General features: G+C 42.2%; 3 long non-coding RNA genes and 1 other non-coding gene across 7 annotated transcripts; 2 read left to right on the top strand and 2 right to left on the bottom strand.

The window, feature by feature from the left end:
* Positions 1-39,950: 39,950 nt before the first annotated feature.
* On the top strand, positions 39,951-46,443 carry LOC108351238 (uncharacterized). 2 transcript variants are annotated; one of them, XR_005505942.2, is made up of 3 exons: positions 39,951-40,120; positions 42,935-43,110; positions 43,480-46,443. It is a non-coding gene; the product is annotated as an uncharacterized LOC108351238 (long non-coding RNA). The 2 variants fall into 2 exon arrangements; XR_001838421.3 differs by lacking the exon at positions 39,951-40,120 and adding an exon at positions 41,966-42,143.
* Positions 41,050-41,180, bottom strand: LOC120093450 (small nucleolar RNA SNORA17). The gene has a single exon (XR_005486507.1). It is a non-coding gene; the product is annotated as a small nucleolar RNA SNORA17 (small nucleolar RNA).
* Positions 46,444-47,315: 872 nt separating the features above from the next.
* LOC120103538 (uncharacterized) lies at positions 47,316-86,647 on the top strand. Of its 2 annotated transcripts, XR_005505943.2 has the most exons (5): positions 47,317-47,501; positions 54,831-54,931; positions 81,800-81,903; positions 85,557-85,681; positions 86,427-86,647. It is a non-coding gene; the product is annotated as an uncharacterized LOC120103538 (long non-coding RNA). The 2 variants fall into 2 exon arrangements; XR_010052685.1 differs by lacking the exon at positions 81,800-81,903 and having other exon boundaries at positions 47,316-47,501.
* On the bottom strand, positions 74,280-95,816 carry LOC134479387 (uncharacterized). Of its 2 annotated transcripts, none has more exons than XR_010052683.1 (2): positions 94,661-95,816; positions 74,280-90,203 (listed from the first exon to the last, which is right to left on the bottom strand). It is a non-coding gene; the product is annotated as an uncharacterized LOC134479387 (long non-coding RNA). The 2 variants fall into 2 exon arrangements; XR_010052684.1 differs by having other exon boundaries at positions 74,280-91,173.
* Between the last annotated feature and the right edge of the window lie 16,061 nt (positions 95,817-111,877).

A 111,877-nucleotide genomic window follows, 5' to 3' on the forward strand; every position in this document is an offset into this window, starting at 1 on the left:
GTCTTTCAATTATGAAGTTTATTTATCTCTGAAGATAAACTTTCCCCACAGGCCATCAACAATCCATCCTACCTCTCAGTGTTTCACAGTTGACTGCCAGAAATTTCAGATGTTGTAGGCCCCGTGACATCTGAGGAGGAAGTTTGTACCAGAAAGCCAGCTTCTGTTATTTCAGCTGGATACACTATTTCTCCATGCTTGAAGGTGAGTACACATCATTGGTTTGCCTGGGGAATTTCTGGAATTGAGCCTATAAGGTACAGAAAGAGGTTGTAAGTAGCCATGGGCACAGCTATAGGGCAGTGAAATAAAGCAACAAAGGGTAGCAATGGATGAATACAAGAAAGTCACTTCTTGGTGAGTTTTCTCATTTCCATATGTAGTACACACACACACACACACACACACACACACACACACACACACACCATTGTATGTTATTGTTTCTGCCTTCACTGTCACAATTTAACTGGACAAACTTTAAGAATGAGCTTCATGCCTCATTTTCTATGCCTTTATTTCTAGACTAGGAAAATGTTGGTAAACACCAAAGCCCACTGGTGTTAAGCAATGACGGTACATTTATACTGGAGCTACCCACATAACTTTAAAATTCCCCACCACCACTCCTAGTCTTTCTTTAATAACCCTTTCACGCACACTGCCTTTAATTTCTCTGCAGATTCTGGGGTTGTAACTTAGTTCTTAGTATCTCTTTCTTGCTCCTAACTCAATTTCTTCTCTCCCCAGGACCACTACCATAGGCTGCTGTAGCCTCATTAACTTTTCTTTCCTTCAAGATACAGACTCAGCCCTCTCTTCTTCAAACCATTTCCCCTATGATTAACAACCTTTGGTTACTTTTGTTGTCTTATGTGCACCATCCAGAGGAACGGCAGCACCAGCCTCACTATTGCTAAGTTATCTGTGATCTCTACTCCAGAGATTGTTTTTCTTCTTCCCTCTCACTCGGCGAACCTGATATTTACTCTTGAGATTCTAAGAAAGCCTCTTGTCTCAAACCCCCTTTCATGGTCTGACTCTCCTTAGCCCTGTAGTGGTAGGGGGAGCACACTCAAAATTCCTGTAACTTTCTGATGCAGAGAAACTTGGCTTTCTTCTAGGCTTATAATCTCAGGCCCAGGCTCTCCTGGTGTTTGCCCATGTCCATTAAAAAAAATTGCTAACTTATCTCCCAAACAAGAGAGCAGGTTTCTCTTCTAGAGGAGCTCTTAGAGCAAATGGTTAAAACGCTTTGATTTTTCTACTTAAAATTTCTCTAAAAATACGTTTATAGCAACATTATAACTTCCAACAAAGTGATTTGATGGAAAGTTCAATGATGTGTCAGTCACCACAGTGTCCAGCTTTTATGACAGAAGGTGATGGCTTTATATGAGGGGGGAGAGAGAGAGAGAGAGAGAGAGAGAGAGAGAGAGAGAGAGAGAGAGAGAGAGAGAGATTGAACATTTGTGGTCTCTGTCTCTTTCCTGGAACGACCTCAGCAGTTTGTGGAACAAGACTGGTTAGATAAACAGTGATAGTGACTCTTGGTTTCTGGAAACCTGGGAAAGCGGGGTTGGGGGGTACATTGAAGCTAAATAGCCGAGGGAGGAATGGGACTCCATCAGAAGAAATAAAGGCTCAACTGAAGGTGTGGAAGATTAGAAGAAATATCTGACAAATACCACATGCTGGTAATTCATTTGGTGCCTTAGAAGCTAAAATACTGCTCTCGGAGGCAAGAATATGTCTAATGTCCTTTTAGAACCTCCATCCAGGATGCTGATAAATGAAGGGTGTGTTCTGCATGCTGCTCACAATGTCATGGCATTCTAAATTATATTTGTTGGGTTGATTTCAAAATTTTCATATTAAGAATGCTTAAATTTATGTAAATACTTTATCATAATAGTTCCTGGGGATACTGGGAAATGGAAAATGATGTCATTCCATTGAATAAGTTGCTGAGAGAAATGTATAAAAACTTATAAGGATGCTTATGCAATGTTTATAACTATATCACTACTATTAGATGTAATCTAATAGATTCCAACATTGTATTAATACTTTTTTTACATGCTGCTTCATTTTAAAGTAGGTTAAAAAAAACAGTTTTAACAATCAAAGTCTTGTGATGTTTGTGGAGTTAAGCTAGAAAACATTTTGTCCTAGTGTGGACAGGTTACTTAATAATAACGAAGTCCTCATCATGGTGCTTCTTTTTTTCCATTAATTGATTTATTCACTTTATATCCTGATCACTGCCCACCTCAGTCCCGCCCTCACAAGCTCCTCTTTCTATCCCTTTATCCTTGAGAGACGGGCACCCTTCCCCAGGTATCCACCCACCCAGGTATCCCTGGCCCATCAAGTGTCTGTGGGACTAGGGCCATCCTCTTGCACTGAGGCCAGACAAAGAGGCTCAGTTAGGGGAGCTCTCTCACTTCTTACAACATTACCAGTGGTGAGCTTTTTTATTGGATGTCCACGTTCATACATTGTTTACTGAAATTTTCCATGTGTTTCTGTCACATGATGCATAATGAAAATCAGTCAACAATTTTAAACTTCCTTTCCTGGCATATACTTGGTATAGTTGCCTTAAGATTATTCCAGAATGGTTCTCAGTGTTGAAATTATCTACAAATTTCAGCCATGTGGCCTTGCATTGTGACAAACCAGATGCAAAGACATACACCAAATGTTTACAGTGATTGTTATGAACTGGTAAGAATACCAGTGAATTTTCCTTTTCCCAATATTCCATTAGTAGTTTTCTAAGTGTTTTCCATTAGCCACCAGTAAGCTTCTGCTTCCCTAGTGAGTGTTTCTAGAACCTCTTGTTAGAGAAGGCCTATTTAAACATAAGAGTAAAGTCGGAAATCACAGTAGAGTATATCTATAATATTAAAATTCGGTACAGAATTTGATCTGAAAAGTTACCATAGAAAACTATCTGCTATGGAAATTAGTACCATGGGTAGAGTTGTTGCTGTAATAAATCATGTGGCTTTTAAGTCTTTGGAACTGGATTCAGAAAGAGCATGTGGAGACGCAGACTAGAAGTCCTGGAATAAGCTATCAGCGGAGTCTTATGGCCCACTCTGGTAGAAGTGCATAAACCCAGGACGCTTATCGCAATGTGGGACACGGTACGGACACCACTCATGAGGCTTGAGAGGGTAATAAAGAATCTATTGGTTGGAACACAGGATGTTCATGCTATATTAGACAAAGCATCTGGCTATGTTCTAAAAATCTTCTAAAAATCTAAGTGAGGCTAAATTAAAAAGTAGTGGACTAATTTACTTGGCAGAAGACATTTCAAGACAGCACAGCACTCAGGCTATGGCGCTTTTCCTGCTTGATGTTGTTGGCCAGGTTTATACTGAGCCAGAGCAGAGAGTAGAGCAGGAAAGTATGCAGTTTGGTTAGAAATATAGCATAGATCCAGTTAAGTTATAGATAAGGCTGGCGAGGACGAAGCCATGCTTATGATTACATTAGCACAGCTTAATAGGAATGCCACATTTTACATCAGGACAATAGGAAAAGTACATTGCCAGTAAGATTCCAATGTTGAAACATGTAAAAATAGAAGTTTATTTGAAAGAAGACTGCCCAAAAAGAGCACCTAAGAAGACAGAGCCTCAGGGTACCTGTTCCAAGGATTGCCTACAGAAATAGATCCCCAAGTAGGTCACTCAGATTTTCAGCTGAGTGACCCAAGAGATCCAGGCCATATCTTACGCTGGCAGCAGAATTAGACATTATTGTCAATACAATGCTGATTTATAGGCATGCAAAATGTAAAGGTTGTGGGTCCCTAGAGGCTTTGACTGTAGATCCAGGAAGCTGTGAAGGCAATGAAACACACAGCAGGGCTACTCCTCTGCACGGAGCTCCTGAATAGGCTTTCCCACATTGTGAAGATGAAGCCTAGGTTTCAGGGGAGACCTCAGGATAACAGAGATGCCAGGAACATGGAGCATCATGACAAAGAGCTACAGATATTAAGTTGTTAGCCCGGGAGTATGTGTATTCTACAGATGACAGGGCCGGAGACACAGGGTCATCCAAGCCCATAACATGGGTGGGGGACTATTACTGATGCTATGATATGTTTACAAACAGGAGCCTAGCATGGCTGTCCTCTGATAGGCCCTACCAGCCTCTGACTGAGACAGATACAGATCCTTACACCAAACCACCGGACTGAGGTTTAGGACCCCTATGGAGGAATTAGGGGAAATGATTGAAGGAGCTGAAGGGGAGGAGAACAACCCCATAGGAAGACCAGCAGTCTCAACTAACCCAGACTTCCGGGATTGCCCAGAGATGGAGCCACCAATGAGGAAGCACACACAAGCTGGTCCAAGGCCCCTGGCACATGTTTAGTAGAGGATTGCCTAGTCCGTTCTCAGTGAGAGAAGATGTGCATAGTTCTGGAGAGACTTGAGGCCCCAGGGAAGGGGCATACCTGGAGGAGAAGTACCCACTCAGAAGCAAAGGGAGGGGACTGTGGTAGGAACTGTGGAAGGGTGGGTAGGAGGAGCAACAGCTGGAATGTAAGTAAATAAAATAATTAATTAAAATAAAGACTTCCAACTAAAATACAGTGCAGACTCAGGTAGATTTAAAGCAGAATTCTACCAGACTTTAAAAGACCTACAGCCAATCCTCAAAGTATTTTAAATGTAGAAATAGAATAAATACTCCCAAACTATATGAAGCCAGTATCATTCTTTTACCCAAACCAGGTAAAGACACCCCATCAAAAAAAGTGGGGAAGAATCTCGAACACATGAGCACTGGAGAAAAGTTCCTGAACAAAACACCAATGGCTTATGCTCTAAGATCAAGAATCGACAAATGGGATCTCATAAAACTGCAAAGCTTCTGTAAGGCAAAGGACACTGTGGTTAGGACAAAATGGCAACCAACAGATTGGGAAAAGACCTTTACCAATCCTACAACTGATAGAGGGATTATATCCAAAATATACAAAGAACTCAAGAAGTTAGACTGCAGGGAGACAAATAACCCTATTAAAAAATGGGGTTCAGAGGTAAACAGAATTCACAGCTGAGGAATGCCGAATGGCTGAGAAGCACCTAAAGAAATGTTCAACATCTTTAGTCATAAGGGAAATGCAAATCAAAACAACCCTGAGATTCCACCTCACACCAGTGAGAATGGCTAAGATCAAAAACTCTGGCGACAGCAGATGCTGGCAAGGATGTGGAGAAAGAGGAACACTCCTCCATTGTTGGTGGGATTGCAGACGGTACAACCATTCTGGAAATCAGTCTGGAGGTTCCTCAGAAAATTGGACATTGAACTGCCTGAGGACCCAGCTATACCTCTCTTGGGCATAAACCCAAAAGATGTCCCAACATATAACAAAGACACATGTTCCACTATGTTCATAGCACCCTTAATTATTATAGCCAGAAGCTGGAAAGAACCCAGATGCCCTTCAACAGAGGAATGGATACAGAAAATGTGGTACATCTACACAATGGAATATTACTCAGCTATCAAAAACAATGACTTTATGAAATTCATAGGCAAATGGATGGAACTGGAAAATATCATCCTGAGTGAGGTAACCCAACCACAGAAAAACACACATGGTATGCACTCATTGATAAGTGGCTATTAGCCCAAATGCTTGAATTACCCTAGATGCACAGAACACATGAAACTCAAGAAGGATGACCAAAATGTGAATGCTTCACTCCTTCTTTATAAGGGGAACAAGAATACCCTTGGGAGGGAATAGGGAGGCAAAGTTTAGAACAGAGGCAAAAGGAACATCCATTCAGAGCCTGCCCCACATGTGACCCATACATATACAGCCACCAAACTAGATAAGATGGATGAAGCAAAGAAGTGCAGGCTGACAGGAACCGGATGTAGATTTCTCCTGAGAGACACAGCCAGAATACAGCAAATACATAGGCGAATGCCATCATTAAACTACTGAACTGAGAACTGGACCCCCGTTGAAGGAATCTTAGAAAGGACTGAAAGAGCTTGAAGGGGCTTGAGACCCCATATGAACAACAATGCCAAGCAACCAGAGCTTCCAGGGACTAAGCCACTACCCAAAGACTATACAAGGTCTGACCCTGGGCTCCAACCTCATAGGTAGCAATGAATGGCCTAGTAAGAGCACCAGTGGAAGGGGAAGCCCTTGGTCCTGCCAAGACTGAACTCCCAGTGATCATGATTTTTGGGTGGAGGACGGTAATGGGGGGAGGATGGGGAGGGGAACACCCATAGAGAAGGAGAGGGGGAGGGGTTAGGGAGATGTTGGCCTGGAAACCGGGAAAGGGAATAACAATCGAAATGTAAATAAGAAATACCCAAGTTAATAAAGATGAAAATAAAAAAGCCACTGGTCAATATCCCTGATGAACTTAGACTCACAAATACTTGATAAATATTTGCAAACAGAATACAGAAATACATCAAAAAGATTATACAGTATAACCAAGTTGTCTTTATCCCTGAAATACAGGGTGGTTCAGCATAAGCAATAAATGTAATCGACCACAAAAGTGGATGTAAACACAAAAATTACATCATCTCATAGATCAGAAAAAGATTGGCAAAATTCCATATACCTTTATAATAAAAGTTCTAGAGAAAGCAGGACCAGAAGGAATATAATTTAAAAGAATAGAAGCTATATATGCGAAACCCATGGCCAACCTATATGGAGAAAATTTTGAAGCAGAAAAATTGAAGCAAGTCTACTGAAATCAGGAAGTAGGCAGGCATATTCATTATGCCCAATCCTTTTAAATGTTTTGCTTGAATCATTAGATGGAGCAATGAGGCAAGAAAAAGAAACTAAAGGGATACAAATAAGGAAAATTAGTTAAACCATGCCTATTTGCAGATGACATGATATTATGCATAAAAGATCCTCAAAAGTCTACCAGAAAACTTCTGGAAATTATAAACAAAGTCAGAAAAGTGGCAGGATACAGAATCAATTTACACAAGTCAGTAGCTTTTTTTGTATATTAGCAAAGTTGAACACACTCCCATCCCAGTAGCCTCAAAGAAAATAAAATATCTAGGAATAAACCTAGCCAAAGACGTGAAGATCGTCTACAATGAAAACTTTAAACCTCTAGAAAAAGAGATAAAGATACCACAAAATGAGAAGACATCTAATAGAGATCGGTAGAATTAATATTGTGGAAATGGATCATTTTAACAAGAATTATTTATAGATTCAATGAAATCCCATCAAATCTGTACCTTGTTTTTCAAAAACATAGAAAATTCATCCTAAGCTTCCCATGAAACAGAAGAGACTCTGTTCTGTCATTCTTAGCAAAGAGAACAATACTGAAGGGATTTCCATTCCAGATCTCAAGCTATACTACAGAGACATAGTAAACAAAACGGAGCTGACACAAAATCAGATATATAGACAGTAGAAGAAAACCAAAGACCCAAACCTGAATACATAAAACTTATTTTATTTAATATTTGAAAAAGCTGTCAAAACTATATGCTGGAGAGAAGAAAGCATCTTCAACAAGTGATGCTTGGAAAACTGGGTGTCTACATGTAGAAGAATAAAATTAGAAACATATCTAGCACCTTACACAAAAACTAACTCCAAATGGATCCAAGACCTAAATGATATGAAACCTGGAACAGTAAAACTGTTAGAAGAAAACTTGAACAGTACCCTACATTATATAGGTGTAGGGAAGGGTTTTCTGAAGAAGACTCCATTTGCCCATGCATTAAGGCCAACAGTTGACAAGTGGCATTTCCTAAAACTAAAAAGCTTCTGAATAATTAAAGAAACAATTTGTAGGGTATACAGACCACAGAATGTGAGAAAATCAATTATGTATCTGACATAGGATTAATATCCAGAAAGAACAATAACAACAGTGAAAAATGACCTATTCAAAAAAACATATGGCATAGGGTCTAAACAGAGTTTTCAGAAGAGGATATAAAAAATGGCTGAGAAAGGTCTCAAAAAATTGTCCATCATTCCTAGCAATTAGGAAAATACAAATCAAATCATCTTTGAGATTTCATCACATTCCAGTCAGAACGGCAAAGATCAACAAAACAAATTCTGGGGAAGATGTGGGAAAAGGGAACCCTTGTTCACTATTTGTAGGATTGTAAACTGGTCCAATCCCTCTGGAAATCAGAGTAGAGAAACCTCAAAAGGCTAAAACAGTCTGTCACATCATATGACCCATCTATATAACTCCTTGACGTACACCCAAAGGACTTGACACTATACTCCACTAACACTTGCTTGGCAATGCTCATTGCTACTGTATTCACAACAGAGAGAAAATGGAAACAACCTGCATATCCTGCAATAGACGAGCAGATAGTGAAACTGTGGTATATATTCAAACAAACAAACAAACAAACAAACAAACAAACAAACAAACAAACAACCACTGGACTGAGAATGGAGTCCCCAATGGAGGAGTTAAAGAAAGGACTGAGGTAACTGAGGGGGTTTGCGACCCCATAGGAAGAACAACAATATCAACCGACCAGACCCTTCAGAGCTCCCAAGGACTAAACCACCAAAGAGTACACATGGAGCAGCCCATGACCCCAGTGCATATGTAGCAGAAGATGGGCCTTGTCGGACATCAATGGGAGGAGAAGCCCTTGGTCCTGTGGAGGCTCGATGCCTCAGTGTAGAGGAATGCCAGGGCGGGGAGGTGGGAGGGAGTGGGTAGGTGAGTGGGTCGGGGAGCATCCTCATGGAGGCAGGGGAAGGGGAGATGGGATAGGGGGTTTCCAGAGGGAAAACTGGGAAAGGGAAAAAACATTTGAAATGTAAATAAAGAAAATTTCCAATAAAAGAAAAGAAAAAAGACTGAATGGTGAAACCCAGACCCAGAGAGACATGTTCTCTCTCTCTCATTAGAGGCTTACTGTTTCCAAATCTTCAGATATGCGTACATAGCCTTAAGAAACTGCAGAGAGCAGGAAAGTAAAAGAGAACCATTGTCGGGGGAGCAGTGGAGGAGGGAGATGGGGAGTGGGGTGGGGAATTATAGAGTGCAAGTAATCTGAAGGGAGGAATGAGAAAAATGGGGGTGCCTTTAATTAGGGAGGGGGTGAGAGATAAATACAGAAGGAGGTAGAAAAGTAATAGTACGGATGTCCAAAAAGTCATAAGAAATCATGTGATTAACTATCTACTTAAAAATATCTATAATATATGTAAGCTGGTATAAACATTGACATATGTGGTTAAATGAAAGTTTCTCATGTGAGCCAACATGCTCCTCCCATAAGCCATAGACTATGTATCAAAACCCCAAGGCCAGGTAGGAGGGAAGTCCTTCCTTGAGTTGTTGGTCTGGGTTGCCCATGAAACTACCAAAGCTTTATAGGTTACTGCTATTGCCCTTGGATGCCCCAGATGTGGACGGTATTTCCCTATTACTGAAGACACTGTGCACTTTGGACACAGCATAAAGGACCCAAGCTGGATCTGACCTGAAAGCCTCCACTCTGTGCAAGCAAATTTCCAAAGGAGGGAGGCAACCAATAGTCTTCCCCAACTACAATGTCCATGAATCACAACCATGACTGTCAGGGATTGAAGACACCAAGATACAATTGCAGGACACATACCTTGTTGCTAACAAGAGCTGTCTAATTAGACATAAGATCTGATCAACAGGAAAGAAACTATTCCTGGTACTAGAAACCTGGTCAACTCTCTGGAGCTAGTGAATTCCTGGATCTCAGAGGTGAGCCTACAACCACCCCTTCACTAAATGAGCATAATTCCTAATTGTGTTTTAATTGTTTGCCCTTAAACCCACTGATAAGTGTAGTTCTCACCTCTCATCAAAGAAACTTTTCTTTGAAATAGATGAAGACTATTACAGAAAACTACAACTGATCAAAAGCTATAGAGCCTAGTCCTGACTGATACATGTACAAAACAGTTTCTGCACCTAATTGTGAAAGTTTGTGGTAGTTGTAAGAGCCGGAGGTTCAGGGAGTTTGCTGTGAACTGTCAGAGAACCTACACCTATAAAGCATCAACAACATGAATTTCTAAACATGACCCAAATGTGGACTATACCAATAGCATTCTGACCAGAAAGACAGAAAACCAAGGAAACCTCATCCCAAGACAAAGAAACTATAGATAACCAAGGAATGCGGAAAGCAAGAGAAATATTCTTTCTCAGAGAATAGCACATCAATGAGTTACCTAACACAAAATATCAACCCTGAAAATAGACATTCAAGTAGAATTATACATGTTGTATAATATATATACAGGGAGATTTTCATAATAAAAATTTAAAAAAAAGGACTAGAGATTATATTGAAATCCCTGATGGTGACATGTATAGAATGGGATTGTAAGGAAACCTGGATAACAGTTTCACATTCCCTAATATCAATGATAGAACATGCAACTGATGTGAACTGTCTGCCCAGAGGTAACTTGCACAGGTGTAAGGGGGAAATAAACATACAGGGTTCATCCCCCATAGTCACATGTGATTTGGCATGAAGTATCAATAATAGAGAGAGGTTTACTAAATGGGTAAATGGTTGGGATATTCCAGTGGTCCTACTGCACCCTTCTCCCATCCCCACTGCTGTGACGGAAGAAGAAGGTGACGTCACAGGATGGAACTTCCATAGGGACTTCCCTCACAAGGTGGCCAGTGGTACCTAGAGGTGAGGACCGCTCTGGGTGGCCAGAAGCTACATGTTGAATTGTGGATTTACTGGCCTTGTATCAATGGACAGTGTATTTGGGCTCAGGTGGATGGTGGATGAAGGTATCTGGGAGTTTCTGGGTTCATGGATGCCTCCAGAGCACCTGGATCAATGTGAAGCAGTAAACATATATGGAGATGTAGTGGTACAGATAAAAAGGGCTAGGCTTACCTCAGAGTAGACAGTCATTCCTGCCTCCATTACACTGTGTGAATGTCTCTCCTGCTGGGACCTACACAATGTGTGCCGGATCTGGGCTGCCACCTGGGATCATGTTGATGTCCAAGGGCTATGAACACCTCTTACTGGCTGTGGAACTCTATAGAGAGCTGGGCCCACTCCTTACCAGCTGCAGCACTTGGGAGAGTGGGCCTATACCTCCATTGGGCAGCATAGCAGAGCTGGCTCTGGTCTAGGTCCATGAGGGGAAAAGCTGGCCTTGCCCCTTGCTGGCTGTGGCATTATGTGATATAGCCAGGGCAGTGATGGAGAGCTTGTCCTGGTGGTGAGGGAGCAGGAGAGTTGGTGGACTGACTACTTCAGCTACTAGCCAGACCCCAGATTCAAGGCTTTGAGTTAGCTCACCCCAATACATACCTCATCTATGAACCACTAGAGCGTGTGAAAGGTCTGGTCCTGCAGCTACAAAGCTGCAGGATCTCCATGGCAAAGAGCAACAACATAATATCTGAGAGGAGTGTGGGTAAGGATCCAGTATGGATGACGTAGCAGAAGCCAGAGACCTTGAGCCAGACCAATGACTTATTGCAATGAACATTTGCAAATAAAGACATGTAGACAAGAGTATACTGTGGGACACCCTGTGACACACTGCAACTTCCGCAGAGAGAATTTTTAGGCTTTGTTTTGTTTGTTTTTAAATTTTCATTTTTATTTTCTTTGGGGGAGAGGTTGCAAGGACAGAGAACAGACATGAAGGGACTAGAAGATGATTGGGGTTGGAGTACATGATTTGAAACCCAGAATCACTAAAAAAGGGAGAATAATGTGAACTACAGGGCCTGTGAGGACCTGTTCATACTGCTGGGGCCCCTCCAATAGCCAGGCGTGGTCAGTGAAGCAGAGATATGGCTCACAAAGAATGAATATGTGTTGTAGAAGGATAAACAGGGCAGTACCCCTCATCTATGCTGCTGTACCCTAACATCGCTCTTTTTCTCAAATTAATTTGTCCTCTGATAATTTCATACACGTACATAAAACATTCTGATCACACCTATCCCTTCCCACTCATATCTTTCTCTTGTCCTGAAAAGCCTCTCCCCAGCTTCCTCCCACTCAAACCCTTTCCCATTTTTCCACATTATTTTTTTCTTTGTGATTCACTGCCCTATGTGTATGGACATGAGCATGAAACAACCCATGGAACACAAGAAGCTCACCAGTGCCTACTTCACTTCCTGTCCTCAGTAGTTCCTGACTGATAGTAGCACCCCTGAGTCAGATAGAGCACCAGGAGCTCTACAGATCTGTGACTGAATGTCTAGGGGTTGAGGCTTGTGTAGTCTCTTGTGCAGGCACCTATAGCTGGTGTGAGTTTAGGAGAGCTATGCTGTGCCATGCTGGGCCCATAAGATGGCACATTTCACAGTCCTCCTCATTGTTCTGATCTTGCGTCCTCCCCACTCCATTCTGCAATGTGCCCTGATCCTAGGAGGAGGTGACACATGTGTGCCTTCTAATATGGTGCACTCAAGGGTCACTTGCTCTCAGCATCTTGATCAGCCATGAGTGTCTGCGTTAACCCCAGTTTGTTGCACAAGTAAGCTTCTTCGATCAAGGCCAAGGACAGCACTGGTCTTCAGATATAAACAGGAAGAACAATTGATAGGATTGATGGGGGCTTCCCGTACTGTATTATTAGACCATGCTAACTTGTATTATACTCTTCTTTGCTCAGTCTCAGGACCAATCGGCACTTGATTGGAATGGGCTGTCGGGGATCCTGCCTACCTTTTGTAAAATAGGTTTCTTTAGAAAATGCCAGCCTCCGAGTGTCTTACCGATTTAGAAAAGCATCTAAAACACAAGAAAGCACAATGAAATGAATGAAGATGGGAACTCAAACCTTACAGGGTGCAAGGTCCAGGCACAGCTGTAAAAGTCTTGGGAGTTTTGTAGTTGGATAAGACAGGTGATATCTGGCAAGGTATTCGGAAAATCCAATGACAGCTTGAGCCTGTAAATATAAAAACAGCCATTAAACCAGTTAAGGGCAGAAGGCAACCTGTCAATGGGAGAGGCACACCTATAAGACATAGGCTGTTAAATGAAAAATCCCAATGCTGGGGTGGGTTACCTCTCTACTGAGCCGTTGAACACACACACACACATACACACACACACACACACACACACACACACACACACACACACACACACACACACACTATATGTTACTGCCACTGCTGCTGGTTGGATGCCAAAATGCAATGGCACATCCCTGAGGCACACTGTGTGCTCTGATTGACAAGGAGAAATCAAGCTGTGACTAAACTGGAAGCTCCTTCTTTGTTGGGTAGCATCTATAGTGCGAGAAGGCGCTGAGGGAAGATTTGGCTCTGTGGTCCAGCTATGCTATGGACTCTGTGTGTTAATAACATCTATATGCCAGGCAATATGTGCCTGCAGGAGAAATTGTAACAACACTGCTTCTAGGTACAGTTAATGACTTTCTACTTGGATTTAAGACCTGCTTCACAGGAAGAAAGTCATATTTGGTACTGTAAGCCCAAACAACTTGTATCTGGAGAAGCCATGGCCTTATCTGGGAAGCTCCTGCTGTTATCTTTTTTAAGAGATTATGATCACTTTTCAAATTATCTTCTAAATATTTGTACTTATATGTTGGATTTCTGATGCCGTTGTTTATAGTAAGAGGAAACTTAATTTTATGGTGGGTGCTAGTTCTTAGCAGAAATTCATAACTGACCAAACCCTTCGGAATATACTCTATATTGTTTGTGGTGGTTTAAATGAGAATGGCCCCTGTAGGCTCATATATTTAAATGCTTGGTTCTCAGTTAGTCAACTGTTGGGAAGAATTCAGAAATAATGGCTTTACTGAAGTTGGTGTGAGCCTTTTAAAGAAGTGTGTCACTAGGGGTGGGATTTGTTTCAAAAGCCTGTGCTAGGCTCAATCTCTCTCTCTCTCTCTCTCTCTCTCTCTCTCTCTCTCTCTCTCTCTCTCTCTCTCTCTCTCTCTCTCTGACTGCTAGTTATCGATGAGGGTGTAAAGCCCTCAGCTACTGTTCCAGTACCATGCCTATCTGCTTTCTGCTATGATGGTTATGATCTAACCCTCTAAAACTGTAAGCAAGCCCCCAATTAAATGCTTTCCTTTACACGTTACCCTGGTTATGGTGTTTCTTCACATCAATAGAACACTAATATACTGTATATAAATAAATACATACATATTGATGCATGTATATGTATATGTGTATATATATATGTATATATATATATAACCACAGATACATTTTTTTCCTTTCAAGACTCATGAAACATCGCAGAAGAAGAGGAAGTGAGAACATGAGAGTCAGATTAAGGAGTGGAGAGGAGTATGACATCAGCAAACCATGACCGAACCCCCATGATACTGGGTCTATTCTCATCCCCTAATAGAAGGGACAGAGAGTCATTAGATCCTCACTCAAGGCTCTAATCACCACTCATTTCTTCATGAGACGTCTATAATCCTAACCTAGTTGTGTGTGGAAGGATAGAAGCTATAAGGTTTGCTGGGGTAGGGGGTCTAGTACCGCAGCTTTCATGAGCTGTCACTTATGCAACAGTAGAGATGTTTAGTACTTAAGGTATCTTACGTGTCATTATACTCCTTTAAGTAAAACCCCAATCTCACTGGTTTATCAGGCTGGATTTTGGATCTAGACAGCATAATTTCTTTGGTCTGTAGAAGTCCTATTTGGGATGAATATGCATTTCTGTTTTTCCCTTTGAAAATGCAACATCAACTCAAACTCCAACATAGTTCCAACTTCCCTCGTCTGTGTGGGTGGAGACGCAAGCATGAGGGCGCTAAGAAGCTCCCCTGGCCACTGATGACTGAGCATCATTACCTAACTTTGAGAAGTTGGTCTGTTGATAGTTTTCAAGCATTTAATATTTGATATCAGTTCTTTCTGGCAACCATGCCAGTCTTTGTTTCCATAGCAGTAGGATTATGGGTTCACATCACTGTCACAGTAGCTGGTTTTACATGACTATAGAAAATAAGCTCAGGTCCTCATGCTTGTGAGGACCTCACTTTACCAAGTGAGTCATCTCCCTAGGTCTTGTTTAGAATCTTTTCATGCTTAATAAAACATTTATTGTGGTTTTTAAAGTCATAATCTTTAAAATGAAACTAAACCATGAGCACATTGCCTAGTGTAGAAGAAGAGACATGAGATTTTTCTTAAAAAAAGGAATTTGCCTTGAGAAAGTTTGCTAAAAGCCACATTTTTAGGTATCTACAATAAGCACATTATTTTCCATTAGTCCGGAGTTGCAGAGCGAGAAAAGGATTCTTCTATTTTCATTAGCACAGTGATGTGTTTCTGAGTTCTGTGTTACCATTAATATTATTCATATATGATCTTGTGAATGAAAATGGGCCTAAAATAGCCTAATAGTGATTGATAGTAAAGATATTAGAAAATCATAGGCATTTGATTGTTTCTGCATGGGCTGCTGAGAGCAAAGGAAAAAGGGACACAGTTGTTATTAACCTCATGTGACAATAATAAAATGCTGCGCACAGACTGGGGCCAAAGGAAGCACATGAACAATGAACACAATAATGAAATATTTAATTTATCTTGTTCCTTTCATCAGAAACACTGAGTTATTTATAAGGGGGTCTCACAGCAGTATGTTAGGCAGTAAAGAGATCAACCAGCACTATGTATTTCCCCAGCAGAGAAATTAAATAGAATGTTTAATAAGGATAGGTATAAAAGATAGCACGAAAGATGTGAATAAAGATAAGGACAGCCCTGGAGTTCATAATTTCCTCTCACATGTTACAGATCCCAAGTCCTGCTTGGTAAATTCAGTCATCCTCAGAACACAAATACATCTGAAGTTGAGTGTAGCAATGAATTTGTAGAGTCAACAGAACACGTGAGTAGAACTCTGGTGTGTGGTTGAAAGGTGTTGACAAGGAGAATTCTTCTCTTGAATTATCTAGTTTACATATTTTTTCTTTAAACAGACTGTGTAAAGAGGACTATTTAAGGAGAGCAAAGTGAAAACCATATTTCAGTTCTCAAGGCTTTACAGAAGAGCATCTTAATTAAACACCAAGCACAAACTTCCTTGAATGATTTCTTCCTCTTCCCATACTGAACATGTGTTAGTCTTTCTTGTCTGGCATTCTGGACAAACTGTCCTATTGAGAGCTGAGTGTCATCACAGCTGCCTATATTGAATCCTCAACCTGGTGCTCTTAGAGCCTTGTCAACTCTTGGACATTTATGGATGACTAGACCTACAAATTCCAGTATGAAAAGTTATCTCCAGATCTCTGAGAAGAGAGGCCTTATTAGGTGTTTGGTTTGGATAGGGAGTCGGTCTTTACTCTTGCTGTAATTGCAGGTGACTAAGGGATCATTTACAATGAATCTGACAATTCTGCTTGGCAGGTTGTATAGAATAGACAGCTTAAAAATGGATCCTCCTTGGGTCTGTGGGGCGTATCATGGCTATCCTGTACTTCATGGCTAATAACCACTTATTAGTGAGTGCACACCATGCATGTCCTTGAGGACTGGGTTACCTCACTCAAGATGATATTTTCTACTTCTATCCATTTGCCTACAAAATTCATGATGCCCTTACTTTTAGTAGCTGAATAGTATTCCATCATGAAATGAACTCCATTTTCTGTATCCATTCTTTGGTTGATGTACATCTGGGATGTTTGCAGTTTCTGGCTATTTCGAATAAGGCTGCTCTGGACATAGTGGAGCCTGTGTCCTTGTGATATGGTAGAGCATTTCAGGTTTATGCCAAAGAGTGATGATATTGCTGGGTCTACAGATAGAACTATTTCCAATTTTCTGAGAAAACACCAGATTGGTTTCCAGAGTGGTTGTGCAAGTTTACATTCCTGCCAGCAATGGAAGGGTGTTTCAATTTCTCCAGATTCTCACCAGCTTGTGGTGTCACTTGAGTTTTCTATCTTAGCCATTCTGATTGGTGTTAAACAGGAAGGAAGGTTCAAGTAAGGATGCTTGAATCCCACTTAGAACCAGGCACAAAATAGTTATGGGAGGCAGAGAGAGGGAGGGACCTGAGTAGGAGAGGGAAGGAGGAGGAGAATAGGAGGGCAGGATCCAGTGAGGGAAAAGACAGGAGAGAGGCCCACAGGGCCCTGAGACTGAAAGCTCAGGAAATCTGCAGCTATGTGTGGTAGTGGTAGTGGCGGGGGTGATCTATAGACAGTAGTCAGTCCCTGAGACTGGGGATAGGGGAGACTCCCAGGAGCCAATGCAGGTAACCTTAGCCAAGATGCCTAACAGTGGGGATGTAGAAACTGAACAGGCCACCTCCTGTAGCCAAGCAGGGCTCCCAGTAGAGGGACAAGGACATCAACCACCCACAAAATATTTGATCCAAAAATTGTCCTGTCTAAAAGAAATGCGGGTACAAAGATGGATCAGAGACTGAAGAAATGGTCAAACAATAACCAGTACAACTTGAGACCCATCCCATGGGTAAGCACCAGTTCCTGACACTAGTAATAATACCCCAGTATGCTTGCAGACAGGAACCTAGCATAACTGTCCTCTGAGAGGTTCTACCCAGCAGCTTACTAAGACAGATGCAGATACCTACAGGTAAACATTGGACAGAAGTCAGGGACGCTTATGGAAGAGTCGGGGGAAGGATTGAGGGCCCTGAAGGGGATGGGAACACCACAGGAAGACCAGCAGAGTCAACTAACCTGGACCTCTGGGAGATCTCAGAGACTGAAACACCAATCAAAGAGCATTCATGGACAAGATGAAGGCCTGCATATGTAGCAGAGGGCTGCCTTGTCTTGCCTCAGTGGGAGAGGATGTGTCTAATCCTGCAGCAGGGTAGAGGATACCCAGGAGAGCACCCGTCTCTCAGAGGGAAGGAGTCTGTGAGGGGAGACTTGGAGGAGGGGTAGCATTTGGGATGTAAATAAATAAATAATTTTTTTAAAAAGGAAGCTGGATCTGACTCTCCCATTTGAAAACTTTAGCCATTCCTCTGTTAAGAAACCCTTTAGCTTTTCTCCTTATACCACTTCTATAATCTTGCTACCTTGACTCTTCTTCCATTTTCTTGCATCACATAATATCTTTCTTTTCTTTATTTAACCAAGCTTTCCAACCAAAGCTCAGAAAACACTCCATTAGACCATGGTCTCTCCTCTCCCAAGTAGGAATAAGATGCTGGATTTCCATCTTCATTATAAAGCCTTCCAAGGTCTCCCTTTCTCCCCTGTTCTTCAATCATCCTCTTGCTCAATATTGAATCTCTCCAGCTCACCTTGACCCCTTTAATATAAAGAGTTCAGAGAGATTGTGCCTCCCTTGTCAGAGTCTGGTTTTCAACACCACATATTAAAACTGACTTTGGTGTATAGATCATCATATATACAATCAATTAATCTCAAAAGAAAAAAATTAAGGTATACCCAGCCCCCTTTTAATACCCTCTCACCTTAATTTCAATTCATTGACTATTGGCCATTAACCCTTTTAGAAAGGAACACCAACTCAGCACTTCCTGCTCAATTATCTTTGACTTTCAATCCAAACTGAACCATTTACCGAGCAAGCAGGGAGAGAAACGTTAAAAGCAAAAGCTATTAAAGAATTATAGACTTAAGAAGCCACACAGTACCTGTGAATTTGCTCTGTAGTCGAAGAACTTATAAAATTGTGCACACATTAGGAGCAAAGTTCCCACCCAGCATGCACTGATTTAATGGCCTAACACCCAGTAATGTAAAGCATGAACTCGGTTGTTAGGGCACATTTGGTTGTTATCCTCTCTTCCTTAATAGGACAGGGTTTAAAAATATGCTACTGTGCATACACAATAGCTGCTTTGCATGCACGCTTTTATCTGTGGAGAAATTATTCTCTTTGGCAAGAGATTAAAATAAATGCATAACAGCTTGTCAGAATCACTAATCCCAGTAAACTCTGAGAAAATTCAGCCTTTGAAAAAGTCTTCTCAAACTTTGACCCCCAACTAAATACACTAATAAAATTTATTTCTTCTTGGAATGGACAATGAGAAAAATGTGGCAGATGTCCCCTGACCCCATACCCCATACACATAGGGATGCCAGGCTGGTGCTGGGAGAAGCCAGTTTATATACACATTACTGCTTGATATGACTCCAGAGAGGGAGGAATTGGAAGGTGTTTAAAACCAAATTGGGAATGAAATCAGGTTGATGTTTTGAGTCAACTGAGTAGTAGACAGTAAGTAAGTGGGTGCAGGCTGGGTCCCTTAGAAAGGATTTCCACAAATGCGAGGACTGGTGTTGGGGCCTCCTCTGCCCTGTGGCTTTGGGTACGATTTGATGGAATTGGGAGGGAGGAAGAGGAAGGAGACTCTTTTGCCAAGCACTGTTCTAGAAACACTTTTGACCTTGACTATGGCTATCTTTTTCTCCTCCTCTCCTCTCTGCCCCCACTGATAGTCTCAGAGAACATACGAATTTGTTAGATGGTATTGGAAGTCTTCATGTTTTTGTTTTATTTTGTTTTTTTTTCCTCACTTAATTCCTTGTTTCTGTCTTGCTTGTTCTCCTTGCCTTTGGTTATTGACTTTCGACTTGAGAATCTCAGGGAATCTCTAGCCAGAATTTTTCACTGATGAACTGAAGTCCCAGCTATAATGCATGGATGAAGAATAAGGAATTATGTCCGAAATGTCCTTGACACATATTTTTCTAATAACTCAGACTATGCCCACAAGTCTTTCCTGATAACATCTGGCCCTAGTTTCTTTTAGAATCCTTTCTAATACCATGGCTTCATACCAAAGGAACTCTGCATACACATGTGCACCCCCTCTCCTTTTCTGTGTATGTGTGTACTGTGCACATGCCTGGAAGCTGAAGGTCTATACTGAGTGTCTTTCTCTGTTGCTCTCCAACTTATTTTGTGAGACAGTTTCAAAACAGTGTTTCTCACTGTTTTGGCTTAACTGGCTAGCTAGTGGACCCTGAAGCCTCTATGCCTCTGTTCCCAACTGCTGGGATCACAGATATATGCCACAATGCCTATGTTTCCTGTATGTGCTAAGGATCCAAAGTCAGGCCTTAATGCTTTGCAGCAACGACTGTAACACTAGGATACCTCCCCTACCCACACTAAAGGAATTGGTTGCAAGTCACATCTTGATGGCTCCTTGGGAGATAGCATGCCCTATTTAAAAATCACAAAACCTAGCTTTCAGATCAATCTCAGAGTCACATAGGATAATAAAATATTTGAGGGCTGAATATGACCTCAGAGAAGCTGCCACCAATAATCACCTTGGAGAGGAAACCAAGGCCTCTGTTTGCTTAAAAAGACCAGCAGCTACTCACTGTGACTTCAGCCTGTGGTTCTTTTACTGCCAAATTGCCAGACGTTCAGGTGTCAATGGCAGATACTTCCTTTCCTCACAAATCCCAGTATTAACTTGTTTAGATTACCATTTTATCTTGAATACCACTCCATGTTTTTTGTTTGCTTGGTTGGTTTGGGGTCTTATGTTTATTTTTTTGTTTGTATGTATGTCTCTGTCTCTCTGTCTCTGTCTCTGTCTCTGTCTCTGTCTCTCTCTCTCTCTCTCTCTCTCTCTCTCTCTCTCTCTATGGTTACTAATGTTAAATGTCAATGATGGAGGAAGGGAGCACAGGAAGAATGTGCTGAGTAGAAGTACACATAGCCATGCACATGCATTTAATTCTTTTCTTTTTAAACAAAAAGTTTATTCGTCTTATTTGTGTGTGTGTGTGTGTGTGTGTGTGTGTGTGCACTTGTGTTTGTGTGAAGACACATGTGCCTGGGTATGTGCATTCAAGTGTAGGTGCCTGCAGAGGTCAAAGGTATTGGATTCTCTGGTGTTGGAATTATAGATGATTATGAGCTGTCTAACAGGGGTTCTGGGAACCACACTTTGATCCTTAGACAAGCACTCAAGCCATTCTCCAGTACTACTATTCTTGCTTTTTATAAAATAGTTTTCTTACAGTCATTTCTCTAATTGTAGGGTCTAAGCCAGTCCCTAACCCCAATACCATACCCTGTGTGACTCGTAGTAGTACTTCCCTACCTATTCTAGTCTAGTCATTGTCAAATTGCCAAGTCCTGCTTGGCCAAGTGTGAGGGACAGTGTGACATGGTGTCCTGTCCCTAGAACAGAGCCAGCAGGACATGGGCCTCCACCGGTGTTAACAGTTGCTAGGTGCAGAGCTTGTTTAAATATTTTACTTTATATTCCTCCTTCAGGGCAATGTCCTCTCTCCCAAGGTTAATGACTCCATGATAATCAGAAATAGTCTAGGAGGTGAGAGTGTGTCTAATGTCTCAGCAAAATGGTAGAATGGTAGAACAGCCCTTAGGACTGTGGGAAAGAACTCTGAAAACATGAGTTGAAAAATAAAAATTCTCAACCATGCAAAATATGAAGATGCAATGTGAATTTTATGAGGAGCTTCATGGACCTAAAAGAACAAAGGCAGCTGTGTTGTGAGCCAGCTTGTCGGAAAATGCAAAGGCAGGCAAATACAAAGGCAGGCAGATTCCTGAGTTCAAGGTCAGCTTGGGATAGAGCTAAGGATCCAGGCATGATCAGAATGGTAAACTCAGGATGGGATCCCACCCAGCTCAGTTTGTTGTTTGTGCTTGTAGGGCCAGGACAATCTCTGAATTCATTTGCCCTGCCTTTTTTTTTTTTAAGTATACTTGCTGTCTTCTAAGAATCAAGGGGCTAAGCACATACGATACTGATTCATGGGATGGTCAAGATCGAACCTGGAGTAAATGACTAAATTGTTATGTCAATAAAAGACTGCCTTTGGTCTGCATGAGATGCATTAGCAGAAGCAATAGCAATTCTTTTTTAAAAATTTTCCTAGCAAGAGCTGAGCTGTCTGGAGATCTCTGGAACATAGCTCTTGTTAGCATTTTCCCTAGAAAATCCAAGAATTTTTTATAGGAGCTGAAAACCCATGAGATATCCAGAGAGTTTTTAGATTTTTTTTTCTAGCAAACAAGAGCTGTCTCAAGCAGAGAGAGCTATCTAGAGCAGAAAGCTTCTTGAATAGACTACAGAACCAAGAGCCATCTACAGAGAGCTGTCGATGGAGCCATCTCAAGCAGATGACAGGGCTGTCAGCTTGTACCCATGATTTGACTTCAAATAATGTTTGTTTCTGGTTTTATTCACTCCCAAACACTCCTTACTCAGGACCCCTGACCAAGCTGAGGCTTGCCCTTGACATCAAACTTTAGTGTTCATTGTGAACCAGAGCTTTGATTCAACAGTTTTTTTTTTTTTTTTTGAGGGACTGAGTTCTTTCCCTTAACAGGTTCTCAGCTGCTGCCGCCACTGCTGCTACAGATCTAAGACCAGTTTTTTTGAGATGTTTACCTAAACAGCTGCCCTCCAAACTCTCAGCTCAGAAGCCATGCTAAACCCTTATTTAGGAATGAGTGGCCATTGACTGATCCTGACATCTGATAGAACGATTATTAGCAAGGAAGGAAGGAAGAGGAGAATATAGAAGCTATGGGGAGTACAAGAGAGAAGAAGAAAAGGAGATGGGAGAAGAGGACAGGGAAAAAGAAGGAAGAAGAGAGAAGTGGAGAGGAGAGGAGAGGAGAGGAGAGGAGAGGAGAGGAGAGGAGAGGAGAGGAGAGGAGAGGAGAGGAGAGGAGAGGAGAGGAGAGGAGAGGAAAGAGGAGCAGAGGAAAAGACACAGGATAGACAACACCAGTTTGTTGGTGGAGGGTCTCAATTCTTTCTTTTATTTTCAAACATATAACATTTGTTTTATGTGTATGTAGATTGTATGTGTGAGGGGTGTGTGTGTGTGTGTGGGGTTTGTGTGTGTGTGTGTGTAGTTTGTGTGTGAGGTTTGTGTGTGTGTGTGTAGTTTGTGTGAGGGGTTTGTGTGTGTATGTGTGTGTATGTGTGTGTATGTGTGTGTGGTTTGTGTGTGTGTGTGTAGTTTGTGTGAGGGGTTTGTGTGTGTGTGTAGTTTGTGTGAGGGGTTTGTGTGCGTGTGTGTAGTTTGTGTGTGTGCTTTGTGTGTGTGTGTATGTGTGTGTATGTGTGTATGTGTGTGTGTGTAGTTTGTGTGAGGGGTTTGTGTGTGTATGTGTGTGTGTATGTGCGTGTGTGTGTAGTTTGTGTGAGGGGTTTGTGTGTGTATGTGTGTGTGTGTGTAGTTTGTGTGAGGGGTTTGTGTGTGTATGTGTATGTGTATGTGTGAGGGGTGTGTGTGTGTGGTTTGTGTGTGTGTGTGTGCGTGTAATTTGTGTGCGTGGTTTGTGTGTGTGTGGTTTGTGTGTGTGTGTGCTTTGTGTGTGTGTATGTGTGTGTGTGTGTAGTTTGTGTGAGGGGTTTGTGTGTGTATGTGTGTGTGTATGTGTGAGGGGTGTGTGTGTGTGGTTTGTGTGTGTGTGTGTAATTTGTGTGCGTGGTTTGTGTGTGTGTGGTTTGTGTGTGTGTGTGTGTGCTTTGTGTGTGTGTGTGTGTATGTGTGTGTGTGTGTGCAGTTTGTGTGAGGGGTTTGTGTGTGTATGTGTGTGTATGTGTGTGTGGTTTGTGTGTGTGTGTGTGTGTGTAGTTTGTGTGAGGGGTTTGTGTGTGTATGTGTGTGTATGTGTGTGTATGTGTGTGTGGTTTGTGTGTGTGTGTGTGTGTAGTTTGTGTGAGGGGTTTGTGTGTGTATGTGTGTGTATGTGTGTGTGTATGTGTGTGTGGTTTGTGTGTGTGTGTGTGTGTGTGTGTAGTTTGTGTGAGGGGTTTGTGTGTGTATGTGTGTGTGTATGTGTGTGTGGTTTGTGTGTGTGGTTTGTGTGTGTATGTGTGTGTGGTTTGTGTGTGTGTGTGTGTGTGTGTTCAGGTGCACGTGGGTGCATGTGTACATGTGTGTCCTTGCCTGTGAAGGCCAGAGGTTGATGTCCAGGGTCTCTCTGCTGCTCTCCACCTTACCTTACGTTTTTTGAGGTAGGCTTGCTCACTGAGCTTGCTGCTAACCATTTGGCTGACTGGCTACAGTGAGTCCAGGCATCTACCTGTCTTGACTCTCCACAGTGCTAGAGTTACAGATATGGACCACCAATCGGGTGTGAAGGCTCCAAATGCAGACCCTCAGGCTGTGCAGTGGGCACCTTTCCCAATGTTTCATTACCTTCCCATTTAATTAGGCTATCAACTTCTTTCATAATATTTAATGTAACTTTTAGGAAGTCTTGTGTTTACTTATATGAAGACAAAAACACAATTACAAATGTTTAAAAAATAATTAAATTAAAAATGTGGTGCCTTTTTTCCTTCCATATGTTTATTGCAGCATCAGATGATGCTGTGTACAAATGAAAATCCCACTGACCGCTTCAGCACCACTCATGAAATGAGCAAACAGAGATACTGTGGAGGAGAAATCTATCCCAGGGGGGCGTGCGGAGGGGGGAGCAGGATAAAAGAGGGGACACAAACCCAGCTGAAGCTGCCATATGTGCAGAGATGGTTCTGTGTCACACCATGCGGTGAGGAGGATAAACTCTGGCTGCCAAATTTTACACAGAAAAGCATGAAATTGATTTCAGATAAAGATTGATCTAGGAGTTTAGAAGGTAAGAAATGGTGGGCTTAATGCAGAATGCAAGGGTGGTGGTGTGGACTACAGATGCTGGCTGACAGATTCACTTGGCAACAAATCGCTGAGATTGGCTTCTCTTATTTCCAACGAGAGTGAGTGCAGCAAGCCCTTCTGGGGTTTCATTATTATTTCCAGACTGAACTTATCAGAGGCATTTGTAAATTGAGGGGAGAGGAAAGTAAGCCTCTCCAATTTGGTTTCTGAAGTCCATGGGACTTTAAGTTTCCTTTCTCTGGTCTCTACTATTTATTGCAAGGCATCATCAGTCTTTGGGGCAACAGTGGTGATTTGCAGTGACAGCTAAAAATACATGTGAAAAGAGAAGTAAATAGGAAAAGTACTTAATGTTTGTGAGGAATCAATGAAACTACCACAATTTCACGATTTCGAGGGAACAGACGCAATTCACTCTAAACTCAGACAAATGAGTTTGTCTAAGGAAAATCACAAGCAAACAGCGAGAGCCTGACATTGTTTATTTCTTTTGGACTGGACAAACTATTTTCTACAAGCAAGTTAAACGTGCCGAACGGGCAAGTTAATAAGAACAGAGATCAATCACACAGGGCCCAGTCCTCAGCTCAGAGGCCAGCATCCGATGTCACACTCAATGTGCTTTGATGTTGCTCTCAGAGTCAGAATTTGGGACTAGACTGGTTTTTGTGGTAAATAATTTTTCAAGGGCCTCTTGGGTTCCTGGAAGCCAGGAGGAGAATATAGTCACATGTTGAAAGAACAGATACAATGGCGTGTCCCTTTTCCATCCCCACAGAGAGTCCTGTCAGCCGGATCCTGCCAGTTTCTGACAGTGTAGGCACAACTACCCGAGTCTTTGTTCTCTTTCTTTTATGATTAAGGAGAAAGATGTGAGCATGTATCATTTCAGTTGGTTTTGACCTCTGTTTGCATCAGTTCTGCAAATTATTTCTTTTTAAAATTCCATATTTTTATCCTTGCTCTGCCCAACACAAGCACAAAACCTTCACAAGCATCTTGCATAGGACTGGAGCTGGAGTCACAAGTGTGGCTGCAGATGAGCCTTGATAGACAGACGCCGGCTAACTGCCAGAATTGCAGAAATACTCAAATATTTATCACAGGAATGAAAGCTCCTTTGTAAGGTACATAAAAGGTGTTCTGGAGGATCCTGGCCCGACAGTCTAGGATTTCCACTCCTTGTGTGGAAATAATTTACTAGAGGAAAAATGCTGATTTTTGTCAGTAGACATTCACTATTGATGCAGTGTCATAAACCTAGGAAATATCTTGAGCTGTTTTTCTTTTAATGAGTTTACTATGTAAATACTTGCCAGCCAGAATGTCATTATTAGGCTTGGGTATACTATGCATGTAATCCTTGGCAACGGCAATTTATTTAGGTCTGGCTTTCTTATCATTGGGCATCGTGGTTTGTGAGACATTAAATTTAGGTTATAAATGAGGAAAATAGTGAATACAAATCCAAAAATTCTCAGGCCAAACACTGGAAAATAAAACTCGCCATCACACAAACTGAGTAAGTGGAGTCCGTCCCTGAGATGAGAGATGCTTTGCCATTTGACCTCATCAGTAGGGTGTGCCATATTAATGTGAAGACGGGCAAAAACAGAGTCATTTGGTGAAGCTCCATACAAGTTCGTGTTTTAAATGTGTGGCAAACTAGCAAAGGAAAATTGCCTCCATGTAATAGAGAATATATGAAAATCTCAGAGTGATTCAGATGGTGAGAAAGGACCTCCTTTCTGAAAGATAAGGTAAGATGGCCGCCACAGTCCTGAAAGTCCTGCTCAGAGGGACTAGGCAAGAAAATGAAATCAAAGATTTCCAGGGCAGAAGTCAAAAAGGAATTGGAATTAACACATGAATTCAATAATGATTCAAAATCACAATTAAAAATATTATTGTGTTTCTAAACATTTGCAACAAAACATTTGAAAAGAAAAGTGGGAATAAGATATTAGAAATACACTTAATGTCAAAGACTTATTCACAGAAAGTGGAAAACTGTCAATGGAAGAAAATATGAACAGATGAAAGCTATTTTATGTTCATGGATTTTAAAACAACGCTGTTTTTTTAAACAAACAAACAAACAAACAAACAAACAAAAAAGTCTATGCTTCCCAACATGATCTACAGATTGAAAACAATCTCTGTCAATTTTCCAATGACATTTTCTCTAATATAAAAAAAAAGATGTTAAAATTTATATGAAGCCAAAGAAAACACCAAATATGAAAACAATCTCATAAAGGAAAAACAAGGCTAACAAAACTTTATATCAGATAAGGGGCTACCTGTCAAAACATAAGAGACTACTTTTAACTCAATAGCAAATACAACCTGTTTAACCCGGTATCAAACCAGCAACAACAAAATCTGATTTAAATATGAGCTATGGCTCTGAAGAAACATTTCTATAAGGAAGATATTACTGGTCGATAACACTGTTTTCCCTTCAGGTTGTCTGGATTAGCTTTTCTCAAATGACTGATGGGTGTATAAAAGACAGTCCATGTCACAAATCAAATATCAATACCACCTACTAGGATGGCTGCTATCAAAATCCCAGAAGACTTAATTCTGAGTGATTGGAACCAACAGACACTGGCATTCTTGTACAACGTGAAAATGTAGCTGCTATGGAGAAGAGTAGGAGGGGCATCAGAAAGCCAAGAGAGCAGAACTAGTACACGACCTTTCAACTTCATTTCTAAATATGCATCTTCAATTTTGAATCTGATCTTAAAGAAGCATTAATACTCTCGTGTTCACTGTAGCACGATGCATGACAGTGAAGCAGTAGGAACAGGTTTATTTCCTTATTGGCAGATGAATGGATGTTCACCATGTAAGAAAAGCACTTTTGGGCTGGAGATGGCTCAGAGGTTAAAAGCATTGGCTGCTCTTCCAGAGGTTCTGAGTTCAATTCCCAGCAACCACATGGTGACTCACAACCATCTGTAATGGGATCTGATGCCCTCTTCTGGTGTGTCTGAAGACAGCAAAAGTGTACTTATATACATAAAATAAATAAATAATCTTTATGTATTTTTACCTGAAAAAAAACAAAAATCTTTGCAAAAGAAAAGCAATTTCTACAATATATGGGAATATGGATGAATCTGGCGGACAATAAGCTAAGTAAAATAAGTCAGTCACAGAAAGACAAATATAACATGAGCCATTTATAGCATAGTATCTAAAGCCATCACTCTCCCAGGAACAGTGCAAATGGCAGCTGCCAGGAACTAGGAATGAGTGGGAGGAGTTGCTAATCAATAAAAGTAAAATTTCAGTCATGTAAGCTCTATAGGTCCGTGACACAACACTGTGCACGGTCAGCAGTATTCTACTTCACACAAACAACATGTTAAGGGTGCAAATCTCATGTGAAACATCCTTACCATGATAAAGGGTTTATTTTTAAAGCAAAACAAAAAAAACAGCAAGATAAGTAGCAGGTATAAGAGAAAAACACGTTGTCTTGGGTCTCAAAGTCCTGAGTAAAATATTGGCACACAGTTCAAGAGCCTATTTCATAAAATTCTAATAATTCAATCTAGACTGGATCCCTAGAGTAATAACAAATCCATGCAGTTGACACAGGAAACCTGCATACTCCTGCATGGAAAAAAGGATCCTATGAGTCTTCTGTGGGGAAATTTCAATTGGTAATGCTTTTCATGGGAATAGCTGACACTCACCTGCTCTGTGCCCCAGACTCAGAATCTGGATGACGCATCTTACCCTGTTTTCCAGATGAGGAAACCAAGATACTGAGAAAATAGTAAAGGGTAAAGGTAGGGCTCACCACGGGGCCGTCTTGCTTAATGCCAGGTTATCTTGCCTTTCTACTGTAAGTTGACTTCCGGTAGGTACTCCGGAAACTGTATCTTGATGCCTCTGAACCTGTGTCTAGTTCAGTCATATCTGTGATTATGGTCTTGAGGATTGTGATCACATCTGGCATGTGAGGACCCTCAGGGGCACAAACACCATGTCTGTAACATTGCACATAGGATCACATCCTGGCCCTGACTGCTTCAGTGTTTTTACAGTCTCTGGTTCATGTGTTGATTGAACTGTCAACAGAGGAAAACACATGGAAGAAAGATTATCATAACAAGTTTTGGTGCTAGGGGAATATGGAGTGTGAATCCTGTTGAAGCAATTACAGGTGAGACACTGGTTAGTCAACAAACCTTTCATGTGATTAATAAGACATCTGAACATTAGGAAGAACAATCATTTCCCTTTAATGGTTAATTGTGACTCTCATATGTGTGGATTAACATGCACATATTGAATGAACCCTTTCCTAGAGTCTGCGGTAGGTAACTGGAACACATATGTCAGGGCACCAACAAGAGGAATCTATGCTTAGTTTAGACGTGAACGAAAGCATTTTATTACTTAGGATTTTCTTTTTAATTGGTATGTTAAAAGAAATAAAGACACAATAAAATTGCATCGGTCACCCAAGAGACTCTTGCTTTTGACATTTTTCTTTATCTATTTTTTCTCCTCTCCTCTTTCTCTGTGGCTCCTGGCACTTTACCAGAGGGAGCAGGATCATTCACCTTCTCTTCTAATGACTTTGATTGTACAGTGAAGGAAACCTGTAGTCTGGAGAGGGCATTAGTGTTGGATTCTAAGAGCCCCGGCGTTTGTACTTTTGATTCTACAATCTTTTATCACACAACAAAAGACACAAATGAACAAAATGTGCTATCTATACAAAATACCTGCAACTGTTTTGTTAACCCAAGAGCTGACCTCTTTACATGTAGTTTCAGGCTTAAAATCAGATCAAAGGCCGCAGTTGGGGCTGTGTATACAGGATGACCTCCTCACCACCTCTGAGCTCCCCAAGGGAGACGACTGGGCGTTTCATCATTGTTATCTCATCCCCAGAAAGCTTCTGACAGAGTGTTTGAGTATGAATTACCTGACCAAGAGGCTTTGGGAGATGGTGTGGGACAACCACACCTGAGCTAGGGAACTGGCTCTGGCGTCCTCGCTGTGAGTCTGGGTGGCTTGCTGGGAAGGATGCTGCACATGGCGGCCAGGACAAGTTCTTTTGTTGATGCTGCAACCTCTGGCTGCATTCCTGGGACCTTAAAGGTGAAAGATTCTCTGTAGAGGAAAGCATGCAAGCTAGTGTCCTCAGTATCCTAAAAAAAAAAAAAAAAAAAAAAAAAAAAAAAAAATGCCTTCATGTTGAGGAAAGAGTTCCTAACATTTTTTTTAGAATTTTGAAATAATTTCAAATTTAAAACCAAGTGATAAGAATAATACAAATGACTCCTGCTTGGCTTTGACTAGGGCTCTCCAGTTATTAATCTCTTGTCTGTATGTCTTACCACCCTCCTCTTTCTACTTCCCTGTAACATGTGAGATTAGCTTTAGTCTTGGTCTGCGTGCCTCCCCATTGCTATATGATGCTGCACAATTATTTACCAATTACAGTGACGTTTTCTCACAGAGAGAATCAAATTCAAGTGAGTCAACCCCGAGTTGGGAGCCTACATTAAAGATCATCCTCTTCTTCTAATGTGTCCTAGGTGGGCGTCTCTCTTCTTCCAAAAACTGACCCTGGGTCTCACTCTGCCTTTACTCATTCTTCTTCGTTATCCCCTCACATCTAACAAGCCCTCAGTTTTCCTTCGTCTTACGCAATGCTGACATTTTTGAGAGCTGCAATCCAGTGTGTCTTGCTGCTTCCCTTGGTCAGATTGAGGTTTTAATTACATGATAAGAATACTGTATTAGACGCTGTTAGGTTTTCCTCAGTGCTCTATACTGTGGAGCATGTTTAAAAAATAATCCACATGATCAATTCATAGGTAGATTTTTTTCCATTTTTATCAGATACAGGCTTTACCAAACAAACTATAAGCGATTATATTTTATTTATATTTATATTTTAGTTTCTACCTAGAAAATTTTATTTGTATGAGATAATATCAGCCTAAAAAATAAGTTACTCCCGCTGTCAACTGAAGAAACCTCAGCAGTTTTGAAAGGTGTCTGTGTCTTCATTCGGGAGCCCATGTGACATCCTAAGGCTCATTTCCCGCAGGATGGTGCAGCCTAACCAGAAAAGCGAGGTCAAACAATGCTAGCTCAAGAGCGCAACCCTCCACATCTTTCCACACGTCACCTTCCACTCCACCGCAGCTCATTGCAAACAAATATGAGTTTTTAAACGAAGAACGAGTTGGCCCATGGCCACATGTGCCTCGCATCCCGGTGCCTTCACAACAGCACTGAAGATAGATGCCCCTGTTTAAAACAAAGTCACTTTTGAGTCACCGGGCACTGTAGTGTTAGCACTAAGCAGTAGGTGGCGCTGTGATTTAGTTATAAAATCTGGAAAAGGGAAGTGGGATTCCTGAGATTTACCTTGTGGTTGCTCTAAGGCAGGTACCTGCTTGCTGAAGGCCTACTGACAAGAGTATTTATTTCCAACTTCTTAACAGCATTGGCCGAAAAAAAATTTCTGTGGGGGAGGGGGCGCGGTTCTCCCTCGTGTGTTGTCTATTCGAGGTTACAAACTTTTGGCTAGGGTTTGCTACTTCTTTGGGCCTGAGGAAGCCATTTCTTAACCTTTCAGGGGATGCTAAAAGGTGCTAAAGACCAGACCGGCAGGACATAGAGTCTCTCTTAGAATCTTTGTGAGTTTCTTAGCCAAAGAAATTTATTTTGAATTATCATTTTTACTTTTCACTTATATGATCTTTACATTAAAAACACGAGCACACTCAATTTTTCTAAAATTTGATTTAGTTCAAAATGCTAGATAGTTGGATGTTATACTTTTTAGGCAAAAATGTCAAGAGGATGAGAATGGTCTGTATTTCACGTCACTGTTTATGGTTTTGGAATGAATAAGGCTGTGTCCTCTCTCTCTCTCTCTCTCTCTCTCTCTCTCTCTCTCTCTCTCTCTCTCCTCAGAAGCCCTGCAAACAACAGCATCTGCATAATCCTTAATGAATTCAGGCCTTGATTATTTGCATTGGGTGAGAACCTTTACTGGCTGATCAGCACCTTACGTAAATTATGCAGATAAAATTATATTCTTTTTTTATTAAAATAAACTTAAAGATAGCATTAAAACTATGCCTAACCAAATTCTTCTGATGAAAAGAAGCACAAATAATGAAATGGTATTCAAATTTGCTCCTTAAAAACAAAAGTCCAGTTTTCCAAGTTGGGCCAAGAGAAGTTGCACCTTCTAGAGCCATGACATCATACATCATATGACATGTTGAAATCTATTATCAACCCAATTAAGTAGCTGCTGTTCAAATTGTGGTGAAAGTGCCCAGGGGCTTCTTTTGTGCTCTTATCAGTTGTTCAATAGCAAACTGCCGGCTATGTGTGTATCCAGGCTTTGATCTACCGCTCCGACGGCTGTTGGCTCCAGCTCAAGAGACTGTGGACTCAAAGCTGCGCCTGCAGACCCCGGAGAACAGGACGCTGTTGGTGCAGTCAATATTTGCATGCTGCAATGATAATGCCGTCTTTATGTTACACTCTGGTTTCACCAAAACGTGTAGGAAGCTTCCTTTTCAAGAGCGTGCTGTGGTTTTTAGAAATTCTTGTCCCCTCTCAGGTTCATAGATGGCATGTTTTCTTTTCATCTTTCTCCTCCTGCTTTCCTAGCTTTACAATTAATATTTTCTCTCTCTCTCCCTCCCTCTCTCTCTCTCTCTCTCTCTCTCTCTCTCTCTCTCTTTGACTCTCCCCTCTCTCCTGTCTCTGTCTCTCTGTCTCTCTGTCTCTCCCCCTCTTTCCTCTCTCCTCTCTCTCTCCTCTGTCTCTCTCTCTTCTCTCTCTCTGTCTCTCTCTCTGTCTCTCTCTGTGTCCTCTCTCTCCTCTCTCTCTCTCCTCTGTCTCTGTCTCTGTCTCTTCTCTCTCTCCTCTCTCTCCCTTCTGTCTCTCTGTGTGTGTGTCTCTCTCTCTCCTCTCTCTCTCTCTCCTCTCTCTCTCTCTCCTCTCTCTCTCTCTCCTCTCTCTCTCTCTCCTCTCTCTCTCTCTCTCTCTCTCTCTCTCTCTCTCTCTCTCTCTCTCTCTCTCTCTCTCTCTCTCTCTGTGTGTGTATGCTTGTGTCTGTGTCATCAGTCTTGAGGACAAGCACCCTTGCCAACTCAGCCATCCTACCAGACCATCATTGCTGCTTGATCCTACTTTCTACATAGACCTCAAGCTAGTATTATCTTTTAACACCACTCAAAGGTTATATATAAGAATCATCCTAATATTTGAATGCAAGCAACCAAAAGTGAAGTGAAGCTCCCATCAAATGTTAAAATTTTCTTTTCCCTCTTTCTTATTTTACACTACTTTAGATATTTGGGCCTTTGCAATGATAATTTATATTCATGGGGTAATTTTATATCTAGCAAATATTTCCAACCATATCATCTGAGATGGTCTTTCATTATACAGTTATTTTTCAACTTAAGTTTTTAGTATATGAACAGAAGCAGATAGTAACAAAACAAAACAACAAAGAACCAGACTGGCTTCTCATTTGAAGTCAATCAACATTTATGAGAAGCCTTCTGGGCCAAGCACTGTGATAGTTACTGAAAGAAACAAAAATAAGCAAGACATGGTTCCTACCTCTGGGAGCATGTCCTTTGGGACACGAGCACAACACCATTACATAAGCAGCACACAGAAACACGGGGCTTGAGAGAAAGTTCATTCTAATGTGCATCCTAGGCAGTTGAAAAAGGGGGTCGGATCTTTGTGCCAGAGTCTGACAGGCTTAGAGAAAGTGGTAGCACAGGTTAGGCCTTGTTAGAAGCACTCAAGCAAGAGAAACACCGAGGAAAGGGGATAACTAGGACCTTAGGAGAAGCTCAAGTATTGACATTTTATTAGGGAGAAAATTGAGACAGGAAAGCCCGTCCAAGTTATCTGGTAACTAGATTATATGGGACCTTGCAAATGCTTTGAGGTTTATCTTAAAATAATAAATACAGTGGATAAACCAAGAGGGCAAATCAGAGAACCTCAGGTCAAAGCTACAGAAGGTCTTCCATTATGCAATCATTCAACTTATGTTTTTAGTATACGAACAGTAGCTATGAAAAGCCAGACTGGTACCTTGTTTAAAGTCTGTCATCATTTATGGAGAAGCCTTGCCAGTTAAAATGGCTGTCATCAAAACTTGGAGAATAATAAAGGCTGGTAAGGATGTGGGAAAAGGGGAACTTCTACACGCAGTTGATGGGAGGGTAAATCAGTGCAGCCGTTATAGAAAATGGGATGGTGTTCCATTGGAAAACTAAAAATGGTCTGGCTACCTCTCCTCAGTATGCAGCCAAGAGATAACCTGAGTGAGACAACTGCATGCTTACGCTTGAGATGCTTCTCACGGTAACTAAGATACAGACTCAAGTTGGTACCCATTGACAGATGAATGGACACACACACACACACACACACACACACACACACACACTTCCACTCTGTTGTAACTAGGCACTCCAAAATGAACCTCTGGGGCTACTTTGGTTTAAACCACCACAGACAATCTACCATGGGCAGCTCTCTGCCCTATGGTCACTGGGTCGTCTGGACAGGAAGCTAGAATCTGCATTTTAAAAGGCCAGAGGTAATGGAGAGTGTCTATAATCCCAGCACCAGGGGTGCAGAGACTGAGCTGACCGGCTGAGCTTTCTTGTTGGTCAGACAACTGACTTTGGGAGGTACAGGCCAGTAAGAAACCCCCTTTGCCAAAAAAGACTGACAATTTCCAAAAGATGCAGGCCATTTTATCTTTTGATCTCCACATGTATGTATATATATGAACACATATACACACATGTGTACCACACACACACACATACACAGAATAAAGAAGAAAGAAAAACCAAGGTTTGGAAGATTTAACTAGGAAAAGTCAGATACAACAAGAAGTCTGTCAATTTACTTTTTGTCGATATATGTAGTACCAGTCAAACTCAGTTTAATATATTTCGGCTCAGTTTCTGTTCTTGGTAATTGTCTCTATTGTTGCCAGACACGTGGCAAGACAGAGCATCGTGGCTGAAAGTATATAATAGAGTGAAGCTACTTAACTCACCTTGCAGGGGGGCAATGAGAGAAGTACCAATGACCAAATTCCCTCTAAGGGTTCATTCCATTGACCTAATGTGTTTCCACTAGGCTTTTCCTCTCAAAGGTTCCAACACATTTTAATACTAACACAAGGTGTCAACCAAGGCTCAGCGCATGGACCTGATAAATAAATCGTGATCAACTCCTAGATGAGTCCCAGGATTTTAGCCCTGGTGACCAGACAGTACAGACAGACAGATTTGATGTGTGTAGCGGAGGAGGGGGGACAACAGCAGAAAGACATTAAATTGGTGCTGTGGAATATCAACATTTATTTTTTTAAAAAAATAAAGCCTGCAGATTACATGACCAGACACCAAATAGACAGTATTTTTATCATTAAAACATTTCAAGAGTACAGAGTAGCAATTTAACAGTGAGTTGCCATGCAGCTGTATGTCCTACTGGCTTCTGAATACAACTCCGGGTGTATATAAATTATCTGCAAACTACTGGGTCAATGTCTCTTTAGGGAACTGTAGACCAAAACATGCTATGCTCTCATTCCTAGTCCCAACCTTTAAAAAGACAGATTATTTTTTTTAAAGTAAGTTCCTGGGCTTATTAAAAACATATATTTCAATCAGCAGGTTAAAATCTCTAAAAATATCCTATCAAAGGAGACGGCATTGCTGAGAGCAAAGCGGCAAAGGGAAAGAAGCACAACTCAAACCAGAAGTGAGTGCACAGTGAGGTTCAACCCTGCAGATGGGCTCTGGGAGGGTTTTCCTGATGGGCAAGGTGGGAGAAGGGGGTTTATTAAAAGGGGGTTGACTAAAAGGACTGTTCTAAGAATAGGACAGACTGCCAGGGAACCCACTTTCCTCCTCGAGTATTGAGAGCTTCTGGAGAGGTTTGCCTCAAAGCACTTAGTAAGCCCAGACTGACCGTCTCAAGAAGGACAAGGGTAGAATCTGAGTAACCCCAGGCCGTTTGGACAGATGGAGAGCACACAGAATGTGGCACGCAAGCGCCTCCGTCCTGGGCAGAGGATGACTCCATGGTGGCACTCTGATTTTGCTCTGAAGAGTGATTAGAGGAGCTGACTCACACATAGCCTGTGAAACCCCATCTGAAAACCAAGTAGTGTCAAATTAAAGAGAGGTTTTCCCTATTAGATTAACATAAGTTGTAAAGCGGTCCTGGGTGTCCAAATTAGACATTGTCTCATGCAGTTGTAGAAATCAATGCTTACAACATTCCGGGGAAAGGCAATCAGATTCACAGACACTTCTTGACTCGGGGTGACATACACTTTAATAAGCCCGTTTTGAACTGAAAATATTAAATACCACATATGTATTTACTACGCACAACCTTAGCTTAGTAGCTGAGTGTACTGTAGGGCATTTGCTGTTCACCCAGTGACAGTAGGGCAGAGAGCTGCCCATCGTAGAGTGTCTGTGGTGGTTTAAATGAAAGTAGCCATAGGCTCACACTGGAATGCTTCATCACAAGAGAGTGGGAATGTTTGAGGATTTGAAGGATTCGGAGGTGTGACCTTATCGGAGGGATGTAGATTGCAGCTACTCTTCCAGTGCCTTGTGTACCGCCATGCTTCCTGTAGTGAGGATATTGGGTACCGCCGTGCTTCCTGTAGTGAGGATATTGGGTACCGCCGTGCTTCCTGTAGTGAGGATATTGGGTACCGCCGTGCTTCCTGTAGTGAGGATATTGGGTACCGCCGTGCTTCCTGTAGTGAGGATATTGGGTACCGCCGTGCTTGCTTCCTGTAGTGAGGATATTGGGTACCGCCGTGCTTCCTGTAGTGAGGATATTGGGTACCGCCGTGCTTGCTTCCTGTAGTGAGGATATTGGGTACCGCCGTGCTTCCTGTAGTGAGGATATTGGGTACCGCCGTGCTTCCTGTAGTGAGGATATTGGGTACCGCCGTGCTTGCTTCCTGTAGTGAGGATATTGGGTACCGCCGTGCTTGCTTCCTGTAGTGAGGATATTGGACCAACCTGTAACTATAAGCAAGCCCTCAGTTAGATGCTGCATTTTATAAGAGTTTTCTTGGTTACAGTGTCTCTTCACAGCAAGAGAACAGTTAGTAAGATAGTAGCCTATATCAGGAAAGGTCAAAACTCAAAGCTGGAAGGTGTCTAGTGAATTTGCATGGTCCCTTACTACTGCACAGTAGATGAATTTTTAAGTTGAACTATCGGCTATAAGAACCATATGCCTCTATCCATATTGAAAATATACAGTGCATTTTGATACCCCAGTATTACAGTTTTTCTTTTAGCTCTGCCACTCATCACCACAGTCAATGGCAAAAGAGTATTCTGTGTACTGTTCACTTACCTCACCTTGAAGAGAATTTTTTTACTGGGCAATTTCTAATAATTTTAAGTCTGATATTTAATTACATTAGTACCTAGAAATCATAAAAGAAGTTTAATTGTCTGGATTTTGTTTTTCTTTTATTTTGAATAGAGAAAGATAGTAGTAGGTGTTTTAATTTTTACATTGTCTTCTGAAAGGAATTTTTTATTAAAGAAGTCATTAGGCAGCCATATTGGTCTTATTTTTCTATCCAGCTCACTCTAAGGAGAGACAATCTGCTAACAGGAAAGTCCCAGAACTCGTCTAATGACTGGACTGATACATCTTACTGAAAGCTTAGTCCCGTCTTGTTTGCCATCTGTGGACTGTGGAACACAGACTCTAAATCACTGCTGTGGTCAACTCAGCATTCCTGGACTGGCTCTAGTTTCTCAGCCTCGAAAATTTGCAGCTAATCATATGACAATATTACAAAAACAAATGGTTCCACAGAAAACAAATGCCCAAAGTCCTATCTTATTTAGAAATATTTAATGCTAGTGTTTTGATATCTTTTCTTCCATTTGGTCCCTATAATGTTTCTCAGCATTTTCCTCAGAAGAAAGGATGTTAATAAATAAATAGATATAACATAATTCATTCTTGCCTTAGTTTGTAAGTTAATAAAGTTTGCAGGAGAATAGGCTGGACTCTTAGTAAAAAAATTTTTTATATCATTTAAAAGGAGGCAATTTCATGTGCAGCCTTTTCTCTGGTGATAGCATCTTTGATCATGGTTCTTATATTTGCTACCAAGAGCTTAACATGCTTACAACTGTGTACTGCGATTTCTGAGAGAATGGAAAAGTCTCTGGATGAAAATGACTGCTGGGCCAGAAGTGTTTGGAATTTCATCTTTAAAAAGAAAACCTATCTCAGCGTTTGGCTTTATTTTGATTTAAATCAACAGTGATTTGTTAAGGCTTTAAAACGCAACTTAATCCTATCCGTTTTCCAAGAAAGGGTGAACATACAATGTGATGATTTAACAGGGCAAGCCATGATCAAACACTGCGGACTGCTGGGCCGACCCAGCAAATGCCAAGGGTGCTGCAAACAGATCTCGCCCTGCCTGGGAAACTCAATGCTCTGGGAGAGGGGAGGAGCCCCGCTCCCTCCGGAGGGAGGTCTACGCACGAATGGGATTCCCCCCAAAGCATTGCAAAGGTGATTCTCTATTTTTTTTTTTCTGGGACTTGAGCAGACAATTGAAACAGACAGCTCTTCTGAACCCGAGTGTTCGCTAAAGGTCCGCCTGGCGAAAACTGCTCCATCTACTGAAAAGGCCAGGATCCGAAACGATCTGGACTCTTTTTCAGCTCCAGCGAGGAACGGCTCCCTTGAAGGGGCAGCCTAGTGTAAGAACAGGGTCTGGAAAAAGACAGCATAGCCCTATGGGCAACATTGCTACTGACTATGATGAGTCACCGAACGCTGGTTTTCCCTTATCTGTAATGATAAAAACATCACGGTCTTGGTGTTAGAATAAAGTGAGGTAACAGGCAGAGTGTGGAACTTACTGCCTGGCACACTGTGGATGCTCCATAAACAGTGGCAGTTATTAAAAGTACCATTGTTTTATTTTTATTATGTTCATTATAAATAAATGAGTGCACTTTATTATATTTATGCTTTGTTATTATATTATTTTTAGATGGGGTTTCACATAGCTCAAGCTAGCCTTGAACTTGCTATGTAGCTAAGGCTGGCCTGAATTCTTGATCCTCCTGCCTCCACCTTCAGAGTGCTCAGTTTACAGCTGTGTGCTGCAATGCCCAGTGCTGCTGCTATTGTTAAAGCAATGAAAATGCAAACATTTTCTCTCCGCGCAACAACTGCCCATCGTGGGTCTAGAATATGCCAAACTGCTCAAGTTCTAGAAACAAAAATTAATAAAACCCTTATTCAATAACTGAGCTTAGAAATTTGTTTCCTAATGACAGCAGGTTGTTTCCTGGCTTTCGGTTTTTGTTGTTGGGAGCAGGTTTCCCAGTTTGCTTTCAATTTTGTGTGTTGCTGTTGTTTAGATTTAAAAGTAGAAAGCGTCCTCGATGTGCCTTGGTAGTAGCCAATGTCCTCTCCCCCACCGGAGCTGCCTGCCTTAGGCTCCGTCCCAAGGACCTGGGTACTGGCAGGAGGTAGAGGGGCAGGAACAGTGGCCCTGAGACCCACTCAGCACAAATTCCTCTGTGTATCTTAGGTGCTGGGACGTATGCCCATATACATCACACCCTACCTGAGGCCCTTCATGAAATGCTGTTACAAGCATCTTCTCATGTGATGTGCACTGACCATTCGTGAGGATGTCTGGTTTATGCCCACTTCATGGATGCTTGAAAGGACCACACAAGAGAAACTGCAAATTAAAGAGAACAATCCCTGCCTTCCAAGTTTGCAGTGAGGAAGACAGGTTATGACTGTGCTGAAAGGAAATGTAACACCAAGATTCAAGTAAAGAATCTGGACTCTGATCCTTTGGATTTCAGATTCCAGGTTTTCTCTTTGACTGCACGGCGTTAGATGAGTTATTCCACCTCTCTAGACTGAGTTCATCATCTACAAATTGAACTTTAATTCGTATGAGAGGCATCTGAGCTGGTCAGTTCCCTGGCTCTCCCACACTCGTGGCCTCAGAGTTGACCCACCGGAAACCCCCACAACCAGGGCCAGCTCTACCCTGGTCCCCAAGGAAGGTGCAGGGCCCACTCTCCTGAGAGTTGCAGTTGGTGAGGGACATGGTCAGTCCTCCCACTCTCAAGATCCTGGCTCCAGCTCTCCTGTTGGCCAGAGATGGTGAGAGACAAGGAAGGGGAGGAGATATCTCTCCCTCATCCTCATGTGTGCCACTGCCCAACAGACAAGAGACAGGGCCAGCTCTCCTACACTCATGCCCTTCGGGGTGGCTCACCCACAACCTCCACATCCAGAGCCATCTCTACTGTGGTGCGAAGCCTTCTCTTCGAAATGCTGCCGCAGGTGAGGTGCAGGGCCAGCTCTCCTGCTCTCATGATGCCTCCCTATTCTCCTCCAGCTCTCCCACCTGCTACTGTTGGTGAAGGCAAAAGGGAAGAGATCTCTCCTTTATCACCACATAGCAAGCAAGAGGTGGGGCTGACTCTCCCACACTTGCTCCTGTGGGGCCAGCTTACTGTGCTGCCCAGGCAAGATTCAGTGCCCACCCCACACTTGTGTCCTCAGGGCTGGTTCACCAACAACTCCCACGACGTGCTAGTGCTCTCCCAAGTACTACACAGACAGATAGGGGTGAGTTATCTCTCCTATCTCACGCCCCCAGGGCCAGTTCTTCCATGATGCCCAGGTGAGAGGTGGAGCCAGTTCTGCACAGCCTTCAGCCCAGACCAGGGATGTCTGCCTGGCCTTTGGTGGTAACAGCCCCTGCACACTTCAGGCCAGGACCCCACCATGGTCCCATGTGGAATTGCCAGCTGCTCACATCAGGCTGTTCCTTACTACCTTTGAGTCTCCAGCTCTGCCTCTCTTCACTGTACCCACATTCTTCTGTTTTTTTCTCCTCCGTTTCTCCACTACGTACTTGCTCCTCTTAGAGGCACCTGGGGTATCTGGGTTCATCTCAGGAGTGCTATGTCCCACTTCTGCATTATGGCACCAGGCAGGTGTCCGGCATGTATGTTCCCCAGGCTTGGGTAGTGCCCACTGGTGCTCCCCATCCAGGTCCTATGGCGCTGGTCTGGTTATCTTGGGCTCAATTCTCATCCAGCCCTCCCAAGTGGCCTAGCGCGAGAGTCGTCTGCCTCGGGTTCACTTCCTGTCGCGATTCTTCTTGTCTCCAGCTTGCTCCTGGTCCTGGGAGCTGTCTGGGCATATGCAGCACTGGACCCCTGAGGTTGGACTCATGGTTGTCTCAGGCTCACTTCTTCTCAGGGAGTGTTAGGCTGGTAGTCATTCAGAAGTTCACGGTCAGAACATGGAGTATAGACATATCCTCTCTCTTCTCAGCCACCTACCGACGTTCAGGGGACACAGCAGCCACACCCACTATGCCTCTAGGGGCATAGACTTTGATTCTTAAAAGACACGATTTTACAGTGTATCGCTCAGATAGGCAGACCTGCTGATTGAACAACAAACGCTCATATATTTTAGTTATGCTTGGTAGATAATTATGGCAACTGACTTAAACCAAAACCAACAAAACCAGGAATAGGGCCAGTGTTTACAACATGGCTACTATGGTGCTGTCTCATAAATTATTTTCGTTAACTCAGACGGATGCTGAGGACGTGATCCTGTCTATCCGGAATGTTCTACAGTTACCTTTGTTTCCATACCCCTGGCAGCTTTGGGGTCTAGCACGCACACCCTTTCTGGAAAAAAAAAAGCTCTCTGAAGCAGGGTAGACTGAGGGCCAGGGGATTGTCTAGGCTTTCTACTAATCTCTGAAGACCAGAGGTAATCCCTTCACAAATATGGGGGTGGGGGAGTTCTCTGTGGATGGGAAATAATAAACAGCGAGGGTGGTTTTATTTTTTTTAAATCCTGCTTCTTTCAGCCCTCCTGTCTGCAGTCCTCAGCAATAACTTAGCCCTTGTCTTCCTCTCTGGAGGATTTAAATGGAATGACCTTAATTCTTGCTTTGTTTGCACTCTCTCTTCTAAGAAGCTGCAGTGAAGACCAAGACAAACAGTAGATTAACAGTGGTACCTTTTATGTGGCTGATTCGTTTCAAAAAATATGCTGAAAGGAAACAAAACCCTGAGGGGGGAAAGACGTGGAGTGGGAGGAGAGCAGACCGCTTAGGCTGGGGAGTTTGAAACAGCCCTTCCCTTGATACCTGGGGAGTTTGAAACAGCCCTTTCCTTGATACCTGGGGAGTCTGAAACAGCCCTTTCCTTGATACCTGGGGAGTCTGAAACAGCCCTTTCCTTCCCGGACTCACAGGTATCAAGCTTCTGGGATGGTGTTTTCTTTGTGTGAAGGCTCTGCCAGGCTAGAATTTATGGTACTAAGCAGGTGACTGGTAAGTGTTTCTAAACCAATATTATTTCACTGCCTAATTTGGGGCTAAGAGGAGAGTTATGCTGGGGATGTATTCAGAAAACATTGGATCCTGGTTCATCTGCCACTCTGTAGAGTAGAGGCTATCGAGTGGCTGACAGCCTCCAAATCAGAATTCCAAGGATGCTGTCATGTGGAGTCATTAAGAGGGGCACAGCTTCTTAGAATCTCCTTCAGCTCCTCTGGATTTAAGGGAATTTGCAGGGAAACTTCCCAGACACCAGGCTATATCCAAATGAAAGCCTCCGCATTACAGTTTGTCAGGGCTGAATGTGTGTCTCTGGAAGGGGGAAAATGTATGAAGCGACAGAGAAAAAACGTCGGGGCATTAGCTTCTATTTCCTTTAAGGGATGGGAGAGTGCTCTGAGATTGTTCCATTCAATTTAAAGTTAAATACAAATGTGAAAGGCTGGGGCGCGTTAATAAGATGATCCACCTGCTTATCATAATAGGATAATTCACAATCTCATTGTCAGAGCGGTGAGGCTCCCGACCAGGTCAGTCATTAAACTCAATGTGTCTCATTCTTTGGTGCCGTTTCACTCAGATTCTCGGCACCACTTGTCTGCCCTTCTTTTCCACTGTGCACCTATCTTGCAAATTTAGTTCCATTAGGTGGACACTTGCATTACTGCGACGCCTGATTCCATCATTTTCAGAGTGCCAAGCCATTTAAAGGCAGTGCAGCCCTTGGCCATATTTAGCCCAAACATTTACACACATCCAAGCTAATTCTTAATCTTTTCAAATAGGATGCGGCTTATTTTAAAATTACCTCTTCATTCATGCTCCATGAAAGCACCAAGAAACACCATCCGTTGGGTTTTAAATCTGGTCCTCAGCTGCTGTTTCCAATTCCTGGCGTTGCCGTTAAATCCTAGCTCCAGCATAATTCCCCGATTGACAGTCTCATGTCAAGGCCAAAAAGGTAAGACAGAAACAGCCATTTTTTTTTTTTATCTCTCCAAGAAATAAACACTACATGGTGGTGTACTGTGGCTCTGGCTTTCTCAATACAGGTGCTTTTAGATAAGGGTCCCTAACAAAGTCACATCCATAAGAAGTGGGGGTGCTTAAAATGAGTCCATTGCTTAACAAAATCTGAGGCACGGGTTATTTTTTCTCCCACACCAAGGATGTGCATCTATTTGAGGAGGCATCTGTTAATATAATGTAATGAGTTTCACTGTCATTGGAGTATTGTAGCTCATACTAGAGCATCCCAACTCTCCAGGATAGAATAGGGTTTCCTTGGACCCTTGATGTACCTGCTCTATAATTTCCTTTTTCTTTCTAGAAGCACACGGAACTATCAGGTCTCTAGCCTCCGTGTCATAGGACAAGGTTCCCTGAAGAAACCAATGACTGAACCCACTTGCTACCCATCCTGAGCAGAGACGGACACCATGAAATCTCCCTTGTCGGTTTTAAAGGATGTGGATCAAACTGCTTCTTGTGCATTTTACTTAATAATGCAGATGCCTAATCTCTCCCTTTGGCTTAAGCCTACCTTGTCTCACTGTGTACTAGGAAAAGGAGGAGAAAATAAAAGAAAAAGCCAATGCAGTGGGGCCTGCAGGAGAGAGGGTGTAGACTCCTCAAATGATCACAACTGCGTGATTGTCCTGGGTACACGTCTTTGATAGCCTGCCATTTGTCCCCACTCACCTAGAGAGCCTGTGGATGGCCTGAGAGGTTTGTGAGCGTGTGTGCGTTTTAACAAATTTTCAAAAGTTGCCATGGGGAGAGGATAGCAAGAAAGCTCTTCAAAAAAGAAAATTATTTTCACAGCATCATCACAAGAAAAACACCTGTGCAATAGATATCTCTGAAGGTCGGCTGCAATCTGAACTAATTGGGAGGGAAGGGGAGAGCTCTCTGTTTGCTCACCTCCAGTAATGGGCCTTGGAGAAGTGATCGGTAGCCAAACACTTCGTGCAATGACTGGTTTGGACACTCTAAACAAAAAGGAAGACTTCTCCAAGCTGCTTCTTGTTCGTGTCACTGAGAGAGGTCACCACCTGCCTTCATCCACTAGTCACTTCTGATCACTGGGTAGAGATTCTGTTACAGAAGTTATCTCCTGTCGCAAGGACATCAATCTCTCCCGACCCCCAGCATAAGAGGGGACTTGGAGGCAAGAAGATGATCTCAAATCCTCGAGATCACAGCCAAGGAACATTATTTAGAGGCTGTGACTGAAAATCAACGCCAATCTGGGTGAAGGTACTACATTAAGCCAATAACAGACAACAAGCCTGTGACTGTTTTGTATGATGATGAGATTGGCCGAAGCCCCACTGCTGTGAGGAGGAAGGGAGCATGATCCGGGGAGAGCCTGCACTGCTCTTTGAAGAGTGTCTGTTGTGATTGCTAGCTGCTTTCCACAGATCCTTGCTGAATATTATGCCATTAAACAGTGTGAAAGAAAAATCAAAATATATGTTTACTGGGTACTAAATAGTAAGTGCCTTTCAAATGCTCTTTAATGGACAGACTTTAAAGTCATCGTAGAGCACCCTCACAATCCAAGAGCAGCGTGCTCCTCTCTGTAAAACACCTCGAGGGGCTGACGAGGGCTGACTATGAAGTGTAACCGCCCTGCAACTCTGGTCCCTTAAAGGCGTCCATCTTTAGAGAGTGGAAATGCTTTCAGCCATACATACTGGTCTATAGTTTTCATGGAAAAACTGGTGATCTCTCAGTCGTATTTTCTCAGAAATGGAGTGACAGTCAGTGAGCCGTTTAACATAACAGATAGACACACCTCCTCAGGGACCCAGGGAGGGAGGGAGTTTGTGTGTGCAGGTATTTAGAACCATATACCAGGGTTTAAGCGCTACAGAAGACTTGTGGTGCGAAATATAGAAATGATCGAATACATTTATACATGTGCAGTTTCAGAACGTCTCTGAACACGGTGCATCTTTAGTGCTGTGACTCTGACTTCTGTAGAAGATCAGGACTCTGACTTCTGAAGATCAGGATGAAATCGAAGGCACTGCGGACCTCAGTACCTCACAGAGGGTGATCACAAATCAGTAGCAGAAAAAAAATAGGTGATATCTCATAGTTGAAATTAAAGGATGAATGATTAACTCTCTAGGAAAGCCTAATGTTGAATCCGTATCTCATTTCTTTGGGGAAAGCTCAAGAGTTAAGAAGTAAACTTTAAAGATGCCACCAAACAGTAGAAAAACACATGGGAACATCCTTTATATTTTTGGTGCAAAAGGAAAGACAAAAGCCACAAATATAGAAGAAAACACTTTATGACTCTATCAAGTCAGGTATTTAGCCTAGAAGGAGCTCAAGCATTCAAGAGACAGATGACGAATTGGAGGAAAAAAAATTGCAACACATAACACAATCAAAATATACAATTTCCAAAACATGAAAATCAACACTCCTCAAGAAATAAGAATAAAATATCTATAAAAAGGACTAACTTAAAACGACTCTACAGGTCAAAAAGTGACATCACTAACAATGAGCTTAAATAATGACAAAATACTGTTTCTTGCTGTCAGACCAGCAAAACTTCAAAAGTTTAATTTATCCGTGGTGGGTAAGGACGGAAAGGAGGAGCTATCGGCGGCGCTGAGGGAGTGCGGATTGGAATAAACCTCCACAGAAGGGAGTTTAACAATTTTCATCAAAATTACAAATGCAAATATACTCTTTAACCTAGAAATTTCAGTTCTGGGATTTTATCATTCACATATTTTTGCATATATAAGACGCAGAAATTACACGCGTTTATTTATAAAAGGGATGTATGGAGGACAGCCCCAATGGCCACCAAAGGGTCGAACCAAAGAAACTACAGTGCACCCACATGGTGCAGTGCTGTGCTGTTGTAAAAGAAGAAAGGGAAACAGAAAGATGGATGTGCTCTGGTACAAAGTTACTATTAAATATAACGTTATGGAGAAGCAGCACCCAGCCGCGTGAACAGTATGACGCCAAGTGCATAAAGAAAGTAAGCTAAGACTTATGTTAGCGTTTTCAAGTCTTGCACAAGGAAACTGTGGGAACCCACAAGAACAAACAAACAAATAAAACCCCTAAGAGACAGAGGGCATGGAGAAGAGAAAGCTGGACGGACAGGTTTCAAACAAAGAAAGAAATATTTTCACAGGAAACCTTTTTAATCCTTTCTGTTTTCGAGTAATATTTTCACTAAATGTTACCCGCTTAAAGCTATGCAGAACTTACTTAATTAAATGAAATAGCTAAATAAAAACTATATCATTCCAAATTTTGGAAAGAAAATGTTTACAGTGAAAGATTATACTATTACTAATGCAAATAATTACTGATTAGGAAGGGTGTGTGTCTAATGAAGCCGTGATGGGAGTGATCAGTGCGGTGTTTACATGAGCCATTATTAATTACCCTATGGTATCGCTCATCATCTGGGGGTGTTACACATGTGCATTTCCTAATCCTAAAAATCACGGAAGTTGGTAAATAGAAACAGGATTGTACCTGTATTATTTATCTCCAAAAAGACTTCTGTCACTTGAATAAAACATCTGTGTAGTTAGCTCTTGAATTAAAAAGGAAATCATCTCTACATCCCCAAAGTAGAATTTGACCATAATGCTATGTGATCACCCAAAGACAATTTACCCAACCACTAATTCTAATTCTGGTTCAGTCTTCACATCTAACGTGGTATCTTCAGGTTAAACAGAACATAAGGTTAAGGCAGTACAGCCTCCTGAGCCCAAGAGCCTACGTGACAATTGCACAGTTAAAAACTATATTTACTCTAAATTGCAAAATGGTGGGTATTGTATGCGATGTATAAGTTGCAGCAATTGTTCTAGTAATAAATGCAGTACCCAGCAGCATTTCTCATAGACTACCCAGTTCATCATTAGTGCCATTTTGCCTCTTTATAATAATGTGCACTTCCCTTTAGAAAAAGCTTGGTTATTTCTTTGGTTGGGCCTATTTGCTCCTTTTTTATGTGAGATTTTTCAATACTCTGAAATGATGCAGAGCAAAAAAGGTCCATCCACTTCACTTGTGTTGCCTCCTGCGTTACCTAAACCACAACAGAACAATGACAGACAACAGAGCCTTTCTCCTCTCTAACAATTCAGTCACCATGACAACCAGCAGAAGAACGTTGGGCCAGAAAAAAAAGCATTGAGCTTGAGGGACTAGACTAATCAAAAAATGGAATAACATGGCAACAATTACACTGATGAGTGAGAGAGGAGCCGCAGATGCATTCAGACACCTATGGCACCGCGGGCTCCATGCATTCAGCATTTCGTGTTTAGTGTCTTGTGTTTTTGAGAGCAGGTAAATAGATAAGATCGAATTGTGTAACAGAATGTCAGTGCTCTAGTTAAATAGAAAATTCCTTTCCTTTGGCAGAGCTACTTCAAGCGCATTGAAGAGGGTTTAGGGGAGATGAGATTTTGAAGTGAAATGTGTAATAGATACAATATGAGTGCCACAAGGCAATGCTATTTAGTTTTAAAAAAGTAAACTTGGGTTTGTGCCCCTCCCCCTTTCTCAAATATATAGGTGCAAATAAAAAGGAAGATGCCGTGGGTTAGTAGCTGACATGATCTTAAAAATCCAGCTCCACGTCAGAAATATATGGGATTCACATCCTTTAGCCCGTTCCTGGGGTCTATTGATTTCTGTAGACAAAAGCGGGCATTACCATCTTAGCTAGGGTAAACCTCAGGTCTAGAGAAAGTTAAGCAGACAGGGTCACGACTGATTGGTGCTGAGATAACATGCGTGCACCATCACCACCTCCCACCTCCACAGCTGCCTCAGTGTACCCCTTAAGAATTCTCTCCTCGCTTTTGAGGGATTTAGTGTAACAGACATGTTTGCTTCTTTTAAAGGGGCGTTTCTGTTGGCAACGTCTTGACTGCAGATGAGGGTAGTTGAACCATAAGCAAGTTTTGTACACACTGCCTTCTGCCTTAAGTTGTCCTATTTTCTTCTCACTCGTTTTGCATTTTATCCATTTAGTGTGTGTATGAATGTGTGTGCACCTGTAAGGAAGAGGAAGTGCGAATGCTACAGCTCGCAAGGTTCTTTCTCCTTCTACCATGGGGTTCTAGGTATTACACTCAGGTCCTTGGGCAACAGGCCCTTTATTTAACCCACCGAATCATCCCACCAGCCCCTTCGCTCACTTCTTTATATCTTCTGCTTCATTAGTTTGGTGGGCATTTTAGTGAATTACTTCATCTGGTTTTTAGCCACAGGCCTTTCAAAGGCAAATTCTTTCTGTCCCTTCAACAGAAATATTCCGATAAAATTGCTTTATTAATTTGTGAATGTCAACTGATAACAGGAAAACAGGAAAAGGGCATGAAGGTATGAATTATAGAAGTCCTTGCCTCCTCATCTGCACTGAGGAAGAATGAGGTCTAACCTTGTCTGTTGCCCAGTCAGGATTTGTTCAGATGAAGCCATATGCCTCCAGACTGTAGGTCCTACCCGTGACCCTGGCTGTTAGCACTTCTTACTGACTCTGTCACGGTTTGTTTTCTTATTCTAGTTCTTGTTACTTCCTGTAGCTCTGCTTATAGAACAGGATGTTTTTTGTTTTTGTTTTTGTTTTTTTACTTTGGGCTGTCATTTTTTAAAATGTGGGGGTGGGGCTGGAGAGATGGCTCAGTGGTTAAGAGCACTGATTGCTCTGCCAGAGGTCCTGAGTTCAATCCCCAGCAAACAGATGATGGCTCATAGCCATCTGTAATGGGATCTGATGCCCTCTTCCGGTGTGTCTGAAGACAGCTACAGTGTACTCATGTACATAAAATCACAACGTGGGGATGGTTGCTGGGAAGAAGAGGTAACAAACTGAGGTGACTTAGGCCCCATTGAAAGTGTTTGCTGATGACAAGATTTCTATATAAATGAGCGAAAGGTTTTCTTTGTTTTAATCTTGATCTAAGACCAAAAGCTTTGGGCTAGAAATCTTTCAGTATGATGATGACACTAAACCAACAACTTGTGGGTTGCAACCCTTGTGGGGCCCCATATCAGATATTTGTATTATGAGTCATAACAGGAGCAAAATTATAGTTATGATGTAGCAACAGAATAATTTTGTGGTTGGGGGTCACCATAACATGAGGAACTGTATTAGACAGTTGAAGCATTAGGAAGGTTGCTTTTCCTGGGTTGATTTTCCTTAGGTGATGATCAGCATGGTAAGAATGATGATAACCACTTTTCAAATGTGAGCTATCCAGGGTTCCTCCACTTCTCAAAACACATCTGCACCAAGCCATGCAAGATGCAATTCAAATAGAACAAACTCATCAGGTCAAGCTAAGGGACAACACCTCCCCCCCCCCCGGAAAAAAAGCAAGAGCATTATCAAGAACTCTGACAAGGGTGGGCAAGATGACTGAGCAGGAAAAAAGGCATCTGCTGTCTCCTGAGTCATCTGGATCATATTCTTAGACGCACTTATGTGTACACACACACACACACACACATACACACACACACACACATACACACACATACACACATACACATACACATACACACATACACACACATACACATACATACACACATACACACACACATACACATACATACACACACATACACACACATATACACACACATACACACACATACACATACATACACACACATACACATACATACACACACATACACTCACACATACACACACATACACATACATACACACACGCATACACACATACACACACATACACATACACATACACACACACATACACACACATACACACACACACACCTCTATACATGCGCAATCAGTGAGTAAATATAATTGAGTTTTTAAAAAATTTAAGCTTTAAAAAAGAATGTTTAACTCTGAGTTCCAAATGCTCGGCAGGGAGACACTGTGGATGAGACAGCCCTCCCTGACTTCAGTGGAGACATGCTGGCTACATTTTCCCCTTTGCTCCTCCAGGGGGATCCATGGACTGCCAAGTGGAGGGTGGGAGGTGGCCAACGCAAAGCCACAGGAAGTTGGCATTGCAAGGTTGGGATTGCCTTCCTTCTGGGAGCATCTGTCCCCCTGCCTTCCGATGAGGCCCACTGTGAGTCATGAGAGGAAGGCTGAAGATGGGGGAAGGGCAAAGTGCAAGTCCTCCCGGGCACACAGAGGAGATCTAAGCTCCTGAAGGAGCTACCAGGGCTCCTTTGGAGACTATCATTTAAAAGGGGGTTTGAGTCTACCTGAAATACTTGTTCATCCTAATCTTCTGAGAACTGGCGACTAGGTTCCAGAAAAAGACTCCTCGGGCGCACTGTGCCTCCCTCCCCGATGAATGCAGGGGAGTTGCCGCCAGCATTTGTATTTATTCAAAATACAAATGAAAATCAAGAGGTCTTCTCTGAGATCTTTTTGCAAGGGTGAGAAAACAGGTAAATCAGCTTGGGAGAAGATAGACAGTGATACCTTGAGTAGATCTACACGTACAAGAGCCAAGCCCTTTATTTTAGCTAACCTAAGCGTGGCCATTCTTCCTATGCTGCCTTGGGTATTTTATTTTACAGAGAAGAAAATCTGCTTATCAATTTTAACACCCTCCTCTGGGTTGCCAGATAAAAGGCCACAGAAACTGGAAGAAATTTATCTTTTAAATATTTCTATTATGCTCGGTGACAGTGCTGTCACCACTAAGGACTTTTCTAGTATGTATTTTTTTTTCCTATGGATGAAGCAGGAATCAGAAGGGACTTTTCGCTCTGCCTCGGGAGAACAGTCCAGGCATGCAAACACTGAGCCTGGCGTTGCCTTGAGCTCTGAAGATGCTTTAGGGAGTCAGTGGCTCCGTGCACACGCATCAGGACGAGAGTCATTACGTTCCAGGAAATTCACTGCAGGATGACAATTTGTATGAGGCTCCCAAACTGAGTTTGTTCCTCTCCAGCTCTCCCTCTTTTATTTCCCTGGAGTGGCCCCACACATTCTAGAATGTGTCTGAAGGGAAGGGACTCACCGAGAGCTCAGACATGGGAAGAAAATTAGTGAGTTAAACTTCCCCCACTCATGCCTTCGTTGTAGGATGGCAAAGCTTTTCAGTGACAGGTGTTTTGGGTTCCCGTCACTGCCTGTGTTCTCCTCCTGTCTGGATTCCTGCAATAACCCATTATTCCTTCATTTCTTCAGCACAGTGTAGGTGGGCTTGAGCTGTAGGATGGCAGTCACTTAGAAATGTTAAGGACTAGTAAAGGAAAGCTATATGTCTCCCATACGGAATATGGGACAGTAACCAGTGAATGTGTTAAAAGACCTTTTAAAAAAATTAAGTTGGGGGAAGGGGCAAGCCTTTTGAAACTCAGGTTACCTTTGCCACACTGCTACATCTCCTGACCACAACCCATGTCTGATCTGTGCACTTGCTGTGGTCTAGAGGCAGAAGGTTTAGTTTGCCACATTTTAGCTGGGTGACCATGGCCATCTGATCTCTGCAGCCTCAATGCTTTACCTGTAGAATGTTCTAGCAGCAAGCCCCTAACAATGCTGAGCCCTGCATGAGACTGCATGTGGGGAGCCTTTAGCACGGTGCCTGGTAGACTGCAGGTGCTCGGGGGATAGAAACTGTCATTGTTTTCACTGTGGCCCTCTTCCGTCCTGAGGGGCTTAGGGACGATTTGCCTTCATACAGCATTAGTGTCTCTTTACTTCTTTCCTCGGCTTGTTTGGCTCCTTGGACTGTGAGAGCTATTTTTGTGTTTTGTTTTCTTGTTTCCTTGTTTGTTTGGTTGGTTTGGTTTGGTTTGGTCTGACATAAGGTAGTGCAGATCTCCAGGAACAGGATGAGGCGTCGACCTCAGAAGTGCAGGTGTGACCTCCTACACTAGCCAACAATAGAAAGGAGAACCTTTAATACAAGAGGTCCAATTCTATAATTAACAAACAAATATGAGGAAGTTATGTTTCCCATCCTCTCAAGCCATTGCCTGAGGTTTTACTTTCGCCTGCCATGGTAGAGCACAGAGAAGACGGGTGAGTTGAGAAGATGGGACTCTAAGGATGGACTCTGAAGATCTCAGTGCTGGCATCTCTAGCCCCTGAGACTCTAGCATGAGAAGTCACCATCTCTAACGGAATGTCTCAGCATGGGGTTTCTACCCACCTTAGACTGTCACATGAAAGTCACACACAGCCTTATCTTTTTAAATATGCCTTTAGCAGCACAGTAGCTGGGTACCTGCTTACTCTCCATGCTGTTAGAATCTACCTTCCCACTGATAACCCCAAGCCATCACTCACTATTTACTGTGTTCCTCCTGGGCTGCTCTCAGCTCCAACCAGACAGCCTTCTGAGCCACATTATCTTGGCCTTTAGCCCATGGTAGCGGCAGCTTCTCCTCATCATCCTCCTCCTCCTCCTCCTCCTCTTCCTCCTCCTCTTCTTCCTCCTCCTCCTCTTCCTCATCTTCCTCTTCTTCTTCCTCCTCTTCCTCTTCTTCTTCCTCCTCCTCTTCCTCTTCTTCCTCCTCTTCTTCCTCTTCCTCCTCCCCTTCCTCCTCTTCCTCCTTCTCCTCCTTCTCCTCCTTCTCCTCCTCTTCTTCCTCCTCCTCTTCCTCCTCCTCCTCTTCCTCTTCCTCCTCTTCCTCCTCCTCTTCCTTTTCTTCCTCCTCCTCCTCTTCCTCTTCTTCCTCCTCCTCTTCCTCCTCCTCCTCTTCCTTTTCCTCCTCCTCCTCCTCCTCTTCCTTTTCTTCCTCCTACTCCCCCTCTTCCTCTTCTTCCTCCTCTTCTTCCTCTTCCTCCTCCTCTTCCTCCTCTTCCTCTTCCTCCTCCTCTTCCAAGCCTATGAAACTAAAACCCTACTTCTCTCTCTCTTCTGCCTAGCTATTGGCTGTCAGCATCTTTATTCACCAATCAGAATTAACTTGGGGACAGGGTCCCAGGGGCTATGTGCAGAATCCAGGTCTTGGGTGGCTTACACTTAGCATTACAATAGACAGTAAAAGACATAAACCTCAACAGTTCCCTTCGAGATACCACAACCTTATTTTGAAAAATAAGAAAAAGGATGATACATCATGGTAGTATCATTTGGCTCCACTGAGAAAGATGAGCATTGCCTCCTGGTACAAGTTAAAGAGCAGGCAGGTTGCCACTTGGTTTCTTTGGTATCCCAGGCATGCTATCCTCCTCCAGGCCACCAGGAGACTTTCTTTGGCCATATACAATTCTCCCAATGTGGCATTCCAGACCACTGGGCAGACTAGGTAGTACAACCTGATGAATTTACAAACTGCATTAGTCTTGACTATATCTTCTATCTTATTTTAAACATTAATGACAGCGTGGACTAGAGTCCCCCAAACATATGGGTTATTATTTAGTAGCAGATTAGGTTATTTGGAGACATAAGTTTATAGTCGAGGTCTTCATTATTTTAGACAAATGGTTTATAACATGCTGGAAAATCCAAGGTTCCCACCTATCCTTTATATAAAAATAATTGCTTACTTCATGAGATAGTATGAGGATCTGAACAGCTGAATGCTGGCAAAGAGCTATACCCATCCAGAACCTCAGAATGCCATCTAATCTTGAATACAGATTTTGTAGATTTAATTAAGGGACAGATGCCCAGGAGAGCTCAACCTGGATTTCCCAGGTAGGACATGAGCCCAATGACAGGTGCCTTTGTGAGAGACAGACAAGAAGACATGGGTATGTGGTGTGTCTGCGTGTGTGTGTGTGTGTGTGTGTGTGTGTGTGTGCACGCACGCGCGCGCATGCGCGCATGTGTGCATGAGAGAGAGAGAGAGAGAGAGAGAGAGAGAGAGAGAGTGTCATGGGTAGAGGAGAACACTGTAAATCATGAGTTATGAGTTGAGGACTATCTAGAGCTCCTAGTATCTAGACAAAGAACAGGTATCTCCTGGCTTTGGAGTAAGCAGAGTGCTGTTCACACCTTATGTTGGACTGTCAGCCTCTGGAACTGAGGGAGCATACATCTAGTGATTTAACCTGTGTGGTTTGTGGTGACTTATCACAGCAGCTCAAAAACCAAGACAAGCATGTCCCTTGTGGGTTGTGGTTGATAATGTCAAAGTGGTTTGCTTGTTTGTTTTCAGGGTCTAGGTGGGCTCTCTTACATTTGTTTTCTAAGAGGTCTGAATTTAGTTACCCTGTCTGGTTATATTTGTTATCTTCTAAAACCCAAGGAGGCATCAAGGGATTTTAAGACTCAGTCTTAAGAGGTCCAAACCCCTATCGGCTGGTGAGTTTGGGTCAGTGTCCAATAATGAATGCAGTGAGCTCATTATTCAAGCTTTGAAAAAGTCAATGATCTTCCCCAAGACCCTTTTCTCTGGGACTTCACCTTCTTGAAGGATCTGAAACAAGGAACACCAAAGGCATGAGCAATAATTAACTTCTGACTGTAATGTGGGGCCCAATGGCTCATTTTGTTATCAGTGCTCCAAATCTCTAGGAGATTAAACATTTGATCAAGCATATTTCTGCAGCAGACACTGCTGAAAGGGCGTTTGAACTATTTCAGTCACGTAGTTGTATATTTGCCTTCTACCTAAAGAGAGTATCCTGTACGCGGCTTACGTATTTCTGTGCTTGGAGGATAAGTCTCCACATTTATTCACTCCATTTTTTTTTCCTAGGAACTGTTTGACCAGTGCCTACTCTGCATGCTGAGCACCAAGTTGTGTGAGTTAAGTATGAGGAGAGAGTTCAGCTGCCTCCAGCCAAGCAAACAGGCTAAGTAATGTTCCTCATGAAGCTAGCTGCCCTACCCCCCTCCCTGCTCCCCTGCCCATCCTCTGCAACTTTCTCCCTGCACTGCCTTTACTCAGCATCATGTGGGAGAACCCCACAAAATTCAGATAGGATTTGTCCTCTCCCTTTACCTCTCACCCTAAGAGCGGGGGGAGTCTATACCCCTAACAAAATCCTCAGATGTTCATCCTCTGCCCAGGCAGTTCTCTGAGCCCTGGACTGCTACACAGAAGTGCTTGACATCTTTTAGATGTCCTGTAGGAACCTCAGACAACAACCATAAACAACTCTTTGCTTCTTGCCTAATATCTAGTCATCTTTTAGTGTTCTCTTTCCAAAAACAGCAAATATGGAAACAGAGGAGTTACCATCCCGCCCCCCCCCCCACACACACACGCACACACACACACACCATTAGCTTTACACAATCACAAAGTTGTATCAACTTTACCTTATTTTTCCCAACCTGTTTTTCTCCATCACTAATGCCGGCATCTTGGTCTAATGAGTATATACAGTCTGATCACAGCTATGGTCACCAGTGTATGTTCTGTTAACTAGAAACAAGTCAGGAGCCTTACTCTACCCAAAGAAGAGATTGCCTAAGCACTAAGCCAAAGGGCCAAGCTCAGGAGTCCACCTTAGAAGTGGATCTCAAATCCAGCTTACTTATACAGAGAAACATCACCCAAACTTAAGACCCAGTTCTAATTCCATTATACAGGCCCACACAATACTTCTTGTTATTATTTATTATAGTTTTAAATTAGTTATCTGACAATCTGATTAATATATCTTAAAGGGTCTTTGTAGCATTAGGTCTGGGATATTGCATTGGTTCAAAACTATTTCTTAAATAAACTGATAGAAAGCCATAAAATTATATAGTATTTATTGGTCTACATTTTGTTGCCTTGATCCCTTATTCACAAGTCAGAGTAAAATCCCACTTGAAGGTATGTATTTATTCCCTTATACTGAAGGAGTGCTACCCAAAGAAACAAGAGGGGCAGGGGACCTAAGCTGTTATCCCCCATCATAGAACAGGAAAGTCATTATTTCCAAAGTCCTAATGCAAACTGCACCCCACGTTGATCACAAACATTAGAGGCTATCATGGCTAGACTGGTAGCCTGAACCACCCATATACATAGCCACCGAAACTAGATAAGATTGATGAAGCTAAGAAGTGCATGCTGACAGGAACCAGATATAGATGTCTCCTGAGAGGCACAGCCAGAGCATGTCAAATACAGAAGCTAATGCTAGCAGCAAACCGTTGAACTGAGAACAGGGTCCCCATTGGAGGAATTGGATAAAGGATTGAAAGAGCTGAAGGGGATTCTAATCCCATAAGAACAACAGTGCCAACCAACCAGAGCTCCCAGGGACTAAACCAGTACCCAAAGACTATACATGGACTGACCCTGGACTCTAACTGCATATGTAGCAGAGGATGACCTTGTTGGGCACCAATGGAAGGAGAAGCCCTTGGTCCTGCCAAGGTTGGACTCCTGGCATAGGGGGATGTTGAGGGGAGGGAGGGAGATGAATAGGGAGGGGAACACCTTATAGAAGAAGGGGAGAGGGAGGGGAAAGGGAGCTTATGGACAGGAAACCGGGAAAGGGAATAACATTTGAAGTGTAAATAAAAAATATATCCAATAAAAATTTTTAAAAAAGGAAAAAGAGAAAAAAGAAGTCAAGACACTGGTTGTTTTTTGACTTGTTTTCTAGGTAAGTTACCTTGCAGTCCACAAATCTATGCTCAATTACTGACAGAGGTCAATTGATTTGACTGCATCTCATGTGGGAATTCTGTCCAGAGTCTGTTTTTCCCTGTCACTATTGCCAGCTAATTGGTATGTACAGTCTGAAGTTGTGTTTCAGCAACTTTAGAAAAGAAACTTTGCTTTGCTTACTTATGGAGTGACTCTATGAGCTTTTACTATTTTGAAAATAGGCCACTCCATTTGGTAACCTTGTAGAATGGAACCTTCCTGATCCACTTTGGGGGACTTGTTTGGGGTTTCTAGCAGAGAAGCACAGTTACTCATGCCTCCTGGACCACAGATTGCTCCTACTCCATAGAGAAGGCCAAACTCTTCCTCCAAGAGTCCAGTTCTGGGAAGGACACATATGTAGTGCTAAGGAGAAAGGAGACAGCTACCTGGACAGGCAGGTTGATGGAGTGGCAGATATCATTCATACCAGGTTGTCTAATTTACATCCTTAATCTGCATAGTCAAGGTGATTACACTACCACCTCTATTACCAAATTCCTGTCCACTTAATTTGTTCCAGGCCTACACTGGTATATGGATGCTACTTCCTTGACTTCTAAGTATCTAATGCTTACCCTATAACAGTGGCTCTCAAATCTTAGCAAACATTAGAATCACCTCAGAGGTGTTAAATCGTAGTATTGGTCCCCACCTCACCCTGAGTGTTTGATTCGGTCTGTCTGGCATGGAGCTGGAGATCCTAGGAGCTGTGCTGCTGAACTAGGGACAGCTGAGTTAAGAGCCCTGATCTAGAAAGTCACCACTTGTCTTCTTCCTATCTTCAAGATGATAGGAAGTGAGAGTTAAGAATAAGTAAAGTCACATGGCCAATGAGAAGCCAGAGTTAAGTCCAAGTCGGCTGATCCAAAGCCAACCACAAAAAAGACTGTTTCCCTGTGATTCTTCATAACCAGGATATACTCACAATGTCCCCACACCATGGCCCTTAAAACACCTCACTGCTCTACCTTTTCACTATTGATGAATGAATATTTTGCTCCATCCACTCAGTTGTCTTGCCCCTGTTCCTTCGCCTCTCTTTTTGTTCAGCCTTTGCTATAATCTTCTACTGTTGAATTAAGTTCAAAGTCCTCTTCCCTGGGCAATTTTTTTTTATAAATTGACTTCCTGTAGTTCTAGAGCTGCTCATTGGCCTTTCTGGGATGTACTAAGTGGTATGTCTTGAAAAGTTGTTCTCAGAGTTTCCTTGGCACATGCAAGTGCTTTCTGACTACCCAAGAAGATCAGAAGTCCTTTGGGAGCAGAGATTGTTGTAAAGTTCCCACTGGCCCTCATTTCCTCCATTGTGGCTTATCAATTGCTTGCTCTGAGCTACGCAGTGAGCTCACCCTATTGCCATCAACCAGAGATCTGTAGCTTTCATCAATCCTGCATTGCATAGGACCTTCTAATTCTGAGATTGAACTGAGACCGGGTCAGCTCATTGTCTTGTTGGGAAAGTCTCAAATACAAGAAGGTGAGGTGTGCTGTGTTGGAGGGAGTGGGTTGGACACAGTGAGGTTAAGAGGGAGGCTGACGGGGCTGGGGATTTAGCTCAGTGGTAGAGCGCTTACCTAGGAAGCGCAAGGCCCTGGGTTCGGTCCCCAGCTCCGAAAAAAAGAACCAAAAAAAAAAAAAAAAAAAAGGAGGGAGGCTGACTGAGGATCTTGAAGTAAAATTGAACTCTGTGGTTGTATCTCTCTGAAAAGTTCTTCCTTCCTTCCTTCCTTCCTTCCTTCCTTCCTACCTTCCTTCCTTCTTTCCTTCCTTTCTTCCTTTCTTTCTTTTGTTTTGTTTTTTGAAACAGAATTTCTCTGTCAGTGTAGCCCTGGTTGTCCTGGAACTTGTTCTGTGAATAAGGCTGTCCTCAAACTCACAAAAATCCACCTGTCTCTGCCTCTGAGTGTTGGGATTAAAGGCATTGCCCAGTTTCTTTTTAGAAATATTAATGAAAGTAAAGAGTTCATTTCCAACAGTTTTGTCTGAAATAAAAGAAGAACCATTGTACTTCAAAAGGCAAAGACTGGGTAACTAAGATCAAAGAGAACATCTTTCTGAAGTTATCAGTCTTGGGCGTTTGATGACTTGGAGTGGTACCATTGTTCCCAATTTGGTGCATTAATTAACCTGTTAACCAATTCAAATGTTGAAAGTAAGTTCCTTGAACAATTATAACATTGTATATACGACATCCCTAATGTATATTACAGTGTCTATTCAAAGTGGTTTCAAAGGCAGACGATTCACAGCTCAATTAGCAATTGGTTACATTCATTAGAGCTGGTATGGATGTTAAGCTATGATGTTGAAAATGGATGTGCTTCCATTGCACATTGGAAGTGTATAGTTTTCTATCCTCAAGCAATGATTGTACCAACCACAGAGGAACACCGTCAGAATTACAGTGCTGTATGGTGCTAGATTGTTTCAGCTCCACTGTTTACCTGTCTCGCTCTCTGACTGGAGCAGTGAGAAAACTCTCTCATACCCCATTGGTAGTGGGGACAGGAAGAAGCCAAAGATTCTGGGCCTTAGTGAGTGAGCTGCATACAGGGGACAAACAGAAAGGTCACTGTGGGGTGTCTGAGCAGCCCTCAGCATGCAGGGACTGACAATAAGTGCTGGAAGATACGTGTATAAGGCAATGAAGGCAATCCCCTTAAATGCTCCTTCCACCTTTACTGTTATCTTTCTGCTCCTTTCTCTCCTCTGGTGTTTTTCTAGTCCAAACCCAAGTGGAGACACATGCTCTGCCTTACTCATTCTATTTCAGCTGCAGGAGAGTTCTTGTCAGTAACACATCCTTTCCTAGAGCTCATCTACAACCCAACTGAACAGCAGCTCTTTGGAATATTATCCTTCCTTTCCAACACTGAGGTAAAATGGCAAAAATGTCAGTAGTGAAAGAGGTGGGAGAACTGCCTTAGAGAGGAACGGTCTGAGGAGTATGGACAGCTCCCTTCTGTCATCGTGTTCCCAAATTACAGGAATGAGACTGAATAAAGTTTCCCAAGGGACTTTGAGTTATACCATTTATATAAATGCAAATTTACAGAGACAGAGAATAAAACTAACTTTTTGAGGTAGGGTGAGGAGAAGAAATGGGGAAATGTATATCAAAGGAAACAAAGTGGCAGATATAGATGAATACATCCAGAGATCTAAAATACAATAGGAGTACAGTAACAAATGTTAGCGTATTGTAGCAAAGATTTTTTTCCTAAAGGTACACACATGCACACACACACACACACACACACACACACACACAATACACATGCTACAAATTGAAAGATGATTATGTTTGCTCATTTCACTATAGTAATCATTTTATTGTCTTTATGTATTGTGCAACCTTGAACTATAAATGCTAAATCATATAGAGAATGGTATTTATTTTTTTAGATTCATCATGATTTAGACAAATGTATAAGCAAAAAATGATATTTGGATTTTGTTTGGTAATCTTGCAAAGACTATGTCATTAACGTCCAAGCATGATGGCTCTCTCCTGGAATTCAAGAATTTGAGCAGGGACAAGAGGATTGTGATGAGTTCTAAACCAGTTTAGGGGATAAAGTGTGAAACCCTGTATTGGTGCACACTTTCCATTTCAGTACTTGGGAGGCAGAGGCAGACAGATCTCTGAGTTCCAGGCTAAACTGGTCTACAGAGCAAGTACCAGGACAGTCAGAAAACCTGTCTCAGAAAACAAAACAAAACAAAACAAAAACCAACCAACAAACAAACAAAAGCAAGAGAGAGGATGCTGTTAATGACAAAGCATAAAGCTAGCCATATTCTTCCTTAGCAGATGTCAGGGGCAAGTGCAAAGCAAAACTTAATCTAATTGGGTGAATTTTATGCACTGTAAGATTCTGGGCACATTATTAGTAATAGGAAGTAAATATAGTGAGTTGTTGGAATTATACTGAAGTTTTTTTTTTATTGATAGGGGATGGGAACAGGTTAACAGGGTCCTGTGATGCTGGTACTCGCTGGCTAATCCTCCACACCCTAGCGCTTAGGCTATGCAAGTGCGTGCATTTGTCAAGCACAATGCACTTGCACCGTGCATCAGTTGTGTGCAAATGCTACTTTAAAAATGGAACATTTAAAACTTGAACTACAATTAATGATGTTCTTATTCTACTAATAGCTATAGTTAACTCTTTGAAATGCTTCAAAAGATAAAATGGGGAGAAATAGCTAATAAATTTGTGTATTGTTAGAAAAAGTATAGTAATTATATGATAGTAAAATCTAGATGTGGATAAATGGATGTCCATTATAAAATCCTTTAGGCTTTGTAGTTAAACTTTTTCATAATGAAATAAGATCATTGTTGAGATATTTAACATCATTCATCAGCTAATTACTATGATTTTGGAGTATCCTAATTATTCTGGTGACTGAACAAAACTGATGCTTTAATAAACCACATGATAGCTTTTAATGTTGTGTTTAAGAAACATCACCTGGCTTTGCATATTGCATGTATAAAGCAATTCTTTATGGAAATGATGCCCATCTTCCACAGACAGAACATGCTGGTATTGACATGGAAGAAAGAGCTTTGAATATCCCAGGAGTGCTGGCACATGATTGTCTGCATTTGCTGCTACATTAACCCTAAGTTTATCTGATCAAGAGAGTTCTGTGCCCTTTTTTGTATGGAAGACTCCACAGTGGTGATGTTTGAACTGAATGTTGAAGGATGAGTAGGAATTCACCAAGTCAGAAGGAAAGACTCACATGTGATGGTTGAATCTCATGATGCCAGCACTTATGGAAACTGAGGCAAGAAAATAGGGAATTTGAGGCCAATCTGTGGTCCCAAAGAAACAAAAACAAAATAGACATGGAAGAGAATTACAGTTTCTCCTTGAAGTTGTAGTTGGTTAATGTGCTCTAATTGCTGGTGGCAGTGGCGGCAACAGTGGTGACAGTGGTGTGAGTTCCTTGTTATCTGCCCCAATGAACTGGATTCTCAAAACACACACACACACACACACACACACACACACACACACACACACAGAGAGAGAGAGAGAGAGAGAGAGAGAGAGAGAGAGAGATACACGCACAAGCATACGCATACCCACACGCAGCCTTCTATTTTAATGTGCCTTAAACAGCTCAATGGTTGGGCCACTCCCAAACTTTCATGTTGCTAATGCTTCCTCTCTAATATTTGTGAGATATTACTTACTAAAATCTATATTCCATCTTTACTACCCTAGACCCAACAGGGGTCCCCCTGGGGCTGGTATGCCTCTCTTCCTGCCACTCTCAAGCCTAGATCTGATTCTAAATCCTTCTTCACCCTTGATTCCCTTTCCAATGAAATCTAAAATCCCACCCTTGTTTCACTGCCCAGCCATTGGCCGAAAATAAGTTTATTTACCAATAAGAACCAACTGAGGGGAACTGAACTGATTCCACAGCTCCCAAGACCCAATTCTCGTGGGGGAAAGAGCTTAACCCTCAGAAGTGCAGGCAATCCTAAGACCTCAGGACAGACCAACACTTCTGCCCACTTCTGCCCCCTTCTGCCCACATTCCTCCTGGCTCAAGAGGAAACTGCATAGTGCCTCTGGATACAGGAATATAGAAGCAGTCAGTGGCAGAAACCTCCAGGTTTCTGGCTTTGCCTAGAACTGAACTGAACCAGTCCCACAGCTCCCTGCACCCAAATCCTGTGAGGGAGAGAGCTGGACCCTCAGAAGTGTGGACACTCCTAAGAACTCAGAAGAGACTAATACTATCTGCCCACATTCCTGACCCAAGAGGAAATTGCTTCATGCCATCTATGCCCACTGGACACAGGGACCTAGGAGCAGTCAGGGACAGGACCCTTCCTGTTTCTAACTGTGCCAAGAGTTGAAAGCCAGTCGCCAGGAGTGCCTACACACCCAAAAGCAGAGCTCTCTGTCCCCAGATCCCGCTGAAAGAAAACAGGTCTACAGGAGTGCTGACACACAGGCCTACAGGAGGACCAAACCACTATCAGAGACAGCAAGACAAGCTAACACCAGAGAGGCAAGTGTAGGAACCTAGGCAACAGAAACCAAGAGTACTTGGCATCATCAGAGCCCAGTTCTCCTACCAACGAAGATACTGGATTTTCAAACACACCGGAAAAACAAGATTTGGATTTAAAATCACATCTTATGATGATGATGGAGGACTTTAAGAAGGACATAAATAACTCCCTTAAAGAAATACAGGACAACACAAGTAAACAAATAGAAGCCATTAAAGAGGAAACACAAAAATCCCTCAAAGAACCCCTAAAAGAATTACAGGAAAACACAACCAAATAGGTGAAGAAAATGGACAAAGTCATCCAGGATTTAAAAATGGAAATAGAAACAATAAAGAAAGCACAAAGGAAGACAACCCTGGAGATAGAAAACCTAGGGAAGAGATCAGGAATCATAGATGCAAGCATCACCAACAGAATACAAGAGATAAAAGAGAGAATGTCAGGGGCAGAAGATACCATCAAAACATTGACACAACCACCAAAGATTTAAAATGCAAAATTTAAAATGCAAAAAAGCTCCTAGCACAAAACGTCCAGGAAATCCAGGACACAGTGAGAAGATCAAACCTAAGGATAATAGGTATAGAAGAGAGTGAAGACTCTCAACTTGAAGGGCCAGTAAATATTTTCAACAAAATTATAGAAGAAAACTTCCCTAGCCTAAAGAGATGCCCATAAACATATAAGAAGCCTATAGAACTCCAAATAGATTGGAGCAGAAAAGAAATTCCTCCCATCACATAATAGTCAAAACACCAAATGCTCAAAACAAAGAAAGAATATTAAAAGCAGTAAGGGAAAAAGGTCAAGTAACATATAAAGGCAGACCTATAAGAATTGCACCAGACTTCTCACCAGAGACTAGAAAAGCCAGAAGATCCTCAACAGATGTCATACAGACATTAAGAGAACACAAATGCTAGCCCAAGCTACTATATCCAGCAAAACTCTCAATTAACATGGATGGAGAAACCAAGATATTACATGACAAAATCAAATTTACACAATATCTTTCTACAAACCCAGCCATATAAAGGATAATAGATGGAAAACTCCAACACAAGGAGGGAAACTACACCCTAGAAAAAGCAAGAAAGAAATCTCCTTGCAATAATACCAAAAGAAGAGAGACACACAAACATAATTCTACCTCTAACAACAAAAATAACAAGAAGCAACAATCACTATATGTTAATATCTCTTAACAATAAAAAAACATAGACTAACAGACTGGATACGAAAAGAGGACCCAGCAATTTGCTGCCTACAGGAAACACACTTCAGACACAAAGACAGATACTACCTCAGAGAAAAAGGCTGGAAAACAACTTTCCCAGCACATGGTCAGAAGAAACAAGCTGGAGTAGCTATTCTAATATCGAATAAAATAGACTTTCAACCAAAAGTTATCAAAAAAGATAAGGAAGGACACTTCATATTCATCAAAGGAAAAATCCACCAAGATGAACTCTGAATACTAAACATCTATGTTCCAAATACAAGGGCACCTACATTCATAAAAGAAACCTTACTAAAGCTCAAAGCACACATTGCACCTCACACAATAATAGTAGGAGATTTCAACACCCCACTCTCATTAATGAACAGATCATGGAAACAGAAATTAAACAGAGACATAGAGAAACTAACAGAAGTTATGAACCAAAAGGACTTAACAGATATCTACAGAACATTTCATTATAAAACAAAAGAATATACCTTCTTCTCAACACCTCTTGGTACCTTTTCCAAAATTGACCATATAATCGGTAACAAACAAGCCTCAACAGTTACAAGAAGATTGAAATAATCCCATGCATCTTATCACATCACCACGGACAAAGGCTGGTCTTCAATAACAACAAAAATGACAGAAAGCCCACATAAACATGAACGTTGAATAACACTCTACTCAATCATAACTTGGTCAAGGAAGAAATAAAGAAAGAAATGAAAGAACTTTTAGAATTTAATGAAAATGAAGGTACAACATACCCAAATTTATGGGACACAATGAAAGCAGTGCTAAGAGGAAAATTCATAGCTCTCAGTGTCTCCAGAAAGAAACAGGAGAGAGCATACATTAGCAGCTTAATAACACACCTAAAAGCTCTAGAACAAAAAGAAGCAAATACACTCAAAAGGAGTAGAAAGTAGGAAATAATCAAACTCAGGACTGAAAACAACCAAGTAGAAACAAGAAGGACTATAGAAAGAGTCAACAAAACCAGGAGCTGGTTCTTTGAGAAAATCAACAAGATAGGTAAACCCTTAGCCAGACTAACCAGAGGACACAGAGACAGTATCCAAATTAACAAAATCAGAAATGAAAAGGGAGACATAACAACAGAAGCCGAGGAAATTAGAAAAACTCATCAGATCCTACTATAAAAGCCTATATTCAGCAAAATTGGAATATCTGAAGGACACGGACAATTTTCTAGATAAATACCAGGTACCAAAGTCAAGTCAGGATCAGATAAACCATCTAAACTATCCCACAACTCCTAAAGAAATAGAAGCAGCTATTAAAAGTCTCCCAACCAAAAAAACCCAGGACAAGATGGATTTAGTGCAGAATTTTATCAGACCTTCATAGAAGACCTCATACCAATACTGTCCAAACTATTCCACAAAATAGAAACAGATGGAGCACTACTGAATTCCTTCTGTGAAGTCACAATTACGCTTATACCTAAACCATACAAAGACCCAACAAAGAAAGAGAACTTCAGACCAATCACCCTTATGAATATTAATGCAAAATTATTCAATCAAATTCTTGCAAACAGAATCTAAGAACACATCAAAATGGCCATCCATCATGATCATGTAGGCTTCATCCCAGGAATGTAGGGATGGTTCAATTTTTAGAACCTCATCAACGTAATCCACTATAAAAACAAAGTCAAAGAAAAAAAACACACATGATCATTTCATTAGATTGTGGGAAAACATTTGACAAAATTCAACACCCCTTCATGATAAAAGTCCTGGAAAGATCAGGAATTCAAGGCCCATACCTAAACATAGTAAAAGGAAAATACAGCAAACCAGTCAACAACATCAAACTAAATGGAGAGAAACTTGTAGCAACCTCACTAAAATCAGCGACTAGACAAGGCTACTCACTCTCTCCCTACTTATTCAATATAGTACTCAAATTCCTAGTCAGAGCAATTAGACAACAATAGGAGGTCAAAGGGATATAAATTGGAAAGGAAGAAGTCAAAATATCACTATTTGCAGATGATATGATAGTATATTTAAGTGATCCCAAAAGTTCCACCAGAGAACTACTAAAGCTAATAAACACCTTCAGCAAAGTGGCTGAGTATAAAATTAACTCAAACAAATCAGTAGCCTTCCTCTACACAAAAGAGAAACAAGCCGAGAAAGAAATTAGGGAAACGACACCCTTCATAATAGACCCAAATAATATAAAATTCCTCGGTGTGACTTTAACCAAGCAAGTGAACTTCAAGACTCTGAAGAAGGAAATTGAAGATCTCAGAAGATGGAAAGACCTCCCATGCTCATGAATTGACAGAGTTAATATAGTAAAAATGGCCATTTTGCCAAAAGCAACCTACAGATTCAATGCAATCCCCTATCAAAATTCCAACTCGATTCTTAATAGAGTTAGAAAGAGCAGTTTGCAAATTCATCTGGAATAACAAAAAAACCCAGGAGAGCAAAAACTATACTCAACAATAAAAGAACCTGACCTAAAGCAGTATTACAGAGCAATAGTGATAAAAACTGCATGGTGTCCCGCGCTACATCTCGCCAGCAGGAACGACGCGGCACACACAGGATCCTACTGCAGAAAAGCTTTAATGCGTCTTGAGAGGGCGAGCATAAGCTTACAATGCGGAGACGCCGAGTGAGGAATAACCGTCCCTTATATAGGAAACTATCCTCGCCTAGGACGTGTCACTCTCTGACTGGTCGCTGCCAATTATGCCAGATGACGTACCAAAACGTACGTGTCCCTTTGAGTAGGGAAGTTACCAGGCACCTGCGTATTGCCCATTTTACTAAGTGCGTTCTGCTGGATGCCGGTGCCATCTTGTAATGGAGTTTGTGAGGACAGCTCCTCACATCTGTGAGGACAGCTCCTCGGACAGCTCCTCACATCTCCCCCTTTTCTGTTTTTTTAAGCAAACAGGACACCCATATATAGGAGGGCGAAGACAGAGGTCATATCCTCGTACAAAGTTGGCGAACCTGTACAAGAGAGATGCCCTTAGGCTGTTGTTGGGACCCAGGGTACTCCCGACCCGTCACACTGCCATTTTTCGAGGGAGGGAAAACTGGGGCAGAAACCCTCATGTAATATGACATGCCTTCCAGGGAGCGTATTTGGTAGAACTTCCCTGTGCGATGCTAAGCTCGTCACCCCTCATGGGCTGCTCAAGCTGGACACTCTAATCCTGTGCAATGAACCGAGGTTCTAGGAGTGCAAGAGCTGTCCAGCCGACGACCTGTTGCTTGAGCATGGTCAACCAGATATCGGCTGACGCTCCTTGTTCAAGGGCTACAAGTGCCTGGGCGATCACTACTTTGTCCTTTCTTGTTTGAGATCTCAATTTGCAAAGCAACCAGAGGAGTAACACTAATCCACAGCAGAGGATCACTCCAAAAAGTCCCACTCCCACCCATTCCTTGAAATAAGAGACTGCTGAGGTGATCCAGGACGACAATCCCTCCGTCAAAGACAGGTCCAGTCGGGTAGAATTTACTTGAATGATGGTCGCTCTCAGCTCTCAAAGTGTCTGTTCAAACTCCGAGGTCCAATTCTGTAACAGATGCTGTGAAAGACTCTTAGACAGATTAGCAGCTCGAGTAAATTTGTCATATTATATGGAGGTGACACAAAGGCCTGGGAGTTTTTGCTCACAGCCAAGCTGGGCCAGTTGCCATAGAATGTCTAATTGCTCTCGGACCAGATCTATACGTTGGTTGACAAGCATAAGGCCTCCCTATATCTGAGTATTGGCCGAGGCCTGTCTGTCCCGAGCCACAGAGATGGTGGCCGATAAATCATTGATAGTTTGGGTTGTCTGTACCGAATTTGACAAGGCCAATGCCGAGGCAGTAACCGAGGCAGCGACTGCTGTCGTAGCAATAATGCCAGCAATAATTGCAGAAGTACCAAAATCTCTTTTTCCTCTAAATAAGGTCATGATCCCCAGGGCATCAACAGGGATCGGGATAAAGCGAGGCATGCGGGTAACTACTGCGATATTTTATATGAGTAGCTGTCCAGACAGAGGCAGCAGGTTTGATGTTCCCCATCCAGGAAAATGACAACCATCCCTTTTCGCCCTTTCCTCCAAGTAGCATCGCCATGGGCGTAAGATCAGTGCAGCTACCATTAACGCAATGTAAGGCCACCACCATAGAGAACTGTGGCGTTAGCCACAATGTCCTCCTCACCAGTTCCCCATGTGGCCTCCCTTAACCAAGCAGAAGATTGATTATATAACATAATGCAAGGGAGATCAAAAAATGTTTTGTTGAATATGCCAAAACAAAGGTTGCCCTTAAGGGGAATAGTCCTATTTTCTTTTAGTCGTTCAACCTGTGGATCCTTAGGTAAATAGGCCAACCCTAAATCCCTGTTAGTGGTATATCACCGGCATCGGGAGTGGAAAGGTTGACATTATTCCCCATCGTAGCTCGCCCTGCACCGTTGCTGGCATCCACGGAAGAAGAGTGAGGAGGTGCAAGAGTCCCAGTCCCTTCTTGATCACTTGCTGTGATGCTCCGAGTAAGTCGTAAATATGATTTGAGCGTCCGATGAGCACGCTCTATGATTCCCTGTCCTTGAGGGTTGTAGGGCAGGCCCGTCAGGTGGGTAACCTGCATCTGAGCACAAAACTGACGGAATTTTTGAGATGTGTAGGCGGGGCCATTGTCAGTTTTTACACATTTTGGCTTTCCCCAAGCACTCCATGCTTCAAGGCAGTGCTGAATGACATGTGTTGTTTTTTCTCCTGTAAGTGGGGTGGCATGTAGAATGCCAGAACATGTGTCTATACATGCACATACTGTAGTAACATCCATTTGCCAGATTTGCAATGGCTGTATTCCTCTTGGGTTGACCCCAATGTGAGGAACTGGGAGGAACTGGCAGCACTGTTGGCATTGGGTGACTATATCACGTGCCTCTTTTCTAGTTATAGAGAAGCGGCAGCGTAAAGTTTCTGAGGTGACATGGAAATTGCCATGAAAGGCTTTAGCGGCCTCTAAAGGAGAGGCCAGGGCCACAGCTATCATTTTTGTGGCTTTGTCAGCCAAATCATTCTCTGAACTCATTGGGCCAGGGAGTCCAGAATGGGCCCGTATATGAGTAATGTATACAGGGAATCTTCTATTTAATAGGATAATTTGGATTTTTCGGAAAATATCTGCCACCTTACTAGTGGTTTTAATTATACCGGCGGTTTCAAGAATACTAACAGCACAAGCTCGGCCTCCTCCTCTGAGTCTAAGGTTTTATTTTCAGAGCTTTCAGAACTGTCAAGGTTCAGTGCTTCTAGCTCTTTCACAGGGTATAGGCTGGCTCCCCCTCCTGGTTTATGTGTAGAGGAGGAAGTGCTGGAATCTGAAAATTTCAACGCTCCCTTGTCTGCGGACTTACCAGGAGGGCCCTTTTTCTTTCTTAGGATGTCTTTTTTCTTGCGCGCGCCCAACCTCTCACTACGTTCGGTTTCTGACAGACTTTCCCGGACTACCTCGAGAGTGGCCTGTCCTTCTACTACTGCTGCCTTACACGTTTCATCCTTTAAACAATTCTTAACCAGCTTCCATATAGCTTTGGTCCCTAGGCGCAGATCCTCTTCCGCCAATTTTCTGTCAAGGTCTTTTCCAAGTTTGTTCCATGAGGCAATTGTAAACGAGCCTGAACAGGCAAACCAAGGCGCCACCCTCTCCACCTCCTTCACAAAGTTTTTAAGTGTTCTTCCTCCAATTTTGATGTCCCTCTGCTTTAACACTGTTTCCAAGGCCGTGACCACAGACTGTGGGGATCCCATGATGGGCCAGGAACGCCGGCGGCTTATCTACGTCCGTCTGACAAGGCGTGAGGTGAAAGGGTAGAGACGGACACGCTGCTCTCTTATGTACGGGAGTCTTACACGCGCCTCCCCGGACGGTGCCGCTTATCTACGTCGGCCTTATCGCGTCCTTGTTCCTCAACAGTCAAAATCGAAGGTAAAAGGGAGCTGCGCGAACCTCACTTATATACGAGAGACTGAGATGCGCCTTCAGCTGCTGTGATCGTCCTTTTAACAGCGAAAATGGTGAAAACAGAACATAAAGAGTAGGGTGGCTCCCAGGACAAATACTATAGCCTCAACAAATCCTTCCCAAGGCGGTGACAACCCCAGACCAAAGTCCAAGAGAGGGCTGCCTCTCCGAACGTATCTAACTGCAGTTCTGAATCCTCCTTGTTGCCAAGGGATCTCCGAAGGTGCTGACGATGGCGAGGTCTTTCCCGGGTTTTTGGCACCAGATGTCCCGCGCTACGTCTCGCCAGCAGGAACGACGCGGCACACACAGGATTCTACTGCAGAAAAGCTTTAATGCGTCTTGAGAGGGAGAGCATAAGCTTACAATGCGGAGACGCCGAGTGAGGAATAACCGTCCCTTATATAGGAAACTATCCTTGCCTAGGACGTGTCACTCTCTGACTGGTCGCTGCCAATTATGCCAGATGACGTACCAAAACGTACGTGTCCCTTTGAGTAGGGAAGTTACCAGGCGCCTGCGTATTGCCCATTTTACTAGGTGCGTTCTGCCGGATGCCGGTGCCATCTTGTAATGGAGTTTGTGAGGACAGCTCCTCACATCTGTGAGGACAGCTCCTCGGACAGCTCCTCACATCTGTGAGGACAGCTCCTCGGACAGCTCCTCACAGCATGGTATTGGTACAGAGACAGGCAGGTAGATCAATGCAATAGAATTGAAGACCCAGAAATGAACCCACACACATATGGTCACTTGATCTTTGACAAAGGAGCAAAAAGCATCCAATGGATAAAAGATAGCATTTTCAACAAATGATGCTGGTTCAACTAGAGATTAGCATGTAGAAGAATGCAGACCGATCCATTCTTATTGCCCTGTACAAAGCTTATGTTCAAGTGGATCAAGGACCTCCACATCAAACCAGATACACTCAAACTAATAGAAGAAAAAGTGGGGAAGAGTCTCAATCACATGGACACTAGGGAAAATTTGCTGAACAAAACACCAATGGCTTATGCTCTAAGATCAGGAACCGACAAATGGGACTTCATAAAACTGCAACGCTTCTGTAAGGCAAAGGACACTGTGGTTAGGACAAAATGGCAACCAATGTATTGGGAAAAGATCTTTACCAATCCTACAACTGATAGAGGGCTAATATCCAAATATACAAAGGACTCCAGAGAGCCAAATAACCCTGTTAAAAAATGGGGTACAGAGCTAAACAAAGAATTTGCAGCTGAGGATTATCGAATGACTCAGAAGTGCCTAAAGAAATGCTCAACATTCTTAGTTATCAGGGAAATGCAAATCAAAACAACCCTGAGATTCTATCTCACACCAGTCAGAATGGTTAAGATCAAAACCTGAGGTGACAGCAAATGCTGGCGAGGATGTGGAGAAAGAGGAACACTCCTCCATTGTTGCTGGGATTGCAGACTGGTACAACCACTCTGGAAATCAGTCTGAAAGTTCCTCAGAAAATTGGCCATTGCACTACCAGAGGACCCAGCTATACCTCTCTTGGGCAGGTACCCAAAAGATGCTCCAGCACATAACAAAGACATATGCTCCACTATGTTCATAGCAGCCTTATTTATAATAGCCAGAAGCTGGAAGGATCCCAGATGCCCTTCAACAGAGGAATGGATTAAAAAATGTGGTACCTCTATACAATGGAATACTACTCACCTATCAAAAACAACGACTTCATGACATTCCTAGGCAAATGGATTGAACTAGAAAATATCATCCCGAGTGAGGTAACCCAGTCACAGAAAAGCACACATGGTATGCAGTCATTGATAAGTGGATATTAACCCAAAAGCTCAAATTACCCAAAATACAATCCACAGACCACATGAAGCTCAAGAAGAAGGATGATCAAAGTCTGGATGCTTCAGTCCTTCTTAAAAGGGAAACAAAAATATTCATAGGAGGGGATATGGAGACAAAATTTGAAGTAGAGACTGAAGGAATGGCCATTAAGAGCCTGCCCCACATGTGGCCCATATGTATACATCCACCAAAACTAGGTAAGATTGATCAAGCTAAGAAGTGCATGCTGACAGTAGTCTGATATAGCTGTCTCCTGAGAGACACAGCCAGAGCGTGTCAAATATAGAGGTGAATGCTAGCAGCAAACCACTGAGCTGTAAATTGGACCCCCATTGGAAGAATTAGAGAAAGGATTGAAAGCAAAGGGGTGTGTAACCCATAAGAATGTCAACCAACCGGAGCTTCCAGGGACTAAACCGTTACCCAAAGACAGACCCATGGCTCTGCATATGCAGCAGAGGCTTTGTTGGGCACCAATGGAAGGAGAAGCCCTTGGCCCTGCCAAGATTGGATCCCCAGTATAAAGGAATGTTGGGGAGAAGGGGCAGGAAGGGAGATGGATTAGGAGAACACCCTTAGAGAAGAAGGGGAGGGGGAGGACAGGGAGTTCATGGACAGGAAACTGGGAAAGGGAAAACTTTTGAAATGTAAATAAAAAATCCAATTAAAAAAAAAAAAGAAAGAAAAGAACCAGCTGAGGGCAGGGACCCACAGCACCACATTCACTAATTTTTGGAAACCCAATTAACATAAAGCAAGCATTCAATCACATTCACAACATCCCCAACAGCAGAGTGAAGAATCACAGTGCTGCAATGCTCTATTTCGTGTACATTCCACAATGGACAACTCTCAACACAAACCCACCCCCTCACTGTATACAGACCTCATAGAGAACTGCTTCGGGAACTTGGCCTGGACACAAAGGGAGTGCTCTACAAATAAGAATTAAATGACATGTTGCATGCAAAGTACTTGGGATAATACTTAGCTTCTGTTTCTCAGACTAGACAGCAGTTCAATTTGTATCACCACCACCACCACCACCACCACTACCACCACCACCTCTACCACCATCACCACCACCACCACCATCACATCACCATCACCATCACATCACCATCACCATCACATCACCATCACATCACCATCACCATCACCATCACCATCACATCACCACCACCATCACCATCACCACCACCACCACCATCACCACCATCACCACCACCATCACTATCACCACCACCACCACCATCACCATCACCATCACCATCACATCACCATCACCATCACCATCACATCACCATCACCATCACCATCACCATCACCATCACATCACCATCACCACCACCACCACCATCACCACCATCACCACCACCATCACTATCACCACCACCACCACCATCACCATCACCATCACCATCACCATAACCATCACATCACCATCACATCACCATCACCATCACCATCACATCACCATCACCATCACCACCACCACCACCACCACCATCACCACACCACCATCACCACCACCACCACCACCACCATCACCACCACCACCACCATCACCACCACCACCATCACCACCACCATCACTATCACCACACCACCACCACCACCACCACCACCACCATCACCACCACCACCACCATCACCACCACCACCATCACCACCACCATCACTATCACCACCACCACCACCATCACCATCACCATCACCATCACCATAACCATCACATCACCACCACCACCACCATCACCATCACCATCACCATCACCATAACCATCACATCACCATCACATCACCATCACATCACCATCACCATCACCATCACATCACCATCACCATCACCACCACCACCACCACCACCATCACCACACCACCATCACCACCACCACCACCACCACGGCATCACCATCACCATCACCACCACCACCACCATCACCATCACCATCACCATCACATCACCATCACCATCACATCACCATCACCATCGCCGTTACATCACTCTCATCATCATTATCACTAACAGCAGAAACAACTACTGTGCTCCTTTTAGTCTCCGTAAGGCAAAGCCACCCTTTCCCTCTTCTTCTCCCTGTCTCCTGCACAGAGCACAGTGGTGTCACTGCCCACAGTTTTGACTATGTAGCTCTAAGGCTATGGACCTAGCAGAGGGAAAGCTAAATTCAACCAAGTTGCAGCAGCTCAAAGGGTAAATTCCGGGACTCTGTGAAAATGCATCGCTTGATTAGAAGTAGATTCTTATTTTACCTGATGATAAATCTCAGTGTAAGAAATTCGGGGTTAACAAGGAAACTCAGATGTTCACTAGCATTTGTCAGACTGGGGAAGGGTGAGGGCATGAATGGAGACATTCAGTACTTAAAAAAAAACAAAAAACATTTCCTTCTTTCTTTTTTTTTTTTTTTTTTTTTTGCTAGGAATCAAACCTGGCACTTTTGGAATGATATTCCAAGCATATATTTTTACTATCTTTGGGGAAGACAGATTTGATTTCTTTTAAAATAGTTATTTAGTCGGGGGATGTTACATGTGGGGGTCAGAGGACTGCTTTTGGCAATCAGTTTTTACTTTCCACCTCGTTGAAGTAGGGTCACTCTTGTTTTCTACTGCTAATTTACACACTTCAGGCTAGCTGGCCTGGGAGCTTCTGGGATCTCACAAGCAGTGCTGGGATTACAGATACACACCACTATGTGCAGCTGTATCCCCAGATTGCCCTTACCTGCTAAAGCAGCTCCCAGAGCTAGATTTGTTTACAGGGAAGAAAGGTCACCAATGGATTCCCACAGAGGTGGACCCTGAATACTACAACAGCAGCCTGTCAGGAAAGATAGACCATACCGACTTATACCATGTGGTGTGACCATTGATGTGGTGGTCTGGCCTATACACACATATGTACATATGTGCACAGACTCATAAACATGCATATACATATATACTATATATATACACAAATACACAAATAATACTTAATAAAAAGTTTTAAAGTGATTTCACTTTTGTTTTTTTATGATTTTTTATTGGATATTTTTAATTTACATTTCAAATGTTATTCCCTTTCCCGGTTTCCTGGCCATAAGCCCCCTATCCCATCCCCCTTCCATTCTTCTGTAAGGGTGTTCCCCTTCCCCAACCACCCCCTCTCCCCACCCCACCATCCCCGCATTCCCCTATACTGAGGGGGTCCAGCCTTGGCAGGACCAGGGCTTCTCTTCCCATTGGTGCCCAACAAGGTCATGCTCTGCTACATATGCAGCTGGAGCCGTGGGTCAGTTCGTGTGTAGACTTTGGGTAGTGGTTTAGTCCCTGAGAGCTCTGGTTGGTTGGCATTGTTGTTCTTATGGGGTTGCAAACTCCTTCAGTTCCTTCAAACCTGCACTTTTGTTTTAACACACACATACACACACACACACACAGAGAGAGAGAGAGAGACAGAGAGAGACAGAGAGAGAGAGAGAGAGAGAGAGAGAGAGAGGCAGAGACAGAGACAGAGACAGAGTGACAGAGAGAGAGTGTATGTAACAATCACATCTAGGAGAATAGACAGAACCCCTAATAACCAAGATGGGCTCGAGAGGAGCCATGGGATCTACATACACTCGTCCTTTATCTGCTGCAAGGTGCTGGCTTCTGAGGCATTTGCTATGGGTTCCATGCGTGTCCTGTTTCTACAAAAGCAGTTCCTGAAATGTGGCTATTTCACATTTGACCTTGTGCAAAAGCAACGAGGGCAGGCAAGCCGTGCCCTGTGGGAAGTTAGAAAGGCCGCAGAGCGGAGCAAGAGAGAGAGAGAGAGCAATCATTCACTCAGTGGTCCTTGTATTCACCCAGATCCGGCTACCGCAAAAGCGAGGGCAGGTGATGGTCCTCGGGTGGGGAAAGATGATGTGGAAAATGGAAACAGCCTGAATCGTGCTGCTAAGCTGAATCCTGAAGTACTGGCATGCATTGTGTAGGGAGGCTTGAAAGCAAGACGAGGCGCAGGCTGAGTCACGGTCAGCACCTTCAAATACAAGAGGGTGAGACAGTGTGTGGGAGTGAGCAGACGCTGTTCCCTGGGTGATAAATCAGGTAACAAAAGAGTCAGAGGTACTCGGAGCTTCGGAATCCTCTTGCGCCATCTCAGTCTCTCCCATTATGATGAAACATTATGATTTGGAGCCTAATTGCTTTGAGTTGGGGTATTTGTATTTATTCTGATTTTAGGTTCATTCAGGTTTATCTTCCTGCTTTAGTGACTGCCTCCTCTCTGACTCTTCAAACACAGCAATTATTTGGCGCATTCCATTTAAGTGATATATTGCCAGATTCTATACTGTTTTCCAGACAAAGGTCTAGGCAGGCTACGTGTTCGGAACTACCACCCCCACGTTTTGTTCTCCACCACGTTCTCTGATTTTAACGCTTGTAAAAGGCACAAATTGGTTTCTTTGCAGGGTCAGCACTTAAAACAATCACACAACAGCAGCATTTTAGTGGATGGCATTCCAAAATAAATTGTCCCAGCCGGGCTACCCTGTGCTAAAGGTTATCCTGTACTAAAGTATTCTCTTCCTCAGTTGTCCCTTCTTTCTCTGATGCAAATGTTCCTTGCTTGCTCGGAGACTGGAATTCAGTAAGTGCTCAGGATATGCCGTGAATGAGCAAATAACGACATTTCCACTCGATAACAGTAAGCTTTGTGAGATGACTTGATTCCCCCACACTTTCTGCAAGCATGGAGACAGATGACTGACTGTCTGGAGTCCCTTTAGGGCTTGGAGCACAGCACTTGCCCAGGAAAATCTCAAAGAAACAGCTAAAGATGTCAGTCAGGCCCAGTATGCATATATGTGGAGACAATGCACATATTAATGGAGTTTGAGGGCGCTCTGTGATAGAGTTAATCTATTTGGCATGTGTTGGGAGTTGAGTTCTCATTTAATATTTCACACCCCTGGAAAATGTTATTGGCTCATGCAAGGAACAAGAGCATAAAACCTTGTAAATATATGAGATTTCAGAAATAGGAAAGAAAACATGATTTTAAAAAAAAAAAAAAAGCCAGAAATAATAGTTGATTTCACAATTATGGGCTTCCAAAAAGATCTTGAGACTTATTTTTTTAAAACTCACTTCAATTTTTATTTGTAATTGCTGTTCACTTTTCCCATAGGTAAACAATATTTTTTTCTTTCTGTTTCTCTAATAAAATATTATAGCTGACCAGTTGGTGGAGCAAGCACATTTCCATAGCTCTTGATGGCTATCTGTGCAGGTACTAGCAATATGGTTAGAATCCAGGAAGAGATTTGATGATAACGAACTTAGCAAAAATGACACCAACAGAGTCACATTATCACCCAGCTCACTGTGGTTAAAGTAAAGTAATTCCACTTGTAGGAGAGTCCCTTCCTAGGTCCTCTGGAAGATGCAGGCCCCATCCCAGCAGAACCACACCTTGGTGGGTAAGAGTAGGAGGCAGGAAGGGTCATCCACAGAGCTCTAGGTCCTGGATGCACGTGGCTTATGTAAGTATAATGTTTGATGGCTGTAGCTCTTTAGAAGGACGCACGGTCCAAGTGTGGATGATGTAATTGCTGTGTCTTTGACTGAAGCAGCTGACCTAGACAAACAGACTTCAGAAAATACAATTTGCTCACCTCAGATTCCCACAAATTGCATGGTTGACTTAGTGTTTGTCAGTGTCTTTAAATCTCTCCTACTAAACCATCGTGGCTACTTGGATGCAACGAAAAAGCAAAACTTTCATCTATGACATTTTAGACGTAAAGTGTAGACATCAGTAAAGTTATGATTGGATTAAATTTTTTCTTTGCTTTTCCACTGCAAACCTTTTTGTTAGTGCTTTGAGAATTCCATACAGATAGGCAAAAGATGAACAAGAATTTACAAAATGCTAATTCTTTCTTTTTAAGTATATTTTTAATTTCTTTTAAAACATAAAACTTAGTTTTTAAATAAATGTTTGCTATGAGAAAAATCATGTTAGGGATGTAGATTGCATGTGTGTAGTGTGTGTGAGACTGTAAACTTAATGCCTAACACTTAAAACACATACGGAAACACACATGTCCACACTTAACGCATAATTCATAACAGTGGAGATGAATGTCAATGAACTTAATACACACATACACATAATCTGAGCCATAAAGCTATAGAGATTTCAGCATTGCCTTTACATGAACTTATATTTCATGAATTATATCTAGTGACTAATTTTATGGCTAGGCCATTGCTCCATCTGAATCTACAGTGCGTGAGAAATGTTAATAAAGTGTTAATAAATGTTAATAAAGTTAATAAATGGGGATAATGTTTAGCCAAGATACCCAGGCTCTGGACCTAGCTCCTCTTTTACTCTCTGTTCATGCTATACAATACTGTCTTAAAGCTGTCTACACACATCCTTATCCAGATACTGATCAATAGTAGATCGATATACATTGTGTGTGTATGTATGTATGTATCCCAGAAACTGATATATAAGGCTAAGCACCTGTTCTTAGCTGAAATCAAGAACTAATCTATACATAATGATAAATTTGTATTGACAAACTGGCCACCACAAGTTAGGGGAGGTTAGATGACTTTCCTTTCTTGCACATTGCACATTACTCTTATTGCTTAAGCTTGTTCTCTGACAGTTTTATATTGTCCATTGTCTACTCTCAGTCCCTGCCGTTTCCTCTCTTTCCCAGCCTCCTTGTTACTTCTCTACTTCCTACAGGTCTCTTTCCCACACTTAGACCTTTTGATTCGTTCTGTGACCCCACTGAATAGGTCTCTAAAGCTAGCTTTGAAAGAAATAAATAATGTTGTGTTCAGTGTACTTTCCTTGACAATGAAGGGTGTGTGTGTGTGTGTGTGTGTGTGTGTGTGTGTGAGAGAGAGAGAGGGGGGGGGGGTTTCTATGGGTAGTCTTGACTGTCCTGAAATTCAATTTGTAAACCAATCTGGCCTCAAAATCGGGGATCTGCCTTCCTCTGCCTCCCTACTGTTGGGATTAAAGGAATTGACGGTGTGTGCTGCCAAGGACCAGCCTTGGTTTGAAGAGGGGTTCTGAGGAAGGGGCTTCTGGAAGTGGCCAAACAACTCAAATTCAAATGGGCCAAGCTGGTGGCCTGTGCTCTGCTGGACATGGCTTTCCAGCCTGTTTTCTGTCTGTTGCGCTTTCCTCGGAGCTCTCTCGGAGTTCTCTCGGCAGCTCTACGCTCTGCTCAGGATAGTTCTCTGAGCGCTTCTCTCTTGCTATTCTAAAACCTTTCTGGATAGCTCTTCTCCTGCAGATAGTAAGGCCAATCTTTGATTTTACATATCAATCCAGTCATTTACTTTAGGTTTCCTTTTGATTGTCCTATGAATCAGCACTCGGTACACAGAGATTCTTATTCAGAGATCTGCGGGCCTCTTTGAGGCACAGATAATAAACTACCTGCATCGAATCCCCTACCCAATCCTGAAATTACCATTTCTACCGTGGCTGGGCCTAACCGTGCTGTGTCCCAGGCTGACCTTGAACTCGGGAATCTGACTGCCTTTGTATCTTTCTAACATGCTGGCTCATAGTGCAGCTGCCTTTGCTCCTTTAGATTCATGAAGCACCTCATAATTAATATTGGAACCCTCTTTTTTGCATAGTTGAGAAATTATATATTTTCAAACTCACATTTTAGAGTTCTTTTTCTACCGCCTTAAGGGCTGTCCTTAAGGTCCCAGTGTTTACCATTTTGCTAAGGGCATTAGCCACACCTTTTGGACTATGTGCTGTTTGATTATCATGGAGTCATTAAAGTGAACAGAGAGGACATTCCTTGGAAGAATGTAAACATATGCACATTATTATACAAACAAGCCTTATGCCCGCGGCAGCCAACAACAGTCATTGAGGCCCACATTCTCTGGCCCTGTCCCAGGGGCAGGAACTCTTGTCTTTCTGTCCCCACCAAGGCCATGCCAGACCCAGCAGTGTGCCTAGCAGCAATGATGTTTAGTTTAAAAGGTGGGCAAAATAGATGCTAGTGGACTTTGATTTTGATAACTAACAAATGTTGTCTGTTCTGACTTCTCTTGGTTCCCTACCTAGGACTATGCAAGGCTGTGACTGTCCCTTAAGGGATCTCTTAACGTTTCTTTTCAGCATAGGTCAAGGACTTCCTCTCCACCTACATTAGACAGTCTTTTAGATAAGCCCACGGGAAGGTCTTCCAACTGCCACGGTCAGTGTCCCCATTTGGCTGGAGGAAGTCAGATCAGTCATTGTCCTAATTCTGTAATGTCAGTTAGGGTCACTTCTTCACAGGGGGAAATGACAAGAGCAGGAGGTAAAGGGGCAAAGGCTGGGCAGTTTGGGTGGAAAACAGGGAAAAAGAAAGATAATCAGCTTCTTTGCTGGCTGAAAGCCAGAAATGTCCTTGGTGCCCTTGGCAGCTTCATCCTAGCCAGAAGCCAGAGATGCTCAAAGTATCTGGGGACTCTGGTCAATCATCTGTTCTCAAATGATTATAGGGTTACCCTTGAGGGGATAATGTTAGAGTTTCAATAAAGGCCAATAAGGGAAAACTCCTTCTGATCAAAACAATAGAGCTCTGGCTTGGGTGGAGACCTGACGTTCCAGGTGGGCAGGTCAATCACCTGGTCAGTGCAGGTGACCCATCAAGAAGGATGTGCCACCCCTAGGAAGGTGGGTTCACCCATGCCAAAGAAATAAAATTATTCCTTAAAAGAGATACTGTTATTTTCCTTCCCAGAATTCCCACTCCATTGTCACACTTACCCACAAGCCACCATTGCAGGAGACCTCCCAGGGTTGCCTCACGACACCCCAAGACCAAGTTTTTAGCAATAGGAGATTTATTTGCCCCAGAGGGACAGAGGGTAGTGACTGACAAAGCCAGGAGAGAGAGGATGATGGGGAAGGAAGAGTGGAGAAAGTGGGCAAGGGAGAGAGATAAAGGGAATAGACCTTAGCGTTAGGAATGTAATCTGTAATCTAATGGTTTTTAGCAAGCTAGAGGGAATTGGGGAAAAGGGCAAGAGCTTCCAGAGCCATGTGCTCCCATGGGCTAGTGTCCCTTCAACGTGTCAGGAAGTGTGTAAAGTTTGCCACCTCCAAGGGAAAAACTGCAACTTCTCTGATTTTCTTCTTTTGACTTTTTCTTTGGGGTGATGGCCAGAACCAAAGTATGCTTGTTCTAATATTTTGGTTTCCCACTTCTTTCCTAAAGTTCTACTCCCACTCTCACAAGCTTCGTGCTGCTGTGGTGGCACCACATACTGGTGCCTCACATAGCGTGGCTTCCTTTCCTTCTCTTTTCCATTTTTTCCTCTGTGCCTCGCCCAAAGGTTGAAGCTCACCGGCCTCTGGAGCTTTCCTTTTAAACACTTATACAGTTACCTTCAACGGGCCGGGAGCAGGGGCTGGCGGGGGAGAAGAAAGATAAAATATTTGAATGTTGAAAGTAATGACCGAAAGAGACAAAGGGGGCAAGGGCCTCCTCAGTGGGAAAGCGCAAGCTCAGCTTGGGTAAGGAGAGCAGAGAAAAAGGAGGACACAGGGCAGTGAGTGAGGCACCCCGGATAACATGATGTCACATCTCTTTCACCGGAAGACAAATCATATTTTGCCAAACCTCACCTACTGGCCATCATCTGTTGATAAGAGAGAGCCCTGGGATTATTTTATTTTTATTATATATGTGTGGATGTTTTACCTGCATGTATGGCTGTGCACCGCATGTGTGCCTAGTGCTTAGGGAAGTCATAAGAGTGCTTCCGATTCTTGTGAACTACAATGACAGATGCTTAGGAACCCCTCTGTGAGTACTGGGGATTGAACCCTGGTCCACTGCAAGAGCAGTAAGTGCTCTTAACTTCTGACCCCTCTGTCCAGATCCCAAGTGAGGTCCCAAGCTATGAGGCTCCTGGATCCAGAGACCACTGTGCACACTGCTGGTTGCTATCATAAACCATCCTTCCTGGAAAACAAACTTGAAGGTATGCTCTAACTAAAAACATGAACCAAGATTAGACACTGCGGCATTAGAAGATCAGCCATACACATTCAATTCATTCAAACAGATCGAGTCTAAGTGATCGATGGAAATGTAACATCTGAAATATATAAGATATATAAAACACCTTTGGAAAAACAAGTTCAACACAATTCTGGATCTAAAGCCAAAAGTAACACAAAGTTTTATGGACTGCATTATATTCTGGGTCCAGTATCAAGTTTTAATTACATGTAATTTAAAAGACATGCGTAAGACAAAATATGTGGCATAAAAATATTGAACAAAATTTTAGATTATAATATCCAACAAATCAGTCAGTAGTCTACTTAAAAATATTTAATTAGGTATGTCATATTTTGAAAGTATAAAAATGGTCTGACAGTTGAAAATAGATGGATGCTGTTTCCCACATGAGCACGTTGGTGAAGTAAAGTGAGATTCTGTCAAAAGAATGAGGCAAAATGACCTAACCTGCCAGAAATAACTATAGCTGGGAGTCTGGCAATCAAATACTTTATATGATGCAAAGTGTCCCTTTTAAGTTAAGCCATGAAAATTTTGTAGAAATGTTTATTAAAGATAAGGGTCTGACAAGTCAAGTAGTAACACCACTGACCATCTATGATGGCCTTCAATATATGGCTGCTGACTCTGGGGAACCCATGTGGAAGCTCGAAGCCCCTCAAGCCTCAAACGCCTTACAGCACAAGGTGACCTCTTTATCACCCTGTAGGGGACCTGAATTCACACCACTCAGCCAGTCTCTCCTCAGGAATGGAGCTAACACGTTTGTTATTTGTCATTCTGAGTAGCCACACCTTAGGATAAAGTTTTACCCAATCATATTCAAGTAATGTGCTTTATTGCAGAAGATTCTAGACAAACATCATTGATTAGATGACTCATAAAGTGAGTTATGACAGGAATAATGGAGACAAAAGTGTTTTTGGATATTTTATGATACAGTCCTGAAAATGTGTTGAGCAAAAAAAAAATCTATAAGAAGATCAAAGAGAGTATTTTCTGATCTTAGAACCAGGAAACAACAATATTCAAATATTCAAATATTGAAGCAATGGAAGAAATCATCATAAGATGTCTTGATGCTCAATGACTGGAACTTCTACCCGTGGGGTTATAAATACAAAATGGCAGAACCAGTTTGAAGGAAGCCTGGCTGCTTCTTTTTTTTTTTTTTTTTTTTTTTTTGGTTCTTTTTTTCGGAGCTGGGGACCGAACCCAGGGCCTTGCGCTTCCTAGGTAAGCGCTCTACCACTGAGCTTAATCCCCAGCCCCCTGGCTGCTTCTTAAAAACATACACCACCTATCTCAGATCTAGGACTTCTGGGCTAAAGGCATTATCTGAGAGAAATAAGCTTTATGCTCACAAAGTAACTTGTATAAGAATGTGCATAGCCACTCTATTCAAAGAAAATGGATACATTGTTGTCTTATGAAGCACAATAGAAACAAGCAGTAAGAAAGAGCAAGCAATGCACAAGTGAAATGACACATCTCAAAAGCACTACGCTAAAACAAAGAAGCTTTATACAGAGTAGTACACCTTTGTGGCCCCAGGATACCAAGTTCAAGGCCAGGCAGGACCCTGTTGAAAGCGACACTAGTGCTTTCTGGTCTTGCTGCTAATGTTCTAATCTTTATAGGAATGTCAGAAATACATTAGAAAAAGAGTGTACATTCATAAGAATTTCACAATTTGTTATATGTAAATCTTGCCTGAAGAGCATATGTTAATATTGAACTCCAGTTAAAACAATGAACACTCAAATATTTAGAATGAAGTGGCATTTGCAGTTTGAAATGCATGAAAGAGAAACTTGATTAATAAATGGCTGGAGAGACGAGAACTGACTGGTTATTCACGGAAGTTTGGAAACACAGTCAGGCAGTAATGGTAGAGGCTAAGGCAGTGGCTCTCAACCTGTGGGTCACAGTCTCTTTGGGGCTGAGTGACCCTTTCACAGGGGTCACCTGGGATCCTCAGAAAACCCAGATATTTATATGATTCATACAGAAGCAAGACTAGACTTATGAAGTAGCAACAAAAATAATTTCATGGTTGGGGGTCATCGCAACAGGAGGAACTGTATTAAAGGTCACAGCATCAGAGAGGTTGAGAACCACTGTTTTATGTGGTGCATACATGGCTGTTTACCATAAAATTCAACATTATTGTAGGATTTAAAAATAATCTATTTGGGAAGCTACTTTTAAAGATATTCTTTCAGATTCCCTGAAAACAATTTTGAAAATTGGGATAAAATATAGAATATTTAATATAATAGTTTGTAGACACCATGTGAGAGAATATCAAACAAAAAACCCCATTTGTCTTGGAGTGCTGCTATAATGTATGTTTTATTTTCACTTTTATATTTTCTAAGCTTTCTCCAATAAATGTGAATGGATATTATTCTAATAAAAATGTGCTCTGTCCTGCAAGATTTTAAAAATAATTTCAAGGAGACTGATTTTTAACTTGGATCATAGATGGACTATGCATGCTAGGGAGTCGGAATGTTTCTGACAAATACCTCTATTCAAACTCAAAGACCACAGAGAGGAGATTTTTAAATCAGGTATTGGGGTTTATATAGTACCTCCTGTGTTATAAAATCTGCTCCAAATTCCAAAATACTCTGAATATACACTAACCCAAAATTTTCCACACCAGCTTATGCACAGCCTAATTCAATGTATAAAAGTCATTGTTGACACCAAATCATTTCTCTAACATCTCACTGTGTCATAAGAGTCATGGAACAAGAATTGTGGAGATTACCCTCTTTAAATACTCTGACAGCTGGGGACACAGTAGGGCTGACACAGTCTTTTCCAGACACAATGAAGGCAGAAAAGTTGGTGAGGACCAGTGTTCCTTCTCCCAAATGTGGTGGCCCCATAGATGCTGAGATAGATGAAGAGCATTTTCCTGGATTCCACCTGAACCCAGTGTTGACGACAGAAGAATGGTGATGCCCAAAGCAATGGAGAAGTCAGTTCCTTTCATTCCTGCTCTGTGCGAGTCTCTCATTCATGACTATGGTACTCCCTATGCACGTGAATGTATTTTGTAGGCTTTTTTTTCCCCTGCCAATTAGGAATTTATCTTCAGTGACACTCATTAGTCTCTGTTTTTGTCTTAATTTTACTCATAACGGAGGAGGAAACTGGAGTTTGGGGATTCAGTGGGAAAGCGAGGGTTAGAATTGCTGACTCCAGCATTTTGGGTATAACACAGCGAGGACAAAATTTCCCAGATTTCTATTCAAATAAGTTCCAGTCAAACCCATAAAGCTGGCAAAGGAGGAGGAGGAGGAGGAGCAGGAGGAGGAGGGAAGGAAGGAAGGAAGGAAGGAAGGAAGAAGGAAAGAGAGAGAGAAAGAAAGAAAGAAAGAAAGAAAGAAAGAAGAAAGGAAGGAAGGAAGGAAGGAAGGAAGGAAGAAAGAAAGAAAGAAAGAAAGAAAGAAAGAAAGAAAGAAAGAAAGAAAGAAAGAAAGAAAATCTAATTAGTGGGCTAAATGTATAATGCTTTTAAAAGTTTCAGTAAATTTCCTGAGCAGCCTGTAAATATTTCTGCTGGTGACATATGCATTAACATTCTTCTCCCAGATGACGGCATGAAGAACTTGGGATCTGGCATTTTGGGATCCATGCTGCTTTTGACTGGGGCTTTGGTTTAAGACATCCTGGTGTCTTTACCATTCACAAAGGGGCTCGACACAATTTCGTACAAGGTAAGCCAACCGTGAGAGCTTTGAGTGATTGTTCAAATCAGATAATAGTTCAATGAGCACATCACACTGTTACAATCTGATAATGAAGAGCTTCGTAATGGGATGGAGACATTAATATATTTCAATATATTAATAAAGTCCCGAGACTTTAACAAAACATTTCAAAACTAGTACCAACACAGATGAGGGTTTTTTTTCTTCTTTGTGCCTTTGAAGATGCAAAGATTGTCTAATGTAGGAACTCCTCTATTTTTTGAGTAAAGGGCCCCTCATATTTGAGCCCTGGATTAAGAGGCCAGGTTTGGTGATTGTAGCAATTAAGATATTTACTGCTTCTGCAAGTTTTCCAGTAGCCACTGCCTTGCTTGTACTGCTGAGAAAACCTTAGGAGTCATTTGCATTCCTATTCTTTAAAAAGAAAGTGCATCAGTCACTTAAACATTTGCATTCCCACATTTCCAGGCTGCCTCCAAAATCCTGCCTGTGACCCTTGACTGGCATTAGGTGAAGGCTAGCTACTGAGTGTGCTATCCACTGAGAAGAGGACTCCCCCAGGACAGAATGCTTGGCTTCACGAACCCTCCTGACCTTTTGAATTCACTTCCCCTAAATTCTCCTCCAACTCTACCTAGAGTTGCCTAAAATCATTCAATTAGAGGGTTAGTTCTTAAGCTTCTCTTGTGTTAAAACGAAATGCCACTGGTGGCTCTAAAAGCAATGCTCATTGCAGAAAGATGTTTTTCAGATTCCTTTATGAGGAGGGGTGACTGAGCGGAACACTAAGCATCTCTCTGGGAAAGCAGTAAGGAAGAGAAAAGATTCCCGAAGTGGGAGCTCGACACGTGGACACCTTTGGAACCCAGCATTCTCTCCGGTCAGCCTAGATCTTAAGCACTAAAATGCTCTCCATACCTATCATGAAATCTTACCCACTTAGCTGATAAACGTCGCTGATCAAAAGCTACATCACATTTGTGTGTGCCCGACTCTCCCCTATCTTGACCAAATACAGGAAATGAATCACTTTGCAAAGCACACAGAGACCAGCCAAAGCAATCTACGGCTTGCATAATTCTTCCTGGCTCTGTGTATTCAGCAAGGACTTGAAGAGTGGTCTCTCATTCCTGTCCTCCTGTTCTCCTTCCCAACTGCACACACCCGAATTTTTTTTTTTTTGGTAGACTTGGGGTCTTTGATTTTGCAACCTCCTGTTTTAAAAAAGGTAGAAAAGACTACTGCTTTATTTAGATTTGTTTTGTGTTTGTTTTTTCTCGTGATTTGTCCTTGTGATATACAAGATTACATGGGGGAGTATATACAATTCCTTTTTTGTTTGTCTACGGTCACACTTATAAACTCTATTTCATCTTCAGTTGGTGGCCCCATAGGGTTAAAAACAAAAACAAAAAACTTAAAAAGATGGAAGAAATCTTAGCTTCCTCAATCCCTCAGCAAGCTATTGCCCTCACTGAGAGCTAGTCTCCTGCTTCAGACACTCCGTCTCATTCCTGTTTACTACGTTGTACCAACTGTGGAGACTCACGATTCCTTCTATCTCTGAAGCTGTTTTAAAAGCAGCCAAAGTAAGCAGGTATATTATTTTTGCTAAGAGATGATATGATGTTCTCTCTAGCTATACTTATCATTGAATTCAAGTACGGGATCTTTATAAAGTCTATGCCATTTCCAAACTTAACCTCAAAAGCATACGAGGTGGACAAGATAGTAAACTGTAAATGGAATTTAAAGGCAAATTCAATTTTCTTCTTAGAGCTGTTGTGAACTTCAATTCTGCTGGCCATATTTCATTTGTCACAGGAGCTGAAATGAGTACATATTGTGTGCAATTGTGTAATGTAGTTGTCCTAAAATTTAATACATTTACTTTTGAGTACCATTTACAGATTGTTTCTCTTACACGCACCACCAGAGTTATTAAAGTTTAAAAGTGCACAAGGCCCTTACGAAGACCGTTCATAGCTCAAGTACAGAGCACAGGAATTCTGGCTAAATTACCTCCTCTTGCTGACAGCTTATTCTCTTTCATTTTAGATGGGCTAAAAATCAAGAGAACTGTACGCTCCATTTCATCACAAAAGGACAAAATCTTAAACTCTAGCATTGAGTGACTAACAGGTGCAAAGGGGGACGGCTAAGTTTTAAAGTGACTCTGTGGAATACACAGATCATATCAAGATCTAATTATGATGATAAAAGCACCGAGGGGTAAAAGGAGCGAAGTGGGTAACTAGAAAGCTGGTCACCCTGTGTAAGTGCACCACCAATACCTGCCCATTAGAGTCTCTTGTGTCACCAAAGTCTGTGAAGGCAGATGTCATATTTCCCGAACACTCCTATCTCACAGTACTTAAAACCCTTGTCTGGCTTTCTAAGATAGTTCTTGGGAACTGTCCTACAGAAACCGGTCCTGGGGCCAAGCTGTGAAATACTATTTGGTGGTACAAAAGGCCCAGCCAGCCAGGGAGAGCCTACCATCGGCTTCTCCCCAAGGCTCTGATTTGACAGCAGATTCTATGCTGTGGCCTATGCTAACATCTTCTGTTTCCAGCCTATGTGTCATGCTTAGCTGGGTGATCCATTAGACATTTTGTACATGGAAGGTTTTTTATTACCTTTTTTTTCTGATTGCTGAGTTCATTGATGGAATTTGTATTGGCGTATTGATTTAAGAAGGTTCTGGGTATATGGCATACTGTAATGGGTAGTAGGCCTGTGCAATTTTGTATGTGTCACAACTCAAGTAGTGCCACAACATGCTGCTTTAAACTGTGTTTTATTTTTTCATGTGATGAACATTTGTTCACATGCTTGTGCACCATGTGTATATATATATATATATATATATATATATATATATATATATATGAGTAACTTTGGGGTTTCAAACATTGAAAATTTGGAGATAATCTGTAAGAGACCCATAGTGAAGAGAGTAATAAATACTAATGTTTCCATATAATGTTATATGCCATATAGCCATTAAAATAACACTATAGGCAAATGTCTTTTTTTTTATTTTTTTAATCAACTTTTACACTCCAGATTTTACTCCCTTCCTGGTCTACCCTCCAACTGTTCCCCATCCCATATCTCCTCCCCCCACTTCTCCACGAGGATGTCACCACTCCCCACCCCACCAGACCTCTAACCTTCCTGGGGCCTCCAGTCTCTGCATCTTCTGTGATTGAACACAGATGGGCAGTCCTCTGCTAAATATGTGTTTGAGGCCTCATCTCAGCTGCTGTATGCTGCCTGGTTGGTGATCCAGTACCTGAGAGATCTTGGGGGGGTCCAGGTTAATTGAGACTGCTGGTCCTCCTACAGGGCTGCCTTCCTTCTCAGCTTCCTCCAGCTTTCCTTACTTCAACAGAGGGGTCAGCAGTTTCTGTTCATTGGTTGGGTGTCCATATTTGCATCTGACTCTTTCAGCTGCTTGTTGGGTCTTTTGGAGAGCAGTCATGATAGGTCCTTTTTGTGAGCGTCCTATAGCCTCAGTAATGGTGTTAGGTTGTGGGACCTCCCCTTGAGCTGGATCCCATTTTGGGCCTGTCACTGGACCTCCTTTTCCTGAGGCTCTTCTCCATTTCCATCCTGTAGTTCTTTCAGACAGGAACAATTAAGGGTCCGAGTTTTGGCTGTGGGATGGCAACCCCATCCCTCACTTGATGCCCTGTCTTTCTGCTGGAGGTGGGCTCTACACATCCCCTCTCCCCACTGTAGGGCAATCATCTAGGATCCCCCCCCCCTTTGAGTCCTGAGAGTCTCTCACGTCCCAGGCCTCTGGTACATTCTGGAGGGTCCTCCCAACTTCCTTCCTCCCAAGGTCGCCTGTTTCCATCCTTTCTGCTGGCCCCTAGGGCTTCAGTCCTTTTCCCCCACCTAATACTAGATCATGTTCCCCTCTCCCCTCCCCCCACTGCCATCCCCTTTCCCTTCCCTGGCAACATCTTAATACAGAAGAAGTATTATATTGAAAAACAGAAAGATATTAAAACAAATATTAATTTTTAATTTTTAAAATAAGATGTGAGTGCTTCTGTGCAGAAGCATGTGCTATAACATGTTATTGGTCATTATCTCCAGCCAGTGAGATTATAGGTGAGTTTATACTTCCCCTTTCCAGATATTTCACAAGACACATTAATTGCATTAATAGTCAGGGAAATAATAGCAACTTACTTTAAAATAGTGGAAAGATGCTCACAGTTTTGTTCAGATTTAGAGTGGAGATAACCTAAGTGGAGGTGTTTCCCCATTAATCAGTTTCTGTGTTACCAGCTGGTAACAGAGAATGACCAGCACGGTTTGTAGACACATCACCTATCATGCCTCAGGCACAGGCTTCAGGACTGGCTGAGTCGTTCACTCCTGTCGACTTCTGCCATGTTGCTGTGCCATACCTGGAATGCCGGCTCTTCATCCACATCCACGTGCCCCTGTGGTCAAATATCTGCTCTCTCACCTTCATATTCCAGGCAGGAGGAAGGGCAGGGAGGCTGAACTAACATGTATGAACAGAAAAATCTTTCTTAGTCAAGAAATAAAGCACACGGGGACAGTTATCGCATAAGCCAGTCAGAAGTGTGGTTCACAGGAATGTGGGGCTATTTTCTTTGATGAGCTAGAGCACAAGCTCTTTGCTGTCTTTCCCCTTAAAGCTTCCTTAGTCTTGAAATTCATAAAACCAATTCCTCCGATATGCTGGCCATGAACTGTTTGTTTTAGTCAGTTCACAATGTTTCCCTCTGTCTTTTCATGAGCTGGCGGTGGATAATCAGAGTAGGGGTGCCTCGGACATTAGAGACGGAGTCATCTGGGTCTTTAAACATTCATATCCTTTACCTCATATGAGCCCGTGATGGTAGGAGTGAAACCATTCTGCAGATTTCATCTGTGAGGAGTCTGACAGCCAGAGACACTGAGAGGCAAGGTCCATAGATGGTCCTAAATCATCAGGACCTGTCTATGCCTGATGCTCAAGGTTACCTAACAGTGAGTGGATACAACACAGCAGGTCCAAGACAAGTTGACTCTGCAGTTTAAAGGCACACTAGTCACAGCAGTGTTGAAAGCTAAAAGTTTCCTCCATTTCATTGTAGACGTAATTACCCCAACCCCCACCTTTCTCTGGAGTAGATGCCATGGAAGAGATGGTGGTTGCTTTTCCCCTTATCTGTGAAGGGAGCACTATCGTGTATACTACTTACATCCCTGAATCATAGTTATCCTCATTTGTTAATTTGTAACAGGCTTTCTGAGATGAACAGTGCCAGGAATGACTCTTAGTTCTAATGCTGTATTTCGTATACAATGGTTGAACTTCAAAATAAAAAAAAAAGCAAAAACAAAACAAAAACAAAAGAACACAAGTCTCTAAGGACGAAGATCTTCTGTGATGGGTAGTCCTTAGCTGATGATCTTATGAGTTAAAATGGCCAGGAGTCTTATGTGTTTTCCTAAGTAAAATGAATCTAAAAGATAAAAGTTAAATTAGTTTCATTTTAGAAATGAACTAAATGTAGTGACAAAATTTATTTGACCTGCAGGCTTTAAATATACAAGGAGTGGGCTTTGTGGCAGGTCAGTATCACCTTGTCTGTATTATTCAATTCATTCTGACTCAATACTCTTTCCTTCTATTTTCCCATTACTTCGTACAGATTACCTTTCTTGAATGGATAAATTATATCTGTTATTAGATTTTTCAACTAACATGCTCCCTAACATTTATGAGCTGCCTCTCTGTTTGAAATAAACACTTTATTGTATCTATCCGTATATTTCCCAAGGAAAATGCTGCCTGCGATTTCGTATGTGAATATATTTCCTTCCTAACCATGAAAACAGAAGCTACCTTCTCTCCTGTCTCCAGCAGTCCTAATGAAAATACATTAGCAAACATATCAGCCTTTATGTTTACAAAAGTATATGAAAGTGAAAACATACATTTCATATCATTTACAAAACATTTTCCACCTAAGTTTTGGTCTTTATGAGCATGTGAACTCTTTCTGTCAAAAAATTCACATCATATATTTTTCTAATTCTTCCTTAACAAAGCGAAAAGAAAGCCTACGGCCAACTTAATGATTTAAAAGGACTTTAGGAAAACACTAAATTGATATCTTAATCACACTTTCACTTCTGTCCATCTTCAGAGTTCCCAAGTAGGACCATTATAAAAGAAAACAAAATCAGAGCACTGATCAGAGAAGTTAAATGAGTCCAGTGATGAGTGCTACTGAAAGCACAGTATGAGAACTTTGGGGAAGCCATTCTCTCCCCAGGATAGACCCGGAGAAGGAGGAGTTCAGTGGTCAAAACTGGGGACTGTTTAATATGGCCTATTAAAACCAGTTTTTCAAACGTAAGTCCGTCTACCAGCAATGACAGAGCCCTTCCCAAGCCACACATTCTCTTAAAAGACAATCAACTTCCACTGCTGCCCTAAGTGGCATTATGACTTGTAGGTGAGACTTGCACAAAGCCCTGTGACTCAGAGGAGGTTCTTCTGGGGAAGATCACCGTGTGCAGCTCAGCTGGTGTGTGTTTGTGGGTGTGAGTGTGTATGTGTGTGGGTATGAGTGTATGTGTGTATGTGTATGTGTGTGTGAATGTATGTGTATGTATGTGTATGTGTATGTGTGTATGTGTATGTGTGTGGCTGAGACCAGGGAGGATCACTGTGCCAACTCAGATGGTATGTGTGTGTGTGAGTGTGTGTGCGTGTGTGAAAAGTACAGGAAGCCCTCGTCAGTGGCTTCACCCTGAACACATACAAACCAATACTCATTTCGCTGCATGCCAGCCATTTGTTTGCCTGTCCATCCCGGGGCTGAACTTGGAGCTCCTCATGGCCATAACCAATAGAATACTAATCAGTGATAGATCAGGATAGATAAGGATTCCGGGAAGATACCTTAAGGAAGAAGTCTTACTACCTTTTTCTGCCCTTATATCCATCTTTCAACCTGTCTTGGATAGAGATGTAGTAGCCAATGTTTAGTCAACAATCTTACACCATGAGGTGTCATGGGAGGGTAAAGGCCAAAATAGAAGAGAAAGAGGAGGGGTTGGGGATTTAGCTCAGCTGTAGAGCACTTGCCTAGCGAGCACAAGGCCCTGGGTTCGGTCCCCAGCTCTGAAAAAAAGAAAAGAAAAAAAAAAAAAGAGAAAGAGGAACTCTGGGATTCCTGGTACTTTGTAAAAATCTCATAGCCTAAACTGCCTAACTTTGATGTTACTTTAGGCAAGAGAATGAGTCTAGGTGTGCTTAAGCCACCTAGCGATTTCTGTTACTAGTAGCTGAAGCAGCTAGCCTGGTGCCTAGACTGATAATTGCTTAGAAATGAGCATTTTTATTTAACTGCTTATGACTGCCTTATTCCAAAAAAGAGTAAAAGATACTGCTCTAAGCAGCTAGCTGCAATTATACTAACTTCACAAGAAACGGTGTGAAGGCCTTTATATAAGGAAGACAGATATCAGACTGCATAGAAACGGTCTCAGGCCATGAAAATCACAGAAACTATATAGGAAATGTAACGGCAAATGATGTTCCTTTCCTAAGAAAGAACAATCATGGCAATGTAATTTAAAAGATCTTTTTAAGTGGGTAATGAAATTAAAATGTAGGTGCTGGAGAGATGGCTCAGACATTAAGAGTGCTCACTGTTCTTACAGGGTGCCTGGGATCCATTCACTCCATCCACATAGTGGCTTAATAACCATCAAGAACTCCAGTTCCAGGGGACCCAAACCTCTTCTCACCTCCAAAGGTTTTTGTAGCTGGTCTTCGATACTTTGCCAGTTCTTTTTCCCACCTTTTATCCACCCCATTTCACTCCCTAACACTAGATAGGAGAAAACAAGAATAGAGGGGAAGAGATCCCTGAATCTCCTTTCCTCTGTTTCTTCTTTGACCATAGCTACTAACAAACTATAACCAACCTTCCTAAAAGACCAACAACCACGCACCCCACCTCTCAGGGCCCTTGCGTCTATGTACCACCTGAAAAGTTCCCAGAATTCCAAGTGTCACATAGTCACAGAAACCATCTGCTAGAGCATGAGGCAAATCATAGTCACCTGCTACGGACATCCCTACACCTAGGATTAAAACGAAAACACGTTCTTGACCCAAATTCCAGCGTTCTCAAAAATGTCACTGCAGGTCAGTAGTGTTGCACATGCAGATGAAACACCCATACTTACAAGGTAAAACACATAAATCTTTTAAAACATTAAAAACTAAAAAAAAAAAATTAAAGGTAACTAATTGGTGTGAATTGCTAGTGCGTTGAAGGGGGGAAAAATCAAATTCAATGTGATGGCTGAGAATTCATCCATATAGAATTCATCCATATAGAACTGCATTGCTGGGCTGTTTTATTTGAGGCAACAGAAATAACTCACCAGGTTATCATAAAAATAAATGAGGTCAGAAAATGACATGGTAAATAAATTGTGATGATTGTGATTTAATACCGGCTTATGGTGCTATGATTTTCAACCCTTTGTAAGATCGAAGTGTGGGAGCGTGTTGAGGCTACACTCGTTTTTCGGATGTGGAGTTGAAACCCAGAGATCTCATAGTATTTGTGCGAAAAGGCACACAGTGAATGGAAGACCGACATTCCTTTTCTAAGATTAGAAAGTACTCATTCTAAAGTATACGGCAACGCAGAGTACATTGGCAGGTCGCAGCTTCCTGGTTCCTTTAAATTTATATTTTGAAAAGTGTAGAGAAAAGAACAGAAATATTTAAAACTACCCAGAAAAAAGATGAAAAGAAAGCAACTGGGATTAAAAATTAGAAATGAGGGAGGGAAAACTGAAGCGGAGGACTGCGATGTTTTGAGAAGCGACGATGGACTCCAACCTTCAGGATGTAGACCTGATGAAAGAAAGAACTCGTCGTCGTTAGAGATAAAGAAGGTGGTTTCTTTTCCTACTTACTCATTTAGTGCTGCCGAGGGGTTGACCTGGGATCCTGGGGGTGCTGGGCAAGAGCTCTACTCCGGAGCTGTCCTCTCAGCGCTCTCTCGCTTTTCAGAAGTTCTTAGAAAGGGTCTCACCACACAGGTGGGCCCTGAACTCCCTCTGTAGCTCGGGCAGACCTTAACATTTTGATTTTCTTGGTTCAGCCTCTTTAGTAGCTTGAATCACAGGCTTGCACCACGGGGTCAGGCCCAACAAGGCATTCATCTCCGGTGCTGACGGTGCTCAAAGGGAGGACGATGGAATAGAATGCAAAGTGTAGCTCTGAGGATTTCGTAAATCACTGGCCTCAGTTCTTCAGCACACAGCCTTCTGAGAACGCAGCCTTCTGAGAACAGCTCCCTATAATTCACATAACTATTTAGAAGTCGTAAAGGTCCCTTTTACCTTTCTCTCCCATCTCTCAGCCCCCCAATATTTTATTCCATTGGTGTCACTCCTTGAAGCTCCAACCCTCACTCTGCCTGCCTTGAGTGCAGTTGACTGGAAGGAGCTGCAGAATTCTTCACTGTCCCCCACGCTGCTCCACTCAAGATATGTTCCCAATGTGTTATTTATTATTTGTTCTTAAGTGCACAGATCTTAAATAAACTACAAGCTTCCTTGGGCAGGAGGCACTCAGCACAGGGGTGGGCACATGCTTGGAACTGGAAAAAAAAAGTGCCAAATAGGAAAAAAATAAATAAATAAATAAATAAAGACCACAAGTCACGTGCAATATTCTGAGAGCAACTTGTGTGACTGGGAGAGGACAATACAGTTTTGCAAATGTGTCTTGAGATTGGGCAGTGACTGAGGATACACAGGTGCAGATACTGCTATTCCGGGAACAATGGCAGAAAGAGAAGGCAGACCAAAATGCCAGGGGAAACAGTCAGGGGTGTTGCCAAGTAGTTTCTTTTGAAGGAGTCACCTGCTGACCTTGTTCTCTGAGGCTAGGGCATGGCATGGCTGACTCCTTGACCTTTGTCCTTTGGACGGGAAAGAAAACATCCCCCAGGGTAGCACTCAAAATAGGAAGACAAAAAGGAGTGGGAGACTGAGCCTTGCTGTCCCAGCTCCCTTAAGGTTGTGTCACGGTTTTTATTGTGTAGCCTTAGTGCTTTAGCTGCGACCTCTGTATACCCCAAGGTCAGGTCAGCTTTGAGCACAGCTTACAGAGTAAACCCTTCCGACCTTCCTAGAGCCCAGCTTTAACTGGTTTCAAGGACACAGGCCCAAACCTGCATATTCTTTTCTTTGGCTTTAGAGGGTATGGGGGCTTCTTTTAAACCCCAGGTTCAAAAGACAGTAGCTGGAATTTATGCTGAAGTGGAGTACCAGGCTCTAGGGCTGAGCAGTATCCTAGTGCAGGTGAAAAGCGTGTATTGATTACTTAAAGAAAGTTAAAATAAAAGCAATTTTTTTCTCCCCATTTCGGCACATTGCAGCTTTTGGCCTATCCACTCATAGCTAAAAAAGCATTCTTTCCTGATAATCAAGCTTCAGCTGTCTGAATTTCAGGCCGAGCCTCTCCTCCTGAGCCCGGCTGAAGAGTTGCTTTAATTAACCATTATACCACAGATGTTATTGATTTTTTTTTTCTTCAAAATCTGGTTGAAACATCATTGTGCTGGATCATGGCCAAAACCAAGGCCTGAATTTGTGTGTGTGCGCGCGCTGCCTTACTCTTTCTGCATACCTTATTAGTCTCCGTGTCTGCTAAGTGCAATCCTTAGTATTAACTCAGAAAATATAGAATTGATTTTTCGCTCGGCAGCCGTGATCTGAGGGCTCGTAATTTGAAATCTGAAAACCTGGGTCTGAGGAAGTCTTTCTGCTGGGGCTCCACACTTCCTTGAAGTAAGCTTTTTATTCTTTAATTTAAAAAAGAAATCTCCCTCTGCCGTTTTTTTATCTCTCAAACACACATCTGGGGGGTCCACAGGAAACTGGCCTGCTCTTTGCCTCTGAACTTTCGCCTCCAAAGGCTGGCAGTCTTAATTCTTGTCTGTCCAACATGTTTGGCCTGCAGTGTCAGTGTTACAGAAGTCTGAATCCCAAGCATTTCAGCACTTTATTTTGGAGGAAAATTGGAAGGCCTTGGACAGAATCCTCTGAGCACTTCTCAGGCCAGCAGAGACAACAGGGCATCTGCATTCTCCTTACAACCCACCTTCTGAGGATGAGACACTCAAGGACCAAAGAGTCAGCTCCTCGATTCTGATAAGGCTCCTGTGTGTTTAGTGATACCTTCTCTAAATGTAATCTGAAGCTTTTAAAACACTGTAATGGCAGCCCTTGACCTTTAAGACTCACATGGAGAAATAGGTGGTGAAAACTGTTTATTTACTCTGCATTAGCGTTAAACTCCTTTTCTTGCTAGAACCAGCAGTCCTTTTATAATACGGAACTCACGCGTGTCACCCTCATTCTTCCAACACGAACCAGACAGGCCCACTTGAGCTGGAGAAACAATGGCCTGTGGCGGGTCCTACGCCTCGGTGCGAAACAACAATACAGACCTCTTGACGAATTCTGGCGTCGCGAGTGGGATCTTGCAGTTCAACATGTCTGCTGAACAGAAGTTGGAAAAAGAAAAGATCATCTTGTAAACAATTAATTAATGTTTGTCATGAATTATCATTTTTACTTCCTTCTCGAGAGGCTCAAAGGGAATAAAAAGGCATTTTTGCAGGTGGTGGCATTCAAACTAAGGGCAATCAAAGGTTTGAGAGCCGAGGCGCTGCACTCCGAGTCTCTAAGGGTGAATGGGGCTAGGATTAGAGCGCAGCAGGGGGTTGAGGGCTTCAGGTGTGAAGCTTAATGTTTGTGATCAGCAAAAAAAAAAAAAAAGTCTCGAATTTATCTAAACTGCTCTTCTGCTAACAGTACTTCTAGCACATAAATGTTCTGAAACTGACAAGTGTTCTCACTGCTCTTCTGAGGCAAACACGATCTGCATTTGAAAGATGCATCCCTTTAGCCTAATTTAGAATGTGCATCACAAAGAACGTTAGATGATGACCCCACAAAGAGATACAAAACATTCTCTCTCTCTCTCTCTCTCTCTCTCTCTCTCTCTCTCTCTCTCTCTCTCTCTCTCTCTCTCTCTGTCTGTTTCTCTCCCTCTCTCCAGAAGAGTGCTGCATGCATGTATACACACACGTGCGAGCTGTCTCTTTCTTCATGGCTTTTCTTTGAAGCAACTAGCAAGGATATCATGTAGTTTGATTTTTTTCTCTCTTTCTAGATTTCTAAACACCCAGGTCAGATATATGACTGATCGTCATCTAACCTATGAGGTCAAATTCTTCTAATTCTTTTTCACTAAGTCTGGATAATTGCCTAGAATTTGTTATCCTACCTTTTAGTTTTAACTGTTTCCTGTCCACTCTCCATCAGTAACAATTATGTGTGAGGGAACCAATTCATATAGAATTCAAAAATACACACCAGGCCAATGATGTTGAAATTCCCTAAAGAAATTCTGAGCCATGCGTGTAACCTCCCAGAACTAATAGCATAGGTAGTATTAATGATATTTCAAAAGGTTGCTACAGTCCATAGAAACACATCTGGTTACTTTCTAATGCCTTTTCATAATTTACTACTGAGCTCTTTTCATTTTGTCTCCATATTATAAAGAGACAGCACCTACTTAACAAACCTCAGGAAGAAAAAAAAAGGACTACGGAAAATGTTGATGAGGTATCACTTCATGAAATCATGAAATAAGTCATGGTCAAGATGCGGCAGGAATGCATGAATCTGAGAATTGAGTTAATTTTTAATTTAACCTTCCAAAGCCCTCTGGCTCTCCTCTGGTGCCCACCAAGTTTATTTCTTCTCCCCTGTGTTGATGGTCAGCCTGAGGTGTACTAGGTCTCAAAGTTTCAAGGCCGGAAGCCCTAAGGAGTCCAAAATAATGAAAGTAAATGTAGGTGTCTTGTAGCTGTCCGTTGTGTCTCCACACACACACACCCCCACTGCCCTCGACTTGAGTTCTGTGCCGATAACACTGGGTGCCACTCTGGGTTTGTGCTCTCCAGTCTAGATCAAGGCATCAGGATTTCTCTTAAGTCTAAATGTGCTATGCAAACCTGTGAGCTTTGGAAAGTTCCCCAGGAATTATGGGTTTAGCCAGAAGGGGCCAAGCTAGAGTACTGTCAGGCCAGAGGTCTGAAAGGAGAAAGTTTGTAAGAGAAGGGGACCTTGTATGGAAAGAAAACCGGCACAGTCCTTGAAACAAAATGGAGGCACACTGCAGAGGTCAAGGAAGCCCTCCTTCCCCTGGAGTCTCAGTCCAACTTCTAAGACTGGGTAAAATGACTATGTATGTATAAAAGTAAATTAATTTCTTTTTAAAAATAGGTCTTCAGGTAGATCTTACTCATTTAGTTTCCTCTGTTTCTGTAAAAACATTACAATGCCAGTAAAAACCTAATGCCAACTGCTGTAGGGAGACAGACAGACAGACAGACAGACAGACAGACAGACAGACACAGGAGAGGGTGGGGAGGGAATAAATCCCAGGACCCTGAATCTTTGTTAGGGTACAAAGCTCTACTTGGTGGCTCCCAGGTTACACTGTCTCCCAGAAGCCAGCTGATCTCCCACCTGAGGAACCTTGTTCTGCCTGTAACTATGTCTCCAGTGTAGACCACATTGGAGAGGGGGAAGGGAAGCTCATCTTTCTCTCAGGCCTGCTTGCTGCCACATCCCACCACCACAGTCTGTGACTCAGTCACTGTTCTGGGCAGCTGGGAGGGCACTCAGTAGAGAACTGTGGATTGGGGAGCTGAAATGTCTCCCCAAAACTTAAAATTTGAGTCTGTGTGCCTTTTACTGGTATTTGAGTCAACTTGCCTAGCTGTAAAAAGAAAAATATTTCAGCATGGGATGCATATTTACGAAAGAACATTTATCTTAAAAATAAATATCAATTTACTATCCATAAAGTTTATGCAAGGAACGTATCAGAGTGGTATGCTTCTCCTAGTAGGGAAGACATACACTGGGGGGGAGGGGAGAAAATAACTTTTATATTCTCTTTGCAGTGTATACAATGATTACCCCCAACACACACACACACACACACACACACACACACACACACACACACACACACACCTTCACCCTAGACCCTATCTGTCTAGCTGCTAGTTGCATTGATTGGAGAATAGTTTCTAGTATTGCTCGGAATACATCTTCGGCCTATAGCAGGGAGCCAGGGATTGGAGAATAAAGTCTTCCTATAAGCTGCTAATGAATGCTCCCCCCTAACCGGCGGAGAACGAGTCGATGATGAAAGAATTAAGAACTGTTACCACTTGACTGGCTCTCCTGGTTGGATCTGTCTTTTCCAATGGGATTGACCTTTCTAGGACTTCTGCCTGCGTGAGAGGTCCCACCCCGTCACTATTTTAAGGAGATCTGTGAAAGGCTCCTTATTTTGTGTTCCTCCCCCACCCCCATTAGGCAACCACTGTGTGCTAGTGCTTGAAATTAATCAAGGGCCCCTTCTAGGAAAGGGATTCCTCTTTGAGAGAAACGGAACTGGACACTTTCCTGCCTTCCCCGCGCACGTCTCTTCCCCCTGCCAGCCTCTGTTCCCCAAAGCTCCCCAGACAAAGCCTGACGACTCTGGGGAAGCTGCGAGGAGCCCAGACCTGTTCTTGCCAGCCAGCTGCTGTTTGAACCCAGTTCTGACCGTAAAATCAAAAGTGGGTCCGAGGGAAGCGGTAAACACGGTGCAATGAGCCTTTTGAAGGCAGCTGATGCCTCATTTGGGGTGACATGTTGTGGCTGATGAGTGTGGATGATGTGGGGTTTCCGATAAGTGCCTCATCAGTATCCTCATCATGCGCGTGTTGCTCTGCCGCGGCGTGTGCCCTGACTTGATTGTAATTGCCCGAATCTGCTCCCGCTGCTCAGGCGCGCACAGTAATATGCAATAAAACAGCAAGGAGTGAATGTTAACCGTCTGAGTTCTGACACGGTGGCTCTGCAGTTCAAGATCTCCATTAAGGACTGGGGAAGGGGGGTGGGGTGGCGGGGGACCTGTAAGAAAAGAAGGCATCAGAAATTTCCCAGGGCCCGCTTGTGTGATCAAAAGGAAAGCGCAGAAATTAGGCGCCATTTAGTTTTAGATGCTCACAGGTAGGCACTAACAGGTAGTTTGCTAGCATATATTTGTAATTAATTTCTTCCATCCCCAGGTGTCCCTGTTTGGCTCATTAGCTCTAACAGCATGCATAGCTGTCACCTCTTTCCAGATGTGCATGGTGGTCACTTTCTGCAGGGATGGCCCAGTCCTTCAAGCACCTAGCCCCCAGAGTCCACTAAAGGTTGGTCCAGACAGAGCTGCTAAGAGCTAGTTTTTCAGAGGACCAGGAGGTAGCCCTCAGAAACATCAATTAAACAAATGACCACCACCCACTAGCTGCCCTTCGCCTTCAGTAGGGCCCAGGGTGGCCTGTTATCTCCTTTGTTCTGTCCTGTTCCCAGGTGTAGGGAAGCCTTAGTTGTACACTTTGATGCCCAACTGCTAGAGTTGGGGTGCCCAGAGCTCTGGAGAAGGGAGTGGCCCCAGGACTGCACAGTAAGTGTTCAGCAGAACCCTTCTGGGAAGGAGGCCTGTCAGGTGGGCACACCTTTCCTTTCTCTGGCTGGTCATTTTAAATGAGGGAGGACGGGAATGATCGGAGTCAGTTTTTAAATAATCGAGGTAATTTCTTTAAACAAACAAACAAACAAAAACCTTATTACATTGAGAGAGAAGAAGAAGAAGAAGAAGAAGAAGAAGAAGAAGAAGAAGAAGAAGAAGAAGAAGAAGAAGAAGAAGAAGAAGAAGGGAGGGAGGGAGGGACCGACGGAGGGAGGGAGAGAGGTCGGGTAAGTATGTCTGAACTCAGGTCTTCAAGCTTTGTAACCAACACCAACTCCACAGTCCCAGTGAGGTAATCTTTCTTAATTAAGTTACGCTTTATACATCCTAGATACCAGTCTTGGTCTTGTGAAAAATATAAACATTTAGAAATATAATTTCTGCATTTTAAACAATTTTCTTGGCCTTAGTCTGCCTCCCACCCACAGCCTGGAATGAATCACAAATTTACCTTTAGTAGGTAAAGGCTACTACTCCATGTATCATGTACTTAGAACCATACCTTAGCGCACGTCAACCAAAACATCGTACTCTGTGATTTCCTGTTAGCTAAGCTTTGGTAGCAGTAATTCCAGAATGAGACTTCAATTACGTATACAAAGCTTTACCATTGTGGTTTTTTTTTTTTTTTAAGAAAATAGGGTTTGCTTAAAGGTGTTCCTTTTCTTTCCTTTTTCTTCTTCTCCTTTTCTTCCCTCCCCGTTTCTTACAGCAGTGTTTTTTCAGGACATTACAAATGCCATTTGTTTAGACCGTGGCTCTTCTTTGAAAAAAATAAAGCCCAAAAAACCAAAAAATGAAGTCTCACATTCGAAACTAATTAATTCAGCCTTCACTGCCCCTTGGAAGCCCCAATATAGATGGGGTTTCATTAACAGATTGAATGTCTGTATCAGGAGCTGCTTGAGAGAAACAATCCCTGCCCGTGTGGATAATTGAGAGAACACCCCACAGGAAGGCCACCTCCACAGTACCGACCCGGCCCTTGCTTAACAAGCCAGTCAGATTTAACTTTCCCCTGCCATCACCAGTCCTTCCCTCGAGCAGCCAGGCCGTTGTCTCTGCCCTCCTGGTTCTGAGTCCCTGGTAGCCTTCAGCTTGGGTGGGCATGAGAAGAGAGTGAGCTTGGTCTTGTGTGCCAGTGTCTATGATAATGTGGGAGGCGCAGTTCTCTGCCCAAGTGGCAGGCCTTGCTTTGAAATTAATGGCCCTATACGTCTCTCTTGTTATTAGTCAAGGTTTAACCCTGAGCTTTCAGATCACATTCCTCACAGAGTCAGCCACCCTGTTCTGTAACATCCCTTCAGGCAGAGTCTTTCCATTTTTCTTTCTGCCTTAAATTAACCAGGTGTACAGGGTTAGTGGGTGGCGCTTTGCACAGCCGTTGCTTTTGACTCAAGAGCTGGCCGGATGTCAGTGGCGGGGGAGTCCAGGACAGAGTTCTGGCTCTTCTACTCAAGTTGACGCTCTGCTAACGTCGCCGCATTAGCACGTGAGCCCTTGGCAGGTGACTTTGCCAGTGAAGGATTTTAATCTCTTAAGAGCAAGCATATTGAACGCATGCCATTTTAGAGCATTGTTTTAAAGCAGGAAGAATAAGCAATTGTATAAGAGAAACAAAAAAAGCACAGACGACCTCAGCTGTAAGTGTGAGTGCTCTAAATCAGGGTGCCACTGAGTGACACTCTGGAAGGAAAAAGAGCTGAATTGGGAAGTGTTATCAAATGCAACCAGGACAGCAACAGATTCCCTCTCAGAAAATGAGGATAGTGGGGTTTTTTTCCTCCAGAAATTTATTATAATGTTCAAAGAAGTGATTTTTAAAATATTGGTATTAGAGAATTTATAAGATTCTATCCATAACTAATTAATTCATCTCTACATTGGCCCAAAGAAGTAGTAAATTGAAAAGCAAAGGGAAACTGATAGAATTTTCTTGATGCACACATGTGCTTTTAGATTCTCATCATTCAAGTACCGCATGTATACACACATTTAAAGTATGAGCTTACCGTAGAAGGAAAGGTTTGACTGAGTTTGGCCCTAAGAAGAGTTTTCTACTATAGCAATTAAGAAAGGGAGAAAGGAGAAAAGTGGATTCTGAAATGCAAGGGGCTCTGTTCAATGGCAGGTTTAATCAGCAAGAATGCATAAGTCAGCTTTTAGATATTGCAGCAACCTGATTGGATCCAGGCCTGTAAGATCCGGAATGTGTGAATTCTGCACAGGTTGAAGGATGTGCAAAGCCCGCAACATCAACAATTCATTTCAAAAAGGAAAGAAAACACAAACAAAATTAACCCTGGCATAGCGTTTCGACATTAGTAGAGAGGGTTGCCATGGGAACCAGAGAGACGCTCAGTGTAAATCTACAACCTGAACTTACCTGGAGGGATATACGGAGAATATACTTGTGGGGCCTGATGTCATCAGCTGACTGCTGGTGTCTTCTCTCCAAGGAGCCTTAGCAAATGCCCTGTGCTGAGGTTTAGCAGAAAAAAATAGGTCCACTTGCTTGTATATTCATGCTAAGTAGAATACTGTTGATATACTATAATACAGCTCCTTCTTCAGGTAGCATGAACAGGGCTGAGAATCATTTGATGATTCCATTGTAGTTGTCTGGACTCTGGTCCTTTCCCCATGTTCTGTATTTTAGGGAAATAGCTAGGTTTTCTACCAAACCTCAGCTTTGACTCCGAGCTGCAAAGGAGACTGGCGAGAGCACATGGCCTCAAGTTAAACCAGTAAGAACCATCCCTGAAGAATGGAATTTCAATGTGGCTTTATTTGAGCAATGATTTGTAGACTATTAGATCTCCCAAAATGAGTTACCCATTCTGATAGAGGCCCCAACCTTCCTGGCAGTTGGGATAGATCTTTAGGCTAGAAATAAATATGTTGTCAAGTTAGAATCACAGGCCTAGGATTTTGACAAAGCAACCTGACTTATAAGTAACTATTTTATTCCATAATCACATAGAAGGTGCTTTATAGTGATTTATAGTATCGCGTCTGTTGGCATTAGGATCAGAAGAAGAGCACATTGAAGATAAGGAAAATGGTGGCTGCTGTGGGTACCGCAGAGCAAACCAGCCTCTATCCTAGTGTGGGACCTGGTGTATTCCAGAACTTGGGACAAAAAAGAGAGGCAAACACCTGAGTTTCCTTCCTTATTTCATTTTTTATATTTTTGTCAATAAGGAGACCTTTAAGAGAAAAAGAAACAGAATAAACTAGATATATGTGTCTCCAGAAGGACAAAGGGAATGCAAAATTAAACTCTTGGTGTGAAAGGGAAGGCACAATGGAGCTGTCTAGATGAGACACCTTTGGAGAAAATTTCAATTTCACTGGTTCTTTTCTCTCTTAGTTGAAATTTTTTTTTTTTACCCTCACAGATGTGCTCTGTAGAAAGCCTGAAAGTCCTTTTAAAATTATTTCTTATTTCCTCTTTCTTTTTACTATGTAGTATACATTTTTTTAAAAAAATTTTTTTTTCCTTCTAATATTAAAACAGTTCCCGGTTTCCAAGGTTTGTTTCTGATGCTTGGGGACAGTCAACAATGCCTTTCATTCAACCCCTTCTTGTTGGTTCATTTTCTTCATCTTTTCCTTTAGCCCCTCTTACTAACCTTTGCAGTGTGGGAAGTTTGTGATTTTCATAAAAAGACATTTCCTTTTTTATACAAACACGTCTAACCTAATTGTGTCCGTAAGCTCAAGTCTCTGTGATTTTTGTGTAACTCAACTGGTGGGGCTCCAGTCTTGTGAGCAAGCAGGTGGCTCTGGGTCATTCACTATGCGGGCTGTGATTCTGCCTCTGGTATCTGTAGAAGACAGCACAGCGTGTTTTCATCTGAGCACGGAGCGACATCACCCAGAGTGCTGTACTATAGAGTTGCAAATCGCTGACCTTAGAGTCTGTAGCTCTGAGTTGGGACATGACTGCGGCATGGTGTCCTTCATCGTCTTTTCGTGTGATTTTTCTCATGGAAGGCAGATGTGTATTCTAGCCAGAGTCACGAAATCAGAGCTCTCTAGAGAGTGAAACATGGACGAGACAAACTAGATTTTACATACTTTTTCTCAATTTATCTTATTTATGTCCACGAGTGTTTCTGCCTGCCTGTGCCTGTGCGCACACCACAGGTGTGGCTGGTACCCCTGGCGGTCAGAAGAGGCCATCCAATCCCCTGGAGAAGGAGCTCTGGGTGGTAGCGAGCTGATGTTGGGTGCTTGAGAGTGGAGTAAGCTCAGGTCCTTTGCAAGAGCAGCCAGTGCTTGTAACAGCTTGTCCAGCCCCAGACAAACTAAAATATAAAGTTGGCAGATGACCGCAATAGCTGGAGCTTCCAGGGGCGTGGCAATGACGCTTGGGTACATTCATAGTTTCCCCCAGGAAACCCATGGATTTCCTCACTTGTGATGCCCTCTTTGTTCTTGAACACTCGGCCTTCTGCGTGCTTGTGTTTCAATGCTGTGCTATGGTCTGAAGCTGAGAAAACAATAGATGGTTTTGAAAACTAGGGATGTTGGTGGATGTGGAAGAGGTTTGAGTTTTCTCTAATAATATGAAGTCAAAGAAGTAGACTTTAGTATGTTTGTTTGCAAAAAAAACAAAAAAACAAAAGCAAAAAAAACAAAAAAAAAAACAAAAAACAAAAACAAAAACAAAAAACCCCCAAAAAACAAAAACAAAAACAACAACAAAAAAAACCCAAAAAACAAAAACCAAAACCAAACCAAACAAACAAACAAACAAAAGGCCTTCCTTTATATCTACTGAAAAGGGACTTCTAAAACAATGTCATGGATTTGAAAGGGCTTGGTTTGGGGTGGGGCAGGACACTAAAGGAGACGCAGGGAGAAGAAAGCAGTGTAGATGGAGTGGTGCAATTACAGTGCTCGTGGGTGAAATTCTAGAAATTTGTAAATTAAAAAATACCTATGGACTAAATATTCAGAGTTTATATTTTAAGTTTCTGTTAGTTAAGAAACTTATTGAAGAATTGATGGATGATAAAAAATACTGCCCATGCGTCGTCAGCAATGGGATGGCTGCCTATTCAATGCCTCGGAAACGTCTTTTGTCTTAGTCATCTCCACCTTTAGAACGAAGAAGACACCACTTCCTGCTTCCTCTGAGGGGAAGTTCACTTGTAATAGAATAAAGAATTTCATTTTACTGTCTAAAAATAATGATAAAAATAACAACTGTTTTGTGTTGTTTGGGGCTTGTTTTATTGTATGTTTGTTTATTTGAATGTGGTTTTATTTTGGGAAGGAAGATGCTGCTTTCTTGAGTTTTTTGATAAAGACCTTAAAGTTGTGGGGTGTGGGGATCCAGAAGGACAATCGAAATATTTTAAATTTAAATATTGTTTTAAATAATAAAAATGTAATAATAATAACAACAACTACTACTGCCGCCACCACCACCACTCTGCACCCTAAACAACAACTCTGAGAAAAAATGAGCTAAATCCCCAACCCCAAGAAAACTTCAAAAAAGCTTAGGGAGAAACTTTCTTTCGTGGTGTATCTGAATGACAAAGGAGCGTCAGTTGTGTGATAATAGAGTCTGCTCATACAGTTTACCTAGAGCTACTGAGATAGACCAAGCTTTGAATAACTGACATAAATTACCCGGAGAGGAAAAAAAAGCTGTAATCTAATTAGAATTTAGCTGAACTAAAAAATATTTAAAGAGACTTAGAAACTATGTAAGATAATATCTTCAAAATATGTTGAGAGCTGGGCCTGGGGACACCAGCCTGTAATCACAGTGCTTGGAAAACTAAGACAGGAGAAGCGAGAGTTCAAAGCCAGCCTCTGTGGCCACGGTGAGTTCAAGGCCAGTGTGCACTGGGTGAAAAAAATCCGTACATTTACTGTGTTTGTCCCCCTAATAAGTAAGTGGTTTTAAAGTAAAATATTGTAAACTCTTTTTAAAATAGTTTGAAAGCAATTTTGTTTTCCAAGTTTATAAAACTTCATCATCTCCTCAGGCTTGTGTGCCACCAAAAGTTACGGAACATGGGACACACTTCCAAACTTTTCTATTGTCGCCCCAAAACTAAGACCAGGGTTGAAGATTCAAGACTTTATTCATGTCCGTAGAAAACTCTTTATCACATTTAATGTCGGTGCATGCATGTTCTTAAACACTCATGAGAAAGGGCCGCAGCCAACAGTCTTCCTGCAGCACGGTGACTTCTGTCAGAAACAACTTCTCTTCTGCCTTTAGTTTACTAGATGTCACCTGTACTTCAGCGCTCACTTCCATCAGAGGGCCTTAAGGCTCTCTCTCATTTGTGCTGTGTTTAGGGAATGACCGTTAGCATGCCTGATGGCAAAGTCCCGGGACCTCAAATACGGTTTTCCTCTTATTCAGTAGCATGGGTGTAGGACTAGTGAGGGTGTCACATTCTTTCAATAAACAACAGCCATTTCCCCTAACTTCCATATGCCTCTCGGTGTCGGCCTAATAATTATATGCTATCAATTTTGTGTCATTTCCTCTAGGAGGCCCTGTCTACTGTGAATCACTGTTAACTGTTTCTCTTTACCCAACAGACCGTCTAATTGCTGTAGCAAAGATTCGCTTGAGCCCATTTTAAGTATTGACCATAAAAATCCTGCATGCACAGTTGAGGATGCATTTATATCAAACTTATAGCTTTAAATTCACTCAAGAGCAAAGCCTCATGTGTAATGCAGCTTTTGAATGCAGATTTACTATAAAATAAGTGGATAGTAATGCCGGGTTATTTTGGAAAGCGTTCTTTTATGCATTTAATACAATCACAAAATGGCTGCCCACAGGTGGTCTTTTCAGAGGGTTAAGCCACAATGCTTAGAACAAAAAGGACACTAGAATCTAATGTTCTTCAGAATTTAAAAAGCTGTTCACTTGCTTTTGTTAATTTTCTGATTTAGCCATGTCCATTATTGTCGAGCTCCAAATGCAGGACATTCTTTTTTGACATTTTGCCCTAAATAGACACTGACCAAGGCTGACTCTCCGACTAGCTGTTTTGTCTCCCAGGCGGAAACTAGCCGTGAACAATGGGCAGGCATTCTTGGTACTTAAATGAATAAGGACTAGACTAGTTTTGACATGCAGCAACTCTGGCAAATTCTGGGTTAACAAAAGTGTGCTTGACAAAAGATGAATTTCTTTCCTATATTTCCTCCAAAAGTAAGTATTTAATTATGTCTTAACACATTTCCTTCTTTCCTTTTTTTTTTTTTTTTTTTTTGGCCTAGAGGATTATATGTCCTAGCAACAAGCTAATTCCCTTTCCCAGGTTATCATGTGGTATTAAAGACCACTGCATTTAAAGCCTGCTACAGAACAGATATTCTTTAGCCAATAATTACTCATTTAAGAGGAAAAGGTTAAAATCCATATGTGGTTTCATTGCAGGGCTAATATTACACTGTAACACTAGCATTTTGTGAGATGAAGTTGTTTATGGAGCTTATGGGAAAACTGAAAACGGTGGCAATGGCGTTTTCCTAAGCAAAGGACCAGGATATATTAAATATAAGATAAAATATTTCAAAGGGGAGTAATTCATAAGTAGAAGAAAATTGGAGCAAGTGGCAAACATTCCTAACCGCCATTGTAGAAACCAGCCTTTTCAATTGAGCTTTTAGGAATACTAATCTGTACAAAGCATGACATCATTGACATTTCTGTAAAACCGAAAAGTCCTTCACTTGGAGAAATAGTCTGGTAATAGGCACTTGTGAGAAGACCATAAATAATAGTCTATTAGGGGATGAATAGATGAAGTAATCTATTAGAATTAATTTTTCTAATTGTTTTATTAATACATTTCTAATTGTTTTTCGATAAATGAATAAAAAAGTTAAATTAATTAGGGGAGATCACAGAAAGAAAACACTGATTTAAGGGTTTTGTTTAAAAATGCAGTTTGGGGCATGTCTTGAGCTGTTCCAGATTCAGCTACATCAGGCATATGTCAGCTCTACATACCTTGGCCATCAGCACCAACCATGTCTCATGCCAAGAAATAGCAACGCTCAGAGTGGGGAACTGAGGCACCAGAGACTCTGACCCTTACCATCATCAAGAGCAAAGAAAAGTCCATTACAGACGTTGAGAGGTGTAAACGGCCCCTCTTGTTCCTGCTTTCAGGAATAAGCACATGGTTTACAAGTAGACCTCTGTGTGTAGACACCATCCTTCCGGAACGGAGCTCTCCATCAATGTGGTGCTCATTGTTTTCCAGTAGACTGCTTAGGCAACATTCACCCTTCAAGGGTTCACGAAGTCTTCTGGTCTAGAGAAATACCTAAGTTACTTAATATCTGCTTTACTTTAAAAGTAGACATACTTCGTTACATTTCTCCTGCTGTGATAAAACACCATGACCAAAGATGCTAATCAAAAAGAGTTTATTTTGGCTCATGGTTGTTCCAGGGTGATTGGAGTCCACCATGGCCAGTAGGGATGGCAGGAAATGGGGGATCTAGCCCAGACATGAAGCTGAGAAAGCAATCTGGGAGCAAAGTGAGGCTATGTAACTTCAAAGTCTACCCCCAGCGAGTTACTTTCTCTGATAAGGCTACACCACCTACACCTCCCCAAAACAGTATCACCAAGCTAGGACCCAAGCCTACGGGGGACATTCCTCATTCAAACCACATGTAGTTTTTACTCAGGTCTGAAAAAGTGAAAATAATATTGACGATATTCTAACATGTCTCTGTCAAACTTTAGCAAATGATTAAAGTTAATTAGACTTTCCTCTCCATTTCTGAGACATACCACCTATAAGCTGAGCTTAATTGTATAGGCATCTCAAATGTCCCTGTGACATCATGGGCTAAATTGATCCTTAATACTTTGAGACTTAATATTCTTTCAGACTTTATGAGCAAGTCTTTAAGTGATCTGGAATGGGTGGGGGTGGGGTATGTCTAATTAGCTACTGAGAGCAAATTTGCTGCTATTCACCTAGTAAGTAATGACCCTGAAACTTACTCCAGTTTTCCCAAGTCTTCGTATAGTAAATGCCCAGCAAAGCCAAAAGGCGCTTTACAGATACTGTGGGATTCCTGTAATCCTTTGAATACAAGTAAGACTATAAGAGCACAAGACTCAACACAATGCATTACTAAAAATTTTTGCATTGAAAAGTATCAGGGACAGTGCTGGCAGGGAAGTATTTCAGTGGATTATGGCTTTCTGAATCATCAAATTTTTGTCATTTTTTTAAACACAGAGTTGTTGTTTTTATTACCTGGTTGAAAAATAGGGAAGGTATACGTCTTCATCATAAAACTTAACATCAAGTAGTATTGAATATGTTTATCCTTTTATTATCTCCTTAGAGTGTTTGTATTGTAGAACTAGAAAATGAGGCCATAATTAATTTCGGCAGCTAGTCCAGCCACACGGACAGAAGCAATTCACACGCACTTATGAAACAAATTGGTAGTGAGAATCTATTTTGCCGCTGAAACCAAATAGAATTTTTTCATGATATTGTTATGCTAAGTTGAACATCACACCTTTTGTGTTCTCTCCATTTGGCCTTGAATAAACATTAGAACAATAATAATCTAAATGATTTGCAAGTGGTTATGAGCTGTTGCCCATCTGCTTTGGACAAAATTATACCAATCAATTACATGGACATAAAAGCCAAACAAATGTGGACGGCTCAACAGGAGAAATAAAATGGGTAACCCCTTATGTTTTGTTCACCATATATCACCCCTCCTAACCAGAGATGAGTAAATTAGACTCATTAACCTTGAAAAATTATATAATTTGTACATAATAGGTTTGAGACAATACTTTGTTTCCTGGGTATGATGAATATTTTGTCAATGGCACGGTATAGCTTAATTGGAAGTTGACAAAAGGGATCATTTGGAAATGGTTTGTTCTGTCCTAGGTAAATTATTTCATGAAATTGGCTGGTATTTATTACCACTCTGGAACTCTAACTGAAATATCCAATTGGTCCATTGTATCGAGATAGAAGTGAGTGTTGCTGGCTAATGTAGGGGTGAAATGAGTGTGTATTGTGGCTTAAGAAATTGGCACTGAAACTGTAGACAGAAGTTCCCCTTAAAGGAAAACAAGGAAACACTGTTTAGCTCTTCACTGGGTGTTTGTCAATAAAGATTCCTAAAACTATCTGTTATGATCCTACCAATCAGAGTTTGGGTGTTGGGGTGGATCTGGGACTTTAAGAAGAGGACTTGGGGGTGAACTTGATCAAAATATATTTATGAAACTCAAAAAATTAATGAAAATATTTTTTTAAAAAACATTTTTTATCTTTATTAACTTGAGTATTTCTTATTTACATTTCGATTATTTTTCCCCTTCCCGGTTTTCGGGCCAACAAATAAAAATATTTTAAAGATATCAACAAAGAAAATTTTCATTTGGGGTAAAAGGCAGCAAAATAAGAAACATTTAGCTCCCTGGAGAGTGTCCTTCTTCCAGGGAGGTGAGATTCACAAGGCTACTGTTC

This window comes from Rattus norvegicus, chromosome 6, assembly GCF_036323735.1.
Source record: "Rattus norvegicus strain BN/NHsdMcwi chromosome 6, GRCr8, whole genome shotgun sequence".
In the NCBI taxonomy this organism is placed as follows: Eukaryota; Metazoa; Chordata; class Mammalia; order Rodentia; family Muridae; genus Rattus; species Rattus norvegicus.